The sequence below is a fragment of the Peromyscus leucopus genome, chromosome 14 (genome assembly GCF_004664715.2).
Source record: "Peromyscus leucopus breed LL Stock chromosome 14, UCI_PerLeu_2.1, whole genome shotgun sequence".
In the NCBI taxonomy this organism is placed as follows: domain Eukaryota; kingdom Metazoa; phylum Chordata; class Mammalia; order Rodentia; family Cricetidae; genus Peromyscus; species Peromyscus leucopus.
The window spans coordinates 27,000,902-27,109,873 of record NC_051075.1 but is presented as its reverse complement, the minus strand read 5'-3'; the positions used below and the strand labels follow the sequence as shown (position 1 = coordinate 27,109,873).

Genomic DNA, 108,972 nt, shown 5'->3' with positions numbered 1-108,972 from the left:
AATGAACAGCTAGATCAACCTGGAGAAGCTGCATGGCAAAGGCCTTGAAGATAAGCAGCTTAATAGACTGAAAGAAAACATTGCAAATGTCTAAAGGCACATAAAGAGCTCCTGTAACTCAGAACTGTGGCCACTGCTGAGTTGCTCATGATTTGTATGTCTGGGAACAACCCTAATTCAACTCAGTGGGTGATTAAAAACAGACATGTGCCAGGCGGTGGTGGTGCACGCCTTTAATCCCAGCACTCGGGAGGCAGAGGCAGGTGGATCTCTGTGAGTTCAAGGCCAGCCTGGGCTATCAAGTAAGTTCCAAGAAAGGCACAAAGCTACACAGAGAAACCGTGTGTGTGTGTGTGTGTGTGTGTAAAACAAAACAGATGTTCCTGACAGTGTAGAAACATTATATCCCTTGATCCCTGTGTTGTGTTAGGATGTAAATTAGTACAGCTAGCTGCTATGGAAAGCAAGAAGCAAAAACAAAATTACAAGCATTATTCTCATTTTCACCAAGCAGCTGGTAAAGCTCTTTTGCTGTACTCAGATACAAATTTTGAGTAGATGAGATCTCAAAAAAATTTTCATTTTAAATTATGGGTGCCTGTCTGTGTGTGGCTATGTGTACATGAGGGCAAGTGCCAGGAAGTGAGGGGTATGGGGTGCCCTGGAGCTGGAGTTTCACATGAGAGCTGCTTGACATGAGTTCTAGGAACTTCAGGCACTCTACCATTGAGCCAGCTCCCCAGCTCAAGAAGCTCTTAATGGGCTTTGGCAGCTTTTTTTCCCTGTACTTGGCAACAGCATATGGGGTTCCGTCATCTGAAGAGTGCTAGCAGCCCCATGAGGGCCTCGGGGACTTTGACTCAATGTGTTAGAGATCTTGTGTGGAAGACACATACACGCATGCATGCCCGCGCGCGCGCGCGCACACACACAGGTATGTCAATCATTATATACTGTCCATCATAAGCACTGTGAAATAACGTCTTCCAGTTTTGTTTGTGTCTTCCTATGCAATGCTGAGTGTTCCAGCACTGAGCATGTTTTCATTTTAATTTAGTCATTTATTCCTTCTTTGGAGAAATGTCTGTTCAGTCCTAGTAGTTTCCAGCCAGGCAGTTTCTGCTGCTGAGCTGTAGGAATGGCTGCAGCTGGCATCACAGCTTACAGTAGGCCTGGGTAATTCCTTACCCCTTACCAGCAGTGTCAGGGCTCTTGTGTAGGCCTAGAAGTCAAGATTCCTTAGTCTGTAAAGTATAAATATACCAGCACTCTTGGCCCAGGTTCTCACATTGTGACCTTAATAACTAATTCTCCTGGTGATCAAGGCCTGCAATTTCTCTCTTCCGGCTCTTTTCACTCTCTTAGTCTCAGCTCTTCTGTCACCCGTCGAAAGCAGTGGAAATGTTTATTTTGGCTTCTCATTCCAGGGTATAGTCAGGCCTGGGAAGTCAGGGACTTAGGAGCTTGAAGCAGCTGGTCATACTGTATCCAGATCAAGAAGCAGAGAGATCAGCTCACTGTCCATTTTATAGTTTGGAATCCCCAAGCAGAGATTGGTCTTGCCCGGTTAAGATGATTCTTCTCACATCAATTAACCTGATCAAGATAAACCATCACAAGATGACAGTCAAGCCTTAATCTGGTTAATTCCTCACAGATGTGCCTCAAGGCCTTTCTGTAGATGAATTTCTAAACAGTCTTATTAAATAAGAAACACAGAGCCAAATACAGAGTTAAACCAAAGAGATCAGAGCAATAGCCACCTAGCTTTAGCTTACCAAGAGCAGTAGCTTCCCCCGAGAGACCTTCTGTCTGACTTATGTTTTTATTCTTTCCTGTTCAGCCTTCTCATTGGCTCTAAGCCCAGCCACATGACTTCCTTGTCACTGCCTGTCTATACAGACCTCCTGGTCTCTATGGTTGGTACTGGCATTAAAGGTTCATGTTACCACACTTGGCTGTGTCCTTGACCAACCAGAGACTGCCTGCCATGTGATCTGGATTCCCTACTCTAACATCTTTGCCATCTGTAGTTAGAATGGAGTTATCCTGGAGCCTCTTGTACATCATAACAAATTTATAAATAAATACAATGAAAAAAATGAAATAGATTTACGTGGACACATGTAAATTGCTATTTTAACAAAAAATGAGGGGCTGGAGAGATGGCCTATAGTGTATCTTAGTTTTTTTTTTCTATTGTGACACAACACCATGGCCAAAGCAACTTAGAAAAGAAAGCATTTAATTGATGTTGTTTTCAGGTTAGAGTCCATGATGGTGGAGGGATGGCATGGCGGCAGGTGGCTGGAGCAGCAGCTGGGTGCTCACATCTCACAAGCAGGAGGCAGAGAGGGCACATTATGCTTTTGAAACTCACCCTCAGGCAGTGACACCTCCTCCAACAAGGCCACACAGCCTAACCCTTCCCAATATCAACTTGGGACCAAGTACTCAATCTTAGGAGCCTCTGGGGGTCATTCTCATTCAAACCACAACAGGTTAAGGCACTTCACTAGCCTTATGATCTAACCCCTGGGTGGTTAGATCTACATGGTGGAAGGAGGGAATCAACTCCCCTAAGTTGTCCTTTGACCTCCACACACATGCTGTAGCTCAGGACCACACAAAGCAATAGTATAACAAAAAAACTGTCATAGAATATTGCAGCATATATTGGGGTTGGGGATTTAGCTCAGTGGTAGAGCACTTGCCTAGCAAGCACAAGGCCCTGGGTTCGGTCCTCAGCTCTGGAAGAAAAAAAAAAAAAAAGAATATTGCAGCATATAAGTATACATATGAATGAAATTTTCCAGGCATGAAAGTTACAAATAAATTGTGTAGTTTTCCAAAACTTTTGACATTTAGCCTTTATATTTTGTGTGTGTCTTAGTGTTCTATTGCTGTGATGACAGCATTATTATAGCAACTCTTAGCATTAAACTGGTGTTTGCAGTTTCAGAGCTTTAGTCCATTATCATCAGGGTGGGAAGCTTGGCAGACATTGTGCTAGAGAAGGAGCCAAGAGTAATGAGCAGGCAGCAGGAAGAGACACCCAGACTGGCTTGGGCTTTTGAAAATCCAAAGCCCACCCCCAGTGACACACTTCCTCCAGCAAGGCCACACCACCTAATGCCACTCCCTAAGCCTTCAACTATATGAGCCTATGGGGGCCATTCTTATTTCAACCACCACAGTGGGTTATTAATTACTTCCACAATAAATGCATTTCTGTTGTGAGAAGCTGGGAGCCAGATGAAGGGTGGGGGCAATTCTAGAGTCCTAAAGAAACCATGGGGTTATTGTGTAAAAGTCTTGTGGTTTAAAATGTTTACTTCTGTTTGTCTCCAGCACCCAAAATATCCTTACACCAAATTAAATCATTATATAAATGGTTTCTCACTTTTGTTCACAATCCTCTAGCTAAACCAGGTATGGTGGCTCATGACTGTTATTACAGTTTCTGGGAAACTGAGGCACACAAGTTTAAGGCCATCTTGGGCTACATAGAGTAGCATATATAACTGTGCTACTAGCTGTGGAAATTAAAACAAACAGTAACTGACACTTTGTCTGGATATCACCAGTCCTCAGTGCATCCTCCTCTCTCAAACAAATCAAGACAATGTGAAGCTTTAAATCCAGCTGTGGTATATCTTCTTGTTTTTAGACTTTATTTTGAAGACTTCTTTTTGATGTATAGAAGTGTTTTGCCTTTATGTATACCAGTGTGTATACCTGGTACCTGGAGGGCAGAAGAGCGTGTAAGATCCTATGGAACTGATGTCACAGACAGTTGACATCTGCTACGTAGGTTCTGGGAACTGAACCCAAGTCCTCTGCAAGAGCAGCAAGTGCTCTTAACCACTGAGTCATCTCCAGTCCCTTGTTTCTTTTTTGAGGTAGAATCTTATTATGTAGCCCAAACTGGCTTAGAACCTCCAAATGCTGGGATTACAAGCTGTACCATGCACAGCTTATTAGGTCATTACTGAAAATGATTTGCTAAAAAGAGATCTGGTGGTGCAATTAAACGATTGAGTTTAAGCCTGAACATCTGGTTAGTTTTGTTGACTATGAACAGATTTGCCATTTCATCTATATGAAGTATAATACTAAGGACATCCACTGTCTTTTATTTTGTTCAAAAGTCAAATGAAATTTGAGTAGCCAAAATACATTTCAACATAAATATGTATGTATATTTGTAAACAAACAATGAAACAGCACCAGGGACCTGTATAAAATTTCATCAGTTTTTATGCAAGCTGCTTAAGTAATAAGTCACATTTCATCTATTTTCAATGCACATGACTGAAGAAACTATTCCAACTGTTCAGCTACCCCGTGGACTTTTCCTTAGGTATTGCAGATACTCAAACCAGTACAGTATTTTGAATATCAACTTGAGCTGCAGATTAAGATGAAACACTTCACATAGCGTTGAAGAAGTGCTGCACTCTGTCCTCAAATTGGCATTGTGCTTCCTCAGACTCAGGCTGCCTTCAAAGAACTACCTTCCATCCCCAGGAGATAAGCTCTATCAAGACGGCTCATCAGCTAAATCACGCTGGTCAAAATACCTAGTAAGAAAAAGAATTCAGTGTATGCATTCATATCAAGTACAGTACTACTTGTAGCAGCAAAAGCTTACACCTCTATAATAAAGAGACTCGACTACAGCATGTCTACCCAATGGGAGAACACCCATACACATGGGGGGAGGGGGAAGCCGAGTTCCTGAGTAAAGTGGCCTGCGTTTGGATCCGGTCTCTACCATACACTACTCCTGTGATGTTCAGGAAGTAGGAAAGTCACTTTCCATCTTTCTGCCACAGTGTCCAAATCTCTAATAAACAGCATAATTATTAATAGATCAAGAAACTAGATGAGCCAGGCAGTGGGGGTACACGCTTTTAATCCCAGCACTTGGGAGGCAGAAGCAGATGGATCTCTCAGTTGGAGGCCAGCCTGGTCTGTAGAGCGAGTTCTAAGACAGCCAGGACTAGCTAGACAGAGAAACCCCACCTCAAAAAACAAACAAAAAACTCAACCAAAAAAACCCCACTAGATGTTCCGTATGTGTGTATTTTCAGAACGCATCTTGTTTGGGGAAGCAGGTGACTTGGGTTATGTAGTTGAACATATTATGAGGCTTTAGAAAGGTGCTAGCAAAACCAAGAGAAAGCAAACAAACAAACAATAACAGCCACTCATCAATGAGCAAAAACATGTCCAGGAAGAGACCTAAAATTAATGTGTCTTTTGTTTGGATTTAGAATATATTCTCAAATAAATTCAGGTGAAACCCTGATATAATGTACCAAATCAAACAAGGAATGGAGATGCAGCTTAGTTGGTAGACCCTTGCCTGCCATGTATAAGGCACTGGGTTCTATACCCTGTACTGATAAAAAAAGAAAAGGAAAAATGAAACATACTAGATAAAAATATATAGCACCTGAAAATGAATGAAGCGTTAAGCTCGTTCTATCTCATACTGATAACAATCAGGAACCGGGTTAATTTACCTGCTAACTAAGCAGATCAGCAAATTCAAAGCAGGAACTCTTTCATCATCTTTACTACTCTGAAAAACAGAAAAAGTACAGGTTTTTCCCTCAAATATTTTCATAATAAATTTCCTTTTAAGATGAAAATGTGAAAATTTTATTAGGTGATAGTCATCACCATATGGAATAAACTGTCAATATGATGGTGTTTGACTCGTGCCTTAGATATCAGAGATCAGGAGGCAGAAGCAGGGGGAGCGTTATGAATTTAAGGTCAGCCTTGTCCCCAAAATGGACAGACAGATGAAAACTGAAGTTAAGTATTCCCTGAACACACTAGAGTACTTATTTATTTATTTATCTTTGAGGTAAGGTTTCACTGTTTATCCCCAGCTGGCCTGGAACTTCCTATGTAGACTGGACTGACCTAATATTCAGAGATCTGCCTGCTTTGCCTCCTGAGTACTGGGATTAAAGGCATGTGCCACTACACTTGGCCCATCTTTTATTTATAAAATTAAAAATATAAACATATTACTTTCCCTGTTCCCAAATTTCCTCCCTGCAATCATATCCATGTACCCCAATCTTGCTCTTAAAATTATGGCCTCTTTTTCTTATTTTTTTTACACAAACACACACAAGTATATATAATCTGCTTAGTTCATATACTGTTACTTATGCACACAATTTTGGGGCTGACCAGTTGGTGTTGGGGGGGGGCCTCCAGCTATCAGTATTGCGTAGTTACTTATAAGCGGCCTCTTATTTTATTCTGAGTCTTAGGTTTCATGTAGCCTAGTGGGGCCTAAAATTCCTGTGTAGTCTCCAGGCTCTCCTTGATCCTCTTGCCTCCACCTCCCCAGTGCTGACAGGCTTGGGCTATCACACTTGAAATATGCAGTGCTGTGGCTAGATGAGCACTGGAATCAGTAGGTTATAGTCCCAACTATAATCTCTTATTTTATTGGTTTTTTTTTTTTTTTTTGAGACAGGGTTTCTTTGTGTAAGTCCTGGCTGTCCTGGAATTCACTTTGTTCAAGGCTGGTCTTGAACTCAGAGATCGCCTGCCTCTGCATCCTGAATGCTGGGATTAAAGGCACTGTGTTACCATTGCCCGGCTTTATTTTATTTTTTAATTATGCTTCTATATAGTGTGTGTGTTTCCCAGGATATCAAACTCAGTTCATCAGCCCAAGATCATTATTTAAAGAAAGATGCTGTTCAGAAGGATTAATAATTAATGCTGCGGCAGTGGTAACACATGCCTTTAATCCCAGCACTTAGGAAGCAGAGGCAGGAGGATCTTTTGAGTTTGAGGCCAGTCTGGCCTACAGAATGAGTTCTAGGACAGCCAGGGCTACAGAGAGACCCTGTCTTGGAGTAAAAAAAAAATTAGTGCTGCTTTACAAGGGTCCTAGTTTTATGGGCACTACAACAGGGGTTGTTATAAAGTGAACATGAGGCAGGGATTGCTCTAAACACACTCCTGTTAGGTGACCCTCCCCAGTATATCATGGTGTAGTTGGAAGGTAGAACAAATGGGGCCTCTGAGCTCCCAAAATTGAACTAAAATCAATTTCTTTTCAGGCTGGGGAGAGTGCTTGCCCAGCATACTCAAGGTCCTGGATTCAACCCCTCCATACTTAATAAACAGCAGCTTCAGGTATTTTGCTATAGCAACACAGACTAAGAGAAAGATGGAAGTTATGAGCATCAGAACCAAAGTTCTGGGTTCTAGTCACTTTCGATCTTGTCTGTACCTTCAGACTTCACTGTACTTTGTTTTCATGTTCTTTTTTTGGGTCTTACTATGTAGTCACTCTGTAGACTAGGCTGGCCTTACAGAGACCCATTTGCTTCTGCCTCCTAAGTGCTAGGATTAAAGGTGCATACCACCATGTTTGGTGTGTCTCCCCCCCCCTCCCCATATAGCCCAGGCTGGACTTGAACTGCAATACTCTCCTTTCTACCAGCTAGATGCTAGGATAACAGTCTTGTGCTACCACATCTGGCTGTATGTTATTTAATCTACTATATTTGAGACTTTTTTGTTTTTAATGGCCTCTTTAATCTCAACTAATAACACATCCCACACTTTTCTATTTCACAAATCACTGGAATCTTCTTTTCCACCATAGGCTTGAGTAGACAATTAGAATCTGAAATATACATTATAACTCACCACTAGGAGCCTGACTTCAGAGCATCTTCTTGCAAGCTGTCGAATTAGTGAATGAGCCTCAGGTAATAAAGGTTTTTCAAGACAAGCCAACAAAGCATAAAACCATCTTCCCTAAGTAAAAATTTAAGAAGTAATAGATAAGTAATGAAGCACCCATTTAACTTGTTTTTCTAAATGCCCAAGGCTGTTACCTGTTTACATGCTCTTACTAAATCAAGGGATGAACAAATCAAATGATATCTCTTCATATTTCCTGACCCTTCAAAATAGCTCCCGATTCCCAATGAATTCATTTCTGATATCTGTACTACAGTTTAGTCCCTCCCTCCCCGTTTTGAGACAGGTTCTCACTTGCAGCCCTGGTTGGCCTGGAATTCACAGAAATCTACTTGATTCTGCATCATGAATACTGGGATTAAAGGAATGCATACCATGCCTTGTCCCAATGCTCTCAATTATAAGCAAACATCTTTTTTTGTCTCTTGAGACAGGGTCTCATTATGTATCTCTGGCTGGCCTCTGGCTTAGAGAGATCTGCCTGCCTTTGCCTCTATAATGCTGTGATTAAAGGTGTGCACCACACCGGGGTACAAGCAAAACTCTTTATTTCTAGGTTTGGTGGGCCTGTAGTGCTAATCACTTGAGAGGTGGAGACAAGAGGATTATAAGTTCAAGGCCAGCCCGACCAACTTAATGAGACCGTGTCTTAAAATGAAATAGTAAAATGAGGGCTGACGGTACAGCTCATTGTAAAGCACTTGCCTAACATACATAAACCTGAGGTTCAATCATCAGTTTTAAATAAGACAAAATCTTAATTAAGATGTATATAAAAATGTGTTCCTCATACAGTAGTGCAAATCGTTTTAATATTAAAAAAAACCTGTCTCCTGGATCCACACAAAGGAACAAACAAAATAGTAGTCTGGGTCCTCGTTGCTGAATGGGCAGGTCAGCAGCTGTGCTTCACTGTCCCTACCGTCATGACGTCAGTCCTGCCTCGCCGAAGCCGGGAACAATGGAGAGAGGCAGCATGGCAGCGAGGACCCCGAGACTATGAGCCCAAATGGACCTCCCATTCCTTAAAAAAAACACTAAGTTCTGGGCCTTCATGTAGCTATACTCTTGAAATGGTATTTCAATTATAAAATACAAAAGTAATAACAGTTTACACAGAAAAATCTCAAGAATATGAAGAAAATAAAAAGAAACATTATTTTCAGTCTTATCATGAAGAAAATTTCTGATTTTTGAAATGTTTAGAATTTAGGCTTCTTACAGTATATGATTAAAATTATCTGAAAGATAGGTATGATTCTAGGGAAAAAATTGGTATGAGTGACTTTAATGTTTATTATCTCATGAAAAAATATGCTAAAGAATTGTTTTATGTTGAAACTGGGCCTACTTTGTAGCCCTTGCTGGCCTCAGATTTGCTATGTAGTCCAGGTAGGCCTTGAACTCACAAGTAATTTGCCCGCCTCTGCCTACCCAGTACTAGGATTTCAGGTTATGTGCAGTATACTACACCTGACTGAAGATTTAAAAGAATGACTCTCAGAGAAGACCACATCCAGGTTCCTGGTATATCTTAATTTTCTTTAGAAATTTTTCTTTCTTTTAACTCCCATGTTTAAAACCTGTATTAAAATATCTTTAGGGGCTGGAGAGAGGGCTCAGTGGTTAAGAGCACTGGCTGCTCTTCCAAAGGTCCTGAGTTCAATTTCTAGTAACCACATGGTGGCTCACAACCATCTATAATGAGATCTGGTGCCCTCTTCTGGCATGTGGGAAGAACACTGTATACATAATAAATAAATACATCTTTAAAATATCTTTAATAAATTCTTACTTTATTAAAAAAAAATGGCTTGAAAGAATGAAAAAGCCCCAGGTGAAGATCTAGTGCTGAAGTGTGCGCTCCACCTCTGATGGACTATGTGAGTGTGGAAAACTGACCTACCTGTGCTTTATTTTCCTTCCATGTAAAACGGGGCTGGCAGCTCGTACATTCTTAGAGTTAATGAAGAATTGTATCAAACATTCTTAGAGGGGGCTGGAGAGATGGCTCAGTGGTTAAGAGCACCGGCTGCTCTTCCAGAGGACCTGAGTTCAATTCCCAGCACCCACATGGTGGCTCACAACCACTTGTAATGAGATTTGTTGCCCTCTTCTGGCCTGCAGGGACACATGCAGGCAGAATACTGTATACATAATAAATAAGTAAATCTTAAAAAAAAAAAAGTTCTTAGAATAACGCATGTAACGTAGTATTTGCTACTATTGCTCGCACCTCTGCTGTATTTTTTCTTTCTGGTTTTTTAAGACAGTTTCTCTGTGTAGCCATGGCTGGCCTGGAACTCCCTGTGTAGACCAGGCTGGTCTTAAACACAAAAATCCGTCTGCCTCTGCCTCCCTAGTGTTAAGATTAAAGGTATACACCACCATTGCCTGGCTCCCCTTCTGTATTTTTGAGACAAGGTCTTATTCTGAAGCCTAGGCTGACTTATAATTCACTATGTAGCCGAGGCTGCCCTTAAACTCTTGTATCTGCCTCCCAAGTACTACAATACACAGGTAGGTGACGTTGTATTCCCAGTCCCTATGACTTACTTAATGAGGAAAATATACTGACTTTTCTCATAAGGTCCTTATTTATAAGCAAGATTAGGATTTTATATTGCAGAACACATGAAAACATATATGCATATATATATGTATAAATACTACAGTCATACTTCATACAAATAAACATAACTTTGCCTGCATAATAAAAAGAAAAAGATGCAATACTACCAATTCTGGAGTAAAATCTCTTTCTCCAAACCAATTACTCAGATATTCCAAGACACTTGTAACTGTTGCCTAAAAAAAAAAACAGAGGTGGGGTGAGGGTCGGAAACAGTGACATTAGAGATATAACACTGACAAATTCAAAGAGTCCCATTAATTGTTAAGAAGCAGCTGGAAGGGTTAAAATGGCTTTGTTCTTTAGGCTTCCAAAGAAAACCACGAGTAATGCTTATGGCTCACACCTAGCAATTGACTTTTTGTTTTGTTTTTTGAGACAGTGTCTCACTATGTGGCCCTGACCAGCCTGGATGCACAATGCAGAGCAGGTTGGCCTCAAACTTGTGGCCATCCTCCTGCCTCTGTCTCCCAAGTGCTACCATTTATAGTCATGAGTCAACATGCCTGACTAAAAAGTCTTTTAAGAGAAATAGTTTTATATTCTCAAGTATCAACTTAGGCATTACATTAGTTTATAAGTAAAGAAAAATTTTAAATACTCCTACAAAAAGAGACTTTAGTTTACTTACCAATTCAAATTGCATTGAAAACCAAATCTATAGAGAAACAAACTTAGCTAGAGAAGGATGTTTTAAAACTATACAGATGAAATTATCAATGCTTTGAGAATATTCTCTTACTTAAATGTAATTGGGTACTTTAAAAAAAGCCCCAAATAACAGACTTTAGCTATGACTACCAGCTTCTTTCCTTTCTGAGACAGGGTGTCTCTACAGAGCCCTGGTTGTCCTGGAACTTGCTCTGTAGACCAGGTTGGCCTCAAATTCAGAGATCCACCTGCCTCTGCCTCCTGAGTTCTGGGATTAAAGGCGTGGGCTGACTGGCTTCATTTGCTTTCAAGCTGACAATAAAAAGTCTCTATTTCTAAAGGACTAAAGAATGAAATTCCATCTGTTTTCCCTCTTTGGTCCAATAAATAATCTATTTCAATCCTCATGGGCTCTGCTGAGACAGGCACTTTACAACTAGAACTGTGTCTTGGCCTAAGTACTGAATTTCGGATGCAGACTTATAACACTCACAACTGAACATGCACAAGTGAGAATGTCAGCACCATATGAAGAACACAAGCACCACTTGTCATGGAATCCTTTTACTTCATGAAATTCTGTTTCCTCAGCTATAAAACAGCTATTAACATTATTTTCTCACGTTGACATGTCATCAGAATCACCGCAGGGCCTCGGACAAGACCCTGCACACTGTAAATAGTGAGTAAATGGATTCAAACCCTTTCATGTACACTGCAAGCAAAAGACTGTATTCACTGTTTGGTGATGCTTACCTGATTCATTCTGCTCACAATACTAAGTAAGGGAGGAAAACCAATCTGAAAGAGAAAAGGAGAGACTGAGGTTTGCTAAAGGACAGCTCAAGTTGGGCTTCATTTACTTCTGTGCAAGCTGGTAAATTTCTTACCAAAGGACAGGAAATTCCAAGGGCTGGGGATGGAGCTCTGTGATAGAGCACAGTTAGTGTGTGTTAGAGGCTGGACTTAAGTCCTACTTATATGAGGGAAAAGAAAAATAAAGACAGAGGAGAGAGAGAGAGAGAGAGAGAGAGAGAGAGAGAGAGAGAGAGACAGACAGACAGACAGACAGACAGACAGACAGACTGACTGGAGAAATGGCTCAGCAGTGAAGGCTATTTGCTGCCCTTGCAGAGGACCCAAGTTCAGTTCCCCACACACATATCAAGTGGCTCACAAACACTTGACAGCATTTCCTGGGATCAGATGCCCTGTCTAGCCCCTGTAGGCAGCAGGCGCGCGCGAGCATGCGCGCGCGCACACACACACGTACTCACATAGATACATAAAACTTTAAAAAGCTTTAGTAATAACAGTGCAAGAGAAAGAGAAGGGCTGGAGAGATGGCTCAGAGGCTAAGAGCACTGGCTGCGCTTGCAGAGGACTCAGGGTCGTTCTCGGCATTCACATGGTGGCTCACAGCTGTCTGTAACTCTAGTTCCGGGACATCCTTTCCCCTCTTCTGGGTTCTTGGGACACCAAGCACATAGATATAGGCAGGCAAACACTCATATACATGAAATTAAAAGAATCTTAAAAAAGAGAACAAAACAAAACAAAATGCCGTGGGAAAAAGAAGCCTTTGAGGCTGGGGAGGGACAGCTCAGTTGGTAAAGTGCTTGTTAAGTGAAGACGAGGACCCGAGTTTGACTCTAGAACCTGTGTGTCGGTTGTGGAGGTACATGCCTGCAGTACCAGTGCTGAGCAAACAGACAAGTGGGTCCCTGGAGCTCACTAGCCCATCAGCCTAGGTGAACAGGTAACCCCTAGGGTAGTGAAATTCAAGATGGACAGCACCTGAGGAGTAAGAGTTGAGGTTGGCCTCTGGCTTCTATATGCACCTTCACATACATGTGTACCCACACATACACACACAGAAGAAAATCTCTTCACTGTGGGACATTCTGAGCATATGGTTTTTTTTAAAAAAAATGTTTTTTAAAAAAATTTTTTTGAGACAGAGTCTCACTATGTAGCACTGGAAGTCACAAGGATCTGGCAGCCTCTGTCTTCTGAATGCTGGGGTTAAAGGTGTGCACCCCTTCCCTGCCTGGATGCTTGTTTTTTTTTTTTTTTTTTTTTTTTTTTTTTTTTTTTTTTTTTCTGAGACAGGGTTTCTCTGTGTAGCTTGCTTATTTGTTTTTAAGACAGTGTCTCATTATGTAGACCAAGTTGGCCCTGAACACCAGAGATCTGCCTGCTTCTGTCTCCTGACTGCTGGGATTAAAGACATGCATCACCATACCTGGCTTTGATTTTAATTTTTGGTTTAGTTTTTTGAAACATGTTCTCTCCATGCAGTCTAAGCTGATTTTGAACTCACTCTGTAACCAGTGATCATCCTGCCCCAGTCTCACAGGGACTAAGCGCTAAGATTACAAACATTCACCACAATGCCTGGCTAAGAATAGGATTTAAATAGCTGAACTATTAAAGGAAGAAACCTAAAAAGCAATGCAACTTGAAAACATTAACTTTTTTTGTTTGAGACAGTCTTATATATTCTATAGTAACAAGCCAAATCAGTACAGTTCTATGAGGAGTAAGGTTGGGCATATTCTATAAAAAGCTGATACTTCCTTTTTGTGAGATATATATTTACACCCTTTGTCAAGACTGAACTCCTGCCACGAGGCCTGGTTTGGGAAGTAGTTTTAAATAGGAAAAGCAAAAATACGGTACCGCATACCAAACAAATTATCTCTTAAATAGACTATAACATGGAGAGTCTGGGGGTGGTGGCACACATCCTTGATCCCCAGTCATAAGGCAGACATAGACATCTTTGAGTTCCAGGCTAGCCACGGTTACATAGTGAAACCCCAACTCAAAAAACATAAAACAGGTGTTGGAAGCTGGGCATTGGTGGCGCACACCTTTAATCCCAGCACTCGGGAGGCAGAGCCAGGTGGATCTCTGTGAGTTCGAGGCCACCCTGGGTTACCAAGTGAGCTCCAGGAAAGGCGCAAAGCTACACAGAGAAACCCTGTCTCGAAAAACAAAAAACAAAGACAACAACAACAAAAACAGGTGTTGGAGAGATGGCTTAGAGGTTAAGAGCATTGGCTGCTCTTCCAGAGAACCCTTGTTCAATTCCCAGCATCCACATGGCAGCTCACAACTGCCTGTAACTGCAGTTCCAGGAGATCTGACACCCTCACACAGATGCAAGCAAAATACCAGTGCACATAAAAAAATAAAAAGGAATCATCAAAAAAAAAAAAAAAAAACTATCTATCTATCTATCTATCTATCTATCTATCTATCTATATATATATATATATACACACTAATGGAGATGTATGCAGTGGGTCTTAAAAAATTAAAAATGTGCATATTTATTTTTCTTGTGTGTATGTGGGTGGGCAAACATGTGCCACAGTGTGTGCAGATGGGAAAACAATGTTCAGGAATTGACTTTCTCCTCACGTTGTCAGGCTTGGAGGCATGTGTCTTTACTCACAGAGCCATCTGATGGCCCTCACAATGGGTGTTATGGGAACATCTTCAAGCTTAGAGGCAGGTCAATTGTGAAGAACGAGGAATTAGACACAAAATTTATGATTGGAGCCATGTGCATACTTGGGGTGTTGTGTGATGAGGATTATGTGGTCCAGGCCATCCTGGGATACACAGCAACTTCCAGGCCAGCCCTGGGCAAGACTCTGTCTCAATATTTTCCACAAAGTGATGAAAAATTTAAAAATATTCTCAATACTTCATCTGCAGAATAAGTTTATTAATAACTTAAAAAATTCCTAATTGGGCCAGGCATGGTTATGCAGGCCCTTACTCCCAGCACTCAGGAGACAGAGGCAGGAGGATCTCTGTGGGTCTGACGACAGCCTGGTCTACACAGGGAGTTCCAGGCCAGCCAGGGCTACACAGTGAGTCCCTATCTGAAAAAAGAACAAAAACCAAAAAACAAAAAAACAAAAGCCAACAAAAGCAAGAGTTTTCTAATTATCATGTTTTCCTGTGTTTCTGACTACTTATAACTTAATATTTAATCCATGCCCAATCATTAAAAACAGAATAAAACAAACGAAACCACCCAAACCCCAAAGCAACTCTTGAGATGTCGTACACACCTATGCTCTAGGGTGTGTATTTTTGAGTGCCTCATTCTATACTACTCTTTGTACTTTGAATTCATATTAAAATGTCTTTATTAATTACCAGCTCTGTTTCACAGAAACCAAACCAAAACACACAAACAAACCGGCAAAACCTGAATCCTAGGTAGACAGGACAGTATATATGCATAATCCTAGCTACTCAAAAGACTCAGGTGGGAAGGTGATGTCAAGGCCAGCTCCAGCAATGAGACCCTGTCCCAAAATAAAACAAACAAAAAACCCCTTCCACAACAGAATATCTTTTAACTCATAAAATCATTATATAGCTAACACACGAGAGAGAGTACGAAGCCCAGTAATTAGAAACTGAACTGATACTTTCTAAGTTAAACAGCCAGTGAGCTAAGTGAGAAGTTGCGTATTTTCTACACAGGATCAGACAGTCTTTGCCAGCCACATATTGCCTTAGCCATACTCGGCTTTGTTTTTAACAACCTGTGAAAGAAGAGCAAGCGACTCTCAGGTCATGAGGTGTACAGGAACAGTTTGTGGTTTGAATCTGGTGGGAGCTGTGAACTGCTCACTCCGGTACACCGATCGATGCCTGCACTTCTGTGTCACTTGTGCAGACCGACAGCATCACCTACTTGTACATAGTCAATCCCGGGACTTTCATTTGTAGATGGTCCAACAGCCCCTTCAGCACACAACCTTTCACCCAGACAAAATTTTTTCCAGCCTTCTTCATCTTCAGATTTCGGCTGAAAGAAAAAAAAAACAAACAACTTATTTCTATTTATTTTTATACTGAACAGTAAGAAAAGAAGTGAGGCCAAAAATGTTACTGGAGGTAACTTCAAATGTAAGGAACGAACAAATAAAAATTTGGGCTCACTTTCTTTAAAAAGGAGAAGTGAGAGTTCCCTATATTTTGATTACCCCAACTTAAAGACATGGTGCTAGTTAAGGACATAACTGTGTACGCTCTCCAAATTCCCATGTTGAAGCCCTAACTGTCAGAACTGTAGGCTGTGACTGCTGTTGGAGATCTGACCTTTAAAGCTCCAAGAGTGAACTCTAACTGACCTTGATGGCCTCTTTTCCAAAAACCCAAGCCCATTTCTGTTATTCATTTGTGTGTGTACAGTCAGAGAACAGCTTGAAGGAGTCAGTTCTTTCCTTCCACTATGTGGGTCATGAAGACCAAACTCACATGGTCAATGCCTTCACAGACTGAGCCATCTCACCGGCCCCTGACTGGTCTATTTATAAGGGGGCATTGGGATCATAAAGAATACATTTTCTTCTCTTTCAGAAGATAAATGGCTTTCATCGCTTTCTTAGATATGTGATTCCCTAGAAGGTTTAAGAAAATTGGCTAGAACTATGTATTCATCTCTTCTCCAATTCCAATATTTACTCTAGCTGCTAATATTTGAGGAGCTTAATTAATTATATATAAACTGCTATGATACAGAGAGCAGTATCTCCCAATATGGACCACAGGCTTCACTACTGTGCCTGCTACTGTGAAGCATATAAATGTGCTCATTGCACGGCATCAATATCTCACCAAGAAAATCTATAAGCCTCCCTTCAGTGTTTTTAGATCCTAAAAATGTGTTTACATTCCAAAAAAGCAACAGTTTAGAAGAATCCTTAAAAGCCTGGAGAGGTCACAGGGTCACCATCTGTTAACCTAAATGAAAAAAAAAAATAGACGCCCACATGATAGCACATGCCTGTCCCAGCACTTGGAAGGTAAAGGCTTGAGGATTCCAAATTTAAGGCTACACATAGTAGACTTTGTTTTAAGAAAGCAAGGGCTAGGGGGGTAGGGGTAAGAACTACATATGCAAGGCCCTGAGTTCAATCCCTGGCACTGCAAGGAAAAATATACACCACAGGAAACTATAGGAGTACTTGAAGAGGCTGAGGAAAGGACCACAGCAAACGTTTTGAACTCAGTCTGCCGGTGAACAGCTGGGCAGATGTCCTAGTAGAAGTATTTTGTTTACTTGTTTTTTTGAGATAAGATTATCCTATAGCCTAGGCTGACTTTTAAATTGAGGAGCTTAATTAATTATATATAAACTGCTATGATACAGAGAGCAAACTTATGATCCTCCAGCTTCAGCCTAAAGAGTGCTGGGGTTACAGGAGATGCCACTGTGCCCGCCTTAGAAGTTTAAGGTGGTGGTGGTCTCGTCTAAGATTGTAGTTTGACAGTCTTTTGTGGCTATTATTAGGCAATAATCCATAAGAACATGTTCTAACTTCTCAGCCTTATTATTTTGTTAGAACTGAGGCAGCAGTAATACTCTATTTTGATCCTGACAACTTTCACACACTCTAAGCCTCTCAAGATAAAGTGAATTAAAACAGTCATGGGCCAGGTTTAGTGCTGCATGCCACCAATTAATTCCAGCACTCCAGAGGCAGAAGCAGGCAAATCCCTTGTGTTTAAGGTTAGCCTGGTCTACTAATGAGTTTCACTCCAGCTGGGGCAATATAGTGAGACTCTGTCTTAAAAAAAATCAAACACAAGACCAAAACATGAACTGACTCAGGCTACTAGTATAACAAACTGATACATATATACATTGACATATGAAGGAAAATAAAAATAATATAGACCAAGCAATTAACTCTTTAAAGACTAGAATATGGATTATTTCACACAGACATATACTGGACAACTTAAGCCAAGAAACTCACATACCATTGTCACATTACTATCCAACTGCTGAGATTTCCAGTGATTTCTATGCTTGTTCACACTCTACAGGAAAACAAGTTAATGATCATCAGAGAATGAAAAACTAAAAAGAAGTAAGTTTTTGTACAAAATTCCAACTATCCTAAAATTTAGAAAATACACACATACCAAATATATCTAGTGAATAGAATAATTTGGTAATTGGTTCATAAATACTTATATATTTATAATTTTCCCAATTACAGTCTAAGAACAGAAATACACCTGAAGGAGGTTTAACTTGATTAGAAGGGACACTTGCCTGTCGAACAGCTGAAAACCGTACCACTTGTTGCTGCTGCCACTGAAGTGTTGGAGAATAACCTTCAGGGGCAGGCTGGCATCCTGAAAGCTGGAAATTAGTTCACAAGTATTAGAGTCCATTTTATATCTAGATATGTGCCTATGCTGAATAAGAGTAAAACCAAGACGAAGAGTAAATATGTTTTAGTGAATAAGATTATTTAAGAGAATAAAGGTATATTTTATCAGAGCAGGAAAGCAGGTAATTTACTTTACAGTCTATGGACCAGTTAATAAAAGAGATCCTTTGGGGCTGGAGAGATGGCTCAGTGGGTTCAATTCCCAGCACCCAAATGGCAGCTCATAACTGTCTGCAGCTCCAGTTCCAGAGGATCTGATGCCTTCATACAGCCATACATGCAGGCAAAACACCAATGTATATAAAATAAAAATAAATAAATTATTAAAAATAAAAAGAGATCCTTTGTCATTTTACTTAGAAAAATATAGACTGAATGTTGTGGGTGAAGTTTCTATGAAATCTGAATGCTATGAATCTGAAGGATATAACTTAATTCTACTTTTCTATAATGCCGAAGAGAAACAAAAAAGAGAGATATACCCTAAATAAAGAATTTTGGGATGGTCAAAATGTATCCAATAACTCAAAGACACTTGACTTGAAAAGATCTACTTATTTATTTATTTATTTTTTTACTTTTTTTGGAGGTGGGGGTGGGCATGGTAATGGCACTGTAACCCCAGGGTTCTCAAACAAGGTGGCCAAATACTCACATTACTTTAGTTTCCCGAAATAGCACACAGTTAACAAATGATCAGTTATTGCCTTCTAATAAAACTCAGTGGGGTAAATTGGAAATAAACTAAGTTTACATGAAATCATGTGCCATCAAGTAAAAATTTGTGAAGTTATATAAAACCTTATAGTGCCTGAATTAAAATGTCCTACTTATAAACATTAAAGGAATTACTTCAAACACAAAAAAATTATCAAAAACCTTCCAAAATAAAACAAAAACCTGATCTTAGGTTAAATATAATCTTCATTGAGATGATTTTTTTCCCCCCTGAGATAGGGTTTCCCTATGTGGTCTTGGCTGTCCTGGAAATCACTATGTAGACCAGGACGGCCTTGAACTTAACAGAGGTCTGCCAGCCTCTGCCTCCCCAGTGCTGGCATTAAAGCCATGTACCACTATAATTGGCTGAGAGATTTTTGACTAAGAAGTTTCATTTATTTTATGTGTATGAGTGTTTTGTCTGCATACATGTCTGTGTACTATGTGCATGCCTGGTACCTGAGCGGGTGAAAAGAGATCCCCTTGAACCAGAGCTAGAGATGGTTGTGAGCAGCGCTGTGGGTGCTGGGAATTGAACCTGCATCACCTGGAAAAACATCCAGTGCTTTTAACTACTGAGCCATCTCTTCAGTCCTGTAGTTATTTTATTTATTGAGTGCTGTTTATTTTCTTCATGCAACGACCAGATGATGTAATTATTTGGTTATTTTCTGTGTCCTTTAGGAGACTGTTACTGTACAAGCACAGGGAACTTTCCTCATTCTTTCTTTCAGAGATGAGGGTCTTTTATATTCCAGGCTAGCCTGGAGCCCTCTATGTAGTAGAGAATGACCTGGACCTCCAGACTCTCTTGTGTCTACCTCCAAGTGTTAGGATTATAAATGTGCATAACAACATGCCTGGTCTTATCCTCTGCTGTGTTCCTGGTGCCCAGCACAAACTAATTAATTGCTTAATGAAAAGTGTGCTGGATAAGCAAATGAACAAAGACCAGAGTACGCATGGAAAGAATAGAAAGATGCTAAGACATTTGTGTTTCCATTCTGAGACAATACGATGTCAAATGGAGAATGTGCACCAAGCACCAGGTTGATAATAACTATAAAGGTATAGTCAGAAAAAAATTCCTTCATAATTTACTTATAAAGGTCAGCATTAGTAAGCAATTGAAGTACTTTTGGGGCGCGTGTATGTGTAATCTCTCTCTCTCTCTCGGCCTTCCGAGTGCTGGGATTAAAGGCATGCGCCACCGCCTCCGTCGTATGTGTAATCTTTTAAATGATACACATACACACACATTTACATTTTTCAGAGGGTCTCATAAGGCAGGCTGGCCTCCAAATGGTGTCTAACTTTGCAGGGAGCAATCTAATGTTACCCTACACACCATCACTGATATTCTCGACAAGACAGGAAAAGCTTTTGTCATTTGTTTGTGTGCGGTTAGAATATACCCAGTTGGTTAGTAAAACTCACGGAAATATTCACACTTTGCTTCCTCTTCAACTTCTTTGGATCAATTTGGGCTACCACAACATCTGGACACTGAGCCGCTTCAATCCTGGAAGTAAGAGATAAATGTGTGAAATGTATTACTGCGCTATGCTCGTGTAGGACAACAGATGCATTTTACTTCATTATGAAATCGCAACTAAAATTCAGACTCCCAATGAAAGAACAAAAACTCCTGACACTATCTAGATGAAAAGCAAAGAGATTTGAGAGCACACCTTTTGTGTGTGTGCAATCAAGTTCAAAGGGTATTTGCCAACGGTAGGTTGTCAGACAGGGATCTTAAACTTCCCAGACCTCCCGAGAGAGATAGATAGGAACCCAAACAGAGGAGAGACTGTGGCACACGGAAGGTCAGGCGCGGCACCAGGTCCATGCCCAGGGGCACGACAAAAATCACTCACTGCACCCTCCTTAGGTATTCCTGAGGCGTCCTGGGGGGCACCGAGGGATCGAAACCTTCCGTCAAGTCACAGGGCTCCACAGGTAACAACCGTGGCATCAACTCCTCCACCGCAGACTCGGCAGGAACCCACGCCATGGTTTTCAAACCCGCCAATCCCTTTTGCGCCTGCGCCCAGGGTCGGCCCGGCGCCGGAGCTTAAGCGGCCTCCGGTGGCGCTGGCAGGCTGAAGGGGGCGGAGCCGCGCCAACTTGCGGGTTGCATCAAGTTAATGGCTCCGGTGGTGGCGTGAAGCGGGAGAGTAGAATTCCTGAGAGAAGTGGTTCCTAAAGAATTTCTAGGTCTTTTTTAAACCTAATTCCACTTTCTCTTCTAAAGCTTGGGTAGGGAGCAGGGACTGAGGGTGAACTTCAGAGTCTTGAATATTTTCTAAATTAATGAACAACATTGCAGTAATTGTCATTTTTAGAGTCCTGAAGAATTCAGCCACTGCTAAGCACTTTTCATTCCTCTGAATCTTATAACCCTTTCTGGTTTCTCGGGGAACAAAACTGACACAAAGTGGAGAGATGGAGAGTTTAATTTTTTTTTCCTTTTTTTGGGGATAGGATCTTAGTGGTTTGTAGCTCAGGCTATTCCGGAACCCATTAGGTAGCTCCGGTTGTCCTCAAACCTGTAGTGATCCTCCGGCCTCAGCTTTCTTAGTCCTCGAACTATAGGCATAAACCAAGTACTACACCTGGATAATTTTTAGGATTTTGAGACTACGTCGCTTCTGTAGCCCAGAAGGGTCTACAGTTCACAATGTAACTTAGGGTGGCCTGTCTTTTTTTTTTACCTTGACTATTGGGATTCTAGGCTTGACCCTCCACCACCAGCCTAAAAAGACACTTCAAAAATATAAAATTACGATTTTTGCGTTTGCATGTGTGTGGGTGCGTGCCTGTCATAGCAGGTGCGGAGGTCAGAGTACAACTTTGGAGAGTAGGTTCTCTCCTTCCACGTTGTGGGTTCTGCTGCAGGCGAGTTTACTGGCTGAGCCATTTCATTGGCTCTTAACACACTGGCGAAAATTCAAAATTAGGAGAATCTGAGCATCTTTTTCTAGTAAATACTTCAAAGATTGTTGGCTAGTGCCTTGTTTTTTTTCTCCATTTGAACACACGGGTAAAATCTGTCAGGAAAAAAAAAAAAACAACCCATGCAAGAGCTTTTCCCGTATACTAGAAAACAATCATTCCAACAAACAAGCAGCAGACAGGAAGGCTCCATCTGGTGGCTAACAGAGCATTTTTCTTCCCGTTGCTAGCCACGTCCCAGTCGGGTATTTTAACTTTACTCTCAAGCCAGACTCCGGAGCCCCGGAGCTCCCCGGCAGCGCCTTTCCGTCACTCACGTCCCACCTTTTATTCCCCGCCCCGCCCACTGCCGCCTGCTCGCTCCGCCCCTTCCTGAATTATCCAGGACTTCTTCGCTCGCCCCACCCTCTTTATTACGCCGTCCCATCCCTTCCGCCACTCATCCCGCCCATTGCCACCGGCGCGCCCCGCCCCTTCCGGGGACTGTCCCCGCCCCTTGCCTCCTTCTCACCCCGCCCTTTCCTGAATTATCCCCGCCCCTCTGCCTGGGCTCGCAGGACTTCTTCGCTCGCCCCACCCTCTTTCTTCACGCCCGTCCCATCCCTTCCGCCACTCTTCCCGCCCATTGCCACCGGTGCGCCCCGCCCCTTCCGGGGCTGTCCCCGCCCCTTGCCTCCCTCTTCCCTCCCTCCCCTCGCCGCTCCGTGGATCGCACTTCTCCTCGCCGCCTCCCCTTTGACGTGGCAGAGGCGGCAACCAGCCATGTTGCCCGGGCCCGGGCCCTCCCGAAGGCCGGGGGCGGGGCGGGGCCGCCCCTGATTGCGGTGCCGCGGCTGCTCCAGGGCGGCGGAGGGGACGACCGGCTCTGTGAGGCGGAGGCTGCGACCGGCGCGCGGTGCTCGTTTGGAAGGAAGGCGCTGTGGTAAGGACTGGCGTCGCTGCCACCTCCCCAGCTCCACCCGGGCTGGGAGGCGGGCCGCGGGCTGGGGGCTTAGGAGGACGGCGGTGTCTGTCCTCGCCGTGCCCGAGCCTAGGCGGCCCGGCGCGCCGGAGGCTGGGGCCCAGCGCTGACGGGAGCGCGCTGAGCGCTGGAGCCTGTCAGGGCGACCCGACCGAGCGTCCACCTCCCCAGTCCTCCCGGTGCCGGTGGAAGGATGGGAGCGGGGTGGAGAACGGCGGTCTGGGCAGCTGGCCCCGCGCCCACCCCACCTCCTGGGTGACACGCTTTCCCATCCCTGCCCAGGGCTCCTGGGCCCCGGGGGCCACTAGGTTCGTTTCTTGACTTGATCAGGAGTGCCCTAGACTTTGAACCCAGGTGACTACATCACCCGTAATTCGGCCTTGGGCTTTATAAAGGTTAAGGAGAAAAAAAAAAAAGTAACAGGTAAAGCTAATGCCTTGGGCTCATGGCTAATGACCAGTTTTGAGAGCTGAGCAATGCCGTGGTGCACTCGGGCATCCATTCTGTCGGTAGGGCTTTACTGTTCGTGGAAAAGGAAGAGTGACAGTTACCGTAAATGCATGCATAGGTGGACTAGAGAGGAGATGCTTCATTCACTCTCTCACCTAAACTTCTGTCGTGTCTTACCTCTTAGCACACTCCCACCCTAAGCCAGAGGAGATGCTTCATTCACTCTCTCACCTAAACTTATGTCGTGTCTTACGTCTTGACACACTCCCACCCTAAGCCGCGGATAACTAGGCATATTTGCTTAAAGAAGTCTAAATATAACTGCGTATTAAATCTCCCTTCTTCTCAGTATCTTCAGAAGTCCACGTGTTTTTAGTTGTTTCATAGACCTATATAGTATTATTGCCCAAATTTCTCATCGAAATTGATTGCCCAAGAGCATAACATTTGTTACTCAGTTCTTTTCATTGAAAATATTACAACTGGGGAAGATGGCTCAGAAGTTCAGAGCAACCAGTGGATTGCTCTTCCAGAGGACCTGTGTTCAGTCCTGGTTCAAGTGGACACGGACACACACACACACACACACACACACACACCCCACAGCGGCTCACCTACTATCTTATAACCATCTCTTACTCCATTCCTAGGGGGATACACAGCCACAGCCACAGTCACAGTCACAGCGGCTCACCTACTGGCTTACAACCATCTCTAACTCCATTCCTAGGGGATCCACTGCCCTCTTCTGGTCTCCACAGGCACTGCACACACATGGTATACAGACACACATCAGGCAAAACACCCATACACAAAAAAATGAAATAAAATAAATACATATAAGAGAAAATTTTACAGCTGAAATGTAGAGAGGTACAATGGTAACACATAACTAAGGAACTTCAATTTATATGTTTTTCTATTAGAAATGCATAAGGAGGTTAAAATTGGAACTGAGAAAAACAATACTAGGGAAGGCCTTTCAAGATACTTCAGGAAAATATTTGCTGTGCTACATTAAAGTGACATGATACTTTTGGTCTACCAGAAACTATTAAAATAGTTTTCACTGCTATAAATTATTGATAAAAAAGTGTCATTTCTTTGGAATGGTTTTTTGTATCTTATATCACTTAAAAAAAGCTGAATTTGTTAAATCTGTGTTCTAACGATATTTCAGTGTGTGTGTGTGTGTGTGTGTGTGTGTGTGTGTGTGTGTGTGTGTGTGTTAAAGAGGGTCTCACTATGGCAGCTTGGAACTGAGAAGAGATCCCCCTGCCTCTGCCTCCTGAGCTAGGATTAAAGTTGTGTGCCAACATGCCTGGCTGGTTTTATATATTTAGGCTAATGTTAATACTAGGTAATAAAGTGCTTGCCAAATAATGTCATCACATTAAGGAAGTTTGTGAAAGGACTTCTGTGCTGGGATTTGTGATTTTAAGCTTGAGCAGACACTACTTTTGAAAGTAAGAGAGTATTGTATGTGACCATGTAACTGGACAAAGTAAGAACAGGTGCAGCTTGCTTCAGAAGATTGCTGGAAGGTGAGAATGTTAAGAAATACAATGGATATCAGTGAGTGAATATAATTTTAGAGCAGAGAGGGTGAGAGAAAAAAACTGAGGAAAAGGGAAATTGTGCTCAAATATCACTCAGGTGACATTTCGTGTATCTAATAAAATACAAGTATGTAGAGTTAGAATGCACTCCATAGGCTAGAGATATGTCTCAGCCATTAAGAGCATTGGCTGCTCTTCCAGAGGACCAGGGTTTAATCCCCAGCACTCATGTGGCAGAACATAACTGTTTATAACTCGAGTTCCAGGCAATCAGACACCCTTACACAAACATACATGTAGACAAAACAACAATGCACATAAAATAAAAATAACTAAACCTTTTCAAAAAGTATTCTAGATACAATATGCTTTAAAAAAATCCAGTCCACAACCTGTTGTAGAAACTTAAACCTGGCTCTTAAGCTTAAGTGTGAATGCCTTCTGAGTCTGTTAATCTTCCTCATTGAGAGGGAGCTTAGGCAGTGGTTCTCAGGATCTCCTTATACTTTTAAACATTGTTGAGGATCCAAGGAAAACATGTTTACTTTTATATCCCTTAAACAAACAAACAGAAAGATTACTATGTGTAGTCTGCATTGGAACAGAGAGGAGGGGGAGAGGAAGCAACTGAAGATTTTTATTCATGTAACCATTGTCTTACTTAGGATCTCTGCTCAGTTTCTCTTCTACTACTTTTACTTTTATTTCTTTGAGACAAGGTCTCACTGTGTCAACCTGTAGCCCAGGTTACAGCAGTCCTCCTGTCTCAGCCTCCCCTAGTACTGGGGTGGCAAGCATGCAGCACCATGCTGGTTTTACCAGATGTGTTTATTGCTTCTCTTTCCAAGGAGAGAGCCTAGCACATAGGATAGCAACAGATGGAAAGTCACTGAAGCCTGGTGGTTCCCAGCAACTTCATTCATCAGTGAGGGATGGCTTACAGAACTAATGCTAGGTATGACAACATCGAAAACCTTATCAGCTTTTTTTATTGACTAGAAACTTACTTCTAAGTTTCAGAAGAAGTCCCAAATCAAGATGCTATATTGGGTGTCTGGTGAAGGCCTGCTTTCTGGTGCATACGCGGTACTTTGCAGTGTGTTCTCACATAGCAGAATAGGCATATAGTTTTCTGGAGTCTTAAAATAAGGCCAACAGGGCTGGAGAGATGGCTCAGCCGTTAAAGGCTAGGCTCACAACCAAAAATAAAATAAGGCCAACAATCCCATTCATTTAAAATCAGTTTCTTTTCCCACATCCTTCTCAGCAATTTTACATCCATATTCTCTCTTCTGACAATGTAGGTCTATAATTTTCAGTTCTATTCTTTTTTTTTTTTCAGCATGGCTCTGTATCAATTCTGTTTTTAGACTTAATTGAAAAGTATTTTGTTTTATGTGTGTGGGTGTTTTGCCTGTGTGAATGTCTGTGCACCACTTGTGTGCCTGTTGCCCTCAGATGCCAGAAGTGGGTGATCCCTGATAGAATCTGGTAGTAAGCTGGCATGTGGTTGCCGGGAATTGAACCCAGTAGCCAGTGCTCTTAACCGCTGAACCATCTCTCCAGCCCCCTTTAAATTTTTTTTTGTTTTTAATATGTATGAGTACTTCGCCTGCATCTATGTTTGTTCATTACTTGTGTGCCTGGTGTCCTCGGGGGCCAGAAGAAAGAATCAGAGCCCCTGGAACTGGAGTTAGAAATGTTTGTGAGCTGCCATGTGGGTGCTGGACACTAAACCAAGGTCCTCTGCAAAGGGCAGTGAGGGTTCTTAACTATTGCCATCTCTCCAGCCTCAGTTCTTTTAACCTTATTTCTTTCATTTTTGTTACACTAGTACTTGGAATTCTACATTTTTGTGCTTTTAAGTTCTTTGGCTTCCGTTCATGACTGACCACTCTTTGCAGCTGGAGAGCCTGAGGCAGGAATGTACTCTAGATGGGGAAGCCAGCACCATAGCCAGCTACCTGGTCGTGATGACACACACTTGTAATCCCAGCACTCGGGAGGCTGCAGCTGGGGATGGGGGTTTCCAGGATAACCTGGATTATGTAGTGAGACTCTGTCAAAACAGTGACAGTGACAAATGATGACCAGAAAGCCTAAACCTGCCTGTGAGTTTAAAATATTCTCTTCACATTTTATATCTCAACATGCGTTCACAAGTTAGGATTTAGTTTCTACGAGGGGCTCTGTGGTGTGTAAATCCTGGGGATACCACTTAACAGGCACTTTGTCATGCCACTGGTATTCTCTACCTAGTTTCAGGACAAACTTTCCTGTTAGCAGAAATACTATTAAATGCTCTCTTCTAGCAAGTCAGATGAGAACTTGTCCTTTTTGAATTAAAAACCATGTGTATTTTAGAATTTTATGATTTTGTATGTTTATTAGAATTACATAACTTACAAAGTTGATTGGAATCATAATGTCTAGGTTCCTACCCCTTTTTTGTCCTTTTCCCTGTATACACATTTAAATAAATAATAAGGGCACTCATTATGTATTGGTCCTAGTCTTTAATGTTTAATATTTTATTATATTTGTTTCTTTTGTGTGTGACAAAGTGCATGTGGTTGGTTGTGTGCACAGTGCGTGCATGTGCACAGCACACATTGGAGGTCAGAGAACAACTTAGTTCTCTCTTTGTACCGTGTGAGTACCAGGGATCACATTTGGTCATCAGATTTGGCAGCAAGTGCCCCAATGAGCCATCTCACCTTGTCAGTAGTCTTAAGAGAGTGAACTAAGTTAGCTAGAATCACTACTTCTTACTGAGCCTCATGAGCATTGGGCTTTATAGAGCCATTATGGATTATGAGTGGAGTTATTAAGTTTTTGTTTGGTCATAATTTTTAGTGTGTTAATATTGCCAAAGGTAGGAAAATATGTTTACTTTGAATTTCTTTTGAGGCTTCTGGATTTTTAAATATCTTTTAATTTATGTTTCAGACAGAGATAAGAATCAAGCACTACAATGACAACTTATTTGGAATTCATCCAACAAAATGAAGAACGAGATGGGGTCCGGTTCAGTTGGAATGTTTGGCCATCTAGTCGGCTGGAAGCTACAAGAATGGTTGTTCCGGTGGCAGCCCTGTTTACACCTCTAAAGGAGAGACCCGACTTACCACCCATTCAATACGAGCCTGTCCTGTGCAGCCGGACAACTTGCCGAGCAGTTTTGAATCCTTTATGGTAATCAAAATACATTGGAGGAAGTACTGTGGTAATATAGTTCAGAACTGTAATTTGTGCTGAGGGGTTAGCTGAGTTGGTAGAGTACTTACCTAGCACACACAAAGTCCTGGGGTCAGTCCCCTGTTTCACATAAACCAGCACACACCTGAGATCTCAGCACTCAGAGAGTGGAGGCAGGGCAATCAGAAATTCAAGTTATTTTCAGCTGCATAGCAGATTCAAAGCCAAGCTGGGCTACATGAGATCATCTCAACAAAAAGAAAAGGAAAATAAATTGTTTCTTATTCATTTATGTAAAGAATTCTGCTTTTTCTATTTATAGTTGTAGTCTAGGAATCCCAAGAGCTTTAGCATTCTAGTTATAATGAATTAGTAAAGTGAAGAGACCAGATACAAATGTCATTATAAAAAGTATTATATCCTATTAATGGTACTGGCTGTGTATGAACCTATCTTATGACTTGGAAAAGTCATAAATGAGTTGGTGTGGTATTCAAAAGGTGCTATTATTCCTAAGGCAAGATCTCAGGAAACATTTTTTTAAATTTCTCTTTCTTCTGCCTTTCCTCCCATCTAGTTTGTTAGTGAATGCAGTCAGTTCTACCTCCAGAGCACTGTGGATTCTCTGACTTTTGCTTGGTGTTTGCTGATGCTGGGATTATAGGCTTACTCAGTCTTTCCTATCGATGTCACATCTTCCCATCTTTTCTCTGTCTGAGCCTTGAGCATACCAACTAAACTTACAGCCTGGCACTTTGCAAGTGTTTGTTAATTCTTCATATAGCATTTTGCCTGTGTTCTCCAGTCATTGGCTCCCTTTCCTTCAGGCTGCTCTTCAAGTTTGAAGGATCTCCTGTGGTTTTCTTTGTTATTATCTTCGTTGTTGTTGTTGATTTATGTTTTGTGAGACAGTCTCACTGTGTAGCCCCGGCAGGCCTGGAACTTGTTATGTGACTAGACTAGCCTCGAACGTGCTGCATACAGTCCTCCTGCACCTGCCTTCCAAGTGTTGGGATTGCAAGAATGTACTACCGTGCGTACCCAGGAAGGCTCTGCTTTATTGAATTCTTTTTTTTTTAATTAAAACTTTTTTATGCGTTTTACATACCAATCAAAGATCCCCCTCTTCCTTCCTCCTGCCCCTCCAGCCTTCCCCTCTCAGCCTACCCCCTATTTCCTCCTACAAGAAGGAAAGGCCTCCCATGGGGAGGTATGTTTAGTAGGGGCAGGTTCAAGCCCCTCCCCCTGCCTCAAGGCTGTGTGAGGTGTCACATCATAGGTAGTGGGCTCCAAACAGAAGGCTCTGCTTTACAGTGTCTGTTCCAAACACTTTCTCTAGAAATATCTCTCCTTTCTTGTTTGTGTAATTAAAACAAATAATTTGTGTTTGTGTGCATGCATGTGTGGCGATATTGTATGGAGGTCAGAGAACAACTTTTGGAAGTTAGTGTCTCCTCCTACCATGGCTCTGGATATTGAACTGAGGTTCTTAGGCTTTCTTGGCAAGCACTTTGACCCAGTGAGCCATCTTGCTGGCCCTTTAATCTTTATAATTGCTACTTAAGTAGTATTTTCAGCTGGGTGTGGTAGTAGAAGCCTACAATTCTAAAGACTTGAGGGGTTGTGGGTTCTAGGTCAGCCTGGATGTTTTAGCAAGATTTGTCTCAAAACAAAACCGAGACAAAGCCACAAAAACTTGTTCTCAAGGTACAGTTTAGTTTAGTGGTAAATGTTTGTCTAATGTGTGAGGCCCGCGCTCAACCCCTCATGCCCTAAGGAATAAAAAGCAAATCACTTTGATCATCAATTTTACTCCATGTTTTTGAATGAAATTAATTTTATTTAAATTAAGGTCCTTGTAAAATTGAACTGAAACATTGCCTAACTAATCTGTTTTTTCTTAAAACAGTCAAGTGGATTATCGAGCAAAACTCTGGGCTTGCAACTTTTGTTACCAAAGGAATCAGGTAAGGACATCTCCTACAGATGCTACTGCTGTAGTGCTGGTCATATAGGGGAATGCTTATGTAAAAAGGATAAAATGGTTATAACAAAACAATCCTTCTTTTCATTCCATGTATGGGTTGTGTGTGGGTGGGTGTGCATATGCAAGGCTGAGCATGTGTAGGTCAGAGGAAACTTGAGGGATTTAGTTCTCTCCTTATACCATATGGACTCCAGGGGTCAAACTCAGGTAGTCAGGGTTAGAAGCAAGAGCACTTAGCCACTAAGTCATCTCACCAGCCTGAAAATATCTTTTTAATAATTAAATGAGACCAGCCTGGTCTACATAGTGAGTTCCAGGACAGCCAGGGTTGCATAGAAGACCCTGTTTCAAAAACAAACAACAACAAATACAGACAGAAATTTAAATGATGAGGAAACAATTTTGAGTTTAAAACTTTATTTCTGGCAATAATTTGGTAACTTTTTTTTTCTTCTCTGTTTGCAGTTTCCACCTACATATGCTGGGATATCTGAATTGAATCAGCCTGCTGAGCTTTTACCCCAGTTTTCAAGCATTGAATATGTAGTTCTGGTAAGAACATAAGAGTAGGTATTTAAGAAAGCTGTAAGTGACAAGGACTTACGTCAGAATCATTATGAAAATGGAGGTCCTGTTAAGGGCCTGACAAATCGAATTGAGCATTTCATAGTTAAGAAACATTAAGATCAATTTGATGAAGGTAATTTCTGACTGGAATTATTTGATGATTAGTCAGATACTGGTAGGATGGTGTGATTTGATCAGTTAGGAACAACATTTCAGCTTCATTTTATAATTGGAGGTCTCTTGACATATATTTGGTTAATAGAATACTAAATTCTGCTGTGTGTCCAGGAGTTTATGAATGAACATATCCTTGTTGCTTATGGATTTCATTGTGGAGAGCTGGGCAGGTTAGGTCATGCCTGTAATCACAGAACTTTGCTTATGGAAGCAGAAGGACCAGGAAGGAGTTCAAGGTCATCTTGGTTTATGAGTTCGAGGTCCATCTGGACTTTATGAGACATATCTCAAAACAACAAAGATCAAAAAAGGTGTGGAAATTTAAAAGTATAAATATATTTTTGAGACAGTGCCTGTCTCTAAAGCCCTGGCTGACCTGCAGCTCCCTGTGTAGAGCAGGCTGCCTCTGACTACCTCTATAGTGCCAGGGATTAAAGGTTTGCATCATTATGGCTGGCCAATAAAAAATATCTGAATGTGGTACAGGAACAGAATTGTGGTTCACTAGAACTAGTTACTACATTTGCCAATCCTGGCTAGGTTTTGATTTTCTGAAAAGTCATCCCAGGCTTAGGTAATTATTTTATAAACATTTCATTATTATTATTTTAAATAATTTTTTCTTTTTCTTTTATGTATATTGGTGTTTTGCCTGCATGTATGTCTGTGTAAGGGTGTTGGGTCCCCTAGAACTGTAGTTACAGTTGTGATCCACCATGTGGGTGCTGGGAATTGAACCTGGGTTCATTGGAAGAGCAGTCAGCACTCTCAACTGCTGAACCATCTCTCTAGCCCTTCATTATTATTATATTTTAACATGTATTACAGAATAAAAGCAATTAACAAAACCTTCTGAAAGCCATATGGAGAAAGATGTGTATTGGTTTAGTATATGGAGGGATAGTGTGAGTTAGGGGCCAAGCAAAAAGAAATTAGAAAGGAACACTATGAAATATCCAGTAATAATATTTCTATATTTATGTATGAGTATAAAATATAAGTAAATTAAATCAAATTGAGAAAATAAATAGTAAAAATATGAGTAAACAACGTAATTTTTGCTTATCAAAAAAAGAAAGGCAATAACCGAAATTATCTCTTGGGGGTAGGATGGAGGTGGTGTTTATTTTCTGATGAGAATTGCTGCTTTCATCCTAATGAAATAAAAATCAGTGAATATTGTTTTAAAAACAAAAACAAAAAAAATTATTTAACGAACTGGGCGGAGGTGGCACATGCCTTTAATCCCAGCACTCGGGAGGCAGAGGCAGGTGGATCTCTGTGAGTTCCAGGCCAGCCTGGGCTACAGAGTGAGTTCCAGGAAAGGCGCAAAGCTACACAGAGAAGCCCTTTCTTGAAAAACCAAAAAAAAAAAAAAAGGAAAGGAAAAAAGAAAAGAAAAACTTAACTATCACTGCTGGGCTGACTGGGTGGTTAAGGAGACTTGGTGTTCTTGCAGCAGACCTGAGTTCAGTCTCCAGCACCCGTGTCCGATTGTTTAAAACTGCCTGTAATTGCAGCTCCAGTGCATCTGATGCTCTGTTCTAGGCTCTTAAACATCCGCATACCCACACAGATATGTGGTTAAAAAGTGAAATGAAGTCTGGCAGTGGTGGCTCATGCCTTTAATCCCAGCCTTTGGAAGGCAGAGGCAGGGGGATCTCTGAGTTCGAGGCCAGCCTAGTCTACAGAGCAAGTTCCAGGACAGGCACCAAAGCTACACAGAGAAAGAACCCTGTCTTGAAAAACAAAACAAAACAAAAGAGTGAAATAAACCCAACCGAACAAAAATAATTAAAAAAAAGATATACTTACAGAAATTCACTCAAGTAGAAATACACATATTACTAGTGTGCTATTTTACTTGTAGTAGAATGCTATTTAACTTATTCTACACGGTTTTGACCAAAAACTTGGTACATGGTTTATGATTTTAAAATAATATGTTATATAATTTTTTTTTTTTTTTTAAATCTGGCACCCCACTCTGTTTTCCATCCAGGTTAATCTTGAATTTGTTGTTCTAAGTGAAATCTCCCCGATAGCTGAAGCCATAGTTGTTCCTGTACCTGGCCTGAACTTTGTAGTTGTTAAATTATTATTTGAAATAATTTAAAATTTTTTTGCAACAGAGTCTTATGTATTTCACATTTCCTATGTAGATGAAGATGGCCTTCAACTCATGGTGGTCCTGTGCTGGGGTCACAGGTGTGCATTACTACACTCAGTTTGAAAAGTATTAAATGCTTACAAGAAATTAAACTTCATGTAATTAAATAGAAAACCAAAGCCCCCACCCTGTGTGTGTGTGTGTGTGTGTGTGTGTGTCTGTGTCTGTGTGTGTCTGTGTCTATGTCTGTGTGTGTGTGTGTGTGTCTGTGTCTATGTCTGTGTGTGTGTGTGTGTGTGTGTGTGTGTGTGTTTGGAGGTCAGAAGAGAGTTTTCTGAAGTCAGTATTCTCCTTCCACTGTGGGTTTTGGGATGGACTCAGGTCCTCAGGCTTGTGCCACAAGTGTTTTTACATGCAGAGTCACCCTGTCAGCCCTTTACACTTCCTTTTTCACTCAGTGCTATGTCTTAGCTCTCTCCAGGATCACGGATATTACCTGTTTCATTTCTATAATGGTTTTATTAGAATTCCACTGCATGCACATATTAATATTTCACTGTTTTCAGTTTTAATTAGTCCTTGGTTGACTGTCTTGAATATTGTTATACAATGCTAATACCTTTATAAGTCCTTTCCTTACTGCATTTTTTTTCAAGCGTGGTCCCCAGATGCCTTTGATATTTCTCTATGTGGTTGATACTTGTATAGAAGATGAAGATTTGCAAGCTCTAAAGGAATCCATGCAGATGTCATTGAGTCTTTTGCCACCTACAGCTTTGGTTGGACTTATTACTTTTGGGAGAATGGTCCAGGTTCATGAACTTGGATGTGAAGGCATTTCAAAAAGCTATGTCTTCAGGGGAACAAAGGATTTATCTGCAAAACAACTGCAGGTGGGTAAGAATGGGAGTGCTCAACCTATTCTTTTGTGGACTATGTATGTTAATAAATACTTTCTAGATGCATGTATTTCTAAAAATAATTTATTCTTATTTTATGTACATTGGTGTTGTGCCTGCATGTATGTCTGTGTGAGGGTGTTGGGTCCCCTAGAACTGTAGTTACAGTTGTTAGCTGCCATGTGGGTGCTGGGAATTAAACCCAGGTCCTCTGGAAGAGCAGTCAGTGCTCTCAACCACTGAGCCATCTCTCCAGACCCTAGATGCATGTACTTTTAAAAACCATGGTGAGTTCACTTTGTTATGATTGCATTATGACAAGGCTTTAGCTTTAGTAGTAACATCAGTTTTGTTTCTTGTGTAATTTAGCTGTCATCCAAATTGAAGACTTTCTACTTTTCATAGTGTGTCTTGATATCTCTTCATGACCACATATATAACCTGCTTCATTTCTGTAATGGCTTTATTAGAATTTCAGTGTATGCTCCTAATTGGGATTTCACTGTGTGCATTGTTTAGTTAGTGACTGTGTATGTGCAGGGGTGTGTGTGTGTGTGTGTGTGTGTGTGTGTGTGTGTGTGTGTGTAGGCCTTAGGACAACCTAAGGCATTGTTATTCATCAGGCACACTCTACTTTATTTTTGTCTTTTGTTTATTTTTAAGACAGGCTCTCTCATTGGCCTGGAGCTTGATGATTAGGTGAGGCTGGGTGGCCATTAAGCCTCAGGTACCATCTGCCAGTCTCTATCACTCAAGTAGTAGATTACAAGTTTACACCATTAAACCCAGATATTTTTTTTTTTGTTTGTTTGAGACAGAGTTTCTCTGTGTAGTTTTGGAGCCCGTTCTGGAACTTGCTCTGTAGACCAGGCTGGTCTCAAACTCACAGAGATCCATCTGCCTCTGCTTCTCAAGTGCTAGGATTAAAGGCATATGCCACCACTGCCCGGCTAAAAAAAGACTTTTTTATTTTAAAAAAAAGTGTGTGTGTGTGTGTGTGTGTGTGTGTGTGTGTGTGTGTGTGTGTGTGTGTGTGTGTGTATGCAGGCACATGAGTGCAGGTATTTGCAGAGGTAGAAGGCGGCATTGGATTTCCTAGAGTTATAGGCTGATAACGGCTGGTAGGCTAATATGTGGGCCACCTGATAGAGGTGCTGGATCAAACCCTGGTCTTCTGCAAGAGCTGCAAGCCTCTGAACAGCTGAGCCATCTCTCCAGTCCTTGATGTACTGCTTCATAGTGCTGCAGTTATGATTTTACACTGCTTTATTAGATAACTTCGTTCCTTTCTTCTAGATTTTAACTACCATGCGAGCAGTGAGTATTTTTTTAAACCACTGTATTCCTGCTACAGAGTAGGTGTTTAAGGCAATAGTTGCTGAAAAGGATGAATGCATATAAGCTAAGAAGAAAGACATTTAAGTTAATCATTAATGCATTTTGGCTGCATTAGATAAGAAGTACTTCTAAATTAGCATCCTTTTCATTCCATCAGACCTTGTATTTGCTCTCTCCTGGTGAATTGCTACTGAGAGAGCTCAGTTTCCACAGCTAGACTGTTTGCTTTCTGGGGAAAAGAGACCTTATGCTCATTTTGTGTTCCTAATTTGTAGCAGAGCACCTTGAATATCTTAAGAAGTTGACAAATATTGTGATCTCACTGAAATTATCTTTTTATAGGAAATGCTGGCGCTCTCTAAAGTACCTGTTACTCAAGCCACACGTGGACCTCAGGTTCAGCAACCACCTCCTTCTAATAGGTAATTAATATGGCAAACAGAATTCTATAATTCAAGCAGGTACTTAAACATATCATGTCTTCAACTTGGATAAAGGTATTAGGTGATAGTATAATTTTGGTATCGTTAGGGATATAAATAGATTGTGGTAGTACATAGTTGAGAAAAATAAGCTATAGTTTTTTCAGGCAGTTTCTTTTTTTTATCATTATGATGTTAGGAGTTTAGTTTTAATATATTTCTTTTTTTAAGTTCATAAAACCTTTATGTGGGCCGGGCGTTGATGGCGCACGCCTTTAATCCCAGCACTCGGGAGGCAGAGCCAGGCGGATCTCTGTAAGTTTGAGGCCAGCCTGGGCTACCAAGTGAGCTCCAGGAAAGGCGCAAAGCTACACAGAGAAACCCTGTCTCGAAAAACCAAAAAAACAAAAAACAAAAAACAAAAAACAAAACAAAACAAACAAAAAAAAGCCTTTATGTGGTTTGAGGGTGGCTATACAAAATCTTTTAATTTTCTCTTTATGGGTAGCTTTTTCTTTAACCTTCTGATGAGAGGTGCTATTACAAAAATTCATTGTTATATTGTTGTATCTTCTTTTTTAAAAAAATTTATTTAACTTAATTTTATGTGCATTGGTGTGAGAGTGTCAGATACCCTAGAACTGGAGTTACAGACAGTTGTGAGCTACCATGTGGGTGCTGGGAATTGAACCCAGGTCCTCTGGAAGAACAGCCAGTGCTCTTAACCCCTGAGCCATTTCTCCAGCCCTGATATATCTTTTAACTATGTTGATAACCTTAAAACATTAAAAGAAATTGGTAATAATTGTATTGATTCCTTGGTTCTTAGCAGCACTATGACTGGAGTGATAAACAGACTATAGTATGGGGCCCAGTAATAGCCATCTCCCTTTCTTTCTGGGGAGACAGTCTCCTATAGCCAGGTTGGACTTAGACTTGGTTTGGTGACCTTGAGCTCTTGATTCTCCCACCTCCACCTTCTTAGTGCTGGGATTACAGGCATGTACTACCATGCCTGACTCATTTCTTTCTCACTTCTCCTCTTGCCTCCTTCTCTTCCTATCTGCTCTTTCCCCCACCCCTTGGAGTGTGTATTTGTGTGTGTGTGTGTGTGTGTGTGTGTGTGTGTGTGTGTGTGTGTGTATTGCTGGGGATCCAGCCTAGGCTCTCAGACCTGCTAGATAAGTCCTCTACTGACTGAGCTACATCTCCAATAGCAAGCTGCTTCCAAGGAAACACTCCAGTGCGTTCTGCTGCACACAGAAGATTGTGAACTCTTGGTCTACTGTGTATCAAATAGTTTTTTCTGTTTTTAAGAAAAGTTATTGCAATATCATCTTTATAAATGGCTTTTGGTTTATTCCTGTTTTGCAGATTCTTACAGCCAGTACAGAAAATAGACATGAATCTCACAGATCTTTTGGGAGAACTTCAGCGAGACCCTTGGCCTGTGCCACAAGGGAAGAGACCTTTGCGTTCCTCAGGAGTGGCCCTTTCCATAGCTGTAGGACTACTTGAGGTAGGAATGATAAAAATTTGGTTTTGAAATGTAAGAGTCCTTGTGTGTGTTGCGCACATGAGTGTGTGTGTGCACATGTGGAATAGTAAAGATGTTGAGCCAAACACTGTGGTGGTGGTTGGTGTAAGGGTCTATTCTTTCCTCCTTTCTTATTTCTTTTTATCTTTTTCTTCCTTGCTCCACTCTCATCTTTCTCCTCCTTTTCTTCTGTTTCACTATATAATACAATTAGTGCTGAACCTGAACTGATGGCAGCCCTCCGACCTTAGACCTCTGAATGTAGGACTATCGCTGTGCACCACCATATGTGGCTCTTCTCTTCTCATTCAGGAATTGGTGTACAATTTCTGTGGCAGAAACAGCTGTGTGTTCTATCAATTCGATTTTGACACTGTTTACTAGAAGTAGCATTAGTTCTCACAGATTAAGGGCTCGTTTCCATGAACAGGCTGTTCATTTCAAATTCCAGCTAAAGTAGTAGGTTATTACTTGTACTTCTGTCTATATGTTGGGTATCTTTAGGTTGGATTAATTTGCTATAGTGGCTGGCTCAGAGAACTTAGGGAAACCCTTTACTTGTAGAGTGTTACAAAAGACACAACCTGATAGGAGAAATGCATACAGTTGCAACATGAAAGGGCATGTCCCCTCTGCACACCACACACTAGAAAGCAGCATGAGTTCAGCCATCGAGAAACTCCAAATCCAGTCCATATGATTTTAAAAAGGAATTTATTTTTATTATGTTATATTCTGTGTGTGTGTTGTGTGCATGTGTGTGTGTGTGTCTGAGTATAAGTGCCCTCAGAGGTCAGAGGCAGAGCTGGAGTTATGGGTCTTTGTGAGCCACCTGACATAGATGCTGGGAATCAGACTTGGTTCTTCTGGTAAGCCATCTCTCCACCCTGATTTTTTTTTTTTTTAAGATTTATTTGTTTTTATTTAGTATATGAATGTTTTGCCTGCATGTGTATCTGTACACCCTGTGCATGCCTGTTTGCCCGTGGAGGTCAGAAGGCATTGGTTCCCTGGAACTGGAGTTACAGATGATTGTGAACTGCTGGTGGGTGCTGAGAACCGAGCTTGGGTCTTCTGCGAGGACAGCAAGTGCTTTTATCACTGAGCCATCTCTCCCGGGCCCCCGCACCCCACGATTGGTTGTGGAAGCTTCACTAAAGAGGGGAGATTGACTGCATCGCTGGCTGGTGGTGTTCAACTTGTAATCTTTCTTTATTCTTGAAATGTATTAGTAGGATGATTGTTGTAGTTAATTTGTTCTCATACCTGTTGGTCCCATATGATTAATTCTTGTAGAGCACTTTCTTAGATTATATTTATTAGTTTTCCTTCCTTTTTTTTTTTTTTTTTTTTTTTTTTGAGACAAGGTTTCACTGTGTTGTGCTGGTTGGCCTGGAAAAGTATGTCATAGAGATCTGCCTGCCTCTGCCTCCTCAGTTCTGGTATTAAAGATGTGCGCTACTATCCTAGTTAGGGTTATTATTGTTGTAGTGAAACACCATGACCAAGAGCAACTTGAGGAGGAAAGGGTTTATTTCACTCACAGTTCCATATAACAGTTTATTATCAAAAACAGTAAGGGCAGGAACTCAAGCAGGGCAGCGGGCAGCAACCTGGAGGTGGGAGCTGATGCAGAGGTCATGGAGGGGTGCTGCTTACTGGCTTGCTCCCCGTGGCTTCCTTAGCCTGCTTACTTTTTTTTTTTTAACGTTTTATAAAATCTTTATTGACAGATAATTCACATTGTATACAATTTGCCTGTTTGCATAATTTGATAGACTTTTGTCCAGCATCCTCATGACACCATCACCACTTTCTATTTTAGAACATCACTGTCCTCAATTTCATACACACATATAATGTATGGTGATTACATTCTACCTTATTCTTTAAATGAACATAATATTTGCAATTGTAACCATTTTAGGTTCATAATTCAGTGATACGAATTACATTGAAGATATTAATTGCACTCATGATATTCATTAATTATACTCACGATATTAATTACATTTGTGGTATTCATTGATTACATTCACAGTATTCATTCAATAACTATATTTATGATATTAATGAATTACATTAATTGTATTGATTTATTACATTCATGATATTATGTCCTGATACTACTGTCCATTTTGGGGGCTTTTCCATCACACAAAACAGAAACTCTGTACTTAGGAAATCATTGCTCTATATTCCTTTCTTCTCTGTCTGGAGATAACGTCTGATCTTTCTGTCTCTATGAATTTGTATATTCAATATATTTCGTGTAATACAATTCTATAGTATTTGTCTTTTTTTTTAAAAAAAAAATGTAAAAACACTTTATGTACAACTGCAGGAGAAATAATACACAGATAGCTTGCACATAAAAACAGGTTGTAATTCAAAAGTCCAGGGTTATTTGAAACTGGAAAATATTTTCTCTTTAGAAAATAGTAAAAATGATAACATTTCTCAATAAACCTTTTTAACCCAAATAATAGCTGAATTATACATATAAATATTGATTCTCGGATACAGAAGAAACCTATCTTCATCTGTTCAGAGAGCTATGTTTTACTTAAGTTGTGTATGTGAGATTCCTATTCATCTTCCCCTTCACTGTTTGATTTATGGCAGACATTTTTCTATAGGCTAATCCATAATCTACAAAGTTTTTAGCCTCCCCTCCTGAAAGTACAGCCAGTATATTCTTTCATCAGCTTGATACGGTATAAATTCTTAACCTAATAGTGAAATGTTTCACAAAAGCTTGCCCAGTGATTTGGCAAAACCAAAACTTATTATAAATCACAGGCATCCTAGGGTCCTCCCTGCTAGGTTGTTTCCAGGTTCTGGCTATTATCAATAATGCTGCTATGAACATAATTGAGCATTATTATCTTTGTGTCAGCCTGCTTCCTTATAGAACCCAGGACCACCAGCCCAGGGGTGTCCCGACCTACAGTGGGCTGGTCCCTTCCACATCAGTCAATTAAGAAAATTCTCTACAGGCTTGCCTACAGCCAGATCTTCTGGAGGCAATTCTCAAATGAGTCATCAGTAGCTTGTTTCAAGTTGACATAAACACTAGCCAGCACAGCTCCCATCTCTCTCTCTCTCTCTCTCTCTCTCTCTCTCTCTCTCTCTCTCTCTCTCTCTCTCTCTCTCTCTAAACAGAAGAGTTTATTTTATCTTATTATTCCAGAGAGAGAGTCCATAATGCCTGGGGAGGAATGGCAGCAGGCAGCCAGAGCAGGAAACAGATCACATATTCAGTCACAAGCAGAGAGAATGAACTGGCCATGGGGCTAGTTTTTAGGTTTTTCGAGACAGGGTTTCTCTGTGTAGCTTTGCGCCTTTTCCTGGAACTCACTTGGTAGTCCAGGCTGGCCTCGAACTCACAGAGATCCGCCTGGCTCTGCCTCCCGAGTGCTGGGATTAAAGGCGTGCGCCACCACCGCCCAGCTGGGACTAGTTTTTGAGCTTCTAAAGATATATTTCTTTAACAACTGCATCTCCATGTAGCCTCTCCCAACATCACTACCAGCTTCAGAGCAAGTATTCAAATGCCTGAGTCAGTGGGGTCATTTCTAATTGAAATCATCACAAACTGATTACTATATTTCATCTTGACTTAATTGAGGTACATTATATGCATCTAGAAATCCATCAATTTCTCTTCGATTTCCTAATTTTGTAGAATAAAAGTTTTGTTTTTTTTTTTTTTTTTTTTTTTTTTTGGTGGAGGGGGTGGGCGGTGGGCAGTTTTTGATACAGGGTTTCTCTCTGTGCCCTGGCTGTCCTGGAACTCACTGTATAGACCAGGCTGACCTAAAACTCACAGAGATCCACCTGCCTCTGCTTCCCAAGTGCTGTAATTAAAGGCGTGGGCCACCACCACCTGGCTTGAAATAATTTTTAAAAAATTTTATTGGTGTTTTTGCTTGTAAGTATGTCTGTGTGAGGGTGGTGGATTCTGGAGTTACAGACAATTGTGAGCTGCCATGTGGGTGCTGGGAATTGAACCCAGGTCCTCTGGAAGTGCAGTCAGTGCTCTTAACCACTGAGCCATATCTCCAGCCCCAATTTTTTAATTTTTTTTAAAAATTATAGTATAATTACGTCATTTCCCTTTTCTCCCTCTCCTCTTTTCAAACCCTCCAATGTGCCCCCTAGTTTCTTCCAAATTCAAGCCTGTTTTTTCCTTGTTATGTATGTTTTCCGAGCTGACCATTGGTTATTGGATAAGGAATTGGTATGTTCTTCCCTGTCATCCCTCCTCAAACTCCTCCGCCTCGACTCACACCCCAATCCCCTCCTCCAAAAGGGTAAGGCCTCCCATGGAAAGTCAGCAAAGCATAGTACATTCAGTTGAGGCAGGTCCAAGTCCTGCATCAAGACTGAGCAAGGTGTCCCATCATAGGTAATGGGATCCAAAAAGCCAGCTCATGTACCAGGGATGGATCTGGTCCCACTGCCAGGGACGCCTCAAACAGACCAAGCTATACAACAGGAGACACAATCTTACAGCAAACTTCCTGTTTCTCTGGCTCATTAAATCTTTCTTCTTCCTCCTCCACTATGATCCCTGAGCCTCAGGTGCAGGAGGTGTGGTGTAGATGTGTCAGTTGGGACTGACTCTACCACTCTGCATTTTGATCCTTTGTGGTTTTCTGTAATGGTCTCTACTGCAAGAGGAGTTTCCTTGATGGGGGAGTGAGGACTATACTTCCCTGGTTAGAACTTGGAGAAGAATTTCTTTTTAATTAGTAGTGTGTGTGATTACGAGCGCGCGCGCGCGCGCGCGCGTGTGTGTGTGTGTGTGTGTGTGTGTGTGTGTGTGTGTGTGTGTGTGTGTGTGTGTAAAGGGGGTTGGGAGGGAGGGAGAGAAAGAGTGAGAGAGTTCATATGTACCTTGTGTATGCAGGAGCCCATGGAAGACAGAAGAGGGTGTCATATTCTCTGGAACTATGGTCGCAGGGAGTTGTGAGCTGCCATGTGGTGCTGGAAATTTATTTATTTGAGACAGGAGTGTATATACCTGCTTTTTGTTATCCTTTGCATTTTTTGAATGAGTTCCTTTCCTCCAATAGTGTACTTTCCCCAACACTGGTGCTCGGATCATGATGTTCATTGGTGGTCCTGCTACCCAGGGGCCTGGAATGGTGGTTGGAGATGAATTAAAGACTCCAATAAGATCCTGGCATGACATTGAAAAGGATAATGCCAAATATGTTAAAAAGGGAACTAAGGTAATTTTTTATTCAGTTGTTTTCTTGTGAATTGTTTTCTATTTTTGTAACTTCACATTTTTAGGGGTGGTTTACAAAGGTATATTTCACTAATGGTGATTCTTGAATCTTTGTATTGTTTCTGCTTGTTGATGCCCTTTTTATTATTATTATTGTTATTGTTGCTATTTTTAGTTCAGACTTTTAGTTTAATTTCGCTGTACTGTTTGATAGTTTTTGGTAGTCATTGTTTTTTTTTTTTTTTTAACAATAATTGATGTCATATTTTTTTGACAGAGTGCTTTTGTCTGCTAATGAGTTTCTCATTTGAGCTCAGAAATTTTATTTTTTTGTTAAATCTTCAAAAAGATGCTTTACATTGGCTTATCTCCTATTTTTTTCTCTTTTAAGATATATTTGTTACTTGCCTATGGATTTAGCTAGGAAAAAGAGTTTTGTGTTGTTCTCTTGGGATTTTTTTTGTGTGTGATTCTGTTGAAGAAGAGAATATATACCTCTCTTTAGTTTTGTTTCACTTAGGGACATATCTAAAAATAATGGCTTTTAAGTCAAAGAAAGTTAAAATATCAGACTTTGCTTACTTATTTATTTATTTGAGACAGAATCTTTCTATATAGTACAATCCATGATGCTCCTATTGGAACCTCCCCAGTGATTCCTCCCCAGAGGAATTTCTGATATCTACCACATGTCTAGCTGGAAATGAAAGTTTCAGAAGTCATTTTATCATTTGTATGAAACTATAGGAAATTAAATGAGACAAGATGATATGTAAATTATGAGTTGTTCTTTTACTCTTAAATTATTTGATCTGTTAATAGGAAAAAGATTTCTAGGACAGTTAGGTTATATATTTGATTTTATTAAAATCTTTTGTAGCACTTTGAAGCACTGGCCAATCGAGCTGCTACGACTGGGCATGTTATTGATATCTACGCATGTGCATTAGATCAGACAGGTCTCCTGGAGATGAAGTGCTGCCCTAACCTTACTGGGTATGTATGTGCACATCTAATAACAACTGCTTAGAGTGTGAACCAACACTAACGGCTTAGGAGAGGACACACTCCCTCATGGTCTTCTGCTTTGTGGCAACATTGCTGACAGCTCTGCTGTGTCTTCTTTGGAGCTCACGTTACACTTTTTTTTCTGAAAAGACAGGCTTATAAAGTTCTTTGGAAAAAGTTTATTCTAAAGTTTCTTAGTTGTTTTAGTAATGTTTTTGAGATAGCACACTGTAGCAGGCTTTCTTTTGGTCTACCAACCATGGTGGAGACTCCCAGACCATGACCCGGAGACTTCTGATTTATTATGAATGGTTGGCCTAGCTTAGGCTCATTTCAGCTTAGCTCTTTTAATTTAAATTAAGCTGTCTCTCTTTATCTACTTTTTGTCTCAGGGCTTTTTCCTTTTCTTTCTGTATGTCCTACTTTTCCTGCTTCTTCTGTGTCTGTCTGTCTGGCAGCTGCCTGCCTGGCTGGCCCCGGCCATGTGCCACTTTTCCCCCTTGTTCTCTCCTTCTTCTCTCTTCTCCTGAGCCTAGATTTCTCCTCCTATTTATTCTCTCTCCCACCAGCCCTGCCTGTTCTTTATATGCCTAGCTATTGGCTATTCAGTTCTTTATCAGGTGTCTTAGGCAGGCAAGGTACTAGCAATACATCTTTTCACAATTAAACAAATGCAGCATAAACAAATATAACACATCTTTGCCTAGTTAAAATAATATTTCACAATAGCACATCATGAACTGTATCCACTTAAAATGTTCGATGAGGTTTTAGTATGTTCACAAGTTATATGACCATTACTGTGATTGAATTTAGAACATTTGTCTGATTCTGGAGAGACTCTGCCTGTTACCTGTTACTTTCCATTCCTCTCTCTTTTCTCACCCCATCCTCTTGCCCTAGGCGATACTACTCGCCTCCTCTGGATGTTTCATGTAAGTGGAGTAATAAGTGGTGTTTGCCATTGTCTTCTTTAAAAAAAATATGTTTATGAATGTCTTGCCTATGTATGTATGTGTGCTGTGTGTATGCCTGGTGCCCAAGGAGCTTAGAACAGAGAGTTGGATCCCCTGGAATTGCAGTTACAGAGGTTATGAGTCACCTTGTAGGTGCTGGGAACTGAACTGGGATCTTCTGCAAGAGAAACCAGTGCTCTTGACCACTCAACCATCTCTCCAGTCCACCACGGGCTTCTTTTATTCAGCGTGCATTTTAAGTTTATGCACATTTACGATGTGCCAGTATTTCTTTTTATTGCTGAAAAAGTGAAGTAGGGGTTCAGCTTCATTCAGTGTTCTCTGAGACATATACCTAGGGAAATGCAAACAACTAGGGGCTCAGTGGGGAAAACACTAGAAGGTAAAGGCCATGGTCATCTGTGATACCCATTACAGATACAAAATAATACAGGGTGCAGAGTAAGTAATTCAGCATTGTAAAGGTCATTGAGAATCTTACTAAAAACAGCTGACCTAGAGTGAATTAGAAAGACAACAGGAGGAGAGAGTCGGAAGAAGCTGATAGGGACAAGAGCTTCTCACGTATTAACTTGTACAAAAACTAGGGTTTCTTGTGAAAAAACCAGTGCTCTTTAGTATGTTTGAGATGGGGTTGTTGTTGGTGTTAATGTTGCTGGACCAAGGACCACACTTTGAGAAGTAGAAGTATAGACAACTTTTGTGGATAGTTACTAAGAAAAGGAGCAGTCATTAATGCACGATGCATTATCAAGTATTATACAACACGGATAATCTTAGATGATGCGTGTGAAAGGAGAAAATCTGGACCAGTTAATGGCTCAGTGGGTGAAAGCCCTGATGGCAAGCCTGAGGCCCTGAGGTGGATACTTGGGACCCACATGGTGGAAGGAGAGAACTGGTACCTGGAAGTTGTTCTCAGACCTTCACACACACACACTATGTTGTGTGCATACCCATATATATAACATAAATAAGTGTAATTATATTTTAAATGAATTATTAATAGAAATTGAGTTAATTACATTGTTTTGGGGGAATGTTTTTACTATTTGTTCGTAGTCTAATTATTTTTTTCAGGTCATTTAATTGTGTTATGTGTGTTGTGTTTGCCTTTTTCCTGTGCAGAGGATACATGGTAATGGGTGACTCTTTCAACACTTCCTTATTCAAGCAAACTTTTCAAAGAGTATTCACCAAAGATATACATGGACAGTTTAAAATGGGCTTTGGTGGCACATTAGAAATAAAGGTAAGAATCCAAACTTGACATGTGTGATATGTTATCAAGTGAGAACATGGTAGACTTAATGATAACTTTAAAACATTAGTCAAATTCAGAAGTACTTTAAAAATAATGGTTACTTTTGACCTTGGATTAGAGATTTTGTTTCCCAGAAAAAGGTGCTGTCATTAAAGCCCATGAGACTGGGATCTTTCTGAATAATGGTTAGAAAAGTTGAGTCATGTAAGTAAAGTTACTTTTTTTTTTTGTTTTTTCGAGACAGTGTTTCTCTGTAGTTTTGCACCTTTCCTGGAACTCACTCTGTAGACCAGGCTGGCCTAGAACTCACAGAGATCCGCCTGGCTCTGCCTCCCCAGTGCTGGGATTAAAGGCGTGTGCCACCACCGCCCAGCTAGTAAAGTTACTTATATTGGATATATATTTTCATTTTTTAGAGAATAGGTCTTATCAGTTTGTCTTCTAACTCCTGACCCGTCTGCGTCAGCTTTCCAGGTGCTGTGATGCACGTGTGTTCTACTCTGCCTGGCACTACATATTATATATCTTTTTTATACTAAATTTATATGTTAGTTTTTTTGTTTGTTTATTTGTTTGTCTTGTTTTTTGAAACCAAGATTCTCTGTGTTGTTCTAGCTGTCCTGGAACTTGCTCTATAGACCAGGCTGACCTTGAACTCACAGAAATCCACCTGCCTCTGTCTCCCCATTGCTGGGATTAAAGGCGTGCACCACTACTGTCCGGCTATATGTTAGTTTTTATAATGGCAGAAATGAACTAACTTGAGAGGAAATTATTCTTTAGTTTTGTGACTAGTGTTGGTTGTATGTAAAATTCCATCATGAATTTCAAATATTGACTTAAAACACTCATAAGGCTTTGTGTTAATTACATGTATATTGCAAAAACTCTGGTTTTGAATTTTCATTAAATATTTTTTACATGTAATCATGATGGTAGGAAATTGTGGAGATGTGATTGGATCTGTAAGGTAGAGGTTTTGTAATTAGGGAAACTTTGTCTTGAGAGAGAGACTAAGCTGATGTATATGATGAGATGGAGTAACAGTAGAAAACAAAGTGGTGTAGAAGTTTAAGAGAAGTGAGAGCTGGGCATAGTGGCTCACGCCTTTAATTCCAGCCCTCGGGAGGCAGAGGCAGGGGGATCTCTGAGTTTGAGGCCTATCTGGTTTATAAAGGACTGCCAGGGCTACACAGAGAAACTCTGTGTCTCAAAACACAAAACACCAGGGGAGTGTGGCTTATATTATTTTCTGAAAGATGAGAGGAAAATGAATGTTATTCAGTAGCCCAAATTGAGGAGAATCATGGAGGCGAGCATCAACATGAGATGTTTGGGAAGAATGCCTGGTGAGAGTGGACAGTTTGTGTTGAAATATTAGAACCATAGTATTAATTATGTGAGCTGCTTGTAGATTGGAGATACATGTATCTGTCATTTGAGGGTTAATGAAGAACCACATTTCACTGTATAGCCTGGCTGGCCTGGAACTCACTATGTATGCCAGCTTGGTCTCAAATTCATAGAGTTCCACCTGACTGTATCCCAGTGTTAGAATTCATGGCCTATGCCACCATGCCCAGCAAAGTAGATTTTTTTTTCTCCAGTCTTGGGAATTAAACCTAAGGGCCTTTCCAGTGCTAAGCCAGTGGTCTGTCACTGAGCTACAGTCCCAGCGTTTTCTAATTTTTAGTTACAAGACAATGTAATAGCTTACATTTAATAGCAGGAGAAACTGGAAAGAGACCATTCTTGGGGCTAGAGAGAAGACTCAGTGGTTAAGAGCACTGGCTGTTCTTCCAGAGGACTCAAATTTGATTTCCAGCATCAGCTCATAACTGCCTGTAACTCTAGTTTCCAGCCATCCAATGCTTTCTTGTCTCTGTGGGGATTAGACATGTACATGATGTATAGACATACATACAGGCAAAACATTCCTGCACATAACATAATTAAAAAAGAGATCAATCTTACAGACAGAATTTTCTGTGGAGAAGCAATAGATGAAGCCCAGGATTTTGATGTATGCAGTTTGAATTTAGGGCATGGTATGACTTTGAAATCATGGTTGGATTCCCACATGGAGTCCTCCTATGGCTGGTGAAAATAGAAGACTGGAATTAAATTAGAGCCTAATGGTTAAATATTTTTAATTTTAGCATATTTTCATTGCCTTGATTTTGAGGCAGGATTTTTCTGTGTAGCCCTTGCTGTCTTAGAACTTCTTACAAACACCAGGCTAGCCTCAGCCTCACATAGATCCACCTGTCTTTCCCTCCAGGTACTGAAATTAAAGATCCACCATACCTGGGTCTTCACTGACTTTCGAGTTTTAAATATGGAAGGATGTCTTATATTCTTAAACACCTGAACTTATTAAGATTTTTATTATATTTATTAATGTGTGTGTGTGTGTGTGTGTGTGTGCGCGCGCGTGCGAGCACATGCACATGCTATGATGCTTGTCTGGAGGGCAACTTAGAGGAGTTGGTTCTTTCTGCCTACCTTGTGGTTCCTGGGATTTAAACTCAGGTGGTCAGGGTTGGTGGCAAGTATCTTTATCCACTCAGCCATCTTTCAAGCCCTGACTTTATCTTTGAGGGAACCAAATGTACCCTGTTCTTATTTACAGACCTCAAGGGAAATAAAGATTTCAGGAGCTATTGGACCCTGTGTGTCTCTTAACTCTAAAGGACCCTGCGTGTCTGAAAATGTAAGTAATGTTTGTTCTAAAAACCACAGTTAATTTCTAGGCTAGCACAAAGGCCCGTCATGGAAGCCTGTGATTTTCCTTTTCAACTGTTGTATGTGATTGAGCTTCTGTCATACACTTCCATGTGTGGTTGTTCTTTCCCATACACTGCCACCAGTGCTCTGTTTTATATGGCTAAGCTATTCCTTGTCCTAGTGTTCTCTTAAATAAATTCTCATGACTTGGACATTTTTAGGTTTCTGAAAGCCAAAATTAATTCCAGGTGGCATTTGTCACCATAATTAACAACAGAACAGCCAAATCAGAGAGATTGAGGTTTCAATCTCTTCTTTTTCTCTGCCTGTAATGCATTCCAAAACTACAGTCATGTAGTTGTAGATAGGATGATAAGACAGCACAAAGTAGACAATCAGCTTTCAAAAATGACAAAGCAAAAAATCAGCTTATATGCAGTTTGTGTAGTAAAGATTTGTGTCTGAATTTTTTTGGCATTTAGAGGACCTAGTCATATATGCATATATATCAGATCCCTTGACACAGATAGGAAAGTTGGGTGGAAAGGTAATGTTACTGGTTAGTCACTTGTTAAATAGTGCATGCTTCAAAAAACCTTATATTCTTTTAATTTCCTTAGCAAACCATTTAATAATCTTAATGTTTTTGTCATGTAAAATGCTTAATTGTATTTAATTATGTGTTTGTGATATGGTGTTAAAAATTTTAAGCTCTTAAGATTTATTGAATAAATCTGAAAGCTGTGTGTTTTATCTTACCGGAGGCTTATCCCTGCTTTTCTTCTTCCTATAAATTAATAAATAATATTCTTTAGCTTTCACCCTGTCTTCTTTTTTTTATAGGAGATTGGAACAGGTGGCACTTGTCAATGGAAGATATGTGGACTCAGTCCCACTACAACCTTAGCCATGTATTTTGAAGTTGTTAATCAGGTATGACTGCTTACATTTAAAAAAACATGTTTTTGGTATTTTGAGACAGTATGTAGCTCTGGCTCTTTAGAACTCACTATGGAGACCAGACCGGCCTCAAATTCTTAGTGCTCTGCTTTTCTCTGCCTCCCAAGTGCTGGGTTTAAGAGCATGTTCCACCCTGTCTGGCTGACTGACTGCTTTAAATACTGAAAGGTAAACAAACACTAAACTTAGAACTGAATCTTTCATATGAATTGGAGGATTTATTTTCTAGTTCTGTGAAGTGTCTCATAGGTAGTTTGATAGATTGGCAATAAATCTGTAGATTGAATTGGGTAGTGTGGACATTTTAACAATACTGATTTTCCTTTCAATGAACAAAGATATCTTTCCATTTATTTAATTTATTTCATCTTTGTTTGGATTTAAAATAGGTATTTTTTTCACTGTTGTAAATGGGATTATTTCCTTGTCCTCTCCCCATCTCTCTCCCTCCCCCCTCCCTCCTTCCCTCAGCAGTGCTAGGGATTGAACCAGGTCTTTACTCTGGCTAGGTAGATGTTCCACCATTGAGCTCTCTATGCCTGGCCCTTGATTTCCATTTCAGAGAGTTTGGTATAGGTGTATGACAGTGTTGTGGATTTTTTTTAGATAGAGTCTTATGTAGTGAGGCTGCCTTGAATTTCCTGTGTAGGTGATGATGGCCCAGAAATCTGAACTTCTGATTCTCCTCCTTTCTATAGGCATGTCATAACTTGCCTGATTTTTTTGTTTAAATTATTTTAAAATTATGTGTACGTGTGGGGTTTTGTGCCTATGTGTACAAGAGCCCACAGAAGCCAGAGACATCAGATTCCCTGCTGTGATATTTACAGGTGGTTGTAAGTCATCTAGTGTGTGTTCTGAAATGAAACTTGAGTCCTCTGCAAGAGTAGTATTCACTTTTTTGATTGTTTTTGTTTTGTTTGGTTTTTGAGACAAGGTTTCTCTGTGTAACAGCCCAGGCTGTTCTGGAACTCTCTTTGTTTACCAGTCTGGCCTCGAACTCTCAGAGATCAGCCTGCCTCTGCCTCCTGAGTGCAGGAACTAAAGGCGTGCACCACCACTTCCCAGCCAGTATTCACTCTTTTTTCCCCCAATCAATTTGATTGCCTCCTGTGCCAGCTTACTGTAACAAGGTGATCTTTTTTTTTTTTTTTTTTTTTTTTTAAATTATTTTACATCCCTACCACAGCCTCTCCTCCCTCTTCTCTTTCCACTTCCTCCTCTCTCCCCTCTCTCTCCCTTCATCCACCCCTCTTCCATATTTGCTGAGAAAGGGCCAGGCCTCCTATGGGCATCAGCAAAGCATGGCATATCAAGCTGCCTTAAGACCAAGCACCTCCCCCTGTATTCAGGCTGGGCAAGGCAATCCAGCATGAGAAGCAGGTTCCCAAGAGGCAGACAAAGCACCAGGGACAGCCCCTGCCTCCATTGCCAGGAGTCCCACAAGTAGACAAAGCTACTCAACTGTTACATATATGCAGAAGGCCTAGGTCAGTCCCATGAAAGCTCCCTGGTTGTTGTTTGAGACTCTGTGAGTTCCCATGAGCCAGGCTAGCGGTTTCCAGACAGGCTGGGTAACAAGGAGGGCCTGAGTGGGGGGCATATGGATTTCCCTGGGAAGTGGAAACAGAGGAGATCTCCAGGGGAGACTGGGACAGGGGGGGCATGGGAACTTGAGGGGTTGGGTTGTGGGGTGGACAGAGGGAAGAGTGCTGACAGACATGATGGGAAAGGGGGGCAAGGAAAACTCAGAGCTACAAGGATGGCTCCAGCTAAGACTCCTGAGAGCAGTAGATGCATAGCCTGAACTGGCCATCCCCTGTGACTGGATTGGTGACAATCCCTGTTGTCATCGGAGAGCCTTCATCCAGTGACTGATGGAGGAAGATTCAGAAATCCATGGCCAAACATTGGGTCTTTTGGCCCATGTTTGGGAGTCCTGCTGAGGAGAGGGAGGAGGGATTTTAGGAGCCAGGGGGGTCAGGGACATCGCAGGAAAACCCACAGTGTTTACTCTTAATTGCTGTCTTATCTCCAGCTCCTCCCTCTCCCAACAATAAAAAGAGGTTATTTTTTTCATGATTTTTAATATTTGTAGTTGAATGTGTAGAGATCTCTACGTGAGAGACAGGTTGTGTTATTTTAGTGACAGTTTGACTTCCTGTTCCAATTTTGATGCTCTGTTTTCTTCCTCTTGCCTGATTTTGTGGAAGGACTTTTTGTAGTACAATGTTTAGTGACTGGTGAAAATAGGAATCCTTATTTTGTTCTAGACATTAGAGAGAAGCTCATTTTCTCCCACTAAGGTGGGATCTCATTTGTGGCCTTTTTTAATGCATGGCTTTTTGTTATGTTGAAGTAGAATTCTTCTATACATAATGGGTTTAGCATTCTTATTAATGAGTGCTGAATTTTACCAAATGCCTTTTCTGCATCTATTGAGGTGACATCATATGCCTTTTGTTTTACACTTTATTGCTATGGTACTATCATATCATTTATTCCTTTGCATATGTTGAACCACTCCATAGGAAGAATCCCACTCTGAGAAGATTAGTATTAGTTCTTTGTTGCTGCTGTAGTTAGCAGTGTGAACCAGGGAGAGTGGGGGCCTAAAAATGAGGCAGACTAAAGTCTCATACAGTAGCCAACTTTATTCAAAGCATCAGACAGTTTATACTCAGAGGGTTAAGAAGATTCACCTGAGTAAAGTGTACAATGACAAGGACAGGCTGCATGTGACAAAATCATGTTTTTCCATAGAGGCATATAAACAGATAATAGCCAGCTGTAATGAATAATCTAAATGAATTCACTTCTATCCCCTACACATGGGGGAGGGGTCAAAGCACATTCCAGGAACAACCCAAGTTATGGAGGAGCAGAGATTACAAGACTTCTGTCTTGTTTTCTCACAAGGTCTCAGAAGTCTCATGGACTGTGTTCTGACAGTTCTTTAAATATTTATTGGGCTCTGTAGTGAAGACTTCTGTCTTAGTTAGACACCATGACTACAGCAACTCTTATAAAGGAAAACATTTAATTGTGGGTGGCTTACAGTTCAGAGGGTTAGTTCATTATTGTCATGGTGGCACGCAGGCAGACATGGTCCTGGAGAGGTAGCTGAGAGTTCTACATCTGGACTGGCAGATAGCAGGAGGAGAGAGTGACACTGGGCCTAGCTTGAGCACCAGAAATCTCAAAGCCCATCTCCAGTGACATACTTCCTCCAACAAGGCCACATCTCCCAACAGTGCCACATCCCATGAGCCTGTGGGGACCATCTTCACTCAAACCACCACAGCATCTGACAGTGGGCTTTATTTTATATTTATTTTATGTGTGTGAATGTTTTGCTTGAATGTATGCATGAGCACCACATGTGTGCCTGGTGCCTGAGAGTCCGGAAGAGAGCATTAGATGGCTGGAGTTGGAGTAATGGATGGTTATGAGCTGCCATGTGGATTCTGGAAGCTGAACCTGGTGCTCTGGAAGAACAGCCAGTGCTCTTAACTGCTGAGCCAGCTCTTTAGCTCCTGGGCTTACCCTTGCCCTAGAATGATTTTTTTAGTGCTAGAAAATATGTAGTCTTTGATACAGTGACATGGCCATAGTAGATTCTGCTTTTTGTTGTTAGTAGATTTTAGATTTTGTTCTGACTTCTTTATTTTTATACAGCACAATGCTCCAATTCCTCAAGGAGGACGAGGTGCAGTCCAGTTTGTCACCCAGTATCAGCACTCAAGTGGGCAGAGACGTATCCGAGTGACCACAATTGCTAGGAAGTAAGTTTTTATTTTATTTTATTAGAGGTTTAATTATGTATTGAAAGTATTGTAGCTCATACTCTCAATCTGGGTATCTTATTTGGGTAACATTTATCACTAGAAAATAAACATGTATGATTCAGAGTTTGTGATTTATTTGTTTCAAACCTAGCTTATTTTATAGAATAGTTATAAGTTTAATAGTAGTTTTTTAAAAAGTATTTCTAGAACAGCCAGGGCTGCATAGAGAAACTCTGTCTTGAAAACATAACAAAACAAAAAGTACTCCTCAGGGTTGGGAAGGTAGCCCAGTTGGTAAAATGCTTTCCTTGCAAGCATATGGACCTGAGATTGATCCCCAGAACCCATGGGAAAAAAGCTGTATGTGGTAGAACCCACGTGTAATCCCCGCTCTGGGAGATGGAGACAGGTGAATTGCTGGGACTCCCTCGCCTGCTAGCCTAGCCAATTTGGTGACCTCCAGGCCAGTGAGAAATCTTGTCTCAAAGAACAAGGTGCCTGGCTTCTGAGGATGCCACCTGGGATTCTTCCCTGCCTTCCATATCCATGTGCACAAATGTGCAACCACACATGCACACGAGTGCTCCTGAGTCACACACTTAAAGCGTGTTTATTATGACCAGGTGTGGTGGCACACACTTGTAATCCCAGCACTTGGAAGGTAGAGGCAGGAGGATCAGGAGATATAGGTCATTCTCAGTAAGCTTGAGACCAGCCTGGCAAACATGAAACTGCCTCAAACACACACACACACACACACACACACACACACACACACACACACACACACCAGGCAAACATGAAACTGCCTCAAACACACACACACACACACACACACACACACACACCAGGCTGGAGGAATGGCTCAGTAGATTAGAGCACTTGCTGCTGTTGGAAAAGTCCAAATTCAGTTTCCAGCATCTGTGTTGGGAAGCTAACAACTGCCTATAACTCTGGTTTCAGGGGATCTAATGCCCTCTTAAGACCTCTGCAGGCACCCACCCACACATACACAGACAGGTTTACATATGCACACTCCTAAATCAAAATTAAAAACAACAGTAAAAAAAGTGAACAAATTTTATTTACCTTATCCCCATGGGGAGAATCAAACATTGTATTTAGTAGTCACTAATACATATATTATAATATATATAGTCACTAATATAATCTTTATATATGTACACATACACTTTTATACATGCATACATATATGTGAAGTATATTATAAATAATAATATAGCACTATGATTAATGACATTTCATTTCAGCTGATGGTTAGTCTATAACTATAATTTCCCATGTGTTATTAATGCTCTAATTCTTTTATCATACCATGATGGAGCTCCTGCTTTGTGGATTAGGTGCTATTAGGGGCTTGATCCACTATGATGGTGTGGTGTAGACTACTCTTCAAACTTTCTGTGTTGAAGGGTTAGTTGTGGTTTTTCTTCCCATCCTTTGGAATGAATGCTTTTACTAAGTACAATGAAAGTGAGTTAGTATGAAAACAAAACTATTTAAGGCCACTGAAAACACATGTTCTTATTTTTTATTACTTTGTTTGTCAGGCATAAAATTATCCACCATACACACAAATACACATGGTTACTTGCTAACCTCATTCCATTATTGAACTATTTTATTTTCAGGAGAAATGTTTCCTTTGTAATTCAGTTTAAAGCAGCTAAATCTCATGGTTCACTAAGATGGAAAAGTGCTAATTTAAACAGCTTTATTATTCTTGGAGTTTATTTTGGTAGTGAGCCCAGCCTTTAATGGCTGAGCCATCTCTCCTGTCCTGGAGTTTATTGTATAAATTAAAGTTTAGATATTAAGCTATGAACACTAAATATTACAATTAAATTAAAATAACTTGTATAGTTCATACCCTCATTTGCCCTCTTTTTTTTTTGTTTCTTATTAATAATTTCAGTAGACTGAGATAATTTTTTTTATTTATTATCTGGAAAATTTTAAAATTGCTGAATGAAAGAAAATTAAAAATAGAGGAAGGACTTACCTTAGTCAGTGTTCTATTGCTGTGATGAGATAACATGAGCATGCAATTCTTGTAATGGAACACATTTCCCTGGGGCTGGCTTACATTTCAGAGGTGTGGTCCATTGTCAGCGTGGCAGGGAACACGGCAACACACAGGCACACATGGTGCTGGAAAAGTAGCCAAGAGTTCTACATCCAGATCAACAGGCTATATGAAGGAAAGCCTCTGGGACTGTCTTTGGAATTTCAAAGCCCACCCTGTGGGAGCCCACAAAGGTTTCCTAGTGAGATCTGAGCTTGCTTTACACAGCAGGGCTGTACTAGGGGATGGCTGGACCAGGTGCATAGTCACCAGGTATCTGGAAGGGTCTGCACTTGGCTGTTCTTGTGTGTGGCGGGGAGGTCTTTTGCTCCACCCCTTGGCATTCCTTTAAAAAGCCCTTTAGTAGAGACAGAAGGATCTGGTGGGTTGGACCCAGGCCCTCCCGAGGCTTTCCTGTGTTTTTAACTGTCTCTCTCCTCTATATTTCTATCTACATATTCCTCATTTCTCCCTGCTCAGGAGGACCCTGGGGGAATAAGAGGGAGCTGGTCTCTCTTACTACTCCCAGTGACTCATCCTCCAATAAAGTCACACCTACTCCAACAAGGCCACATTTCCTACTCCCTCTAAGTAGTGCCACTCCCTGATGACCAAGCTTTCAAATCTATGAACCTATGGGGGCCATACTTACTCAAATCACCAGGCTGGAGTCATGACTCAGTATTTAAGAGTGCTTGCTGCTCTTGTAGAGGACTATTGTTTGGTTCCCAGTAACCAGGCTGGACAGTTCACAGCCACTTACAACTCCTGCTCCAAGGGACCTGACACCCCATTCTGACCACTGTAGACATCTGCACTCATGTATTCATGTGTACATACATACATGTAGATACACACTCATACATATTGTTGTGTGATATTTTGTTTGTGTTCTGGCAAATAAAGCTTGTCTGGAGATCAGAGGGTGGAGCTAGCCACTAGTTAACCATAGAATCCATGCAGTGGCAGCACACACCTTTAATCCCAGATCTTGGAGGATCATGCCTTTGATCCCAGCACATGGGAGACTCAAGCCTTTGATCTCTACTAGGAAGGTAGAGACAGGAATATGAGGTGGGTGGAGACAGGATCTCGCCCCCCCCCCCTCCCCCATTCTTTCTGAGGATTTGTAGAAGTAAGTTTCTAGTAGCTGCTGCTCTGCATCTCTGATCTTTTGGCTTTCACCCACTGAAAACACATGTTCTTATTTTTTATTACTTGGTTTGTCAGGCATAAAATTATCCAACATACCACAAATATACATAAAACTATAAGCGAGCACCCTCAATTAAATGTTTTCTTTCTAAGAGTTGCCGTGGTCATGGTGTCTTTTCACAGCAATGAAAACCTTAACTAAGATAGGCTACATAGTGAGCTCCAGGCCAGCAGGGCCTACACAGTAATACATTATTTATAATATCAGCCACTCAGACTGAGATTCTCTAATTTTTTTCAAATCTCTTTTCCTTGTATGTATAGGGGTGTGTGTGTGTGTGTGTGCGCGCGCGCGCGCGCGCGCGCGCTCATGCGTGTATGCTCTTGTGGAAGCCAGAGGTCAACATAAAGTATCATTTTCTATCACTTTTCATTTTAGTTAGTGCTCAATACAAAATGTCTCTTCCTGCACCCTGCTGTTTGCTCTAGACTGGTGGCCAGCAAACCCCTGGGATCTGCGTGTCTGTGCTTTCCTAGTAATAGGTTACAGGCCTGCCTCGGCATCAAGCTTTTTACAGGGGTGCTGGGGATTGGAACTCAGGTCCTTATGATTACATAGCCAGCACTTTATCCACTGAGCCATTTCCTGGCCCAGCCAATCACTTCATTAGCGTATGTCATTTGTACAGAGTGCTGGGTTTCCTTATGACCTTATGCACTTTGGTCATGTCCTTCTTGTTTTCCTTTCTTACTCTCCCTTTTCCCAATCCCTTCCTCATCTGTGATAGCCCTGCTTTTACTGTGTCCTGTTACTGACCCCTCTAATTCCATGTATGGAAGGAAATGCAATACTTGTCTTTATGAGATTGACTTACTTGATTAACACGATGGCTCTCTAGTTATCTATTTTCCTGGTGTATTTTCATTCTCCTTTACAGTGGAATAAATCTCTGTAGTATATCTAAGGCCACATTTTCTACCCCTTCCTTCTTTTTTCTTTTCCCTCTGTAGCTCAGGCTGGTCTGAAGTTTGCAGTGATCTCCCTTGTCAGTCCCCTCCCCCACCTCCATGTAGCTCTGACTGTCCTGGAATTCACTATGTAGATCAGGCTGGGGTTAGAGGCATGCAACCACTAAGCCCAGCCTGTCTCAGCTTCTTATGTCCTAGGGTCATAGGCCTTCACCACTGTGCTCAGTGTGCTGTTTTCTTTGTCCATCCACTCATTAATGGGTGCCTAATTTGGTTAGGTAATGTAATGTGATGAGAATACAGAGTAGACACAGATGTGTAGGTGTCTCCTGTAAGGGCTGACTGATTCTTTGAGAGTGGTTTAGCTGGATCATATGGAAGTTTTTTTTAAAAAATATTTTCATTTTTGAATTATGTGTGTGCTTGTGTGTCTGTGGGGGTGTGTGCATGTGAGTGTAGGTATCTGTGGAGGTAAGAAGAGGGCATCACAGTGGAGCTGGAATTACAGGCAAATATGAGTCCCTAGATATGGGTACTGGGAACTGAGCTCAAGTTCTCTGGCAGGGAAGCAGGCACTCTAAACTGCTGAACAGTCTCTCCAGCCCCAGGTGTGGTAGTTTTCATCTTTTGAGGAGACTTACTACTGCTTTTCAAGATTTTTCTTAACCTCTTTTGTTTCTTAAAGACAGGGTCTCATGTATCTCAGGATGGCCTCATATTTTCTGTACAGCTGTGTCTGGCTTTGAATTCCTGATCTTTCTGTCTCTAACTCCCAGGTATTGGGATTATAGGCTTGTACTGTCAGGTTGAACTCCCTCACTTAACTTTTGATCTGTCTTGGTCAGTGTATTAACAGGGAAAGAGAAGAGTACAAAGCAGTTTTAGATATGGGATTTTTATCACTGATGCTAGAACTAAAGGCTAATGAGAATAAAATTCTGATGTTTTGTTTACCACGGTTGAGCATAAAACCTTTATTTTTATATTTTAAGTTTTTGCTTTTCTAAAGTTGAATATGATAAAATTCAACATAGAATTATGTAGTAAGATAAAGACTAATACTGGCATTCAGTGGCATGGGTGAGAAAGAGGCCCTCCCCCTATTCGCCATCTGTGGCAGGCCAGAGAGCTGGCCTTGGTAACACTAGAGTGGGAGAGCTGGCCCTGACCCTCACCAGCTGCATCACTCGGGGACATGAAATTGGGAGAGCAGAAGAGTGGGTCCCTTACCTCATCTGGGCAGTACAATAGAGCTGGTGGTCCTGGTGGTGTGGGTACATGTGAGCTGGCCCTGAGGGCATGAGAGTGGGAGAACTGGTCCCACCCCTTGCTGCCTGCATCATTGTGTGAGCTAGCTGGGGCAGCACTAGAGAGCTCACCCTGGTGGTGAGGTAGTGGGAGAGCTGGCAGTCTGACCAATTCAGCTACCATACAGGCCCAGAGTCAGAGCTATAAGTTGGCCAGCTCCAACATCATCCCACTTATGAACTGCTGGAGCATGAGAGGGGGCCAGTCCTGAGATCCAAAGCTGCAGGATCTCCATGAGACAGGGCGACAATAGGATATCCAAGAGGAGTCCCAGGAAGGATCCAGTATTGATAGTGTAGCAGAAGCCAGAGGTCTCGAACTGGACCAGTGGTTTATTGCAATGAGCATTTGCAAGTAAAGATGTCTGGACTAAAGGGTATACTGTGTGACTCACAGTGACACTCTACAGCTTTCATGATGAGATTTTTGTTTGTTTGCACATATGTTTTATCTTTTTTTTTTAAATTTATTTTGGGGGGAGGTTGCAAGGGCAGAGGGCATATACAAAGGGACAAGGGAGATGAGTGGGATTGGGGTGCATGATATGAACTCCACAAAGAATCAATAAAATGTTAAAGATAAAGACTGATAGAAATTAGTATTTGTCTATACACATGTATATGGTATTCTCTGTCTATAGTGTGTATTTATGTGCATGTGTATGGACTTTTTTATGTAAAAAGAATTCTTAGGAATGATGTCACTGTCAGGATTTCTACATCATACACATTCACTGATGTTATTTCATTAAAAACGATCTTGATTTGTTATTTATGTGTGCACATGTGCAGGTCACTGTAGGCAAATAGAGGTCAGAGGAGCGCTCTTAGGAGTCAGTTTTCTCCTGCCACATTGTGGGGATCTGGTACTTGAACTCAGGTTGTAGGTCTTTGTGCTGGTGTGTCTACCCATGGAGCCATCCTCCTGACCCATTCATTTTATTTACTTATCAAAATCTTGATGTCTTAAAGAATATGTCTGGAGATGTTTCTTTAGAGTTATTTTAGAAAATATTTTAAGGTTTTGTTCTTATGAAAACCAGAGTAATGAACATCTAATTTGTGATGTTTTAATAATGCTAATTAATCTGTGTAGTGTTAGAATTTTGAAATGTTGAGGAGGCATTCTGTATTCTCTAAGTGTAGCTCTGTGTGGTAGCCAACTGTGGTCTTATGATATAATTCATTTCTGTTTCTGTGCTTTCTTATTTCTTTAGCTGGGCAGATGCTCAAACTCAAATCCAAAACATTGCTGCATCTTTTGACCAGGAAGTAGCTGCCATTCTCATGGCCCGGCTGGCAATATACAGAGCAGAAACAGAGGAAGGGCCAGATGTGCTAAGATGGCTGGACAGACAACTCATTCGACTGGTAAGAAGTGGACATTGTGTTTTTCTCAGCTTGTCAGCTTTCCTTTGTAGTAAATGTCCTTTAAAGCACTTACAGTGGGTGGGAGAACTGTACGAAGAACTAATTCAAAGTATGAACTAGTGAATAGAAGTATTCTATTCACTCCTTGAAAATGAATGGTAATTGTGCGACTATTATTTTTGTGGTGTGGAATAGTGTGGAAATAAATTTTATATTACTAATTCTATGAATTTTGTTTTTGTTTTGAGACAGAGTTTTTGTGTAGTCTTGGCTGGTCTGGAGCTTCCTATTACTATTGTGTGTGTGATTAGTCTTTACTCTGGCTTCTATTTTCTGTTTTAATTTGAGTTTAATATCATTATGTAGACTGTCCTTAAAGTTACTCTCATATCCTGGAACTGTAGGCTTAAACAGTTCTTAACATTTCATTTTTACCTTGTAAACTCTATCCTGTACTTTCTTATTCTGTCTTCAACTTAAACACATGGTTGAGAATTGTCTGTTAGCTACCAAGAGAGTTGCCTTTATCCTTTCCCTCAGGTGTCACAGGTGAGCTTGGTTAGAATTAGCTACTTTTGCAGTATTGTCTAGATTTCTCCAACCTAAGATCACCCCCTTCTCCCAACACCTCTTAGTGAAGAAAGCGGTGTTGTGATATTCAATATGTCTTTTCAAATGAGCTTTAACCTTGGACAGCCACCAGTGATGGAACACTGTCACCACCAAGGCTGGCATAGGTCTTCCCTGGGCCTTTGATTCTAGATGGGGAAAAATGATTAAGAATCTTACTTGTGTGTCTTTAAAACAAGGAGATATATTTATAGCAGAAAAATTTCCTTGACTATCACTATCAATAGATCCATATATATTCCTGAGCCTCCAACCTGACTACAAAAGCTATTTCCAGTTTCTTGCACACACCTCCTCGTGTCATGGGGCATGGAGCCAGTGCTTTGAGTCAGTGCACTGTTTTAAATGTCTTTTTTTTTAAAACCTTTCTTGTGTTGGTGATCATACTCAAGCCTTGTCCATCGTGCTGACTCCGTAGTTCTAGCAATGTGCTCTCAAATAGGAATGTTTCTATTTGCTAAGTTGCATTTCCCTCTAGCATTTTACTGACTGTAATTTTATATGTTGGTGTATCTGGTATCTCACCAACCATGTGAACTTTTCTTTTGTGGATAGTAAGTTGTGCTCTGAAATAGGTTGCTTCCTGAGTTATTTTCTTAGAAAATAACTTAGTCTTATTTATTTGGGATTTTGATACAGGGTTTCACTGTGTAACAGTCTTGGCTGTCCTAGAACTAGCTCTATAGACCAGGCTGGCCTCAAAATCACTGATATCTGCCTGCCTCTGCCTCTAGAGTGCTGGGATAAAAGGTGTGCACCACCACCTGACCTTGACTTTGTCTTCATAAATGTCCTATGGTTTTGAGATTCTAAAAGCTGAAGTATCAGTGTATACTTGGGCAATGGCTGTGATTTGTAGTAAAGTGCTCTTTCCATGTTGCTGGAACCATAGGTTGTCACATATGGCATTAAAATTATATAGTTTGCTCTGGATTATCAACAAAACCCACTAAGCATCTTTTATTGAGAGAAAAAAAAAGACTTTTTTCTTTGTCCTTTGCTGCACAAAAGACTCAGGACTGTAATTTTTTAAAGAATACATAGCAGGTTTAGGCTCTTTTCTATCTCACATCTCCCTTCACAAATGGCTGCAATTGTCTGGTATATTTTAAAAAGGGAAATACTAATAAAAATCAAAAGGTCCTAGTGAATAACTGAATTAGACAATTGCACGAGGCACAAAATTAGTTTCCTCACCATGTATAGCCAGCTGTTAGTCACACACTGAATATTTTGCAACACAGCACAGCAGCAAGGCAGCTGAGCTAGAGAAGAGGTTATGGATGGAGTCATGAGTTTACTCTGCTCTTGTGTCACATCAGGAGACAAGTGGAGGTAATTCCGAGAAGGCTGGTACAGTCAAACCACTGTTGAACTCTTTATGAAACATCTATTCTCATTTCTTTGTGCCTTAGCCATATGGTGTCGAGAATGGAGAATGGCATCATCCAAGTGTTAGTCACATTTCCTTCCCCACAACACAGAAAGGGTTTACTTTGGCTCATCATTTTAGAGCTTTTGGGTTGTGATCCTTGGCCCTGTTGCTTTATAAGCCTGTTTTGATGCTGCAGTCAGAATGGGAGACTGGTTATAGTGTTGCCTTCAAAATGCAGTGAGGAAGGGAGACTGGTTGTTCAGTTCCCTTTACGGCATGCCCCCAGGGATCAAAATACCTCCCATAGGCCCTTTTCCTCCCACTGGTGCTGTGAACTGGTGACCAAGCCTCCAACAAATGGGCCTCCAGGGCTGAGACTTTTGCTTGACAAAGTGTGGCTGGTGGTTAAGGTTCATTGCCTGTTGTAGTAAGAGTTCATGATTGGGCAAGGCAGCAGAATGCCCCTTGTCATATTCTCATAGGTGACTCGCTTCCCTGTTGCCTGTGCGAATAACCTATTTCATTCTAATTTTTGCTTCTGTAAATCCTTTTCTTTCCCAGACTTTTTTCCTTTTGGGCACTTTCAGGGTGGCAGACTTTGGACCAGCAGCTTACTTCTGTAGCTGCTGTGGTATGTTGATTGTGCTTCGTTCTGTCCTTGGCCAGTATTGAGAAAAGATACTCTGATAGTCTCAGGAAGCTTCTGTTGGCCTCTCCCTTCTCCCCCCATTGACATTTACATATTCCTTGTTTGCTACAAAAGACACTTGGTTAAAACAAATCTAAACATTTTGGAGCAAGTTGTTGCCTTTCTGAAATTCAAATGGTTTTTTTTGGTTGTAGTTAGTCTCTTGCTAAGTCAATACATAGTATTCTAACTTGTATTCCATACCCTATCTTGAGGATCTGTTTCCTAAAAAGTTAGCAACTTTTTATATATAGAATTTTATGGGCAGAATTTTAGTTATCATACCAGGAACAAATCACTAATATTTTATTTTATTTAGTGTCAGAAATTTGGAGAATATCACAAGGATGACCCAAGTTCCTTCCGGTTTTCAGAAACATTTTCCCTTTATCCACAGGTAAGCTTGTCAAAGAAAATGCTCTTTTCTCTTGTTACCAATAGCACTGAGTTTCATCTCTCTTGTTGTTTATCTTTTAATAATCATCTATGAATGTATTTTATTGGATTATTCTTTTAATTTTGGGATAACTCAAATTAATTTTATGCTCTGTGGTTAATGAAGAGAATACAATATCCCCATATGGGCCTTACAGATAGTCACTATTTATGGTGCCTGAAGACTTAACTGAAGCTTACTGTGGGTGCAAACAAGACTAAAGCCCATTAGCATGCCATTGAAGGTAAGAGGTTCCAATTACAGCTATGCCAAAAGAAGGTGTGTGCTGTAATTTTACTGAGGAGACAATCAGGTGGCATATAGTCATCACTGAGAACAGTTTTATAGTGCCATACCAGGTAGGAGATGTGAGCTTAACTTGCTTTACAGCACCTTCACCGTGTCTGTGTTTGCGTGTTTTTTTTTTTTTTCCTGTTTTTGAGACAGGGTCTCGTTTTGTAGGCAGGGTTCATTTTGAAGTTGTTATGTTCTCGCCTTCGTCTTCCAAGTGCTGGGGTTATACAGTTGTATCTTTAGTGCTTCAGTAAAGTTCATGTTTGAGTATAAAAGCTTTGTTCTGAAACTTCAACTTTTAATGCTTTCCTTTGAGACAGGGTTTCTCTGTAGCCCTGGTTGTCCTGGATCTCACTCGGTAGACCAGGCTGGCCTCAGACTTAGAGATCCCCCTGCCTCTGTCTCCTAAGAGCTGAGATAAAAAGTGTGTGCCATTATTGCCCAGCCCCCCTTTTTTTTTCTCTTGAGGCAAGGTTTCCAGCCTAGGCATGCCTTGACCTCCCCATGTAGCTTGTTCTTTGGGTGCCAGAGCAGAACTCCAATCCCCATGCTTGCCTAGCAGGCTCTCTTAACTGTGGAGCTGTTTCACCAGCCCAGACATAGCTCATGAGCAAGCTTTCTTGGGATATACTTTAGAATATTCTTTTAAAAAAGACATTTATTTTTCATTTTATATGTCTGTGTATGTGCACACATGAGTTTATGTGCACCACGTATGTGCAATTGCCTGCAGAGTCCAGGGCTTCTGATGCCCTGAAATGAAATTTCAGGGAGTTGTGAACCAAGTGTTGGCTCTGGTAACTGAAGCCCCAATACTCCTCAGTCCATTAGTAAGTGCATTTAACTGCTAAGTCATCTCTGCAGTCCTATGTTAGTATTTATTTTAACAGACAATGTTTTTATTTGTGTGTGTTGCTAATGTGACACAGTAATATAACCAAATGTTTTGTTATGGAACTGCTATTGCCATATTAAAATCAGTAAAAGCTATCTCACCTGTTTTGTCTTGTAGTTTATGTTTCATTTGAGAAGATCTCCTTTCTTGCAAGTTTTTAACAATAGTCCTGATGAGAGTTCATATTATCGTCACCATTTCATGCGTCAAGATCTGACACAGTCTCTAATCATGATCCAGCCCATTCTGTATGCCTATTCTTTTAGTGGCCCACCAGAGGTAAGAGGATAAAGAGAGTTGATTTGTCTTGTTACTGTGATGTGTGGTATTAACATAGTGAAAACAACTGTTGTTTTGAAATGAATTTGGAATTTGTTAAATTATGATTGCAAGATATTGACTTAAAAATATTTAATTGAGTGTTTCCTATTTAGTAGTCAGTTTGGTAGGTTATATCATTAAATAATACAAAAGTATTATAGAAGATACTCTTGGTTGACTGTTTACTGTTTGGTTGACAAAACTCCCCAGAGTTTATGATTAGTCTTTGAAGGCTCAGAAATGATCATGGTTCTGGAGGATATGCTATAGCTTCATATCTGGCACACAATCTGTCATAGTAAAGTCTCTTGTTTTCATGTACCTTATTTTACTTTGGTCCTTTGAGAATGTAAGATACAATTGATCCTAAAGATAAGTATTTGGAAAGTGATAAAGTCATCCTCTGAGTTATTTTGGGAAACTGTTCCACACATTTTTATCTATTATCAAATAAATAGTTTTTCCTTTTCATAATTTGAATTATCCATTTTACCATTTAAAACTATATAACCACCTTTAATCCTAGCACATGTGAAGCAGAAGGAGGCAGATCTCTGTGAGTTTGAGGCCAGCCTGATCTACAAAGCAAGTTCCAGCACAGCCAGAGCTGCACAGAGAAACCCTGTGTCAAAAAACAAAAACAAAAACAAAAATCTAAAAACCCATGGGAGGCCAGCTCCCACTTTCTTTAAGGGTTCTTAGGAAGAGGAGAGAGGAATGAGAAAATATTAGCTAGAAAGAGAGACCTAGCCGACAAGAAGAAAAACAGAAACTCAGGATAGCTTCGGGAGAGCCTGGATTAACACCCGACAGCCTCAAAGGTTTATTCAAAAGTCTTTTTATAACATGCCAAGGAGCAAGGCAAAAGACCTCCCCCTTGCTAGATCAACATATACTGTACAGCCAAGTGTAGATCCTTTCAAACACCTGGTAACCATGCTTGTGGCCAAGTCATCTTCTTATGCAGCTATGCTGGGTAAAGCAAGCTCAGATTCTCTGACCCTGAGTAATTTGGGCCTCCACAAAAACCTAGATAATAGATGTATTTGGAAATAGTACCTTAGGAAAGGTCAGTACAACTGGGTGTTTTTTATATCTTTTGTATTGTTATACCTCAAGTGTCATAAAATAGTGAGTAAAATGATGCCCCCGTTGGTTACTTTTTTTTTGTCCTTTTGAGACAAGGCTTCTCTCTGTAGCCCTGGCTGTCCTGGAACTCACTATGTAGACCAGCCTGGCCTATAACTCACAGAGATTTGCCTGCCTCTGCCTCCCAAGTACTGCGATTAAAAGTGTGTGCTACCACCATGCCTGGCTTGTTACTACTTGTTGCATCGGAAGGTTGAAGATTAGCTTAGAAGAGAACTGAGTCCTTCCTCTCGAGCACCTGTCCTTGTCCAACCCCAGCCATTGTTAACTGCATTTGCCTTATGGTTTTCTTTTAGTGTTAGTTCTCTTTCTCTCTCAATTTTCTGAGCCATTCTCATTAACGTAGTAACTTGAATAACACTTGTCTTTAAATGCAAATCGTCAAAAACTCACTTTGTTCTAATTATCACTTGATTTCTCTGCTCCCTGACACAGTTAAACTCAAAGTTATTTGTTGTCCATGCTAAAAGAATGTTTTCTTTTAAATTTGAGTTGTTTTTTTTTTTTTTTATTTCTGAGCACCATGTGTGTGCTTGGTGTCTGAGGAGGCTAGAAGAGGATGTCAGATCCCTGGAAGTTCCAGGCAGTTCCCAGTCACCATGTGGTTGCTGTGCCATCTCTCCAGCCCCCCCATACTTTAAATTTATTTTTACATATGTGTGTGGTATGTGTGTCACTATGTGCACATGCATGCAGGTGGTATTGGAGGGCACAGGGGAGGCTGTTGTGTCCACTGCAGCCAGAGTTACCTGGAATTGTGAGCTGCCTGACGTGAGTTCTGGGGACTGAACTCAGGACCTCTGAAAGAGCAGCAAGTACTGTCTGTTCTCTCTCTAACCCTGTTGTCTATGCTTTCTGACCTCACTGTTAGTATGTCAGTTTTGCAACTCTGGATTTGGTGTTCAGGGTTTCGGCACCAAAAATGTAGGTAAATTGCATGTTTTGCACCTCTGGAAAGGTGTCCTGACTACCTGGGGAGTCAGGCAACACCTTGAGCTGTGTACCACAGCTCTGATGGTTGAACTGCAAGGAGACAGTTCAGCCCTGGAGGGCGAGGTATCCTGCACACTGCTGCTCAGAACAACAGCTCTGCCCTGAAGGTGTCCTGGACACCTGGAGCTATTTAGCACAGCCCTGATGGCTAGAATTGCAAAGAAGCAGCCCAACCCTGGAAGGGAAAAATTTTCTGACTTCTCGGGAGAGTCAGGCCTGGAACTGCTTCAGCAGGGAAGGATATCCTGACTCGTTGGGAGAGTCAAGGTATACCTGTTGTGATGGGGGATGGTCTCCCCTGCAGGATATAGCAATCCTGCTCATCTTCTGGAGAGCCTCTACAGCTGACCTTTGCTCAGCCCCCACTTAAGGGGGCTTCCTAGCAGAGCTCTGCTTCTCCGGTCTAAGGTATTGCTTCTTTTGCTTCACTCTGCAAAAGGGGAAACTTGTGCAGAAATGTAGCAATCTCCTCTGGCTATGGAGAAAAGTATTATTTATTATCTCTGTCTTGCTCTATCCACTGAGGGATGTTTCAGTAAAGATCTTTGTTTAGCTCCTTTTTGCTCTGCTATTCCAGCTCTCCCTTTTTTTATCCACTGCGGTACATCTCAGCAAGGATTGTCTCTATGCCAGTGAATGAAGATCTTCACACCCAAGAAACTCTTGAGAAAGAGATTTATTTGGGAAGGAGTAGTCCAGGAGAGTAGCTGCCTCTACCAGGCTGGAGAGAACAGTCTTTTATTATTTTATTTTATTTTTTTTAAACTGACTAGGCAGGGCGGTTTTCACAGGAAGTCTTAGGGGTGGAGTCAACATCCCCCTTCCCCTGCCTGGCCAGGAGTCTGCTATCCTGCTCTGTGATTGGTTGGTTTCACAAGTCAGTTGGCCATGGGCAGAGATGGCTCTGATCTGACTGAGCCACACTGTGTTTCTTTCCGCTCTGATCTGAGCCATCTTTCTCTAGTTCTGGGCTCCAGGGTCAGGGTGGGTTTCTTTAGCCAGCCCCTTTTCCCTACACTCACCTTCTCTTCTCAACTTATCCAGCAAACTTGTTGAACAGTTTCCTTCAACAAACTTCACAGCATTTCTCTGGAGAGGACTCTTCCCTTCAAAAACTTTTGCTCTGGGCTTTTGTCACCTACTATTCCTTCCCAGTTTCTTTCTGTCCACAGAGAGCTTTTGAGTCTCATTTTTGCTGGTTCCCCCTTTTAGACTTCTAAATCTAAGTCCTTAAAAAGAGATTAAGAGGCTAATATCTGTTTTGTTCTTGTTTTGAGACAGCATCTTACTGTGTAGCCCAGGCTAGCCTTGAACTCACTGATTCTTGTGCCTCAGCCTCCCAAGTGCTGAGATTACAGGCATAAGCCTCTCTACTTGGCCAGGGCTCAGTCTTTTCATTTTCTTTATCTTCAGTTTCTCTAAGTGATGCAGTCTAAAACTGTAGCTTTTGTTGCTGTCTGTGTGTGTGTTACTCAAACTTATAATCAATTCAGGATGTTCCATTTCATACTCAGAGCTATTTTCTCATGCACCCTAATTGTCTTATATCTCAAGGTTTTCATCATTTCCTCAATGTTACTGTCACCAGGCTTAGGGACCATCTTTGATTTCCCCTTAATTCTTTTAAATTTATTTATTTATTTATTTATTTATTTATTTATTTATTTTTTGAGACAGAATGTGGGTAATATATTGTGCACCCTAATAAAGCTTTCCTGGGGATCAGAGAACAGAATGGCACTAGATTAGACATAGAGGCCAGACAGTGGTGGCACACACACCTTTAAACCCTATCACTTGGGAGGCAGAGATCTGTCTGGAGTGTCAAAAGCCACACTTGGAACAGAGCCAGGCATGGTGGCACACACCTTTAATCCCAGAGCTCATGTCTTTGCTTGGGTACGACACAGGTGGCAGGAAGCAGAAAGGTATATAAGGTGTGAGGACAGGAACTAGAGATTTATAAGCTTTTAGCTTTTAGCAGCAGTTCAGCTGAGATCCATTTGGATGAAGACTCAGAGGCTTTCTAGTTTGAGGAAACAGGATCAGTGGAGGAGTTGGTAAGGTGAGGTTGGCTGTGGCCTGTTCTTTTTCTCTGATCTTTCAGCATTCATCCCAATATCTGGCTCTGGGTTTTTTGTTAATAAGACCATTTAGCAATTTGTGTTACAACACAGTCTCTATATAGCCTTGGCTGATCTGGAGCTTGCTGTGTAGACCAAGCTGGCTTGAAACTCACAGAGATTCCTGCCTGTGCCTACCAAGTGCTGGGATTGAAGTTGGTCACCATCACGCCTGGCACATTGACTTTAAAATTGTTACTTCAGTGTTAGAGAGATTCCTTAGAAAAATAAAATGCACTGAGAATTCACAGTGTCAGGCAACATATGATGAATTTGACATTGAAGAACTAAGATGAGGGAGATAAGGAGCTACAACAGCACACTTTGCTGGATGACGCTGTAATATCTAATACCTAGTATGCAAATTTAAAACAAAATAACAAGTGCAAACGATAACCTTCATCTCTGTCATTGCCTCCTTTCAGCCCGTTCTTCTGGACAGCAGCAGCATTCTTGCGGATCGCATTCTTCTCATGGACACGTTTTTCCAGATTTTGATTTATCACGGTGAGGTAAGACAATAGCATTTAAAGCTATGTATGTAAAATCTATTCCCTCGGAGTAAAAAGTCTAATGTGTGGCTCATATTTAGTCCATGCTAAACCTTGATTTATAATAAGATACAGGTTGACTAATTCAAAAATTAAAAATTCAATATACTCCAAAATCCAAACATTTTGAGTAACAAAATGTTACAGATGGAAAATCCTGTTTTTTCATGTTTATAGTTATTATTTAAAATTTTTGAATAAACCAGTTTTGTTTGTTTATTTTATTTTAAATAAATAATTGTTTGTTTATTTGTGCAGAGGTCAAAGGATAACTTGTGGGAATCAGTTCTTTCCCTCCCTTATGAGTCCCTGGCATCAAACTAAGTCATTAGGCTTGGAGGCATTTGCCTTTACCCACTGAGCCAGCTTGCTGGCCCTAATGCTCAAAATTATTTAAAATGTATAGTAGTGTCTTCAGGCATAAGAAGTATTTAAACCTAAGTGAATTTTGTATTTAGGCTTGGTACCTATCCCCCAAATTTCTTAATATGAATTTACACATGCCTATCCCATATACATATAAATACATGAAAGTACCTGAAATCCATAGTGCTTCTGCTCTCATGGATTTATATACAAAATACCCAACCAGTACATACACAGTGTGATTCTTCATGGTATAGCATTTTAGGCATCAATCATACTGAGCCTGCTTGTGTTTACTTTGTTGTTTTGTTCACACACTAGTGGACAAATGGATTTACACAAAGCACAGTACTGTGAAAGTATAACCATGGACCTGTCACACTCTTGGGTTTCACCTAAAGAAATGGAGGGAAAAAGTCAGCTTTTGTCAGTGGGCAAACTTGCTTTTTCATTGCTCTATGTAATCTAAAGGCTTTTCTACATGTTCAATATAACCTGAAAACTCATTTAAGGCATAAATGGAAATTTACAACTTTGAAGTGCTGAGTGGTTAAAAGACCAAAGTGGATAGCTGTTCAGCTTTACTTTGGGTATTTAGCAGAAGTCTATTCCTGCATTTATTCATTCAGCCAATGCTTCAGTCTATCCCCCATGTATGAAAATACTGCCACGGGCAGTTTGCAAGGTACATCCATTTTTCCTGGATCCATGCTTGAGCTTGTAGTGTAGTGTTTTATAAATTATATGGATTTATTTCTGTGGTTACCATATTTGCAAATTATTTTGGATTTTATTTATTGACGAGGATGGCTGAGTATTGAGACACCGTGTGATATGATAGTCCAGCCTTCCCTTGGACTCATAATTCTCCTGTTTCAACCTCCTATGCTGGGATTACTGGTGTTAGCTGCCACACCTGGCCTTCTAATATCCTTTTAAATAGTACTATCCAGTATTTTAAGAAGGATTTATGCACTGGGCTTGGTGACATATGTCTTTGGTCCAGCACTTGGAAGACAGCTCTGTGAGTTTGAGGCCAATCTGGTTTATATAGCAAGTTCTAAGCCAAGAGGCTACATGGTGAGACCCTGTCTCAAAAATTTTTAATTATATTTTTGTTTTGTATTTTTAAAGATTTGTTTTTAAATGTGTGTGTTTACTCATGGGCACCCATGTACCCACGAGTGCAGTTGCTAATGGAGTTAGAAGAGCTGGAGTTACAGGCAACTATGAACTTCCTGATGTGGGTGCTAGGATCTGAATTTGAACCCTCTGCAAAATGCTCTTAAGCACTGAACCACTTCTCCAACCACTATTTTTTGTTTTTTTGTTTATTTTTAATTGATGCCAGCTTCTAATGTACCTTATATTTTAAGAAGAATAACAGAGACAGGGTTTTTCTTTTTCTTTAATGGTAATTTTTGCTTTAACTTTGTTAATATGAGGAGTTCAAAGTACATTAGTCTTTGAGTTGCAGAATATAAAGTTATACAGATTATACATTGACTGAGTCAGGTAACTTGGATTCCAAACCAGCCTTAAAATTCTGAATTAATTAATATGGCTCTAGATTCATTTATTTAATATAAAAATGGATACAGTTGCCCTTCTACAATACTTTGTTTTTATAACATTATTGCTATCATTGTTTTTAGTTTATTTCTCTTGTCAGAATGTAACTCTAGCAGCATGGTGGTGCATGCCTTTCATCCCAGCACTCAGGAGGCAAAGGCAGGCAGATTTCTGTGACTTTGAGGTCAGCCTGGACTACATAGCCAGTTCCAGGACTGTACAGTGAGATTCTGCCAACAACAACAAATCAAAAGAAAAGAATGTAACTCCATTGGTGATGACTTCTTGAAAGTCAACTTTTGAAGTGTGTAGGAATTCTCGATAGAAACCCCTCCCAGAAAAGGAAGACATATTTAGTAAATACTAATTTGATATGATAGTGTTTTAACTTTTTTTTTTCTGGCATTTCTATTTCTTTTGTCTTAGGTTTTAAACACAGTATAATTTTACTTTACGTTTCTTTTTGTTCCTTTTGTTTTCAGTTTTTGAAACATGGTCATTCTTTGTAGCCCTGGTTGGCCTGGGACTTGGTAGATTGGCCAGGCTGGCTTCAAGCTTGTGTTGATCCTGCTGCCTCTACCTCTTCAGTGCTGGGTTTACAGGTGTGCATCATCATGCCTGCTCTGTCTTTAAACTTGTTTTTCTATTAGACTCCCCTCCCTCCCTCCCTCCCTCCCTCCCTCCCTCCTTCCTTCCTTCCTTCCTTCCTTCCTTCCTTCCTTAGGCTTACTCATAGTCATTGTTGGTTTTGAACTCTGAGCTTAAGTAACCCTGCCTCAGCTTTCTGAGCAGCTGAGAATACAAGGCGTGTTTCTTGCACCTTCTTTTGTTTTACTCTTAAATTGGAGAGGAAATATGCTAATTTTATATTTAGTAATATATTCCTTTACTTACATTTTCTGTGCTGAAATAAGTTCTTATAAGTTTAGAAATTGAGGTAAGTGGGATTATTTTCTCTTGTCCTGTTTTCTTTCTTTCTTTTTCTTTTGTTTATTTTTTTTTTAGCCAGATGCTTTTTTCTAAGGAATTAACCATACTATTTTTAAATTTCTGAATTGGCCAGCAGACCATAGAAAGACATTTATTTAGGCACCTGCTTGAAACCAACAGCTTCAGCAAACTGCTGGCCTTGATTCAGGGCCAATCTTATCTGGTTTTCTGATAACTTCCTTTGAAGAAAATTCTACTAAAGAAATTTAGATCACCAAGAAATTTAAAATAATTCCTTTAATTGTTGTCAAATTAGACTATAGCACAGTGGCGGAAGTCAGGATACCAGGACATGCCAGAATATGAGAACTTCCGGCACCTTCTGCAAGCCCCAGTAGATGACGCCCAGGAGATTCTTCACTCCAGATTTCCAATGCCGAGATACATTGACACGGAGCATGGTGGAAGCCAGGTGAGGAGCGTCCCTGTGTTGTGTGTGCAGGCTGCAGTGAGGGGCTCCTGCTTGTGTTGTTTGTATGAGAGCATCTACCACACAGGGCCAAGGGCAAGGGAAGGAGCCGGGAGGGGAGGGCGGCTTCTGGCAATGCTTTGAGAACAAAGCGTTACAGTTATTGCCTAGTTTCCTGAAACAGCCAGCATTCTCTAGCTCTGCTCCCATCATAGCTCTTACAGCAGCCACGATTGGCCACCCTGACTCGCTATAGATTAGCAAAAACGTGAGAACAGTTTGGAAAATCATTTAGGGTGCCCTTTTCCATTTAATTTTTTCATTTATTTTACATACCAACCACAGTTTTCTCTCCCTCTTCTCCTACTCCTTAAATCTGTTTACTGGTAAGGCCTATGAATATGAAGTTTTGGTAATTTGTTTTAGTTTGGTAGAAAGTAACTTGTCAGGTTAAGAAAAGCATTGTGGCCATGGGTGGTGGTGGTGGTGGTGGTGGTGGTGGCGGCGGCGGCCGCCCATGCCTTTAATCCCAGCACTGAGGGAGTCAGGGAAGGTAGATCTCTGATAGTTAGAGGACAGCCTGGTCTCCAAAGTGTGTTCCAGGACATCTAGGGCTGTTACACAGAAAACCTCTGATTGGAAAAACCAATCCCCATGCCCCTGCCCCCCAAAAGGCTTCACGGTTGTTAGAGTTCAGAGGAGTGACTAGATCTGTGCATATACTCATACACGGTCAGGTTAGGGCTGCTTAGCATGCATTCATGAAACTTGGCCAGTGTTGTTCTGGCCAGAGGTCTAACAGCACTCTAATTGTAAGTTGTTACACAGTTTACTTGCTCCATACATAAGGCAGGGACATAGTTTGCTTATTGTTGTGTCCCAAGTATCTAGTACAGTGATATTCCACAAGTTTAGATACAGTGTCAATGATTAGTTTTACTGTATTTACAATGTGACCTATCATGTATGGATATTGCTTTTTCCATGCCTCCTTCATTTGAGCTTCAGGCCAATTCTACTGTTCTCTCTACTTTATGTGTAACAGAATTAAGACATATTATTTGTAGTCAAAGAAGCACATTAAATGATGGAGCTAAGTTTTTTTTTTCCCCTTTTTAAGAAACGGTATCGTACTGTGTAGCTCAGGTTCACCTTGAACATTCCTTTTGCCTCAGCCTCCTGATATTGAGATTCCATTTGTAAGCCAGCCAACACTAGTACTTAGTAATTGAATTCTAGGTTTCTTACCCTAGGACTAATGCTACTTACGAGCAGAAAAAGATGTTGTATTATTCTAAATTTCAAAAGATTAGATGGCTTTTGTTCTTCTAAAATGAATTAAAAATTTGTGATGAATTCAGTTGTCAATATCTTAATGTGTATCGTTGTTTTATTTATTTACTTATTGCTTGATTTCATGATGATTAGCTGTAGTAGAGGATGAATAAAATCTTGCCAAAGTTACCACCTGTAGCTTAAAAAGTTTGAGGTTCATTAAAGTAAAAGAATATAGATTTTCATATTTTTTTGTTTGCATCATTTTATGAGGTCTCAGACTTCTGTTGATTCAGACTAGTTGGTAAAAACTATTTTTTTTAAAGGCATGGTGGTCTTTAATCCCAGCATGCCTTTAATCCCAGCACCTGGGAGGTAGAGCCAAGCGCATCTCTGTGAGTTCGAGGCCAGCCTGGTTACAGAAAAAGATCCGGGCAGGCACCAAAAGTATAAAGAGAAACCCTGTCAGGAGGAAAAACAAAAACAAAACAAAACAAAACCCCACAACCCCCCCCCCAATCCTGTATTTTAAGAGTTGTTTTAAAATAATGTTTATGTTTACAATTGAAACATTTTTTTTAAACTTATTTCATGTGATTGGGTATTTTGCCTATATTTACGTTTGTGCACCACATTCACGCAGTGACAAGAGAGTTAGGAGACGGGATGGGATCCCTAGGATTGTAGATACAGGTGGTTTTGAGTCACATGGGTGCTGGGAATCCAACCCCAATCCCCTGGAAGAGCAACCAGTGCTCTTAAATGCTGAACCATCTCTCTATTTCTATATATATGATTTTTATATGCTGAGTGTGGGACTCAGTAGTTTATTATTTTATGTTTGTTACAAATACGTAATGTTGAAAGAGTACATTATTTATTTATACTGTGGCCTGTGTACTTTAAAATGTATGTTAAATTTTAACAAAGTTAATTTTACCAGTATATTCAGTTAAGTTTGTGTTAGATGGTATGTTGTATGTAGCTTATCTTACTAAGTTTGTTTCTGATTGGTACTGTTATTTATTTATTTATTTTTGCTTTTTAGGCACGTTTCCTCCTTTCAAAGGTGAACCCTTCACAGACTCATAATAACATGTATGCCTGGGGGCAGGTAAGTGTGAATAAGAGTCTTGGAAATAATTTCTTTTTGTGTTCTTAGTTATTTTAGTAAAAGCTACATTTTCCCTGTGTATTTAATGATGATTTCTGTGGGAAAATATAAGGGAAGAGTAGAAAATATAATTAGTATTTGGTGCTAGCATTTTATTAGAAAATAAAAAAGCAATCTTGTCACATAGAACCTCTCCAGATTCCAAGTTTAGCACCAATACACTGGAGATAAAAAGCAATAAAGTCTAAAAGACAGGCATATGATAACTCAAGTATAATGTGAAGCTATGAGCTATAGAAGACCACAGTAAGCCAGGAGGGCCCAAGGATTGTGGTTAAGAAGGGAGGCAAGAAGCTGGAAATGTTTATCTCCATGTCTTAGATTGGTTCAAGTGCTTCCTCTTGATGGCGCATGCCAACACTTTGGAATATCCAGTCTGATGGCCTCTGTGCTGGCACTCCAGGGTGTGTGATGACAGCCTCCCCAGCCTGTGGGGAGCTTGTGGTCCAGTACTAGAGATAAGCCACATCAGTGCAGGACAGGACAGAATATGCAAAGTGTGACTACAGGGAACTAGAAAGGATGGAGGGGTGGAAGAAGAATCGGCCCCATGGTGGTGACAGGAGAGGTGTGTGAGGAGGAAAGAGCTCAGTAAAAGGACTGTTTGCTTTAAGGAAGGCTTTTCTCTCCATGGGTGGAAATCTATGGAGAGTAGGGAATTCAGAAAGTATGGGCTAAGTGATAGAGTGTAGGTAGAGATGAGGTGTAGAACTGTGGAGTGAATTGTGGAGGACCTTGAATGTCCCTAGGAAAAAAATGTGAAACTCTTTTCTGCCTCCTGTGCTATGAGGATGAAGGGCATTCTCAGCACTCAGATGTCAGCGTTCCAGACAATGTCCACATCACTGTGAAGGGATGCATAGTTATTGTGAAGGGCTCCCAAGGAAGTCTCTGGAAGAACTTCAGTCACATCTGTGTTGAACTCAGTTTCCTTGGGAAGAATAAGATGTGGCTCTGGGCTGAGGGCTGGTGGAGGATGGAAAGGAACTGGCTGCTGTTTGTACTGTCTGTAGTCAGTGCACAACATGATGGAGGGCGTCATAACGGGCTTCCTCACAGGATGGTGTCTGTGTGTGCTCACATTTTATCAGTGTAAATATCCAGAGTCCATAGGAGGACACATGTTGTTTATTCAGTATCTCAGTCCCAGAAAGATGATTTAATCCTCGAGGGGTATGATAGTGAACTTGTTTCAAATTCAACTGCTTTGATTCAGCCAGTACTAAGTTAGAAGTAAGGACATCAGAAACATTTTGGATGGTATTTATGCTTCTTAAATAAGAAACAGGTTGATGAATAATCAAAATATAGAAACAGGATCCTGGCTTGTGAGACAGATGTGGGGAAAAAGGCTTTTAATGATGACTTTTAATAATAATAATAAAAAAGAAAACACACACACACACACACACACACAGGGATGCACACACAACTCCTGTGATAAGTGTTAACTGTGAATGGCCTGAAGAGGGCATCACTGTAACACTGTTATGCAGTGCTTCATATCCTAAGTGATGTAAATCTTGAGCCTCAATGTCTAATCTTGAATGTATTTTATTTGTCTTAGTTTTTAAATTTTGTTTCTGGAGTGTGTGTGTGTGTGTGTGTGTGTGTGTGCGCGCGCACGCGTGCGTATGCACACATGCCACAGTACATATGTGGAGGTCAGAGGACAAGCTTGAAGTTAGCTCTCTACTTCACCTTTATGTGTGTCTAAGGGATTGAATACAGGTATTCAGGCTTGCATGGCATGCACCTTTCCCTGACGAACCCCTGGATATATTTTATTTTTTCCCTTTTATTGAAAATAGATTTTTGGGGGTCCTGGAGAGATGGCTCAGCAATTAAGCACCCAGGCTGCTCTTCCAGAGGACCCGTGTTCAGCTCCCAGCACCCACATGGCAACTCCATGCATGGGATCCAACACCCTCACACAGACATGAGTACTGTCAAAATACCAATGGACATAAAATAAAAATTAAACAAAAAATAACCTGACGTTGCTTGTCAGGCAGTGGTGGCTCATGTCTTTAATCCCAGCACTCAGGAGGCAGAGGTTGCCAGATCTGTGAGTTCATCTGGTTTACAAACTGAGTTACAGGATGGCCAGGGCTATGCAGATAAACCCTGTCTCAAAAAAACAAAAACAAAAATAAAAAACAAAGAAAAAGGAAAAAAGATTTTTCTCTCAGATAATAAATCCAGATTATGTTTACCTCCGTCTTCTCCTCCAGTTCCTTTCACCTCTCTCCTGTCTAGAGCCACTACTTTTCTGTCTCTCATTAGAAAACAAACAGGCTTCTCAGGGAATGTAATATAATATGATGTATGACATGATGAAAAAATGAAAGAATGGTATGAGTTTGCTTCCTTCTGGCTAACATTTCTGTTAAAAATGCCAGGGAGAAGGGAGTCTGGAAATCAAACTTAACACACACACAAAGAGAGAGAGAGAGATTATTCATTATTTATTTATTTATTTGTGTGTGCATGCATGCTTGTGTGAGATTACATGCACATGTGTATGCAGGAGGCCAGAAGAGGGTGTGGGTTTCCTGGAACTGGAGTCATGAGTGCTCATGCACTGCCATGTGGGTGCTGCAAACCAAACCTGGATCTTCTGCTAGAGCAACTGCTGGGCCTTGACTGCTGGGCCATCTCTATAACTTCTACTTATTTTCTTTTCAATTATTATTAATTTTTTAGGTTAGCATACACAGTGATATGTTTCTTTATGGTGTTTTATATTTGCCACTTTTTTACTTTTTTAAATTAATTTTGTTTATGTATTCTTTTGAGAAAGGGTCTTTCTGTATAACCCTGACTGTCTTAGAACTCTCTATGTAGAGCAGGCTATCCTTGAACAGAGATTGACCTACCTTTGCCTCTTGAATGCTGGAATTAAAGATGTGTGCCACTACACCTGACAAGATTTATTTTATTTATTTACTTGTTTGTTTGTTTTTTGAGACAGGGTTTCTCTGTGTAGCCCTGGCTACCCTGGAATGTGCTCTGTAGACCAGTATGGCCTTGAACTCACAGAGATCTGTCTGCTTCAGCCTTCTGAGTGCTGGGATTAAAGGCGTGTACCACCGCTGCCTGTTTTTGTTGCTATTTTTTTTAAGATTTTATTTTTAATTACATGTATAAGAGGTGTGTGTGTGTGTGTGTGTGTGTGAGAGAGAGAGAGAGAGAGAGAGAGAGAGAGAGAGAGAGAGAGAGAGAGAGAGAGAGAGAGAGAGCCATGCTTGTGAAGACCAGAAGATGGAGACAGATTCATGGCGCTGATGTTACAGTGAATTGTGCACCGCCTGGTATGGGTCCTTCTTTGCTATGTAACTCAGGTCCTCTGCAGAAGTAGTGAGCTCCCTGAACAGTTGGTACCATCCCTCTAGCCCTCATATTTTATTCTAATTTGTCTCCTGTCCCTCTGCCTTTTTAGTGTCCCACGTCTTATTCCCTTTTCTTGCCCCAAGTACCCCTTCTGCTTCTATGACAACTGTATCCCATTGCAACACCCTCATTAAAATTACTTCTTCCTCTCTCATCGTATCCTTCCTAGTCTTATCTCATTCTCTCTCTCTCTCTCTCTCTCTCTCTCTCTCTCTCACTCTTACTCTCAGTCTCTCAAGCCTAGGTGAGAGAAAATGTTTGGTTTTTTTTTTTTTTTGAGTCTTGCTTACTTTTCTTAATAGTAATTTCAAGTTTCATCCATTTTTCTGCAAATGTCATGATTTCTTTGCACCTAAATAATGTTCCACTGTGCATTTGTACCACTTTTTTTTTTTTGTATCTGTTCGTCTGTTCATAGAAATCTTGGCTAGTTCCATAGCCTAGCTATTGTGAGTAGTAGTTCAGTAATAAATGTGAGCATGCAAGCATTATCATCTCTGTGGCAGGACTTGGATCCTTGGGTAAATGCTCAGAGGTGGTACATGGCAGCTGGGTCACAGGGCAGCTCTGTTTTTGCTGTGTTGTTTGAATGAATCTCTGACATTTTCAGTGGTTTACACTTAAGTGAAAATAGTAAGCAGTGTTTTTTGAAGAGTATCTGTAATGTGTCTTAGGTGCACATTTCCCTCAGCAGCGATGGCTACTCCTTCCCTGCATTCTCACCAGCCCAGGCCATCTGAAAGCCCTAACTCTCCACTCTGACACTGTTGGTGTTAGTGGTGACCAGCCCCATCCTAAGATAGTCATTTCCTAGCAGAGGCTTGAGTTTCAGGAGCAGCCCCTACACCACAGACAGTCCTGCTGCTCAGGCCATCCTGGGCATTAGGTGAGTTCCTTCTCCGGAAGCAGGGCCCTGTGGTAGCCATTACTCTATTTAAAATGAGGTCCTTGTCTGTTGTAGATTTCCATGTGCATTCCTTAGTACTGCCCTGTGTTTTAATCACAAATCCTTCTCTTTTCCTCCAGGAGTCTGGAGCACCCATTCTCACAGATGATGTTAGTTTACAAGTGTTTATGGATCATTTGAAGAAACTTGCTGTGTCAAGTGCTGCTTGACATGCCAGATGTGTTAGACACTCAAGATGAAATACGATTCCAGTTTCTTTTGCTTTTCCCATTTATCTGTGGAAGCAACAGAGATCTCTCCAAATCTGTTTTGTGGCAGTATGATCTGAGGTGACATATGAACAAATATGGATGATTAAGCTGAAATATAATAAGAGCAATGAGAACAAGTTGGTTTTGCTTGGTACAGTATTATAACTGGTTTTATAAATTTGAGGTCTTTATGATTTAATATGTTTAAAGAGTTAGAATGGTCTGCTTTGTATTACAGATAGCACTTATTTGTATACTGCAGACAGATCCAAAGTGGCACTGGGTATCCTCACTGACCTGTTAGGAGTATTCAATAGCAGCCAGAAAGGAACAAATTAGTAGTGATGGCATATGAAGAGTTTGCTTCTTTGTCAAGTAATTTTTCTGTTTTTTTTTTTTTTAAGCACACATGTATAACCTATTGTGTATTTGTAAAGTGGATTTATTTGTGTGATTTATTTAGGAATTATTTGACTTTATAGTAGTAATTCTTATGAAGGGAATTTAATGTTTTTGGTTACCTTAAAAAATTATTTAGAGCTAAAAAATCTGAGTGAGGTAACAACCTCACAGCTGACATTAAATGTGAAATTTCCACCAAGTACCCAACTCATGTGACTAACCAGAGTAATTTTTTAAGGAAGCTAAAAAATAAAGCATGTTGTCAGGGTGATGAAAAAATTCTTGGAAGTGAAAAGACTATTGTAATTATTAACCATATTTTGTTTTTGTTATATCATTTTGTTGTTTTCCCTTCCTAGATAAATTTTCCATTGTATCCTTCAGTATTTTAACACTACTTTAGGAGTTTTCACTTCACTTTTGTTTCAGGTTCCTTGTGAAATTTATTAATTTGTGGTTCTTACTGAGACAGTATTATATAATGTTTAGTTGTATGATGTGGAGATAGTTCTATTTGATTTATTGATTAGTATCATTCACTTTTACCTTTAAGGTTTACTTGTAGCAAATGTTTACAATGCTAAAGCAGATAAGTTTGACAATGAATTTTATGTATCAAGTGCTGCAAATGCAAGGTGGTGCTCTGATAGTTGCTAAGGACCGTGGTGACTGTGATTGTACTTGCATGAACACAATCAGACGATGGGAAAGCAGGAACATCTAATTGTTATAGTCAACTATTGAAATAAATTGCTTTGTTCTGTGTTATTGGAATTGAACTGTGCTAGGCCAAAATGCCAATAAAACATACCTTTCTCTTTCTCTGTTTTTTGGGTTATTTTACAAGCTAGTAAATCCTGGAAAGCTTAATGTAAAATTAGAGCAATGTACTTTTTTTTTGAGATAGAGTTTCACTATGTATCTCTGTCTGTCCTGGAACTCATTATGTAGACTGTACTGGCCTCAGACTCATAGAGATCTGTCTGCCTCTGCTGGGACTAAAGGCATGGGCCACCACACCAGGCCTAAATTTTTTGATTGATTGACACAGAATTATACAAATTTATGAGTATGGTGTGATAATTCAATACCTGTGTGTAGTTATAATCAGATTATCTTAATTAGCATTTTTATTTCTTCTAAACAGCATTTCTTTGTGTTGGAAACCTTCAGACTTTATTCTCCTAATTCTTATAAAATATGCAATAAATTGTTGTAAACTATTGTCACTCAGCTGTGCTCAAGAATACTGGAACTTTGTTCTGCTATATTTTGGTACCTGATCTTTCTCTCTTTCTCTTCTAGTCTCCAATGACCACCATGCTACTTTAGTATGAGTGTGTGTGTGTGTGTGTGTGTGTGTGTGTGTGTGTGTGTGTGTGATATGTAAATGTGAATTCTGGTGCATGAGTGCCACAGTGCACCTATAGAGGTCTGAGGATGATTTTATTTTTTCTTGAGACAGGGTTTCTCTGTGTGGCCCTGGCTGTCCTAGAATGTGCTCTGTAGATCAGGCTGGCCTCAAACTCACAGAGATCCACATGCTTCTGCCTCTCGAGTGCTGGGATTAAAAGCGTGCACCACTATCTCCTGGGCTGAGGACAACTTCTGAGAGTTGGTTTTTTGTACCTGGAGGCACAGTCTCTAGTTTCCGCCATGCTGCTACTCCAGGGTAACTGGCCTTTGAGCCTCCAGATGATTGTCCTGTCTCCACCTTGTCTTTCCATAGGAGTGCTGGGATAACAGACGTGTGCTACTGTATCCAGCTTTTGCCCTTGTTGTGGGGATTGCAAAGGTGAATAAAAGCACCTTTGCATCAGGTGCTTTTATTCACGGAGACATCCTGATGGCCAAGAATGCTGTTTCTGAAACACAGATTGGACCATTTCCCTTGGCCCTTACAACAAAGTCCAAACATTTCAACCTAGTCACCTCATATAATGTACACCAGAGCCTAGCCCTTCCCCTTGGAAATGATGCAAAAGACACAGTTGAAAAGCAGTGTGGAGTTGTCTAATTTGACCTGAATGTTAACTTCAGGTGTGTTACTTGGGATCTGTATAGTAACAAAACAAAATATATGTTTTATTTACTTTTCCTTTTAATAGAGATAATTATATACACTTAGGTTTACAATGTGATTCAGTACATGCATGTAACATGCAATGGTCGGGGTTATCAGCCTTCCTTTTTTCATTTCTTTATGTGCTAACTTCTGAGCTCCTGTCTTCTGGTTCTTACAAAATTCATAGATGGTTATTTTAAACCACAGTTGCTCTAGAATCTAGAACTTCCTAATGTATGTTGGTACCTGCAACCACTAACCTCCATCAATCACTGTTCTCTTCTGTTTTGAGATTAACTTTATACTTTTGTTTTCTGAGACAGGATTTCTCCATGTAGCTCTGGCTGTCCTGGAACTTAGAGATCTATGTATGTCAGCCCCGTGAGTTCTGGGATTAAAGGTGTGCTTCACTATGCCTGGCTAACTTAAAAAGTTTTCACAAATGAAAGAGAGTATGTATTTGTTTTTCCAAGTTTGGTTTACTTAACAACGTGACCTCCAGTTCTATGCATTTTGCCATAAATAGCAAGATTTCAAACTTCTTATGGTTCAACAATACTGCAGCATATGTGTGTACATTAAAAGTTTGTATTAAGTCAGTATACAAAATAATGTGTTTCATTATGGCATTATCACACGTATCTGTCATTTTACTTTATTCCTATTTGCTCCCCTTCCTGGATGCCCTCTCCCACTCCCCTCCTCTTGCTTATATCAGATTTTCTCTATCCCTTCATCTGAGTCCTTACTTAGAATATTATTAATTAGTTGTGCAATTAACATATAAGTTCAGATAAATCTTTGATAGAATGATTTCATTTCTGTTGGGTAAATACCCAGAAGTGATAGCTGAACCCTGTGGTGGGTCCATTTTTAGAGTTTTTTGGGGGAACTATTTTCTTTTAGAGGTGTATGAATTTGCATTCCCATTAGACTCTAGACTCTAGTGTTGCAGTTATTTGTTTACATTGTGTGAAGATGTGTCACTGTGATGGTTTAATAAAGAGCTGAATGGCCAATAGGTAGGCAGGAGAGAATTGGCAGGACTTGCAGTAAGAGAGAGAACTCTGGGAAGAAGAGAGGTGAGAGACACCAGTGAGACTCTGAAGAAGTTGGGCATACAGTACAGAGCACAGGTAACCAAGCCACGTGGCAGAATGTAGATTAATAGAGGCAAGTTAATTTGAGTTATAAGAGCTAGTTGGGAAAAAGCCTAAGCTAAGGCCACGCTTTCATATTTGCGGGCTGGCGGTCCAGATGAGTAAATACTGCTACACTCTAGTGACTATAGGTTTGCAGAAGTTCCGTGTTCCTGTGGTCTCACTAGCATGTGCTAGCTTTCACTTCTTTGGTAGTAGCCACTTGCCTGGGGTGAGGTATACTGGTGTGATTTTTGCATTTCTCTGATGATTAGTGATACATAGTAAGCATTTTTTCATCTAGTTGGCTGCTAACCATATTATTGTTGTAAATTAAATGCTGTGGCATATTACACTTGGTTTTCTTTCTTTTCCTTCCTTCCTTCCTTCCCTCCCTCCCTCCCTCCCTCCCTCCCTCCTCCCTCCTCCTCCTTCCTTCCTCCCTCCCTCCCCTCCCTCCCTCCTCCCTTCATGGCTTTTTCAAGACAGGCCTTCTCTCTGTAGCCCTGGCTATCTTAGAACTCATTCTGTAAACCATGGCACAGGGTGGCCTCCAGCTCACAGAAATTTGCCTGCCTCTACCTCTTGAGTGCTATGTATTTCTAGCTGGCCTTGAACTCATGATCCTCCTGCCTCATTCTTCTGAGGCAGGGATTACAGGCATTTGTCACATCTATAAGTATGTAGTTTTTCAGTTATTTTAAAAATAATGTTGAAAATGCAGATTTATTCATCTTTCTAGTGTTCTTAGAACTAAAAAACGTATATATAGTTTTTTTCTGTGTATGAGTGTGGTCTGCATGCATGTTCTGTGCACCACATTTGTGTCCGGTACCCTTGGAGATCAGAAGAGGATGTCAGATCACTGGAAACTGGAGTTAAGGATGCTTGTGGGTGCTGGGAACTGAACCAGATCTTCTGAAAGAGCAACATATGCCTTTAACCTGTAAGCCATCTTTCCAGCCCATTTTGGGAATTATTTTCATCTTTCATGTCTGCAGTATGCCTGTGTGTGTTCTTGTTCTCCGTGGTGTTCTGTATGACTCATATGTCTTTTTTATGTTAGTATGCTTTCTTTGATTTTACAATTTTCCCTAACAGCATATATTAGCAATAGGATAGTGATTGCTCTGTCCTACATACTGCTTTATGTCACTTTGTATCATTAATACAACCACACCAGCTTGCTCTCTGTTGAACTGATGTTGTCTTTTATTTACTCCTGAACATTTCATATCATTCTGCCTTGATCATGATGCTTTTAGAGGCAGTGGATAACAGATTAAAAACAGTCTATTTTGATCATCTTGACTTACTTTTTATCTTTTGTACCTGTTTTAACCATCTAATTATTAAAGTTCAGTTCATTTTTTCCTCTTTCTCTGTCTTTACATCTTTACTTCTATATCATTTCTCCCTCAATAACTGGTAATAATTTTAATATGTGATTGTTAATTTTTACTGCCAATTTGACTAAGTTTAATCACATAGGAGACACCCTCGGGTATGTCCACAAGGTTGTTTCCAGAGAAGACTGACTCTGAGGTAAGGTCCACCTGAATGTAGGAAAAGAGAGAGATGCCATTCCCTTTTGTCTGCTCTCTGATCTGCCCAGATGGGAGCAGCCTCATTCCTGCAGCCAAAGGTGGGGGGCAGCTTCCATCAAACTCTCCCCACCACGAGGGGCCATTTCACCAAACCAAGAGCTAGAGTCAGTCCTTCCTTCCTTAAGCTGCTTTTTGTCAGGTTTCTGGTCACAACAAGGAGAAAAGAAGCTAGAGTAAACATACACTAGAGGAAGGGATGACCCAAACCTGGACACACAACTTCCAAACTAGTGGAGGAAAGCAGGGGATAAATGTGACTTTATCAAAATGAAGAAAGAATAGCAAAGGAAAAATGTGGTCAGTAAACAACAACAAAAAATAACAGGCTAATTAATACTTTTTAGTGTGTTTTATGAAAATGCAAAAGGTAACTTTTAGTCTGTCACAGCAGTGAGTTAATGGCATTACAGGTACTCTTAACTCAGTTTCTTGCAAATGGCACAAGAGATCGATGGCAGCATAGCCATCTTCCACAGAACTTACCAGGTTTGTTACTCTGGCCTTGTTCACTGGTGAAGAGCACCTTTGTCAATTCAAAGGTTTTTTTTTTTTCCTCTTTTCTTTTTCCTTCAATTAAATCAAGTTGCTGAGTGCTGTGGGCAGCTTATACGTTTAGACCAGTAAACAATATATTGGGTAGGATTTAAATATTGCATACTCAAGTGAGCTTTGACCAGGATTTTTACAGGGCAATCTTTAAATCTCTTTTACAAAACCAGCACATTCCTAAGGGCTATAACTGTCATCGACCTATGAAGCCACCTGACACTTTATGATACTGTCATTTAAGGAATTTAGGGCAGCCAGTTGAGTTGTTTCTTTTTTTTTTTTGGTTTTTCGAGACAGGGTTTCTCTGTGTAGCTTTGCTCCTTTCCTGGAACTCGCTTTGGAGACCAGGCTGGCCTCGAACTCACAGAGATCCACCTGGCTCTGCCTCCCGAGTGCTGGGATTAAAGACGTGCGCCATCACCGCCCGGCCCCAGTTGAGTTTTGACTAGCTGGAAAAAATGTTTGAGTCAGTCCACCAGAGAGACACACTTCCCACAGAACAGGCCAGCCTTTTCCTAACTGCAGTAACCTGGATATTTTGGCAGAGAAGAGAACTTTGTTAAGCCTGGTGTTATGGATTTCTTCCTTTGGGAAAATGGCCTGATGTACTGGGGAAGCCATTGTTTTCTTTTTTTTTTTTGGCTTTTTTGAGACCAGGTCTCTCCATCTAGCCCTGGCTAGATCCTGTCCTGGAACTCAATGTATAGACCAGAGATCCTCCTGCCTCTGCCTTCTGAGTGTTGGGATTAAGTGCTGTATGGCCTTAAAAAAAGGGAGAAAGTTTTATGTTTATGAATCCACACTATGTGAGTGCCTGGGAGTTATGGATGGTTGTGAGCCACCGTGTGTGTGGATACTGGGAATTGAATTCAGGACCTCTGCAAGAGCCATAAGTATTCTTAACCAACTCTCTGGCCACACTGGGAACGCATCCACATGCTGCTCCTATTTGGGCCATTAACCTGTTCTGTGGACCACACTGTTTGTTTCAAAAATCCACAAAATCAATTGTCATAGGGATTAGAATCTATTCTTAAGAATAACAAATCTAGAGATTAATTATGAATAAAGATCTCTCAGAAGTCGCACATCTCCTAAGAACCCCCCAGAAGAAGAGATTATATTTTACCTTGTGTAGTGGCTTAGGTTTCTTTCATCAAGGTGATTTAAAAATAACTTAATCTCCAGAGGTTTAAAAATTAATCTTTGTTAAATCTTCATGAGATACTGATAGTTAAATGTTTGGAAACATTTGTGAAGAGGTAAAATTCAAAAGAAACGAGCATCCCACTCAGTGCTGCTTCAGCTTGAACTTGCACAGAAACACTGCATGTGCGATTGTGAGAGAGTGTGTGTGTGTGTGGTGAGAAAATACCACCATACATTCTGTTGGAGAGCTTTTGGTTTTAACAGCTCTAAGGAGATATCAGCACTGCCACCGTTAGAATCTAATGTTGTGGTGATATATTGTATACTGTAATAAAATTTGACTGAAGATCAGAGAATAGAACAAGCCATTAGATTAAACATAGATTCCAGGCAGTGGTGGCACACACCTTTAATCCTATCTCTTAGGAGGTAGAGATTCAATTTTCAGGGTTAAAAAACCATATCAGCTGGCAATGCAGCTTAGTTGTTAGAGTGTTTGCTAGTGTACATACTTCTGGTTCTAGTCCCCAGCACTACATGAACTGGGTTGGTGGGGAACCTATAATCTCAGCACTAGGGCAGTGGAAAGAAGATCAGGAGTTCAAGGCCAGCCTTAGCTGGGGTCTCTGCAAATACCAGGGCCAGCACAGTAACAATCCATGTGAAGCAAGAGAAAAATCTAGTTCAACATGACTCAGTAGCCAGTGTTCGTTCAAACTTCTAGAGTATGACACTAGGCAGTTTATTTTAGGCATATTTAAATATAGTACATTTGGAAAAAGATTCCTGGTGTAACATAATCCTTTGTGCACAAGGATGCACAATTACATGGAAACTCTTCTCAAAGTACATGTTACTTCTTCCATGAAGATGGGTTCTAAATATAGGCTACACATGTTGTAGTTGGAGTTATCTCCAGTTCCACTCGGGCCCGCTGCTGCTCAGACCCAAGTAAACACACAGAGATGTATTATTTATAAACTGTATGGCCACGGCAGGCTTCTTGCTATCTAATTCTTATATCTTAAATTAACCCATTTCTATTAATCTATAAGTTGCCACGTGGCTTGTGGCTTACCAGTACTTTACATCTTGCTTCTCATGGTGGTGGCAGCTGGCAGCATCTCCTGACTCAGCCTTCCACTTCCCAGAATCATCTTCTCTGCTTGTCCCGCCTATACTATACTTCCTGCCTGACTACTGGCCAATCAGCATTTTATTTATCAACCAAATCAGAGCAACACATTCACAGATACAGAGCCATATCCACAGCAACATGTTATCTTAAGGACCTCGGGGAAAATCTTGGTCTTGGTCATACAGATAGCACAGAGGTTATCTAGACTGTTGGCCATCTCCAGTCCTGTGTGGGGGAGCCTGCTGGCCATACAGATAGCCCAATGTTCACCTAGTCCACCTCCATTTCCAGCCTTCTGGGTGGAAAACTGTGTTTAACGTTCTTGTTTTCCCTACATATTATCTGTGAGCACAAGAATCTTTGTGTTCCCAACACTTAGCTACATAGAGTTGGAGGGTAACCTTGGGATACAGAAGACTCTATTTCAGACAAAAAGTATTAATTAAGGCAGGAAAGAAATGGAAAATTAATGAAAACTTTAGGAATACCTAGTGGGGCTGGAGAGATGGTTCAACTGATGAGAGGGAGCTGCTCTCCTAGAGGACCCTTGGTTCTCAGCATCACAGCTGTTAGTTAGCTCTAGCTACAAGGAATCATGCGCCCTCTTCTGGCCTCTGTGAGCACTGCACACTGTGTAGCTTAAATATTCACATACATAAAACAAAAAACAAATAAACCATTAAAAAAGAGAACTTTGTAATTAAAATATAACTTGAAAACTAGAAATTACTTTTTAAGTGTTAATTTAAATTTAAAGTTTATATTTATTATTCATGCAGCCTATAAGCTATCTTGCTGTCATCTTTTTGAAAATTTTAATGAATTATTGCTTTCATCCTTTAGGGTTAAATTCTCAGAGTATCAGCTTTCTAATTAAGAAACACTTTTCTAGATAAGAACATCTGCATTTAGTTTGATTTCTTATTTTGAAAGCTTAATTGGATTATGATTTCATATGTACATTTTGATATCAAGAACATGCCTAACAACTTTTCTCATTTAACTATTATAATGCCAATTTTATTTGATATTCCAGGATTCTCTTGTTTTATTGGTTTTGAGACATTTTACTACTATTTAGCATTAACGTGATTAAAAAGAGATAGCAGTGGAAGAGATAAATCTTTTGGAAATAGATTTTAAATCTCTTTTCTATGTAAAGATTAGCAGTGTTGAAAATAATCAGTCCAGCAGATAGTCTAACACTGGAAATTGAGAGATTAGCAGGGAAGAGATTTCCTGTTGACAGTAGTGGAGGCTCTAATGCTACCTGAATGATGGCTTTAGGTCCACTGTCCTGGAGGACGGAGTGTGGATGGGGTAAGGAATGATGTGCTTTAGAACAGCCAGTGACTTACTTAACGAAAGAACATGTGCCACAGGGCATTTCAGCAGGTGTACAAGCACCATAGAGCACACTTAAACACTTAGATAGTATAGGCCAGTCACATAATGCAGCCACTTGATGCAGCCAGGAGATGGGGTAAACCTGAGTTGTAAGATGCTTTACAGCAACTGTTTTTATTTGATTTAAAAAAAATTGGAAAGGAATATATGGTAAAATATGACAAAAAATCTAATACAACAAAGGGTTGGGGTGAAGCTCAGTGGTTGAGTACTTGCCTACCCTGCACAAGGTCCAGGTGTCAATCTTCAGCACTGGAGAAAAATGTTGATATAGTAAGTATATGTGGGAGCCCACAGAGGTTATGTAGTGAGATCTTAGCTTGCTTTACCCAGCAGGGCTGCATAAAGGGATGGAATGACCTGGTGGTCTTCCTGCAATGAGGGAGGCAGGGCTTGAGTTCCCAAAAATCTCTCTGAAGAGACTTTTATTTTAAGTACTATCAATGTCCTGGAAAGGCAGGGGGGCAAGCCCCGACAGGTTTTTGCTTCTGGAACCAAATCGAGTGGGCAGATGGATGTGGCCCACTCTGGGAAGAGTGTCAGGTGAAGGAAATAGACTTATCAATGCCAGCTCAGGGAGAACAGAAATCTCCCATGGTAAAAGAGCAAAATCTTGACTCAAAAACCTTCCATGGTAAAAGCAAAAGTACAAAAACAAACCATGTAAATGGAAGGAGTGCAGCATACCCTAAAGGCAGTATGGGAAATGTAGTTCAAAAAGCACCTTGGGAAATGTAGTAATAGCATAATGCTATAGAGAAAGGCAGGCTGGGAAATGTAGTTTTTCAGCTCAAAATGGCAACACTGCCCCAAATCTCAAAGTGTGGTTTCTTTTCAAAGCAATGTTAGAAAGCTTAGTCTTACCTCCTGAGAACTAAGAACAGGTGAACAGCTTGCCTCTAAGGAGGAGATAATTAAAATGCTAATACCATTTGTCAACAAGCTACTTTGTAAGCTTTTAGAAAACAGGGGAAATGGTCCTTACACTGGGGAATTGCTTCAGGTGTGAATAAAACTTACAGGATTGAGTTGTGCTTAAGATACAAGAGGGAAACATTGGCATCACTAAAAGAACTCATGGTAATCTTAAAAAGCAGCTTTAAAAAATTAAGAAGGGGGAAAATTGTACCCTTAGTCACCAAATGAAGCTACCCACAGGAACCTCATATCAGAGCTCACCATGAATTCCGAACTTAGAAATAAAGCAGTGTTGAGTTCACTTATAATTTTTACTATGGTAACTTATGATTTGTGTACTCTCTATCTTGTTGAAAGAAAATGAGTTAGTTCTGTTTAGGATTCTTTCTAATGTAAATTAGTTCTGTTAAGAGATTCTAGATGTCTGTAAAATAGTTCTATAGAGTTTCCTCTTGAATATAAATTTGGTAAATAGTTCTCCTAAGAAATATCTTCTAGATATGTGCTAAAGTTTATGGAATAGTTTCCTTATGAATATAAGTTTGTAAAATAGTTCTATAGAGTTTCCTTTTGAATATAAGCTTGTAAGAAGTATAAATAAGTATATGTTGAATGTGAGTTTGTGAAACATGTAAATGTTGAATGTCAGTCTAAATGTTTAATGTAAGTTTGTAAAAAGTGTAAATATGTACAGCGATAATAGTTCAGAGATCTCTTCTAGATGTTTGCTAAGGTTTATAAAGTAGTCCTATAGAATGTAAGTTTGTAAAAAGTGTAAATATATGTACACACACACATATATATAGATATAGTAAATAGTCATGCTAGTTGTAAATATGTATACTAATATTCATACTAGAATTATGTTGATATTAATGAACCAGAGTTTGGTGAATTTAAGGGAATCTTTAAGTTTGATGCAATTTATTTGATATAGTTTGCATCAAGAGTTTATTGATTTAAAAAAGGGCTTGGCACAGCTAAGACTGTTATAGACATCTTAAAACTCGTTCCAAAAAGAACATTCCATCTTGGTCGTCTTCTACTCCTTTACTGGGGTGTGTGGCAGCCTAGGGATCACGGGGTTGTTCAAATTACTTTCAAGCTCCTGAGTCAGAGTTGAGTTAATCTCTCTACCCCCTCCTGCCAGAGTCTGGTGGTCAGAGATGGGCAACTTTCTTCTTGATAGCTTCTAACCTAATCCAAAGTATGTTTGAAGATATGCAAAGCATATCTTCATGATGAGTAATGGAAGAATAATTAAGGAGGATGACCAAAACAGACTCAGTTTATCTGAGGGACCTGAGGGGCTCTTCAAAAAATTAAAAAGAGGGACTTGTGGGAGCCCAGAGGTTTCCTAGTGAGATATGAGCTTGTTTTACCCAGCAGGGCTGCATAAGGGGATGGATTGACCATGTGCATGGTGACCCGGTTTTTGGAAGGGTCTGTACTTGGCTGTGCTAGGGGGAGGTTTTTTGCTTCTCCCTGGCATTCCTTTAAAAAGCTCTTTAGAAGAGACAGAAGGGGCCAGTGGTTAAGGATCCATTCCTTTCCTGAGGCTATTCTGTGTTTCTGTCTCTTTCTCCCCTGTATATTTCTATCTAAATCTCTTATCCCTAACTCCTCAATAGTACCCTGGGGGAAGAAGGTGGGGGTGGGTCCCCCACAATGCGGTTTCCACCTTTTGTGCTGTTTGGGATAGATTTAGGGGGTTTGACCTTGTTGGAGGAAGTATGTCACTGGACGCGGGCTTTGAGAGTTTAGAGACTTGTGCTGTTTCCGGTTGCTCTCTCTGATCTGTGCTTGCAGCTCCAGATGGGAGCTTCCAGCTTCCTGTTCCTGCCACTCTACCTGCTGCCCTGCTGTCCCTGTTGCCATGGTCCCCAACCCTCTGGAACCAACCATAAGCCAAAATAAACCTTTCTTTCAGAAGTCGTCTTGGTCCTGGTGTTTTATCACAGTAACAGAAAAGTAGCTGAAAAACCAACCTGTACAGCCAAGGCTCTGCCCACTGAGCCATCTTGCCAGCTCTCCAGTTGCTTTTGTCAGTTCATCAGAGCAACAGAAAAACAACAACAACAAAAACTAAGACAAAGGAGATGTCAGAATAGACAAACCTACTATATAGTTTCTGAAATTGAAATTAAGAGATAATTGTTTAGTTGTTTTCCAGCTTGCAATTCTGTGACATTGGATATGGTTTTTTAAAAATATTTTTAAAGATTTATTTATTTATTACGTATGCAGAAGAGGGTGCCAGATCTCATTACAGATGGTTATGAGCCACCATGTGGGTGTTGGGAATTGAACTCAGGACCTCTGGAAGAGCAGTCAGTGCTCTTAACCTTTGAGCCATATATCCAGCCCTGGATATGGTTTTATTGCACAGTATTGAGCACTGTGAACACAACAGAACTTCAGAGGCTAATTTTCTTTCTGTAACAAATGCCTTAAATATGTACATAAACCTTATTTCAAAAATACTGCTGCTAGGAATTTATAAAATGGCAAAAGTGTAGACAGAGAGAAAGGTATAGGTATATACTTGAATATTTGTTGCATCCAAGTTGCATCTAACCTGTGCTCCACAGGCTGCATAAGGTTAAAAGTAGCCAAAGATAGTTGTAAATATGGCCCAAAACAAAATCATAAACTTTCTTAAAACATCGAGTTGTTTTTTTTAAACATGATTGTGAAGTTCTCCACAGTATGAACTGTGTAGATGGCAGTGTCATGTTGCAGTTTCAAAAGGCTGGACATGTCTTGTCATACTTTTCTATTGCTGTGATAAAATACCTGGACAAAAGCAATTTAAGGCAGAATGGGCTGGTTTTAGTTCACACGCCATTCAAGAGTCCACTCCAGCGTGGTGGAGAAGTCAGCAGCAGGGCCTTGAGATGGCTGCACTGCACCCAGGGTGAGGAAACAGAACATCAGATCCACCCTGCTATGCAGCTTCATTTCTTTACATGACCAGGATCCCACCCAGGGAATAGTACCACCCATAATGGGTAGACTTTCCCAATTCAGTTCATGCAATCCAAATAACCCTCCACAGGCTGTCTCTCAGGTGAGTCTAGATTCTTTCAAGTGGACAATTAACACTAATTATCACAATTTCACTCCTTGTCAACTTGACACTTAAACATACCAAGTTTAAACCATAACATTCTACCTCTTGTCGCTGATAAGTTTCAAATCCCTGGTTGTTGGGTTCCCACCATTGCTGATATAATAAGCCAATCAAGCCAAATTAATAATAAATCTAGGTTTAATGAACAGAGCAAAGCAATTCTGGGTGACCCTTGGAAAGGCAGGGGAAGAATCATGTAACAAATATGGCTACCAGGCCTTAAGTAACCTGTAGGCATGGTCTTGAGCAGCCCCAGGGAGGGGCTGGCTTTTGGCAGGCTTCCTCAGGGCAGGGGGGAGTCTGGAATGGGAGGGCAGCTCTAGGGGAGGGGCTGCTGTTTGGCGGGATTTGAGGGGGTGGGTTTGAGGGGACAGGGTCTGGGGAGTGAGAGAGGTGGGGCTTCTACCTAATAGTCCCCATAAGACATGACCATATTATAAAGTAAAATTCATTCAGTCCAAGTTTAAAAGTCCCCATAGACTTCTAACACTTTAAAAGTCTAAAGTTGGACTAGTAAGATGGCTCAGTGGGTAATGGTACCTGATGTCAAGTTCAGTGACCTGGGTTTGAACCCTGTGTCCCACATGGTAGAAGAAGAAAATCAACTGCAAATTATCCACTGACCTCCACATGAACATTGAGGTATATGTATGTTGTCCACATATACGCATAGACACATGCTCACAAAATGAATAAAAATCTAGAGTCTTGGGGCTGGAGAGATAGCTCAGAGGTTAAGAGCACTGACTGCTCTTCCAGAGGTCCTGAGTTCAAATCCCAGCAACCACATGGTGGCTCACAACCATCTGTAATGAGATCTGGCACCCTCTTCTGGCCTGCTGTCAAACATGCTGTATACATCATAAATAAATTAAAAAAAAAATCTAGAGTCTTTTAACTGTGAGTTCCTATAAAATAAAAAATAAGCAACACACTTCCAATATATGTCAGAGTAAACATTCTTCTTCTAAAAGGAAGATTCAGAGCACAGCAAGGAGCACTCAGATCAAAGCAAGACCGAAATCCAGCATGGCCACACTGTAGTCTGCAACTGTGTCCACATAGAGGATGGAACTGGTTGGGCTCCAAAAGGCTTAAGTAGCTCCATCTCTCCAGCTTAGCTATTTGCAATACAAACAGCCCCTCTCATGGGCCAGCTCCACCATCTATGCCTGCAGTTCTCCTTGGTAGACACCCCATGGTCCTGGCATCTACAACATCTTTAGGTCTTCACTGAAGTTTAGGCTTCATCTTTACAGCTTTACACGATGGCCTCTTAAGGCCTTCTCACAGGGACTTCAACTAGCCACACATGGCTTGGCCTCAGCTGCTTTCTGAAACTGTGGAGCAAGACTCCATGAACCCCTTCAATCTCGTATCTTCCATGCCTCCAAGACAGTATCGTGTGGACATCACTGCCAAGCTCTGCTGCCGGTTCAAGGTGGAGTGTGTCCCTCTTGCACCACAGTTGTGTGGACTTCTGTGTCCTGATCCTCGGGAAACATGCTCCTATGAAGTTGATTTAGAGCAGCAGGGAAGCCTCTCAGCGGCTTTCTTAGTTCAAGCTTTCTTCTGTCACATGAATTTGCACAAGTTAGAGCCATTTGTGGGTGGGGTCTTGCCCTCATGGCACCTTTCCCGTTGTCCCAGTGCAGAGCTCCAGGTTTCTCTTTAATGGAGCTCATCTTTTCAGCAGTTACAGCCGATCTGTTGCCTGTACTCTTCATGGCTGAAACTTGAACCTTGCTCTCACACCTCTCTTCTGCCAAATAAGTAAGTCCATTATCTAAGATAGATTATGGGCCAAAATACTACATAAATGGCCCCAAGTTCAAATCATAATAGAGTTCTTGTTCCCTCTGAAATTTCATTAGCCAGTCCTTCATAATCCACATTTCTCTCAAATTCTTGTCTCTCAAGATCTTACCAAAATGGTCAGTTAAACTGTATTTACAGCATTCAAAGGCTTTTATATCCCAAAGTTCCAAACTCTTTCACATTCCAGACACAAAACAGTTGTCAATGGCCTAACAACCACTGTCTTAGTCACTGTTCTGTTGCTGTGAAGAAGCACCATGACCACAGCAACTCCTATAAGGGAGAACATTTAACTGGAACTCGCTTGCAGTCTCAGAGCATTAGTCCATTTTCAATATGGCAGGAAGCATGGTGACGTGCAGGCAGACATGGTGCTGGAGAGACAGCCGAGAGTTCTACATTGGGATCTGCAGTCAGCAGGAAAGGAAAGACACTGGGCCTGGCTTGAGCATTTGGAACCCCAAAGATCACCTCTAGTTGTAATGGGTAGCAATTCCAGCTTTGACCTGGAAGTACTGCCCCTAGGTGGCAGCAAGTAACTGCCACACCTGCCTATGACCTGCCTCTGGGGCATGGCCGAGACAAGACCCCTTAAGACCTGAGATGCATATGTGCTTGCTCTCTTGGCTCTTCGTGATCCTGGATGCTGGACTGGAGACCAAGTCAGAGTTCTCCAGAGAGCCATGCTGGACTATACCTCATCTCTCCTAGATCCTGTAACAACCCTTTATTGGTTGTAAGTTACCCCTGAAATAAACCTCTTTTAATTACCAGATAAACTATGTGGAATTGCCTCATTAATTGCTGCTATATCTAGTGACAAACTTCCCCTAACAAGGCCACACCTCTTAATTCTTGTCAAGTATCTCCATTCCCTAATGAGAAAGCATTTAAATATATATGATCCTATGGGGGCCATTCCTATTCAAACCACTACAACCACATAGTCAGGTTTACCACAGTAACAGCCCTATTTCTTGGTACCAGTTCCTGACTTGGTTTCTTTTCCTGTTGGTATGCTAAAATACAATGATGAAAGCAATTAAAGGGAGGAAGGGGTTATTTATAATCATACTTCAAGGATACAATACATCATGGTGGGGAAGCCAGGGCAGCAGGAGCTTGAAATGGCAGGTCACATTGTATCCATAGTCCAGAAACAGAGAACAATGAATGTAGAAGCCATCTCCCAGGTGATTTAAGATTTGACAACTTGACAATTAACACTAACCATCACACACCTATAAGGAAAAGTGAGAAAAAGTATAGATTTGCTATAGTTATGTGATAGTTGGACTGTAATGCAGACATTACAAATGTGATGCACGTAAGTGTGTGCATGTGCATACCCAGCCATCTGGGTAGAGGTGTTAGTAAAGACAGCAGCAGCAGGATCGAGGTGGCACACGCAAATGGATTTGAGCGAGGTTCAACATGGAAATGGTTTATTTGTAGCACATAGGCAAAAATATATGGAAACCACAAGAAATGTTATAGAATCTAGAGATTTTAAGGGTGTAGAAATAGAATGTTCTAGGCCTTTCTGAAGAGGCAAGAGGAATTAGACATGCAGAGTTATGTGAGAAGACTATTTGACAGTCTTGGGACTTTCCTAAGAAGTGATTGGTTGTCTTGTCTTGTCTCTTTTCTTTTGTCTGATTTCTCATTCTCCAAGGCCAGCCAGAAGCCAGACTGTAAAGAGATCCTTTGGTGCATTCCATGTAGATCAGTTTCCTAATGCACACAGTAGGGCCGCGAGGATTGGGAGCAGAACTAGTGTGATAAACAAACTGTCCAGTTCAGCAAATGTCTGTCTACATGCTAACAGAGGAAGTCTCGGTTGTCAGTCAGCTCCCACTACTGTGACAAAATGAGTGAGACAGGCAGCTGTTAGGGGAGGAGAGATTTGTCCTGGTCATGGTTTTAGTCTGTTGCTGCCCAACTCCATTTCTTTTGGATCTGTGGTGAGTCAGGACCCCATGGTAAGGAGTTTGGGGTAGGAAAGTGCTGTTCACCCACTGTCAGTCAGGAAGGGGTGAGGGAGGAGTCCCCAGATCATCTTCAGGGGCATCCTCCCAGTGCTCTGACTTGCTTTTATTAGACCTGCCTCCTAGAGATGCCACCACTTCCCAGTGGCACCACGGGCTGGGGGACATTCCAGCAGTAGACACTGTGCTTATGAGCGAATGTTCTTCCCCATTAATTATATTTCCCAGTTTTTGGAAAATAAACATATGACATATATATGTGTGTTTTTTGTTTTTGTTGTTGTTTGTTTTTTGGTTTTTCGAGACAGGGTTTCTCTGTGTAGCTTTGGAGCCTATCCTGGAACTCACTTTGTAGACCAGGCTGCCCTCGAACTCACAGAGATCTGCTTGCCTCTACCTCCGGAGTGCTGGGATTAAAGGCGTGAGCCACCACCACCCAGTCTATATGTGTATTTTTGAGACAGTCTCATTATATAGGGACTGGAACTTGCTATATAGACCAGTCTGGCCTGAAACTGATGGAAATCATTTTGCCTCTGCTTCCTGAGTGCTGGGATTAAAGGCTATGCTACCACAACCAACTGTAACTCCTCCTCCTCCTCTTCATTTTTTGAGAGAGGATCTCACTCTGAAGCCCTGACTGTCCTGAAACTCCCTATGTATTCTAGACTAGACAGAGCTCCACATCTTCTACCTCATGAGTGCTGGGTGTGGTAGTTTGAATTCAATTGGCCCCCATAAGCTCATAAGGAATAGCACTATTAAGAAATGTGGCTTTGGGGTTAGGGATTTAGCTCAGTGGTAGAGTGCTTGCCTAGCAAGCTCAAGGCCCTAGGTTCGGTCCTCAGCTCCAGAAAAAAAAGAAGTGTGGCTTTGTTGGAGTAGATATGGCCTTGTTGGAGGTAGTATGTCACTGTGAGGGGTGGGATGGGCTTTGAGGTCTCCTATGCTTAAGCTACACCCAGTGTTACAGTCCATTTCCTGTTGCCTTTTGATCAAGATGTAGCCAGCACCATGTCTACCTGCATGCTGCCATGCTCCCTGCCATGATGATAATAGACCGAACCTCTGATACTGTATGTGAGCCACCCCATTTATATGTTTTCCTTATAAGAGTTACCATGATCATGGTGTCTCTTCACAGCAATAGAAACCCTAACTAAGACACTAGGATTAAAGATGCACACCACTATGCCTGACCTTATTTTTTAAATTAAAATTATTTTTATGTAAATAGGTTACATCAAATTACCTGAAAGTTGTGAATTCATTTTGCCAAAATTTAATTGTTTTATACAACCAAATGTGCCCTTTAAACTTTAACTCTCTTTACTGTATACCTAGGGAGTTACTTGGATGGCTCAGACAGCAGAATTATCTGCCCCACAAGCATGAGTTTCAATCCCCAGAGCCTGATGTGGTAGTGTGCATCCTAGTGCTCCCATGGCAAGATAGGTGGGCACAGGAGAGTCCCTGGAAGCCTGTGGGTCAGCTAGCCTGGCACATGAAGTAGTAACATGCAGAGACCTTGTTTTGAGTCAACAGGTGTAAGGTGAGGACTGATACCTAAGGGCATGTGGTGTGCATGCCTGCATTCATACACATATGCATATACACTCCCCCCCCATCACAGAGATTAAGCTATCTCCAGGGCTTCTGTAGTCAGAAGCAAAACATTTTCCTAATTCCAGTGTTAGCATTTAAAGGCTTTATTTGGGAATATTTATTCCCTTTTGATAAAGTTTTTGGGATTTTCCTGTCATTTAGAGCTATATATACAAAAATTCTCCGAACTCTTTAGAAAGAAAACTATAAAAAACCCAGAAACCTCAATATATGTGGATCAAATATAAAGTTGTTAAATGAGGGTCTGGAGAGCCAGCTCAGTCGTTAAGAGCACTTGCTTCTCTTGAGGAGATGCACCCACATGGCATCTCACAGCCATCTGTAACTCTAGTTTCAGGGGACTGATGGCCTCTATAAGCACCAGGCAGGCATGTGGCATGCATGCACACATTCAGTCAAAACACACGCACGTCTGAAAGAAAGTTAGTAGATGTATCAGTAAATAGCGTTATCAAAACATTTCTTTTTGAGAGATCTGGTTTTGCATAGCACAGGCTAGTTTCACACTCACCACCTCTCAAGTGCTGTGATCCTAGGCATGTGCAGTGACAGCCAGTTCACCTAACACTGAGGATCAAACTAGGCCTTGTCCATGCCTCGTGGATACTTCTACCAACAGAGCTGCATCTCCAACTGTAAAGCATTATTCTTGAAATGCAATGAATTATTGAGTTAAGGTAAGGCAAAAGAGCCCACCACATGTCATTCCGTGGTATGGGTCAACCATTTATATTATTGATTAGTGAACTCTGCTCCCTAATATAATGTGTGCTTGTTTTTCTTTCTTTATTGTAAAGTCTTAGGACTTTGATAATAATGTATAATCTTCTAAAGTATTGTTGATATTGACTGCACTTAGCCAGAGAGGAGCATTTTATGGTCTGTCTTCATCAGAAAATTTTTGCATTGTATAAAACATTCAACTATGTAGGGTTTAAATTTCTCCTCTTCCCAGGAATTGCTTTTTCTCTTTAATGGAACATTTAAAAAAATTGTTCTTTGAATTATCTTCTGAGGAAAATGTGGGAAGATGTGTGCGGTGTGTAAAAATGCTGAGGATCAAAAGTATGGTGAGAGGAGACCCTTGAAGGCAGACAGAAGAGAGCTGTGTGATTCCGGCCGCTGTTGCACAAACGACTCAGGGCACAGAGGCTTGGGGAAGAGCAGGCTCTTACCCTACAGTCTGTGCAGCGCTGTGCTGATGTGGTTCCTGTGGGCTTCCGTACAGGGCCACCTGCTCTCCTTCTGTCCTGGGGCAGTAAGAATGGCCTGCTCCCCACACTTTCCAGTTCGTAGAGCACTGCAGTGGAGCACCGCAGTGGAGCACAGCAGTGGAGCAGAGCACAGCAGTGGAGCACCGCAGTGGAGCAGAGCACAACAGTGGAGCACAGCAGTGGAGCACAGCAGTGGAGCACAGTGGAGCACAGCAGTGGAGCACAGCAGTGGAGAAGAGCACAGCAGTGGAGCACAGCAGTGGAGCACAGCAGTGGAGAAGAGCACAGCAGTGGAGCAGAGCAGTGGAGCAGAGCAGTGGAGCAGAGCAGTAGAGCACAGCAGTGGAGTAGAGCAGTGGAGCACAGCAGTGGAGCACAGCAGCGGAGCACAGCAGCGGAGCACAGCAGTGGAGCAGAGCAGTGGAGCACAGCAGTGGAGCACCTTTGCTCCTGCTTCCCTTGTCACGTCCACTTTAAAATTGTGGTTACACTGCAGCCCCTGGATGATCTGGGATCACTCCCTATTTCTAGGTCACCTGACTTCAACCTTCATTACTCTGCCATACAATCTAACATGTCCATTAACTCCAGGAATAGGATTTTGGGAGGTTCTATCTACTATTGCTATAGTCTGTTTTCTAGTCTCTAGGCAGGCCTACCTGTCCTGCAGGTAAAATACATTTGCCCCAAGCCAAGGTTTCCAAAGATCTCATTTCATTAGAGCATCAATGCCAAGTTAAAAAAAAGCTCAGCAAGGCAATTTCTTGGGTTCAATTCCCAGTCACACACACCACCAACAAAAACCTCTAGTTAAACCTCATTAGCACAGATGTCCTGAATAGCATCAGGTGTATTCTTTTATTCATTAAAAAATTTATTATTAAGAAATTTTCTGTTCATTTTACATACCAACCACAGATTCCCCTCTCCTCCCCTTTCCCTCCTCCCAGCCTTCTCCCCCAATCCACCCCGCCCCAATGTAGCTGAAAATTTCTCCAGTCTTGTCTGGGCCTGCAGCCACTCAGACCCAAATAAACACAGATGCTTATAGTGTTTAAACTGGTTGGCCTAATGGTGCAGGCTTCTTGCTATTTAGTTCTTGTATCTTAAATTAACCCATTTCTATTAATCTATAAGTTGCCACATGGCTTGTGGCTTACCACTACTTTACATCTTACTTCTCATGGTGGCAGCAGTTGGCAGTGTCTCCTGACTAAGCCTTCCACCTCCCAGAATTCTCCTCTCTGCTTGTCCTGCCTATACTATACTGCCTGCCTGGCTACTGGCCAATCAGTGTTTTATTTATCAATCAATCAGAGCAACACATTCACACCATACAGAAAGACATCCCCAGTACTTCCCCTTTTCTTTTTTTCAAAAAGGAAGGTTTTAACTTTAACATAGTAAAATTACATATAAAAAACCAATTATCAAGAAAGAATTATAATTATAATATCTAGTCTATTTGTATTTGGCAAAATTAAAGAAGATATCCTGTCTATATTGTATTTGTGAGTCTAAGGTTTTATATCTAACTTATCTTTTATCATAACTAAGGAAATTATAACTATCTAGTCTTCAACTACATCAAAGACCTCAGAATGATATAATATTACCTGAGAAACGGGAGGACACAAGCAACTTTCGGGAGTCTTGTGAGAGTAGACAGAGACACCTGGCAGCCTAGATAGTCATCCAAAGTTCCTATGTAAAGTTGGGGTATCTGTCTTCAGCCCACAGGCCTAGAGTCTCTCAGTCACTTCCCTCTGTGTCCTGTAGAATGTCTGGCAGTTCCTCTGTGAAGCAAAGTTCAGTAGTCACCTTCCTCTAGTCAATCAAGTAGTCCAGGCAAGAACAGTTTCTTGCCCAAATGGCTATTTTAGCCAAGAAGAAGATAAACTCCATATAGAGTGTCTTTGATGCCCATCCTCTTCTCTGAAGTAAATCGGTGCTGCCAGGAGCAGACATGTCTCACTGTCCAGAAAGTCTAAATTTTTAAAATATTTTAAATGCTATATTCTATAGGTCTTTGAAGTGTTTGAAGACTACCTAGCTATCTATATATCTATGTATACCTAGAAAACTAAACTAACATGACTATAAGTTTGATTATCATAGAAGACTAGTTATTAATCTGTATTTCTTAATTATCCATTACAATCTAAATGAGTTACACAATATCTCAAACAAGAGTAGAAATATATATACAGTATAACAAAATTAAGTTTAAACTTGTATCAATAAACTAAAATTCATAGCAATGTAAAACATTTTTAAACAAGTTGTTACTATTTATCCTATCATATTTATACCCCCTTTTTTCTTTAGAAAGAGATTACATTTATAATCAACCTGCTTTAAATAAAAATATTGGTTTTTCTTTGTCCCACACCAGAAGGCTCTGATATGGGACAGAAAAATCTCTCAACCTTTAAAAATTATTTTTTATTTTTTAACTTGCAAGAACTATATCCACCACGTAGCATAGTGCACAGCTTGGAGACACCTCTGTGTAAGGTGGTGTAGGTCAAGCCTGCACGCCATGAACCCACCATAGAGTAGTAGCTCAAGCTGCCACTAACTTCAGAGAGACAACTAGTATAGCTAGAGTTTTCCTGTCTTGCCCACAGTCAGAACAAATCTCTATCACCTGCCAGTCCCACAGCCACTCAGACCTGACCAAGTAAACACAGAGACTTATATTGCTTACAAACTGTATGGCCATGGCAGGCTTCTTGTTAACTGTTCTTAATTCTTAATTTATATCTTAAATTAATCTATTTCCATAAATCTGTACCTTGCCACGTGGCTTGTGGCTTACCGGCGTCTTCACATGCTTCTTGTTGTGGCGGCGGCTGGCAGTGACTCCCTCTGTCTTCCTGTTCCCTCCTTTCTCCTCTCTGTTAGTCCCACTATACTTCCTGCCTGGCCATTGGCCAATCAGTGTTTTATTTATTGACCAACAGAGCATTTGACATACAGACCATCCCACAGCAAACTAGGAAGCTGTTTTTAGCTCCATTTTAGAACCTTATTTCTCAGGTTTTAGGTGGAAATTCTTGCCCCACGTTCTGGTGCCATTTGTACATGAAATTCTAAACAGTCTTAGTAAATAAGAAACACAGAGTTGCCAGGTGGTGGGGGCCTTTAATACCAGCACTCGGGAGACAGAGGCAGGCAGATCTCTGTGAGTTTGAGGCCAGCCTGGTCTATAGAGTGAGTTCCAGGAAAGGCGCAAAGCTACACAGAGAAACACTGTCTCAAAACAACAACAACAACAAAAACCCAAAACAAACAAACAAAAAACCCCACAGAGTCAAATATAGAGGTAATAGCCAAAGAGATCAGAGCAATAGCTACGACTAGCTTTAGCTTACCATCAGCAGTAGCTTCCCCAGAGAGAGCTTCTTCCTGTCTGACTTGTGTTTTCATTGCCTTTCTATTCTGCCTTCTCATTGGTTCTAAGCCCAGCCACATGACTTCCTCGTCACAGACCTGTCTATACAGACCTCCAGGTCTCTATGGTTGGTACTGGGATTAAAGGCTTGTGTCACCGTGCGTGGCTGTGTCCTTGACCACACAGAGACTCTGCCTGCCATGTGATCGGATTAAGGGCGTGTGCTACCACCACCTGACTTCTGCTTTTGGCTCCTATGTGACCTCTGATCTTCAGGCAAACTTTATTTATTAACATACTGATAAAATCACATTTCAGTACAAATAAAATATCACCACACTGCCATTCCCACATCTTCCAAGGCAAGGACTCCCATGGGGAGTCAGCAGAGCCTGGTACATTCAGATGAGGCAGGTCCAAGCCCCTCTCCCTGAACCAAGGCTGTGTAAGATTTCCCACCATAGGCACTGGGCTCCAAAAAGCCAGCTCATGCACCAGGGATAGATCCTGATCCCACTGCCGGGGGCCCCTTAAGCAGATCAAGCTACATAATTGTCTCTCTTATGCAGAGGGCCTAGTCCAGTACCATGGAGGCTCCACAGCTGTTGGTTTAAAGTTCATGAGTTCCCACTAGTTTGGTTTGGTTGTCTCTGTGGGTTTCCCCATCATGATCTTGATGCCCCTTTCTCATAGAATCCCTCTTCTGTCTCTTCAACTGGACTCCTGGAGCTTGGCCTGGTGTTTGGCTGTGGATCTCTGTATCTGTTGTCATCAGTTACTGGATGAAGACTCTATGAAGACAATTGGGGTATTCACCAATCTGATTACAGGAGATAGCCAATTCAGGCACCTCCACAATTGCTAGTAGTGTAAGGTGGAGTCATCCTTGTGGATTCCTGGGACTATTCATTTATTGTGCTGCTGAGTCAGAATGCTGTCTGGGGAAAGAGCCCAGCCAGGGCAGAACAGAGAACTAACCAGGAGTAAAGTTCTTTTCCATCAGAGAAAGCATCTTTCTGAGAAAAGCTTTGTTTCCACTGACTCCTGGTGAGATGAGGGAGTATAGCCCTAAGGGGTGATTGCCTCTGGTAATAAGCTCTGTCTGAGAGCAGGGGCAAATGAAAACTAAGGAATTGGGCCAGGTGAAGGCCTGATTAGGGAAGTACCTGTCCTAATGCCAGCTTAGAGATGGCAAAACCCTCCCTTATTAAAAAAGCAAAAGCTGCCGGGCGGTGGTGGCGCACACCTTTAATCCCAGTACTCGGGAGGCAGAGGCAGGCGGATCTCTGTGAGTTCGAGGCCAGCCTGGGCTACCAAGTGAGTCCCAGGAAAGGCGCAAAGCTACACAGAGAAACCCTGTCTCGAAAAACCAAAAAAAAAAAAAAAAAGCAAAAGCTTGATTTTCAGTCTGTATGCAAACCACACAGACCCTGAAAATAGAGATGGACTAAAATCCCTACCTTCAGTAGCAGGGAAAGCTGCCACTGCAGTGTTGGAAACTGTTTCTGGTGCAGAGGGAATAAACTGAGACCAAACTGGGAACTGTCAGGGAGAAAGACTCTCTGAAGAAGAAACGGAGAAAGGACTGATTCCTCCCCAGAAAATGCATCACCTGAGGAAAGCTGCTACAGTTTGAGGCAGATTCGGGGGCGGGGGGGGGGGAGCCCCTATCTCCAGAGGCAGCTAGCAGAGGAACTGAGCCACAGCCTGAGGTATCTGAAGCTCTGCACCTGGTGTGTGTGTGTTGGGGGGAAGGAACAAGCAAAATGAGATAAACATCTATCAGTAAAGGACTCTCTAAAGAATCTGTGGGAAAGCTCTGTTGTAAATGCTTTTGTTTTTCACTGACTGGCTAAGGCAAACACAAGCCCTGAGGAAAGTTGGTAAAAGGATGCTTCAATGTATGCTAATGAGGCAGGTACCTTCTGATCCTGGGCCAGTGTCAGATGGAGAGACACCTGTTGAAGCTAGCTCAGAACAGAGATCTCCCAATGTTCCATAACTGAAAACATAAAATGCTTGGTTCAAACCTCCCAGGCAAGAACTTTGAATGTAAGCCCGGTAAAAGAGAACTAGAAGTTGACTTTCATACCCAAAAGGAACTATAGGGAAACGAAGTACAAAAGCTAGCTTGTAACAATGGACTGTTATAAGAGAAGTGCATTCTGGGAAAGGTAGTTTTTCCACCAAACATGGTGACATTGCCTTGAAAAACTTTCTAGCTCGAAAATATGTTCATAGTAAACTTAAAATACAGCCTTTAAAAGAATACCTTATTTTCCTAATAGCTGTGCAAGAATTTTTGCTAAGAGCTTTGTGGTAGTTCAACAGGAATTTTACCCTCATCCTGAAGTGATGAATTTGGGTAAAGGGACAGCCTCTAACTAGAAACTGTCAAAAAGCCATTTTAGGGCTGGAGAGATGGCTCAGAGGTTAAGAGCACTGACTGCTCTTCCGGAGGGTCCTGAGTTCAATTCCCAGCAACCACCTGTAATGAGATCTGGTGCCCTCTTCTGGCCTGCAGTCATACATGCTGTATACATAATAAATAAATAAATAAATAAATAAATAAATAAATAAATAAATAAATCTTTTTTTAAAAAGCCATTTTAAAATCCTTAAGAAAGCAAGGGAAAGCAGTTCATACATTGAACATTGTTTTAGAAGAAACATATGGGAAATTAAAAAAGTTCCTTAACTTTTGAACAAACAGCCTACAATGAGTGATTCCTTTGCAAATCTAATAAGGAGACAAGGAAACAGGCATTCAAAAATAAATGACTGCTTTATAGATGGGAACAAACTTCAGAAAATCTAGCTGTCTTAAAAAATAGAGTTGCTTCATCTGAAAGTTCCTTATAAGAAATCAATGCTAAATATCAAAGCTGCTAACAACAATTACATCAGGAGTTAAAGCTAATGAAGTGAAAATACTAAATCATGAAAATGCTCTTCCTCAAAGTAAGCTAATGAAGGATATGTTTCATGAAAGAACATCTATGTTCTTGAATCTTGCTAAGAAATATTGGGCTAATAAAAAACTGTGAGTGTGAAAAGCAGCTAAAATAAAGCTCTTGATATTAAGGTTCCATTTTGCAGTCTGGGGATAGTAGGAGAATAAAGAGGCTTCCAGACTGCTGAGGAGTTTGAGACAATCGTAACTAAGTTTCAGCAGTGTTTTCAGACCTGCTGAAAGCTGCAGGTCTGGAACCCGACTCCAATATAGACAACTATCTTCTCCTGTTGGGAAATTGACCTGTTATGGAATGACTAGCTAAACAATTCAGAAACAGAATATTCCTTACAAGGTTCCCCCCCTTTCTTTCTTTTGGGTTTGTTGTAAACTGAAATAGCTCTTAATAGAGTTTTTATAGAATATCTGGAATGCATATCGTACTTACTGTTTAGCAACAGAACTCACTAAATCCCAGAGTTAAGAAATCCACTAAAGAAATAGATTTTTCTTTCAAAAGAGCTCTCAGAACTATCAAAGCTGACCAAAAAAGCTCTGAACTTTAGAAATTATTTGTGTACTTCCTGTCTAGTTAAGAGAATCTTTCTAATAGAGATAGTGATGATAATTAAGAGTAAGAAGTAGAAAATTATTCTGTCTTGTTAGAAAATGTTAAATCTCTTCTAAGTGTTAAGAAATCTTTAGGTGTTTGCTAAGTTAGATATATGCTAATGGTAGCCCTATAATTCTGTAATAATCCTGTATTAGTTACTTCTTCAAGGCTGTGACAAAAGTGCTTGACAGAAGCAACTTTGAGGAAGAGGGTTCATTATAGCTCACTGTTCAAGATACAGGGACTAGAGAGATGACTCAGATGTCAGGAGCACTGGCTGCTCTTCCAGAGGTCCTGAGTTCATGGTGGCTCACAACCATTTATAGCTGTAGTCCCATGGGATCTGATGCCCTTTTCTTGTGTGCATATATGCAGACAAAACATCCATATAGATGAAATACATACAGAAGGGATACAGTCCACCATGGCTGAGAAGCATGCCAGTAGAAATGTGAGAAGGCTGGTTACATTATATTCCCAGGCAGGAAACAAAGAGCAATGAACCACAATTGAATTTTATTCAGTTGTAAGGAAGCATACAATTATTTTATTTGCAGGAAAATGCATAGAACTAAAGAGCTATATTAAGCAAATTTGATCCAATCATTGTTGTCAGAAAGATAAATATTTTCTCTCATATACAGAATCTAGATTTCAAAAGAAGATACAAAAGCAGATGAGGGATGTCTTAGTTTGGTTTCTGTTTCTGTGATAAAACATCAACACCATGATCAAAACAACTAGGGGAGGAAAGGGTATGTTTGGCTTACAGACAGTAGTCCATCAGAAGAAAAAGCAAAGGCAAGAACTCAAGGCAGGAACTGAAGCAGGGACCATGGAGAACACTGCATACTAGCTTGCCCATCCTGACTTGCTCAGTTTGTTTTCTTCCCCAGGTCCACCTGTCTAGGCACCACTCACCTTGGGATGGGATCTTCCACACAAATCATCAGTCAAAAAATAATAATAATAATGCGGGCTGGAGAGATGGCTCAGTGGTTAAGAGCACTGACTGCTCTCCCAGAGGTCCTGAGTTCAATTCCCAGCAACCACATGGTAGCTCACAACCACCTGTAATGAGATCTGGTGCCCTCTTCTGGCCTGCAGGGACACATGCAGGCCGAGCACTGTATACATGATAAATAAATAAATCTTAAAAAAAAAAAATGCCCCACAGACTTGCCCCACAGTTATCCAATCTGATGGGGGCATTTTCTCAGTTGAAGTTTCCTCTTCCCCAATAACTCCAGCTTGTGTCCAGTTGATGAAAAACAACCAACACGGGGCCTATTTGGGAAATGGGCAGGGCAAGGGGACAGCAGAGTGTAATGGGTAGGATGGATATGGCTAAAGTACATTATATGCATGCTTGAAGATCTTATAAAAATCCATTATTTTAGTCTACCAATATACACTAATAAAGAATAAATGAATGAAATAGAATAGAGGTCAGAAGTATATCCACATTTATGCAATCACTATTTTTTGATACATGAGTATGCTGTATTTGCATCTTTTACAGTTCCTTCTTCCTCTCTAATTCCTCCCATGTTCACCCAACCATCCTCTCTTGAACTAATGACCTCTGTCTTAGTGAGGGTTTCTATTGCTGTGAAGAGTCACTATGACTACAGCAACTCTTATAAAGAAAAACACTTAATGGGGTGGCTTACAGTTTCAGAGGTTTAATCCATTATCATCATGGTAGGGGATGATGACATGCAGGCAGACATGGTACTGGAAAAGGAACTGAGAATCCTACATCTTGATCTGCAGGCAACAGGAAGTGAACTGAGACATTGGGTATAGCTTGAGCATAGAAGACCTCAAAACCCACACCCTAAAGTGACATACTTCCTCCAACAAGGTCAGACCTGCTCTAACAAAGCCACACCTCAATAGTGCCATTCCCTATGAGTTTATGGGGGAGCAATTACATTCAAACTACCACAACCTCCTTTAAAAAATACTTTTATTTTATGTGTGTGTTTTACTTACATGTATGTCTATGTACCACAGCAGGCAGTGCCCATAGAGGTCATAAGAGGGTACCAGATCCTCTGGGACTGGAGATA

At 40.9% G+C, this 108,972-nt stretch overlaps 2 protein-coding genes and 1 non-coding gene across 4 annotated transcripts; 1 reads left to right on the top strand and 2 right to left on the bottom strand.

Moving 5' to 3' along the window:
• Positions 1-4,103: 4,103 nt before the first annotated feature.
• On the bottom strand, positions 4,104-21,098 carry Gemin2 (gem nuclear organelle associated protein 2). Of its 2 annotated transcripts, XM_028885110.2 has the most exons (10): positions 20,856-21,097; positions 20,416-20,500; positions 18,138-18,227; positions 17,840-17,899; positions 15,765-15,878; positions 11,795-11,839; positions 10,495-10,563; positions 7,699-7,809; positions 5,532-5,590; positions 4,104-4,583 (listed from the first exon to the last, which is right to left on the bottom strand). In XM_028885110.2, the coding sequence occupies exons 1-10, from the start codon at positions 20,990-20,992 to the stop codon at positions 4,544-4,546; spliced, it is 810 nt and encodes a 269-aa protein (XP_028740943.1). In that variant the 5' UTR covers positions 20,993-21,097; the 3' UTR covers positions 4,104-4,543. The 2 variants fall into 2 exon arrangements, with proteins under 2 accessions (XP_028740943.1, XP_028740944.1); XM_028885111.2 differs by lacking the exon at positions 5,532-5,590 and having other exon boundaries at positions 20,856-21,098.
• Positions 21,099-22,729: 1,631 nt separating this feature from the next.
• On the top strand, positions 22,730-81,005 carry LOC114704050 (protein transport protein Sec23A). The gene is made up of 20 exons (XM_028885109.2): positions 22,730-22,855; positions 27,853-28,098; positions 30,011-30,068; positions 30,554-30,640; positions 33,599-33,835; positions 35,522-35,601; positions 36,976-37,120; positions 42,220-42,378; positions 43,258-43,373; positions 45,491-45,614; positions 48,259-48,339; positions 49,197-49,286; positions 52,992-53,098; positions 59,836-59,989; positions 63,002-63,079; positions 64,425-64,586; positions 69,319-69,405; positions 72,629-72,784; positions 75,105-75,170; positions 79,650-81,005. Exons 2-20 carry the CDS (start codon positions 27,878-27,880, stop codon positions 79,737-79,739), a joined length of 2,298 nt encoding a protein of 765 aa, XP_028740942.1. The 5' UTR covers positions 22,730-22,855; positions 27,853-27,877; the 3' UTR covers positions 79,740-81,005.
• Positions 72,390-72,526, bottom strand: LOC114704067. Its single transcript, XR_003736226.1, has one exon. It is a non-coding gene; the product is annotated as a small nucleolar RNA SNORA2/SNORA34 family (small nucleolar RNA).
• Positions 81,006-108,972: the final 27,967 nt, after the last annotated feature.

Excerpts from the sequence above, each read along its gene's own strand:
- Gemin2 (XM_028885110.2), bottom strand. The coding sequence starts at position 20,992 with ATGGCGTGGGTTCCTGCCGAGTCTGCGGTGGAGGAGTTGATGCCACGG. Across the intron at positions 20,501-20,855 it reads GAATACCTAAGGAGGGTGCA|GATTGAAGCGGCTCAGTGTC; the intron begins GTGAGTGATTTT and ends TCTTACTTCCAG. Across the intron at positions 15,879-17,839 it reads TGGATAGTAATGTGACAATG|CCGAAATCTGAAGATGAAGA; the intron begins GTATGTGAGTTT and ends TTTTTCTTTCAG.
- LOC114704050 (XM_028885109.2), top strand. The coding sequence starts at position 27,878 with ATGACAACTTATTTGGAATTCATCCAACAAAATGAAGAACGAGATGGG. Across the intron at positions 35,602-36,975 it reads CAACCACCTCCTTCTAATAG|ATTCTTACAGCCAGTACAGA; the intron begins GTAATTAATATG and ends CCTGTTTTGCAG. Across the intron at positions 64,587-69,318 it reads CTTTTAGTGGCCCACCAGAG|CCCGTTCTTCTGGACAGCAG; the intron begins GTAAGAGGATAA and ends GCCTCCTTTCAG.